Source organism: Topomyia yanbarensis, chromosome 1, assembly GCF_030247195.1.
Source record: "Topomyia yanbarensis strain Yona2022 chromosome 1, ASM3024719v1, whole genome shotgun sequence".
Taxonomy (NCBI): Eukaryota; Metazoa; Arthropoda; class Insecta; order Diptera; family Culicidae; genus Topomyia; species Topomyia yanbarensis.
In genome coordinates, this window is record NC_080670.1 from 145,804,408 (window position 1) to 145,948,586 (window position 144,179).

At 38.3% G+C, this 144,179-nt stretch overlaps 2 protein-coding genes across 4 annotated transcripts; both read right to left on the bottom strand.

Moving 5' to 3' along the window:
- Window positions 1–312: 312 nt before the first annotated feature.
- Window positions 313–80,500, bottom strand: LOC131676584 (serine-rich adhesin for platelets). Of its 3 annotated transcripts, XM_058955733.1 has the most exons (4): window positions 80,376–80,500; window positions 79,667–80,320; window positions 14,449–14,736; window positions 313–4,226 (listed from the first exon to the last, which is right to left on the bottom strand). In XM_058955733.1, exons 2-4 carry the CDS (start codon window positions 80,091–80,093, stop codon window positions 1,930–1,932), a joined length of 3,012 nt encoding a protein of 1,003 aa, XP_058811716.1. In that variant the 5' UTR covers window positions 80,094–80,320; window positions 80,376–80,500; the 3' UTR covers window positions 313–1,929. The 3 variants fall into 3 exon arrangements, with proteins under 3 accessions (XP_058811716.1, XP_058811708.1, XP_058811724.1); XM_058955725.1 differs by having other exon boundaries at window positions 79,667–80,444; XM_058955741.1 differs by lacking the exons at window positions 79,667–80,320; window positions 80,376–80,500 and adding an exon at window positions 44,073–45,973.
- Window positions 80,501–100,613: 20,113 nt separating this feature from the next.
- On the bottom strand, window positions 100,614–103,387 carry LOC131675999 (uncharacterized). Its single transcript, XM_058955123.1, has 3 exons — window positions 103,317–103,387; window positions 101,591–102,836; window positions 100,614–101,348 (listed from the first exon to the last, which is right to left on the bottom strand). The coding sequence occupies exons 1-3, from the start codon at window positions 103,385–103,387 to the stop codon at window positions 100,614–100,616; spliced, it is 2,052 nt and encodes a 683-aa protein (XP_058811106.1).
- Between the last annotated feature and the right edge of the window lie 40,792 nt (window positions 103,388–144,179).

The following is a 144,179-nucleotide window of genomic DNA, read 5'->3' on the forward strand; positions in this document are numbered from 1 at the left end:
TATATGTTCCTTTGCGATCAGTCTTTCCATACAAGCCATGTGCATATGCATTCTATCGATACCAAGATGAATGTAGCTTGAAACTAGCGGCATCAGATTATCATTTATTTTTTCATTATAAACTCAGCATTATAAATGGAAAAAACACAACAAAAACAATATTCCGAGAAAGCCCTTAAAACTTTTATGATATTTTGATATTACAAAATTAATAATCAGTTGAATTTAACCGTTTATTTAAACTTGTACAAATCATTTTCTGCCTATGCACTTGGAACCCTTTCTTTCTATTCTATTTCAGTAAAAGATTGGTTTAAAAATATTATTTTTATTAAAAAATAATTTTCAGTGTTGTATCTTTGACTTTTTACAAAGAACGCATAGACTTGAGTTCACTATGCAAATAAAAAATATCACCCGCTGCTATTACGGATGGACGTTAGGAGCTCACATTTGACCTCACAGCGTGGTCTCAGCGCGCCACTACTTCCTACATTAATTCGTATTTATATATGTATTCTACAACTTATACACAATATTTGACTGATGTGGTAAAGATTCGGTGTTGGGATTTGTAGGTTTCTTTTTTGCGATCCATAGTGTTTACTTAATCTTTGAAAACTTGTTTTCCTGCTCAACGTCTGTGAAGTGTGTTTGTATGTTAGTATTGCTTTCGCTCAGCTTACATAAAATAACAATCTACCTCTGACGTCACAAGCTAGCTAAATCTTTTCCATTTGACGTAAAATATTTACAGCTGCTACTTATTTCTTTATAATTTTCGTAAGTTAATTTTCGCACGATGTAAACATTTATTAGTGCGATCTCAGTACCAATATACTATGTACCAGATCCGAGTTGGCTGTTCGTTTCATGATGGTTACGCATTTCCGTTGCGCCATTTTCTCGACCGCCGAATAGTTAAAAGAAAAATATGCTGCTTGAATGGCGAAAGAAAAATGGCCCGCCAGTTTTTTCGTGCAAGATGTATTGCATTTTGTCACTACTCAAAAGTTCGGTTTGGATGGGCTTGTTGCGTGGTACGAAAGCAGAGCGGAGGTGGTTTTCCCGCTAGCAATATTTTTGAATGTTTATAAATAAACTTTAGATAGTGGGGAAGCTTAGTATTTTGTTCATCTGTGTAGGTATTTGAGCCTCGGTTTTGATTTCTCAGAGAAATGAGACTAAACTAAAAATAACACTGCTAAGCATTATGTAAATAAAACACAGTCTTTCACGTTTATTTGAACTAAAACATATTTTGCATGTCGGCATGTGTGTGTCGTTTGAATGAAAACAAAACAAACGACGGTTTCATTTAAATTGTTGTTGTTTGTATAAAATTATATATTTACTTCTAGGAACCAAACGATGACCTTGACTCGAACATTGTTAGAAATATACTGATGAATGAATTTGTAAAATTTTGAAACAGGTGATGTAGTTGATGGGATTTTGTGTTTATGCAGTATTGGCCAAAAAGGACGGAATCTGTTTCTTGTTTTGTATTGCGCGTATCGTTTGAGTATGGTTTATCGTTGCTTGTGTACCGAAGACGTATATGTCGTAATGCATGTCAGTTTTTTCATAGATGCATTTAAATTCCAAAACTGATTTTTCAAATTGACAGGATGAATTGATATTTTCTAAATTTACTGTCAAAAGAAACTAACTTTCTATTCAGTTATTTCAGCTGTATTGTCTCGGAAACACATCTTAAGAGCCGCTGCAAAAAAACTTCTACGTTGGCAGTATTTAGCGGTGACGAAATAAAAACATTCCAATTAACGATAGTAGAAGAAAACCATGACTCCTTCAGTATCTTTTGCTCACCACTATTAAGTAATCTACCACATATACCTCCAGCGATATGTAACCAGAGGCGAAAGAAAACAAACCTAAATAAAAAATAATCACAGCATTTTTCTTTTAATTATTCTGCAATCGATAACAATTGTTTCCATTCCAGATATTGTCGTACACTGCTTTGTCCTTGCGTACGCGCCAAAGCATTAGTTCTAGGCTGGCTCGACTATCCTCCAGAGAACAGTGGCCAAACGAATTACTACTACCGCTACTGCTATTAGTATTACTGTTGCATTTGCTGTTATCACAGCTTGCATTGCTAGTTCTACTATTACTACTATTCCTAATACTACTACTGCTACTGCATACAAACTCGTCGTTGATGTGATGTTGTGGCCTCGAATGCATCGTGCCACCTGTCCCCAACATCTGAATATCCCGTTTCAGAATGTTTTTGGTGAGTGACTTCAGTGACTGCCGGAACGGAAAACCGTTCATATGTGGAAACGTGATGGACGTATCAATCACAGTCTTGTGGATGATTTTTAATACTTTTAGATCATTCTCGATGGCATGTCCGATTAGGATAGTGTCATCGTAGATAAAGCTTAGGAGATCTTTTTGTACTTGTTTTAACGTGACGTAGTTGCGAGGGTTGGCAAAGTCCGCCTCCGTGACACCTGAATAGCGAGTATTATAGTCAACAATCTCGATATCTGGTTTAACGAACTTTTCATATACTAGACTACCGTCGACAGTTACAACCGTTACCTTGGTCAAATCCAAACCCCTACCAGTGTAGGACATTTCACAATCGAGTGCGAAGACACCATCGCTCTCGTCATTGTCCAACAGATCATCATGCAACAAATCAACACATTCTGCGTTCATATTCTGGTAATAGAACTTGTTTAGAAGCATTTTTTCAAACTTTTTCAGCTTTCTCGGTGATGGTTGAGTTCTCAGGAACCCATCGAAGGGACCGTTAAAGCCAGACAGCAACCCGGTCCAAACGTGTAATTTGTTGATAGTGCAACCTTTTACATCGGCGTCACCGTTGCAGCACGAGTATATTTTCTTGAACTCTGCTCCGGAGAAAACGCGGGTAAGTCGCCCCCAGTGATAAATGCAATGCTCTTGTGTCAAGTATTCTCCATCCCGGGTGGTGAAGAATCCTTTTCCGCATCGACAACACTCGCGTTCCTCACTCGGTTGCAGTTGCATGTTCGCACCAAGCGGTGAATCCAGGGACGTTGGCTTACTCGATAGTCGATACATTAGTAGTGTATCATTGTCATCGACATTTGTCGGTGAGGAGGTCCCACTTCCTTGGCCACTGTCGTTATCATCGCTTTTGTCTGAACCGGCAGTCACTAATCGCTTATTTGCATCAGTTGCTACCGCAACAGACGTCGGGTAGAATTGAGCTGGACGGAAAAAATCGTGCGGAAACTTATAGATGATCGCTTTGTTCGAGTCTAGACCATATTCCACGGGGAAACCGAGCTGCTTCATCACGTCTTTATCGAGCACGTACTTGCGAAGATACTTGACAAGCTCATTCTCGTTCAGATTGAGCTTCACATACTGACGTAATGGTGTAGTGTTTGTGGCTATTATTGCCGGGCCACCGGGCGCGGATGTTTTCAAATTGCCAGGTGGGTTTCCTTTGTGGTATTTTTTGTCCGTATGCTGTGCCGTGGCGGTACCGACTCCTCGACCGCCGATGTTACCCCTAAAATCCAGGCGACCTTGGTAACTACTGTTTTTATCGTTCTTGACCGAAGAGGATAATGGAGATGTAGCCGATGCCAATGATGCCGGCGTTGGCAACGATGGCCATAATGAATTTGCAGAACTGATGGCGGCTTCACGTTGACTGTTGCTCATGCTGCCTCTAGCCGATAAGTTCGTTTTCGTTGTTTGTGATGTAAGCGATGAAGTAGATGATGATGTTGACGAATTATAATAGTATGTCGGATGCGTGATGTGATCATCTTGCAGTGCATTGACAACGTCGTTGCAAGTGATTGACGGCGGCTGGCGTAAATTTGATGTCGGCTTTTGCACGTTACCATTATTACAGTGGATATTGTTAGTATTCTTCTTATATTGTTGTTTCTTTTTTGTGTATTTGCGCTGTTTTTTACTATTGCCTTGGGTATTTGGTGAGTCTTCACCATTGGTGCTGCCACTACTGCTACTGCTGGTGCTGCCACTGGTGGCACCACTACCACCACCTGAACAACTGCTAACGTCGTTGGTCTCTTTAGCATCGCTAACGCTGCTGAAGGCCGAAGACGACGACGATGATGACGACGCCGGCGATAGCGAGCGCGTGGTAGCATTTTGTTCATCATTTTCATTAATATTGCCATTAATTGAATGATTGCTGCTGCTCGGCCCTGCTGAAGGCGAATCTTTAACAAGAGAGAAAAAGAGAAGAAAAACACGTTTTAGAACTTTTCTGCTCAATGTTCGAGCGTCCGACTGGTGCGTTCCGTGCTCGGTTGATTGATGTTTCGCATGAGCAGTTGGGTCACCCCCTTAGCCACAAATGAAATGTCCAAAAACAGCACCGATCCAAAAACTGCACCAGTCATCGGCATTAACTACGAGTTCTATAATGGACACTGCGCTTAGACACTAAATGAGCGATTATGTACAAATTATATAACCCTTAACCGGTAGTGGCGCCACCAGATGTCATATTTCAGCAGCAGTTTCAGTACTGGCAGTTTCGTGCAATTCTCGTGTAACCATCCTCCGTCACCGTGTTTCAGTGCGCATATTTAGTATTGTGTTTTTTGCTTATTCTGCCCAAGAACCATTCACCATAATGGATGTAAACTGATGGAAGTGTGACTAATGCAATGAGAGTAGCCCTCAACGAAACCCTGAACGGATACAGTCATTAATTCACTAGTAATTCCTACGGTAGCTTTACCGTCTGGCCAAACGGTGGCCGTTCGGAAAGCGGGTTAGTGGTAAAGCAGTAATGATGTCAGTTGTTTGCTCCGTTGTGAGTCATGGCAAATGCCTGTCGAACTCAAAGGCAAGTTCAGTCCAAATGGTCCAATTTTGGGCATAATGCTCAAGAAAATTATCGCGTGTTCACTATTTTTTTTATTCGAAAATCAGGTCAATGGCACTACGTCCAGCCCGCAGAAATTAGGCGTTAGGCAAAGCCGGGTAAAAGTTTCGTGATTCGTTGCAGTGTTCAGTTCAGCATGGCAAATACAGTGTTTACGGTATATACTGTAGACAGTCTAATGTTCACATACTTAGATTTAGATATGATTAGTAAATTCATATGCCTATTGATTACGTACATAACAGTTGATGCGATGGTTTAAACAAAAGGCATTGATTGGACCTGAGTGAAAAGCTTGAGTGTTGATAGAAATAATAGAGTCGATATTAATATACATATTACGTCCTCATCATTAATGTACAGTGTAAATAATAAAATAATACTTTTGGTTAATTATGGACTTCTTCGTCTTATCAGAATCCGACACTAACTTAGTGACAGAACTAAGCTAGCGCTAGGATTGACGCTAGTTCCATAAAACGGAGGCACTATTTGTGTTCCTGAGCAAACCCTTAGCCAAGCGTGATAACCCGCAAGAAAAATTTGGCTCAGTAAGTCAATGTAAGATACGCTATTCTATATTTCTCCAAGGTGGAGTGTCGGATTCTGATAATACGAAATCGAAATGCGAATTCCATAACTAGTTTATGTATGCAGCATGAGATACAGAACAATGTTTAAGAAATGTTATAATATCCATTTTTACTGTATCGATTTTGTTGGCTATTTTCGGCAAATTTGAGACTAAGAGAAACGAAAGCAATGAAATTGAAAGACGGATTCTTTTACGGCGTCGGTGGTAAAACATGAGTTATGTTCTACCATAGACCATGCGGTAGACTTGGGTGCAACGCCCAACTCATACTCTGCAGAAGGCAAAGAATTCTTCACATTTTCCTTTCGATCATACCCATATGAGCCTGCCTAGTTCTAGGTTTCTGTTCTAAGTTTATAACTGATTCGCTCTAGAATACCTATCCGTCTTTCAATTTCATTGCTTTCGTTTCTCTTAGTCTCAAATTTGCCGAAAATAGCCAACAAAATCGATACAGTAGAACCTTGCGGCAATTAAAACATAGTAACAATATCCATTTTTATATGTTTTTTGGGGTAAGTTTTAGAGACTCGTACCATAGATAAAAATGTGTTTTTCATTGTTCTAAACAATTTTGCACCAGGTTAAACAAATGTAAGAGTTATCGTGAGCATTAATATCAGAACAACTTGTTTGAAGAGATTTATGCAAATAACTTAATATATCTAGATACCTAGATTACATTGATGTCTTCAACATAGTTGTTTCTAGTATTAATCTCAATAACTTTGCTTAAGACTTCGCCCAAAAAATGTTTTTAGGGGGGTTGCTTCTCTATTATTACTTCTACAAAAAATCTAAAAATTCTCTGATAAAACTCCAACTTGGACGATTTCGAAATAATGTGATCTTGACCGTAAAAAACTGGTTTTGAACATTTATTTCAGTATTCTTCGACCTCCTATTGGACCCGGGCTGGTGTCCACTAGGAGGTCGATAACTTTCTCCGGACAAAACTAGCCTAGAGGCCGTGTGGCATCAGGCGGGTTGAAGTTTCTCAACCAAGAATTGATATACTGGGTTCCTGTTCCCATGTCATAAAATATGCAAGTAGCGCATGGAGTGTCGTGGGTCTTCTCCTTGCTGTGTTACGCGAATCTCCGACACAGTGGACGTTTGTTTCTTCGTAAATCGTGGGATTTAAAGGATGGTCATGTCCGCATTACCCATTTCGGGGTTCGCTATAGGCGATTATAAGCCAACGTGTTTCGTAACTTCTAGTGGCTGTAGAAACAAGTGCTGCTGATGAAATGTGTAGTGCTGTAATCGAGTATGGTTGAGTAGAACAGCTTAATATTCAGCATAAACGTACAGCAACTATGAATACCCGCATTGTGCAGGATGGAAACCCGATCATAATGAAATAACAAGAACACAACTTTTATAACATATTGTGTTATAAATTAGGTCTCGTTAGTAGTTAAAATAACAGAAATTTATAACAAGTAATCCTGCGAGATATAATTTTAAAAAATTTCTGTTATGTGTTTCTGATCAGGAAAGCTTCCCTAGCTTTGGTTCAAAAACCGTATTTTCATAAAGGAAACTTCTATGTTGGAAAGCTGCTTAACCCCGTCTTCGTAACTTTCCACAAAAATGGCATGACAAATCTACGTGAAATACCTCGTGCATGTATACTTGCGAATAGTGCTAGATTCATGTCTTATATCCGACTTCATAACACGTGATATTTATGCTATCACGGTAAATATGACTGTTGACAACATAAACAAGATATACGTCTATTGTTCGGCATATTTGCTCCCTGATGATTTCAAAAGAGTTTTATCAAACTGTGGCAGAACTGGGTTTCCCCTCGGCAGTGATGCAAATGCCCACCACATAATTTGGGGCAACTCAGATATCAATTTGAGAAGCACCGAATTAATGGAATACTTAAGTAGTACAAATCTGCACATTATTAATGCAGGAAACCGCTCAATATTTGCACCAGGTGGCAGAGAAGAGGTGTTAGATGTAACTTTCTGCTCCGACGGTATTACGCATGAGTTGGCAAGCTGACTCGTACCAAACGAGCTCGAACCGTCGTTATCTGATCATAAGTACATCGTCTATGATCATTTAATCGCCTCACTAGATATCGTCACATATCGTAATCCCAAATTTACGAACTGGGAACTCTACGAAGAGGGCTTGGCGACTAGGTTTTATGGGTACCTTCCGACGACTGAATCTCCAAGTGACATAGTAGCAGCATACCAAGAGCAGCATATCTAGAGAAAAACCTTGGTGGAATGCCGAACTTGTTTGACTCAAAAAATTATGTAGAAGAGCTTGGAATATCTCAAGTCTCAACGAGACTAGTAGATAAAATAAGTTACTTTCGAAATCAAATGACTTTCATGTCAGTTCGACTCGTCTGATAAAGATGTAGTACTAAACTGTCTTTTTGAAACACTTTCCAGGCTGTATGGAGCCATCACTGACGACGGCCCCTGAGTTATTTACAGATATTTCTGATTCTTGGACGCTCATAGAATTGTGACAACTGAATCGATCAAATGGGTGATTGAAAGTTCTGTTCCGTATAAGTCTCCTGGAAAAGATGGAATCATTCCAGTTCTACTACAAGGAGGATATGAACACTTGAAGCATATTTTGAAAAAAGTTCTTACGTGTAGTCTTGCAACAGGATAATTTCATTAGCGTGGCGGGAAAAGGGTGACTCACATTAAATTCCATCACGGAAAAAACACTCCAGGACATTTGAATAGTGGAACGAAGCTAGATCCGAGCAGAAGATTCAACAGAAGAAGCAGACGCTTCAGTAGACACCCCGTTTACAGTCCCGGTATTCACGGACGGTGCACTCCGTTTGCCACATGGGCCGATCGCTGGCCAAACCATGTATTTATTGGCAAAGTTTGAAAGCTTGTGCTTCCTTACCTTCTCCGGAACATTCAACTTGTGCTGGGTGGTTGAGGAACCACAGAAACTGCCGGAAATCCGCCATGACGTAAGTCTCATAATCCATGATGAGACAATGAAGCTTCGTCAGCATCTGGGTGTACAATTTCCGGGTCCGTGACTTTTTCACCGTATTTTGCCCTTCGTCAAGATTTGGAGCCTTCTGCACTTTACATGTATGCAGTCCCTCCCGATTCTTGTTTCTCTGGACGAAAGACTTGGACAGATTCAAGTTTTTGGCCACATCCCTAACCGAAGTATTGGGATTCCGCTTAAGGTTCAACTGAGAAAGTTTGGAAAAGTGGCCATTTGGAAAAAGAAAAAAAGCAGTTTTTTCTCACACCGTTAGATCTATCGGTAATACTCTACCAGTGCCCCGAACACATTGATTGATTTTCATGAAGATTTTCCCAACGATGTGAGAAAAAACTGCTTTTTTCGTTTTCCAAGATGGCCGTTTATTAAGGCGTTCTCAGTTGAACCTTAAACGCTTTCATTATAACACGCTTGTGATCCTGATCACTAAAAGACCATTCACTCTGAACGCATTTCTCCTTCTGTTCGATCCTCAGAGTTTGGTAGTAACGTTTAATCACATGACTCACCGTTGACTGCACGATTCCATGTTGTTTTCCGATGTCCCGATGAGAGAGTTGAGGATTTTTAAGGTGCTTGCGCAACATTAATTCGCAACGTTCCCCATAGAAAATCCTCCCGATTTTCCCACCGACTAAATCGGCTTGCGTAGGCACAATCGGCCGACCATGCCACCAATTAATCGGTCGATTGTTGCACCGACTATTATGGGGGTTGAACATCCCTAGTAACAATTGTGGTTTTATAATGGTTTTATAGCCACTCATAAAACTTAGATTGCACTTTTAGCATGCTATAAAACTTCAATTGTTACTTGGGATGGACGTCTGCCGACGCGACAACCGATTAAATATGACCGACGAAATCTGTTGAAATCGGTCTATTTCAACCAATTAAATCGATCGATTAGTTGGTAGTTTAAAATTGGAACCAGATTCACACAAATTAAATCTGGCGATTAATATGGTGACGAAAATTGTACGATGAAGTTTATGAACTGTCAAATTTTCTAGGGGTTGCTTTTCGGGTGGTGTCATTTTTTCCAATTTTCGAAAACTGTCAGCGATAAAAATACAGTAAACAATACACTCTAAACTACTTCCAACCAAATTTTCAAGAGAACATACCCAATGGGTTGTTTCTACAGCGCTGTTTCCGTGATGCAATTTGCTGTGGGACACCCTTTATTTCTTAGTTCTAACGAAATACAGATCAAATAACTCAAATCAGATATCATCTATTGAAATTGAAATTGTTATTGAAACTGTTGTTTTGTTATCTACATAATGGACACCGCTTAGTAGGCCTGGTCGCTGTAATGATTGTGTCATATGTATGCAATATGTGACACAAATTTTTAATATTGACAAGAAAAATGATAAGCAAACGTTTATATGTAGTTTTACAGGTATTAACTGCGTATGTGGAAGCTAAATTAGATTAGATTCGACTATTTTTATCATATTTGAGCAGCTAAGTTCTTACTGGGTAGGGTAATGGGCCTTTTTTGGCTCTATTGGAAAGGGTGCCGCAGTTTTCTTTGAACAACTTTTAAGTGAAACAGTATTTTCTATAACAATGCACAGATTAAAGTATTCGTGTACTATTGTCCAAACATTTGTATAACACATATCTAGACAAAATCATGAATGAATATATTCTTGAGATTCGCTAAGCACACTTACAACTTATTTCAGTTCACTAAGCAAATGAGGCGAAATGGCAGATATTTCAAAAAGGCATTTTTTATTTCGATTATAGAGGTTTTGACCTTATGGTCATTCGCCTCTTTTCGGGTTAGAAAAATCTCTTTGGACAAATTTCTAACCCTATGTGCGGGATTGGAAACCGAACCCAAGTGAGCTGCGTACCACGCAATCGATTTACCATCTACGCTATGCCCGCCCCTTAAAGGCATTTTGTAAACAAAAAGTTGGATTTAGTCGATACTTCTGAACAAATAGATTTATAATTATTGAAGAAAGTAATCTAATCTAATCACTAAACACCTTTTTAGCACATTTGATATTGATATTATCTCATATACAAGTTTTCAAATCAAGAGTAGCGAAATAGGGTAACAATAGGCTCTACAGCTATAATAGGCACAATACCCTACACGAACGTAATGTCGCGTAAGGAGTTCCCAATCGATATCCAAAATGTTTAAATGTATGTGCCTGTGGTTATCGCTTGGCAATCATACTGGTGATAACTATTTAAGTCTTCGTTGTTTGATATCATATCATATCATATCGGGAAGGTTTAGCCATCGTAAAAAATACACTCGCTCCAAAACGAATATCCGCCATAGACCAACAGCTAGGTGTAAATTGAAATCGAAACGCTACTGCTTGCTAAACGACGACGGCTCGCTCACGGTCTAAGTGGACCTCGCTATAAGTGGCGTTCGGTTCTCGTAACCCTGCCGTACAGCCAGCACTAAGCAACTAGGAGGATCACCGAATAAGGGTTAGCCCGCGATTCTAGTGCCTAAAACAAACACAATAGTACCGGGCAGTGCAATGGTGGTCCGTCCGCGTACTCGCAACGACCGCGTGTTTTGACGAATGAGGCACGAGTGCTGACGAAATTGTTATGTAAACTATATGGAAAAAGATGATTTTTATTATCAACATTACGTCGGTACGTGACCTTGCGTCAACGGCACGGCATAGCCACAGCACAGTGTGCAGCTTCAACGAGACCCATACAGCGTGTAAATAGGTACGAATGACTACGCGATGACAGGTGCGGTGTGACCGTAACCTTTTGATAGTAGCCTAAATTGGCTGCTAAATGTGCTCTTCTTACCGAAAGTTCAATGTCACTCCACATGGTAGGCCTGTATGTATTCACGCCGTTGTTCGTTGCATTTGATTTTAGTAACAAATTTTATTTTATTTCACTTCTTGGAGCGAAAGTGTTGCCGATATTTTCATTTCAAATCTCGCACCAAAAAATCGTTGAATGGTTTTCTTGTTCTTTATAGATTTCCTTGATTACTTGAAAAAAAAAATTATCAGTTCATGCGTCTGCGCCATTCTCCATTTTCTACTGTGCTGCCGGAAAGTAACATTTTCAGCAAATATTTAGACCCGTGCATTTTTACTGAGTAGTTTTCTAAGGCAAGCTAAAACAATTTGAAATCTGAGGGTTTTGATGAGTTCCTTATTTCGAGAACGGTTTCTAGTGATTGTTTTAACCAATGATTAATTTAATTTGATCCTGATTTGAGTTGAAACATAAAGGATTTAGACTAAATGATCAGTTCCAAGACATATATATTTTTTAAATTTTCCGAAAGTCCTCCTGGTGATTGAAATTATAGGTTGTTGATGTATTGAAATATTAATATATGAATCACTAACAAAGAGCAACTCTCATTGCTTACCTTCGCTTCTGGCAATTATTCAATCATTTTTTTTAATTTTTCCCCAAAACTCTTTGGATAATATGCTGGCGTCATTCGCATCAAGAAAAATTTAAAAAGGGTTGAATAGCGCCGTAATAATTAAAAGAGAAAATAAAAGAAGAAAGCCTCTCTTTCTTAGATACATCTACTTGAAAAAGTATTAGGGAATTAACTCAATCAGCATTACCACAATTCTTTTTCTATCGAAATAATTTGGGTTGGGGCTGGGGGTCGAGGATATAACCACCAACTATCCCCTTCCTTACTATACCACTAAAATATGATTTACTAGAACTTTACTGGGTCCGCTTGCTAGAGACCATCAAACGGCTTTTCATATGAGGCTGACAAAATCGGGGGATGATAAAATCGGGTCTTCAATTTTGTCAGGCTCACGAAAATCTGTTTGATAGGCTTTAGCCGACGAACCAAGTCAAATTTGAGTAAATCTGTTCTTGGGCACTTTTTTTCTTATCTTAGAGATGTAAAATATGCAAAAATAAAAAATATTTTTTATTTTATTTTAAATGTGGCACGTCGGTCCGTCGGTACTTTATTGTCTCTTTAAGTGGAATATCAACTAATTTATAGGTAAACTATAATTCTGTGGCAAAATGGAATAGAATTATCGGAATGCCATTCTGCTCGCGGCATATAGTCACTTTACTTTACTTTAATATTTCAACTTAAATTTTTGAAAAAAAATATCAGTTTAGTCTATAGTTACTCATTCATTTTGATCTGTTAAAACAAATCGAATCTAGGTATTTCGTGACGAAGGCAAACTAGACTCCATGGAACTACTTTGTATCTGTGGTTTTAATTGAGCTGTCAGATAGACTAGACAAGACAAACCGAGTTCTTGAGTTAAAAGCTATTTCGAAAATTTCATTAATTGAAACAGGATTTTTGGATGCATCATATTTTCAATATTTATGTTTCTTTAAGATACCGTGAACTCCTAAAAATATTTGTAATCTCCAAACTCCGAATAAAGGGTATAAAAGTTCTGGAGATTCTGCAACACAAAAACACTTGTTTGGTCAGCACTTTTTGGACTGTCACTAATAGAGCTAATAGAATGAATCATTTTCATTTCATATCGAAAACATGTGGTCGGTGTTAAGTCAGACCGGACTAAGTGACAAAATATTGATTTCGAGAAAAACGAGTTTAAAGTTTGAATCGCAGCATCCTTTACATTATAAATGGAAATTAATTTTTGCCATAATTCTTGCTTATTGTTACATATTTCAAATCTGGCAAAAGTCGAATGTAGCTGACGTAATCCTTTATCCATTGCTCTCATTATCTCATTTTTTTTATGTTTGTCGACTTAGTCCGGTCTGACTTAACACCGACCAACAAAAACAACGTTTTTAAAAAGCTATAACTTTTTGACATTTTAACGACATTCAATTAGCTAGAGATTACTGGGTATGGAAAGTTATGAAAATTAGAGCCATAGTACTCAAGTGAGAGCAAGGATGTGAAGTAAACAGATCGGAAAACTATAAGTGGCAGGGTCATTAGAACAGGCTAAATATCGTGCGGGCTTAATCTTTGTCTTCTGTTAATGAGGGTCGAGCTTAGGCAGTATAACTACGAATCACCCGAGTTCACTAACATGTATCCTGGTAATGATAGACGTGTCCATCTTTACCGTGACAACCGATATAACTTTTTGTTTGAGCGAGATTTACTCACAATAACAAGTAAGACCAATGAATGTGACTATTACCTTTCATTTGAGCACTAACAATTACAATTGTAGAATTGAGGCTATTGTAATTAGTCTGATTGGATTTCGATGGAGCAGTGCTGCCAGGGACAGTTTACGTTGAATTTTGATATATTTTCGTTATTTTGCAATGTTATTGGGCAAAACTAATCCACTTAGATTGTCTTCGACTACGTTTTCCATGCAATTGGTCTATTGTTAACATTCTAGAAGAATTATATTGAGCATAGGAAGGTAAAAATCGAGGAGCTTCTAGCACTGCAAGGGAAGTACCTATCTTCATGAAAAAAAAGGTTTATCGAGTTTCTTGCCACCACTATTTTGAAGAAAAATATTTTTTAAACCCCATATACACTAGAAAAAAATTAGGCATGAAGGGGTTAATTTTCAGGAAAAAGTTAGTAGTTAAAAATGTAGATATGAAAAGTCACTAGTTTCAACCTAATGCATTGGAAAGGAGTATTAAAATAAATAAATAAATCCTTCACTTCCATATTTAGTTTACGGAGGAACAATTTCCATTCGAAGCATCCACCGTTATTATCGTTATATTTTCGGGTGCTTACCCAGTGGAGCACTTTAACCCAGTATGGTAAAGAGGGAATTATAGATGATTAGATAGAAGCAACTGTTAATCGAAATCGTGTGTTGAAGCTGTCAGTAACATATGTTCTAAAATGCAAGTGCAATGAAGAAGAGTAAGAAACATAACCCGAATGGTGTGAGCGAAACAAATACTAAATAAAAAAACGGAAAAAGAGCAGCCGGCTTACCTTCCGCACATGTCGCCAGGAATTTCCCATTTCTGGAGAAGTCCATATCGAGCACCTGGCGGGTGTGGCCCTTGAGTGTCGTGTACAGCCATGGGTGCTGATAGTTGGCTTCAGCTGTGCGCTGTTTCTTCACTGTCGTTGCTACGGCGGAGGCTGCAGCTTTTCTGCCGGTCTTGTTCGTTGCAATACCGGAAGCAGCTGCAGAGCTGGACTCGTTGTCTACCGCGCCGTGGTCATGTTTGTTTTGCTTTCCGTCGTCTTTCTTATCGTTCCGGCTCGATGCGTCACCTGGAAATGAGGAACGGTAGCATAACGAGCATTAGAATAGTTTTATTGCATGCTAATGCGATTTGAGGGATATAAGGCATATGATAAAATGAAGTGCGATACTATAGTTTGCACAGAGAACGCTGGAAGCTAGCTTATTTCCAAATTAAGGTGTCGTTACTTTTACTTAAATTACTTTGACCCATTCAATCCGATCTGTCAAAACCTGCAACCAATCGAGGTCTATACAAACAGAAACCGCTATAGTGACGAGTATCGAAATTAAAAGATACACCTCCATCTAAATTATTATCTATTCCATTTTGTTGTAAACAATCTGTTTTTGGTAAGTTAAGTAAGCTGTTTTGTTTGACCGCGAAACTGAGTCAGGTTAATATATTTTGACAGCAGTTGCGGTTAAAGCCAGAGCTCCGAAATATTGACATCTTCGGGAGCGCTTGAAAGACGCAAAGCAATTTTCAATTAATGGCCTATTGCGGTTTAAGGTTTTATTTCGGTTGTCTGCTTCATCACTCATTGGTTGGGTGCAGCGCAGTCATTTATTTAATAATATAACAAATAGATGCCTTGGTTGATGAATGGCTTTATATTTTCTCTGAACTGAAAACTTTTGATTCTGCGTGAAACTTCAATCCGCTTGAAAATATATTAATGAATGAGGGGTTGAAAATAAATTCTGGTTGTGGCAAATTCAGACAGTAATAAACATTTGAATTTAAGGTGACTCAGTTTCGCCATTAGATACAAATATGCATTGGGTGCCTGAAAACAAGGGACGGGGTTTTTTATATAACATTAAAAAACTCTCCAATAATAACATTATATTATTGAAATAACAATAATAAATTCTCGCTTGCTTATGTGACGCACATGTTGCCTTCGTAGTGCCCAATTGGATTACTTGTTACTTCGATGGTCTATTAACGATTCACGAATTTTACTACAACTCTGAACATCAAATTCTACGACGGATATCACACATTGCGCACTTCTGATCACCCTCCCCTCAGCCCGTTATAGATAAGGGCTGACTAAACATTCCACAAAATCAACAACTCGTCTTTGTGTGTTGCCTGTCAACACGCAGTAAATTAGCAGTGGTGGGTATGTGAGATAAAACCGAAGAGTTTCTTAAAATAGAAAACATAATTGCAAATATCTGGCCGTGTGTCACTTAGCCTGTCCAAATGACCATATCAGCTGATGTGATTTATGTGTGGCATGTGTGTGGTATTTGGGTATGTCAAAATATTTATCAGATGAAGACTTATGGCAGCCGTATAGCTTGTTAGTTCCGGGAGTTTGAGGCTTCAATCACAGAGAACAGACATTCAAGTTGGAACAAATAAGTTTACAGAGGCGGGCATAGCGTAGTTGGTAAATCGGTTGTCTTGTACGCAGCTGACCTGGGTTCGATTCTCAACGTCGCACATTTGGTTACAGCTTTTTTGCATAGAGATTTCAACAACTCGTAAAAGCGGCGAAACCTCTATAATCGAACAAATAAAAAGTTCATAATACTTGTGTAAATATTTGAACGAATATCAATTAAAACAATTAGTTGAGAGTGTGTTATTTTGAAATTTCTATGTAAATCGAGTGAAACTCGGTTGCGCAACTGGCGGTGATATTCCAATCACCTTTGAATATACCGTTAATTTCTACCCAACCTAAATGCTCGAGATTGGCGTGTGATCTACGAGCTATAATAAACGCCATGCTGGCAAACACTTATCAATCCATAGAGGAGTTTTTGCTTTGGTAGTAACGTCAACTAAGGTTTAATTTACAATATTTTTCAGTAACACTTCAGCACACAGGATGGTTTTATTCACATTGAAAATCTGTCATCTTAGAGGGCATCCTCGTAGAGTTTAGAAATCTGTGGTAATGTAACTCAAAATTTGGTTCCAAGTGTTAACTTCTTGGAACCAAATTTGACAGTTATCATTTTTTTCAAATTTGTAAATAAAAATGATTTTTAATTGATAAATAAAAATGTCGTTCATTCAAGCATTTTATGAAACAAATGACAAATTAACAAATGATTATGTATTTGATAGTCATAATAAATATACAAGAATGAAGATTTTATTCCTTTTGTTGACTCTGAATTCTTCTAAGATATGAAACTAGTACCTTTCGTGCAAACTAAGTCAGAAGAGATGAAATCAAACACATCGATTTGCTTAGCCAAATTTGTCACTTGACTGATTAGCACTGACCAAGCGGAAAACGCGAATGACCCAGCTGCTATTTTTGGCAGTTTGGACAGATTTTGACAAATTAGTAGGTAGAAGTTAGGAAAAATATGTGCTAGAAAACTGCTGGCGGCGAGTTACGTAAAATGCACCGTAAACGCACTATGAATCAATATTTCTCGAGAAAGCAAAATCCAGAAATTTTCAAAAAAAAAGATCGCTTGGCTATATTAACTGCGGAAGTCATTAAATGTTTTAATCTATTGTACTTCTTGGGAAATAATTTAACAAAGTATTTAATTTAGTTGTCGCACCAGACCTTAAAAATGATAGATAATGGTTTTATCAATTAGCAGCTCTTTAATATTACCGAATTAGATTGCGGTAGATTTTCTAAATAAAAGTAGGTAAAGCAAAGCTAAGCAGGTACTACATTTCGTTGTGGAACTTGAGCTTCTGTTTGAATAGATTTCGCAGCTGATTTCAGGTATACAATGAAATTGCAGTGCTGTTGTACTATAATCCTGGCGACTACTAAGAATCCTTCCTAGCTGGGTCTCGAACATACGACGAGCGGTTTATGAGACCATCGCCATACAATCTAAACCGCCAGACCTGAACGTGGAAAAGTAGGTAGGAGATGTAAAATGCATTTTGATTGTGTTGCATAATAACTATAATTTTTTTTAATTTAGGCAGGATATTTCAGGACAAAAAAATGGAAGGTTTTTTTTAAATATTTTTATTTATACATTTACAGTGATTTATTTACAGCGTATTTTCAGAAAGTTTTAAATATCCTCCATAACCTTTAAGGACGTTGTTTGTATGAAAGCAGTCGTTTTTGGCTTAATTTCTTAGAAATAAAATTTATTTAATTGAATGTTCCTGTCAAAAGCTAGGCTTGGAAGTAAAGAAAGATAGGTCGCATTTAAAACAAAAACGTTGTCACTGGTATCAACTAATACACGAAGTTCGAGTCGACATGGAATAGCTATGTAAACAACACATTCTTGGTTAGTGGAAATGATTGTCGTACAGTATTTTTTATATTTGAGAAAAGGCGTTTATATCGAATTTTTAACTTGTTTAAAAAATAAAGCCCTGCTATCACAACCAGGGGCGCCACAGTCGCCATTTCGTTTAGTGGATGACTGTGACTGAATTGACAACTGATCACATATCATTTTCACAATGGCCGATATAGCAATGTCACTAGTTGGGATAGGCTGGTATGGAGGCACCAATGTGTACATAAATATTCGTTCAAATTATTACACAGGCATTATAAACTTATGTATTCAAACATGGATGTCTGTTCTCAGTGCACCTATGTTAGTGGGGAATGAAAACCAAGCCCGCATTTAGTCAAAGCCTATTTGCTGCCCTGTAACGCATAGAAAAAATTGCATAAACAGAAACTGACTTCTACCAACAAACTGTACAACCAGTTTATATGTTCAACTTGTTTTGTTTGTGTCTCCGCATTAGATCTTCGATAGAATAAAGAGTCGAAAGCATCCTTTCAGGCATGATACAGTGTAGAACATGTGTCAATATTTTAAGTCATGCCCCTATTTTTCAACCACGCGACACTAAACGCCTTGAATTGATAGTGCTAGTTCGGAGGTACTTGACACGGAAATACCAACAGCCGTTTTGGGTTAAACGGCTGGTGGAGCAAATTGTTTAATTACAATGATCAAATACACCACCAAGTAAGCAAACACATTGCGACCAACTGTTAGTATAGTTAGATGCGTAGAAACGAAAGGGTTGAAGCGAGTTCAGGGCCATGCATCACGCAGATTCGTTGAACTTGTCTGGTACATTTTTATGACGAGTTCTAATCTGCTTGGTTACAACATGTGTCAATTTACTAGAAGATAACCACTTATTCGTCTACTACTATCGCGAATTACTTCCAAAAACACTTCCCCGAATTTCGAAGGCCACGGAATGTGATTACAATCAATTAGCAGAATGCCGTTTGTTATTACTCGAATATCGTTTGACAAATAGACATGACACTTAGAATATATTCTCTAATTTTCCATTCCTGGTTTGGGTGTTGCGAACATACATCTTCTTGTCAAATAAATTGTCAGACAGGAACTAAACATTTGGATGTAACCTGGATGGGACATTGAATAAATTACGGTAACTTTACATATGAACTTAAGCATCTTTGACAGTTCGCTTGTACTGTTTACATGGACTTAAAAAAAATTTATGCGATTTGCTTCGAGCGAGCCAAATCGCCAACAATGTAAACAGTACTAGTAAACTGTCAAAAAATGAGGTTAACTTTGTTGGTAAAGAACGATACGAAGACGGTCTACTGTTCGTCTCTGGTTGTTGTTGATTTGCAAGACAAAATCTGCTTCCAATAAAATTTCAGGTTAAAGTTGATGGTAGTGCTATACTGATGAAGCACCGAGTTTTGCTGATGAGGAACAGATTTGTGCCGAACATCGTATTAGGCAATCCATGAGACGTTTCTGATCATTTCTAGTTTACTTCTTCTGACGTTACTCCGATGGGTGCGACGCCCAACAATATCGTTGATTTTTTACAACATCAAACGAATCGGACTAACGAAAGATGTTTGACGGACGAATTTTTCTGTTCGTAGGAGTAGACTTGTTGACAGAACCCACCGCTGAATTGTCAAATAAACGTCTAATGGATTGCCTAATAACTTACACAGGACTTGAATTATGTTATCGTTTGTAATACTAGTGTGAAACAATATCAAAATTAATTCCTAAAACTACTTGGATATAGGTTAAAAATCGGCTGGCCCTAAGAGACGAGGCGACAATCGCGAGCTAATTTGACCAAGTACTAATTAGTTTCTGTTTGGTTGTTTTGTAAATCAAGAGCGTTTGTACAATCTACACACTAAATAAATTTTGACAGTTGAGAGACCTTGTTTACTTGCACTTAGAAAATATTGCACTCCACCGAGTACAAGAAACTTGATTCGAATTGCTTTTTAATTCTAACGCCATGTAAACAAACTCGCTGAACTGCCATTTTTACGAGCCTTTTTACTCCGATGACGTCAGCCTGCAATGTTCCATAGAGCATTGCGTTACACTCCTTAATCAGACTTTTTTGACTATTCAAAGAGCTTATTTACATGGACTTCGTTTTTTTATTCTACCACAGTACGAAAAACTTGTTTTGTTTTCGATATATGGGAGTACACTTCGCAAATTCAACAAAAATGATGAATGACAAAAATGTTGTTAGGTTTTGAGCGCTTATAATTCATCCATGTCACGATAAATCTTCACATATACATCTAAGAACAGATTTCCAATAAATAAAACTATAGATTTTTGATGTCACGGCATTGAACATTCGAATAATGTAAAGCATAGTGAAAATATCGTACATTTCAGGATTGCTCAAGCGAGCTCATATTCCCACCGAACGCAGGATCGAAAACAACAGCAACAGCATGTAAGTAGTTTTATACAATGCACTGCACACTATACTTGAGCACCACAACCGTATGTATTGAAAACGGATCTCCGTATCGGTCAGCTAGATGGAATAGGCTGTTTTCAAATATGTCGCTCTCAGTCGACTGTTTTCAGCTTTGGGAGTCACGATGAAACTTGCACCCGCATACAAGCGAATGGTTTAATTTCCGCTTGCTACGCTTGGTCAATAATAATTATTAAATTATGCCTGTTTTATTTGTACGTATCGAATTTCGTTGTTGTTGAATGTGTAATGTTGAGCTCTAGTTAGCTCGATTGTTATCGTTACCCTACCCATTTGAAGCTATTGTTTAAAACGGAGTATGTTATTTATGTTCAACGTATTCAGTTTCATTGATTACTTTCGATCATGGACCGATTTTTAATCAAAATATTTTTTTAAGATGTTCAATATATTAGTCAAAAAAGGAATTACTTTTTTAATACTACACTGAAAAAAATCCAAACGTTAATTCTATTTGCTTCAAACCACTTAAAATCCATATAAAGAAGAAATGCTAATGTTATCGCGCGCACACATACCTTCTATGTGTAAACTATGTAAACCATGTATGCGCACACATAAGTTATATGTGCGTATTATTATAGAATTGGATTTTATATGTCTTGTAGTTATGAAATGTGAATGTAAGATTATTATGTCTTGCAAATACACACATTAGGTTTATGTGCCAGCAAATAGTGTCTATGCGCCTCCGCTAATTGCAAAAATCTATGTGTAAAATCAATAGGCTTAACGTTTAAATTTTGAGTGTAGGTAACCAGAAAAAAATAATAAACCTAACATATTAGGCTACAATAAATTTTTGAAAAAAAAGGCGACTAAAAACTTTTTAAACTGGTAGGTAAGACACAATGAATATCTTTGTCAATCAATTTGCGCAATACAATCCTATTGTGCACAATTTAATACATTTTCATAAAGCAATTCTTAATACCGTAAACCGTAAGATTTCAAGTTGATGTCCGTTTTCGTATTCCGGGGTGACTTTGATAACCTGCATGTTCACCCACATTAAGTTATTGATGTCAATGTTTTTCATTCTAATGTTTGTTTAAACTAATTCTGGAAAGATATTCATTGTTAAATAGATGTTAATTGGTATTATACAAAGTATTCAATGTACTGTAAAATTCGAGTAACTAAAATTCGTAAAATTTGTGTCCAACTAGAATAAAAGATTCTGAAAACCTCTAAAACTGCTAAAATTGTATTATTTCAGTGCTTTATCAATGTACAAAATGTTTCATCCATTTTAACACCTTGGGAATATTGAACAATAAAAAAAGTTGCGAGTTTTAGCTTAAAAAAATTGAAATAATTGCCAACTAGTTTCACAAAAAAATTGTATTTAAAATAAACAAACTCTTACAAGTAAATTTGGTACATCCCACTCTAAAGGAAAATAAAATCTCGCTTGTAATTTATTACTCTTGCTCAAATCTGAGATTTATTTGTTTCATAAAAATAGACACTTTATGAAGCTTCGTAAAAATAAGGTAAAGTCAAATTTCGGTTTTTTGCAGTTTTTGTACCCAAAAACCGAACAGAATACTCAAAAAGTATAACAAACCAGTATTTCATAAGTTTAGAGTAAAAATCATTTCAAACTAAAATGATTCGGTAGACTATTCTGGTTTAATAAGCGATCTACGAAAAAAGTTTCGAGTGATCAAAGTCACCCCGATGATCAAACTCACCCCAGTTTACGGTACTCGTTCTTCTTGTATCCATTGTGTGACGCTTGATTGGCTCCGGATTTTTACAGCTATTTTGCACGAGAAAATGTGTCTTAGCTGGTCCAATATTATGAGGACCTATAATTCGTAACACCAATGTTTTTCTTATAGTACTACATGAATTTCTTGACTGGTTCTTCTAAAACAGCACTACCAACAAACAAGACGGATACAACAACGTCGATGGATACACTGTCGTAACCCGTAAGACCAACAGACAAGCAAAACCATCCAATAGTGAACCGAGTACGGCAGCTTGATAAAAAAAAGCGAACTAACTGATGCTCAAGTAGCTACTGGCGATCCTGCAAGTGGATCTCCTCCGAGAAAGAAGATTTCGTCACGAAATACGATCACACAAGTATATTTTTTATGCAGTCGTGATTCGCTAGGTGGACACGTTTTAACTGAACCGCTTTTTAGGTTATCTTCGATAGTTCGTCCATTGATTGTTCAACTAAAAGACATCTGAATGTCAAAATATAATGTCAAATGTCTGACAACCAAACTGACAACAGTTAGAAATGTGAACAGAAGCATTTATAGAACTGAAATCACATTTGGCCAAGTTTTGACATCTGTTAGTCGTTCCAATCAGCGTTTAAAATTTGGTTGTTAGACAGGTGGTCCAACCAGCGAATCGCAACTGTATTTATGTATGGTTTCTTTAACTAAAAGACCTACGGCTCAGTTAAGGTAACGCATCAAGCCTTGTCAAATTAACGGATTATAAATTAATCGAATAGATGATCTTGTATTGTATTGTATTGGTGGTAAATAGCGAAACGGCTTATTTGTCCGTCTCTCCTGACAACAGCATATGAATGGCGGTCTGTTCCCGAAACCTTTGTTTTCGCAGCTCTCTAACGCGAAACTTACCCGCTCGACGTGCCAACTAGCTTTCATTATTGGTACCAGTCAAATGATGACGGACTTATTTCCTTGCGTTGATGATATTGGATGGTTGTTCTATTTCAATTATTTTTTGATAAACACTCATTTTATCGATTCATACCAAAACATTCAGTTGAATACGATATTTTGTTGCGAATTATCATGACCCGGATTTTTTTTAATTTTTGAGGTTAGGTTGGTTGTTTTAGATACGGAATACATTCACATAGAATTTGGATTTATCACTGGATAACCTCGACTGTCAACACCTGCGCTCTTTAATCCAATGATTTTCACCCATTATCGTATCTTCTATCTGGATATCAATCTTCGAATTTTATTTGAACCCGGAAGAATGAATTCCTAGTGATGTAACAATAAATTTACCTTCTATGTATATATTTTTCAGAGGTAGAAAACATCTTTTCTTTATGAAAATTTGTTATCATTAGAAGAAATAACATTCAATTAGAATATTGATTGAGTTTATAAAGTTAAAAAATTACTTTCCGATACGTTTTGACAGATGTAAATAAAAACATCATTATTGCATGCTCGTGTCATCTGACGCTCGACATCCAACGTTTGATCGTGAATAGTGTAACGAAACTCCGTCATTCTTTACGTTGATCGTTTGATGAGTTTTTCGTTAGTTCAAGCCAGTGTTGCCAAAGGTATAGATTTATCCAGATAGCATTTTTTAAATGTTATTCGTAGATTCGTGTAATGGTACATATTATAGATTCATGTGAAAAAGTAAAGGAAGCTACAGATATTTTGCAAGCTTAAAATGTAAGAGTCTTTACTCGACATTTAAAGTAGTAGCGTAGATTTATTGGGAAAGTATCCAAAAGGAAAGAAAATTCCGATGGCAATTAACGGTGCGAGTTACAGCCCTTTTTTGTTGTCCATAGAGTGCTATGCAAATCATCTGGCACACACATTCTACTTGGGGGTTTGTTTTCCTCCAGCTGTCCTGTTGAAATGTCAGTTATTTAAACATTTTAAATAGCTCGCCTGAAGGAATCTATAATGGTGTTGAAATATTCTGTGTCGTTGTAAAACTCAATCCGGAGACATACAAGGCCGGTTATTCAAGTTCACTATCACTAAAATAATCCGAACGAAAAGCTATTTTTAATTTATTCACCTCCACCTATCACAGCATTATGACAGATGGAGGAAAACCAATGGTTGATTACACTAATATAGTTACAACTTGGAAAGTACTCTAATTGGCTTCATATTGCTGCAGTAGTCGTAGTTGTAGTTTAGAAATTCTACAGCATTAACGCGGATTTGACGATTATTCGTAGAAACCCTACTATTTTGCAAAATCGTTGAAGTCGAGAAGCAGTTTTCCCCAAATGAATGCGGTGAGATTCCCACACAAACACGCGTGTATCCTGTTTACGAAACGTGCCTCAGGTAATGCTACCGAGAACAATAGCTTGTTATATCAGCACGCCTCTCAGCAATGATACTGGAGATAATAAATTTCGAAAACCAGTTCGGTTGCGTCGTTCGTTCGGACATTTCCAATGCACACTGCACAAGTTCCATGTATCTAGCAAGTGAATCATCGTCGGAATGACGCTTCCAAAATCGCGTCATATTTTTTACCCTGAAAGAAATGGTGACTGGACATGTTTTGCGAGATAAGACTGGAAAGGCTCATATGTAGTCGCGCAATTTGTGTACGACGTCGAATTTGGACTTTACTACCTATGACTCTAAAGGAAATTGTAAATCGGAAGCGCTAGTCACGCAATGCTTTATTGCCGAAAGACAAAGAACAGGCTTATTACGCTTCTGCAAACATAGACATTGATTAGCCTTGGTACACGCCGTAATCATCTTACCGAACCGCAGTTATCAATTATAAACCTAATCAGTACCGAGTGCGCGTGCCAACACGATCGCTTCGACACCATCATTCGGTTTTCTGGCGCGAAAATCATTCACAATACCTACATCTTCATTGGTGCGATAAGCGACAAACGGCAACGTGCAAACATCGCCCGGTAGCAGCTGTGGTAGCAACAAGATCAACTACTAGATCGGAAATTAACCAACCAGAAGAATGGGCTCGCCACCGCTCCTCATTCGACACTGAAAAGTTTAATCAACTTTGCTTTTATGTGGTCTAACGAGCAGAGTCGACTACAGCCAAGTTTCTAATCGCGGTTTGCTTTCTGTGGCGTGAACTTATTTCCGCGTTAGAATGCTTTCAATTTGTCGTCTGGTTTGCGGTTTCTTGCGGGGAGTCCCCGTCCGTACTTGATCAGGGTGCAATTTAGGACAAAAGTGAACCGACTCCTTAAAAACTACTCTGATTCAACCCTGGTGTTTTTGTGCAGACAGGTTTTGCATCGGTTGCGGCGAATACAGTTAGCCACCGGAGAACTGGTTTATCATTGATTGCCCACTTCATACCGGCCATATCAAGCTCTGCAGCTATAGGCGAAATACGGTACTTGATTTTAATGAAAATTTTGCAATTTAATCTGTTTATGCATGCAAAAATAGCAAACGATCGTAAGCTGAGACGCCCCGGGGTGGGAAGCACTGCAAACGAAAATATGGAAACAAAAAGTTGGTCACCTTTTAGAAAGTCTGCACGTTTATTCCGAACGCAATTGATGCACGTATGAAAGGCCGATAAACCAGAAACACTCGCACCGCAAGCAAGTAAGCAAGCAGTGTAAACACAATTGCACCGAGTGCTGTCACAAGCCGAAATCTGAGATGAAATAAGTTGCGAAAATATATGCTAATGGGGCAAGCTGCAAATTGGAAAACAAGCGAAACTGAAACTGCATACCTAGTTGCCAATGAGGATGAGCGAAAACACAATGCATCAAGTTTCGCTGATGAACCAGATTAGTGTGGGATGCTGCATTCGGTTGGCAGTGGTGAAACCAATTGCTTGTTTTATTTTTTTCTATTTAAGAAAAGTCTAAATCAACCGGAGTCTACCACATCTACTATGTTTTGACGACTGATTTACTAATTTGTCCTTAATTTTTCAGACTAATTGTCAAGTCGGTTTCATACATTAATCGAAGAATGAAACGTTCCAACTGACGTCCGAAAACAAATTTATAATTTCACTACCAATAAGTATCTAATGGAGTGCCGAAAACTTCATCCCTGATAGCATCTTGCGTGCCAAGCAATAGCTAGGAAACCACCAATAGCTCGTAAAAAGACCTCGGCAGCTTTGAGGAAAATTCGCAATACTTTCGCACAGATTTTGAATAAAGATGTGATAGCCGCTGAATAAATCACAGTGGTTCGCTACCGCACCCCATAAGCCACAACACCCATAATGTCTTATCCCACGATGTGGCGTGAAATTCGTGTGAAATCAGATGAAAACAATCGGTAAAGGAATGTGAATCATCTTCTTCCCCGCGACCGGTCTTGCAATATATAGTTAATAGTCGCGGTGATCATGGGAAGCGCGACTGAACGAAGAATCGACATACTTTTCCCTGTTAGCCGGTGTTTATGGAGCGCTGTGAGATCGTGGAAACGAAAGAGAAAAATTAGTGCAGCTTTGTATTTTTTGTTTTTGAATTTATCCCGTTTGCGTATCTCACTTTGTGCTATTTTTGGAACAAAATGAATAGAAACTGATTGATTCAAATGAAAGTTTATATTTAATGTCTTGGAATTGAAATGCATTCAACTCCTTTTCAGAACGGAGAAAGATCGTATGTAATTCAAATGTTTAATCACATTAAAAGTATTGCTGAAAATTCCGGTGGCTCGTGTCCACTAGAAGATTGATGTCACTATTGTCTTGCTCCGAACAAATCGACCTTAGAGGCCATTAGAGGCCATGTCAGCCGGCGGCAGAAGCCAGGAATTGATCTGCTGGATTCCTGCTCCAACTTCGTAAGAAGCAACAAAAACAAAACTCTATTCTTCATTTCTTGCATCTGTTAGGTTTTCTAATTTTTTAGACTAAATTAGAAAATGATCCCTTATCATTAATCTTATCTATTAGTAATACACCTGATAGCTTCTCTTTCTAGTAGTTATAAAAATAATAAAATACTCGCACATGAAATTGCTAGTAAGTCCGCCATACTTACATACATAGGTTTTCAGTACAGTTAATGCTTATTTTGGGCCGCTCAAAATTGTTTCATATTCTCGTCACTGAAGCAATCGATAGTTTCCGTTCGGTTCACTATGTGAATGAGGTAAATTAGCAGATATTTCAAGAAGGTGATTTTATTTTAATACAAAGTTGGATTTGGAGGATAGTTCTAAATGAATATGTGCACAATAAAGAAAGAATGTAACTTGAGTTAATTTTCGCACTCCTGTTTTAGCCAAACAAATACTGTCACTATCCCATATGCTTGGTTCGAAACCAAGAGGTACGAAATAGACTCTACTGCCATAGTAGGTACATTAGCCTATGTGCGGTTTCGATTCACTGATCCATCGATGAGCGGTGCTTGGAATGAGTGACCTAAATTCTCTTGAGTGCTCTCACCACATGACGGATATTGATGAAACTCTTTCCATGGTAACATTATACTTTAAACTAGCCTATTTCTAACTACATAGGCCGTTGGAGAAAGAGAGCAACAAGTGGTCTTGAGTTTTATTGACTGAAACGCCGTTCTTTAAATCACAACTTCTAACTACAAGCCAAAATTCAATAATCAATTTTTCCAATTTCTCTAATAAAACCACAAAATAATGATTCGACTCCACAAAATATTGATTAATATTTTCTCATAAACTATTTCACAAAATTCAGAGTATTACTGATTGATTCATTTATGCCTCATGGTAGGATCTTCATTTTACGATTCTTCATTCTTGCTGCATGAGGAATATCTCACAAAGTCATAACATAAGTTTCCCTTTTTATGAAATAGTTAAAAAAGTAAGCATCTTTGTGGATGTACCTAAACGATTTCACATAACTCATTATTATTCATGCCATAATTGGTCGGTGTTAAGACAAGATTTGAAATATGTAACCATAAACAAGAATTATGGCAAAACATAATTTATAACGTAGATGATACTGGGATTCAAATTTTAAACTCGTTTTTCTCGAAATCAATATGTTGTCACTTAGTCCGGTCAGACTTAACACCGACCAATTCATGACCTCCATAACAGTTTTTGCAACCGACCGAGACGGTTGTGCCTTCAGGTGGAAGGATTTGTTCTCGAGAGAGTGACGGAGTGCGAGACGCTGTATGCGTTATTGTGAGAGAGAGAGAGAGAGACCAGTTTGTTAAGTGTGAGTCGACAGTTGATACGTCGGAGGCGTGGTCAACGGCATCCTCGACAAGTGGTGTTTTGACAGCAAACCGCGGGTAGACGAATTTGCCTACCGCGGTGGCAGAGATCGACAGTGATCGTGCCTGTACACACAGAAAAAAATATAGTGTATTGGTGTCGTCGGGCAATTCTAATCGACGAGAGGGAAGCGTCACAGGTAGACCCATTTGCTCTATTTGTCTACCGCAGAAGTGGTACGACGAATAAGGAAAACAAGTGGCACTGAAAAGTGCCGCATCGACAGTGGGATTTTCGCAGCAAGCCACAGGTAGCCACATTTGTCTACCGAGGTGGTGGAAACGGAGAGAGCGCGCTTGTGGTGGTGATACCGACGAGCAGCTTAATCGGAGAGAGTTTTGAAGTGTTGCAGGTAGGACTATTTCTCTACTGAAGAAGCAACGCGACGAAGAAGAACAGCAGGTGTCACATTGTCAAACAACGGGCACCGAGTTTACAACGTAACACATGAGGTGTGTTCTACAGGTATAACAGGTATATTTTTCATTCCTTTTTGTGATAGTTTTTCTTGCTGGTAAAATGGATGAAGAGATGGGAGAACGAGTAACAGACCCTCCCCCTAAGCCTTATGCTGAAAATGTAAATCCGACTAGAATTAAAATTTACCCAGAGTCGTCAACGGGACCATGGATTGTATTTATTAGGCGTAAAGTAAAGGCGCTAAATATTATTCAAATTTCTAAAGATTTGACTTCGCGATTCTCGGATGTAAAAGAGATCGTCAAAGTCAATAAAGATAAAATACGCATTGTCGTTGGTAGTTTCAAACAAGCCAATGCAATTGCTTCTTGCGAGCTTTTTACGCGTGAGTATAGAGCGTATATTCCTTCAAAGGAAATTGAAATTGATGGGGTCATCACAGAATCGAGTTTGACTGTTGATGACTTAGTTAAGCATGGGGTTGGTCGTTTCAAAGACACCATACTTAAAGACGTAAAAATACTTGAATGCAAGCAATTGCATTCAGTATCACACGAAGGAGATAAAAAAGTTTATCGACTGTCTGACTCATTTCGAGTGACTTTCGCTGGGTCTGCGCTGCCCAACTATGTCATTATCGATAAGATTCGTCTCCCTGTTCGCCTTTTTATCCCTCGTGTAATGAATTGCCTTAATTGCAAACAGCTTGGCCACACAGCCACTTACTGTTCCAATAAGGCACGGTGTGGCAAATGTGGGGGTTCTCATCAAGAGGATACATGTAATGAAAATTCAGAAAAATGTTTAATGTGCGGAGAAAACTCACATGAGGTCCCTGCATGCCCCATTTATAAATTGCGTGAGGATAAAATTAAACGATCCTTGAAGGAGAGGTCTAAGCGCTCCTATGCAGAAATGTTGAAAAATGCTACCCCTAAACCCATCTTCTTAGAAAACACTTACACATCTCTATTTTCGGAACAGTCTGACTCTGACGGAGCGTGCGAAGGTACATCATTTGTTTTACCCGGAAATTCCAGAAAAAGAAAACAGTCTTCTTTTCCCAAGCTGCCAAGCAAGGGCCTTAAAATTTCTCCACCAATAGATAAACTGCGCCCAAAACCGAAAAATTCCGATTCAAAACCGAAATCAATTCCGCCCGGTTTTGGGAACGTACAATCCAAACAGAACACCATTACTGGAAATAATAAAATTTCGACTTCCTCTGAGCCTCAGCCGGGGGTAGGATTATTGAAATTTTCTGAAATTGTTGATTGGATTTTTAAAGCATTCAATATTTCTGAACCACTAAAGAGTATACTTTCAGCTTTCCTCCCAACAATTAGAACATTTTTAGAGCAGCTGATTGCTCAATGGCCCATCCTTGCAGCGATTGTATCTTTCAATGGGTAATTCACCTCCTCCAATGAAAGATTCCATCACTGTTTTACAGTGGAATTGCAGAAGTATCATACCTAAAATTGATTCCTTAAAAATTTTACTGCATAATTTAAAATGCGATGCTTTTGCTCTATGTGAAACATGGCTTACCTCAAACATTAATTTCAACTTAAATGATTTCAACATTATTCGCCTAGACCGAGACACCCCGTATGGAGGAGTGCTTCTAGGAATTAAAAAGTGCTATTCTTTCTATAGAATTAACATCCCCTTGTTTGCGGGCATTGAGGCTGTAGCTGTCCAAACGAACATTAAAGGCAAAGACATGTCTATCGCTTCTATATATATACCTCCCAAAGTTCAAATTGGACAACGTCAAATTTTTGAGGTAGTGGAATCCATGGCTGCTCCGCGTCTGATACTGGGAGACTTCAACTCGCACGGAGTATTGTGGGGTTCCCTCTACAATGATAATCGATCCTCTTTGATTTACAATGTTTGTGACGAATTTAATATGACAGTTTTAAATACTGGCGAAACAACACGCATCCCCAGACCTCCTGCACGTCCAAGTGCATTAGATCTATCTCTGTGCTCGACATCACTTCGGTTAGACTGCACGTGGAAGGTTGTACCTGATCCTCACGGTAGCGATCATTTGCCAATCGTTGTTTCAATTAACAGTGAATTAGGCCTTACGAATTCAATCAATGTTCCTTATGACTTAACACGAAATATTGATTGGAAAACATACGAAACATTAATTTCCACTTCTCTTGCTTCGACAGAAGAGCTACCCCCTACCGAAGAATATGAATTCCTAGCGGGTTTAATTATTGAAGCAGCAGAACAAGCCCAAACGAAATGCAATCCTGGAATGACAATAAATAGACGGCCCCCTAATCCTTGGTGGGACAAAGAGTGCTCTGATGCATATGAAGCTAAACAAGTTGCCTACAAAGAAATTATGAAACAGAAAGGGGGTATACGTGAGAACTTTGAAAATTATTTCATTTTGCAAAACAAATTTGACAGTATACGTCGTGCCAAAAAATCTAGTTATTGGAGACACTTCGTTAATGGCTTGTCAAGAGAAACATCAATGAGTACTCTTTGGAACACAGCCAGAAGAATGAGGAATCGAAACGTGACTAATGAAAGCGAAGATTTTTCGAATCGTTGGATATTTAATTTTGCCAAGAAAATTTGTCCCGATTCTGCTCCTGCGCAGAAAATCACTCGCGATGCTCCCACAAGTAACGATTTCATAGATTCGCCTTTGACAATGATGGAATTCTCAATTGCACTCCTCTCATGCAACAATAATGCTCCGGGACTAGACAGAATTAAATTCAACTTGGTGAAGAATCTGCCTGACCTAGCAAAAAGACGCTTGTTGAATTTATTCAATAAGCTTCTTGAGCAGAACATTGTCCCGCACGACTGGAGACAAGTGAGAGTTATCGCTATTCCAAAACCGGGAAAACCAGCCTCCGATCATAACTCGTATCGACCGATTGCAATGTTATCCTGCATCAGGAAATTGTTGGAAAAAATTATCCTACGACGTCTCGACAATTGGGTTGAGGCGAACGGCTTGCTATCAGATACCCAGTTTGGTTTTCGGAGGGGAAAGGGAACGAATGATTGTCTGGCGCTACTTTCGTCAGAAATCCAACTAGCTTATGCAAAAAAAGAACAAATGGCGTCTGTGTTCTTAGACATAAAAGGAGCATTCGACTCTGTTTCCATTGATGTTCTCTCAGAGAAACTACATCAATGTGGTCTTTCACCAATATTAAATAATTATTTATACAACTTATTGTCAGAAAAGCACATGCATTTTTCATATGGCGATTTGGCAACATTCAGAATAAGTTACATGGGCCTCCCACAAGGTTCTTGTTTAAGCCCCCTTCTCTACAATTTTTACGTGAATGATATTGATAATTGTATTGTCAGCCCATGCACTCTAAGACAACTTGCAGATGATGGCGTGGTTTCTGTTACAGGACCAAAAGCCTTAAATTTACAACAACCACTGCAAGATAGTTTGGATAATTTATCAAGTTGGGCTTTGAAGTTAGGCATCGATTTCTCTACGGAGAAAACAGAGTTGGTTGTTTTTTCAAGGAAGCGTGATCCAGCTCAGCTTCAGCTTCAGTTGGTTGGTAGAACGATAGCCCAAGTCCTGACTTTCAAATACCTTGGAATTTGGTTCGATTCTAAAGGCACATGGGGAGGCCACATTAGGTATCTAATAACGAAATGCCAACAAAGGATAAATTTTCTGCGAACAATAACTGGATCATGGTGGGGTTCTCATCCAAGTGACATGATAAGATTGTATCAAACAACAATACTTTCAGTAATGGAATATGGGTGCATCTGTTTCCGTTCAGCTGCGAACACTCACATTATTAAACTGGAACGGATACAGTATCGCTGTTTACGAATTGCCTTAGGTTGCATGCAGTCGACCCATACGATGAGTCTTGAAGTACTAGCGGGAGTTCTTCCTTTAAAAGACCGATTCTGGGATCTTTCTTCTCGTTTACTTATTCGATGTGAGGTTATGAACCCACTGGTAATTGAAAATTTTGAAAGACTTGTCGAGCTTCAACCCCAAACCAGATTCATGACAGTGTATTTCAATCACATGTCACAAGAAATAACGCCTGCTAGGTATGTTCCCACATACGTCAATATACTAGATATTCCTGAATCCACTTTATTCTTCGACACGTCCATGCAAGCAGAGATTCGTGGAATTCCGGATCATCTACGCTCGCGGGAGATCCCTAAAATATTCACAAGTAAATATCAACACATAGACTGCCTTAAAATGTTTTACACTGATGGGTCACGAATCAGTGAGGCCACTGGTTTCGGTATTTTCAACAATAATTTTTCAATTTCTCTCAAACTTGCAGAACCCGCCTCTGTTTATATAGCGGAACTAGCAGCAGTTCACTATAGTTTGCAAATAATTAATACTTTACCCCCGAACCATTACTTTATCCTCACTGATAGTCTCAGCACAATTGCAGCTCTACGCTCAAAGAGGATTGATAATCACGATCCATTCTTTTTGGGGAAGATACGAGAATCTCTGAGTAACCTGACAAGAAAATGTTATAAATTTACCCTAGTGTGGCTCCCCGCCCATTGCTCTATTGCGGGCAATGAGAAAGCTGATAATTTAGCCAAGATTGGTGCACTAGATGGTGAAATATATGAAAGACCCATCGCTTACAATGAATTTTATAGCGCTTCTCGACAGAGGACACTTGCTAGTTGGCAAACATCTTGGGACAATGGAGATATGGGACGATGGCTACACTCAATTACCCCTAAAGTATCAACGAAGGCATGGTTCAAAGGATTGGATGTAAGTCGGGACTTCATCCGTGTGATGTCTAGGCTCATGTCCAATCATTATACTTTAGATGCGCATCTCCGTCGTATTGGGCTCGCTGAGGGTAATCATTGTGCTTGTGGAGAAGGTTACCATGACATTGAGCATGTTGTTTGGTCCTGCACTGAATATCGTGAAGCCAGATCACAATTAGTAGATTCTTTACAAGTCCGAGGAAGACCAATCCATGTTCCTGTTAGAGACATCCTGGCGTATCGCGATCCTCTATACATGGAACTTATCTATCATTTTCTAAAAACAGCGTCTGTCAAAATTTAATTAAATTCATCTCCTCATACTCTCATCCAAGGCTAATCATTCACCAATTAAAGGAACCTAGAATATTTAGTTTTTAAATTTAGACAATAACAGAAAAAAAAGTAAATAAATACACCCGAAAATACTAGATCAGTATGAAATACAACAATGTAAGGAAAAAAGCAAACAATAAAGTGATTTCAGTGTTAGTTTTAGACAAAGTACTAGTATAGTTAAAATTAGTCTTAAGGATTTTTGTAACGTGCTATGTAAAAAAAGAAACTGGCGTAAAAAGCTATTGCAAATGCCGTGTCAAATAAACGTATGAAAAAAAAAAAAAAAAAAATTCATGACCTTATTCATAGTTCAAGACACTCAGCCTGTGTTCTTGATAATTTCCCGTGAACTATTGCACAAAATCCGTAACTGTATTCATAGATCAAATTTTACTCCGTAAACTAACTCCTGATTCATAGAATATTAATGACGATCTGATATTCATGCTCCTGAGATAGTTCACAAAACCAAAAAATACCACCGATCGATTCCACTTTTATGATATAGTTTAAAAATTATGCACTTCTGTACATGGTCCTATTATCTAGGTACATGTGCTATTTCACGAAGCTAAGAATATTATTCGCGGATCCATTCTTGCCATGTGAACTAGCTCAGTTACGGTTCACCATTCCTTCTCATGAAATAGTTCATAAAACTTCAAAATTTCTGTCCATTTCATGATATAGCTCATAGTATGCCATTTGGTTTTGATATCTTCGCATCAAATAAAAAATTGAAAAACCCCGGGGCGGTGGATTGCACTGGTGTTGCATTTTCTAGCAGAAGAGCAGGTAACTTGACGTGTTTCATTCCCACTTCTGCTAGAAAATGCAAAACCAGTGCAATATACTGCCCCGGTGTTTTTCAATGAAAAACGACATTAATATGTCATTCTCGATCTTCCTTGCATGACTGTTAATGGATTTACAAATTTAGAAGGAATCCTTAATCATTTTCTCTATCATGCAAATCGACTTTCAGTTTTGAAATTTTCTCGTGAGCTATATCAGAATATTTCCAATATTTTCATGGATTCATTTTGGTTTTGTGAACTGGTTCATTTGATAAGGTACAATGTGAAACAACAGCTGTTCCGAGCGCTAACAGTGCATTACAGATTTACAACTTTATAAGCCAGTTCCTATTGCCGCATTACTCTATGTGAAAATCCGATAGAACATTCGGATCCGCAATAATGCAAATAGAATCCTGATTAAGCGTCATGAACATAAGTCCCATTGGTTCGCATAAATAGCTTGATAACGCACAAAGGTATTACTGAAATAGTGATTCAGCTCCTTAAATCATGAATATGATTCGCGTTACTTTGTGTGAAAATCCGATAGTAACCTCAAGTATACAATAGCAAGATCACATACAAAGGAATTACGAAAAACATATCTAACTTATTACGTATTACTCGATATACCTAATACAAATCAGTGTATCTCCAAATTATGAAATGTGTTCATAGACAACGAAACATGTTTAGGAGATTCTTCGTGATGCTCAATTAAGTTACACATCAAACAGAAGAAACATTGATAGCCACGATCTTAACCGAATGTTTAAAATTGTTTGGCGTAAACCATTTGAGCGAAGTTTTATGTTTACGAGGTTAAATAGTTTTATGTTTGCGAGATGAATATTCATGGTTTTTGGAGTTGGTTCGCGAATGTTTTTATTGTTTTTTTTTCTTGTATAGACACAGCATATTTTTCCTACCATCCAGTTTTATTTTCAGGTAAAAATGTGGGCACTCAAAAACATCCGGGTCCCGGGGCAGTTATCCTCGCTGACTCAACGGGCATGTTTTGTGCTGTTTAAGAATTATTGATTGTATTGTCAAATCGGAGATTTCTGGAAAACCAATCCATTTCATTCCGTTTTCCCGATTCTAACTGTATACTGTATTATTTCAGAACATATTAAGATACTCGTACCTAATCAAGAAATATAAAACGAAACTTGCATGCAAGTTGCATTGCAGCTAAATGTTAGTATCGAACACCAAGAATTAATGATTAATCCGAGACATAACGCAACGAACAACTTGATGTGAAAAAACAAAAAAGCCCTCTTCGTATATGAATAATTTAAACAAGTTAACTAGTGCTTTCAAATGCAAGGCGAATCGCTGTAATATAAAAACCATTAAGATTATTTTGAGAACATCCTTGCGCACAACACTAACGTTGAATCCGATCAGTACAAATATAAGTATCTTATTCTAATATTGGCACTAGTATCGGAAACCAACCAAAACGGTGAAAGTATGTGTGATCATTACGCTAAGGTTTGAGCAGCCATGGTTCACTTCCTCCACACGCAATGTTTCACTGACATTGACCGCCATTTATGTAGGATGAGGCGCAATCGGAAACAAACCCTTTAGCGCGCATTGTACAAAGGCTCCATCGGCGTCTCATAACCACGTGGCTGAGTGATGATCGTATTAATGTTCACATACACACAAAATACTGGCTCGTCGCCTAGTTATTAACCGCTGCGTAGATAAGGTAGTGCGCAAAAGAACACGAACCAACCACTTCCAGTTTGGAAGAACGATACGGTGCGGGTTCGTTACGAAGAGCATAGAAACACGTGTGAACAAAGCCCCGCCAGTGATTAGGAAGTGGCCCTTCGGACACGGAGAGCAGATGGTGAGTAATGTGGTCTAGAATACCTACATGTATGCATGGAAGCAACTCGACAGAGAATGAGAGTGCGTCGAACCTCCGCCTCATCCATCCACCGAGAACAAGTTTCCTGAACACTGGTAGCATGTCATTATGGCATACCATGTGTGCGCATCACCACGTTATTATTGCCTCCTTTTTTCCTTCGCTTTGCTTGTGGTTTGCTTTGAATCAAACAGATCACGTTCCTTGCTGTCTGGAATAAAGAATCAGCATGCTTCATTCTTCCGTCCTTTTGGGGCTTCTTTCTTGGCGCGAAAACCCATGCGCGGTTTGCTTGGATCGGATCGTCGGGCGGAAATGTCACTGTCATTTATTTTAAACGTGTTTGCTTGTGTTTGTGTGTTTGGTAGGTTATTGACGGGCACTAAATTGGTAATTTGAACAAATTTATTCCTGTAAACCGTCTTATAATTTTTGCAAAGGAAGCGGTGCAATCTAGTTGTTGGATGTTTGCGGTTATATGTTTGAATCCAACAGGAAACAGTGCCTGATGGTGGTAGAAATAGACTGATGGACTGCAAAATGATTGCGGAAGTCGGAAAAGGAATAAAAATCTATGCCAGTTATAAGATCTCTTCTAAGATTAAACGAACTCTAGATTGGTATGATTTAAACTCAAGGAGTAGCAAGTCAGACTCATTTCATTCACCTAATGAGTAATAATATATGTGCTGATCTAGTAATATAGAAGAAAAGGTGATGGTCTCGTAACCTAGCCGTTGTATTTTCGAACCTCGACCAGGAGAAATAGTATCAATGTAATCGTTGCATCAATATTCGTTTTGTAAACTTTGAATCAGTTGCAAAATCTAAAAAAGTTTGTTTCATAGCGTTTGCTAGATTACAAAGCAATTAACTTCAATAATGATAGTTTGATTCAATTTGGACTATGACCTGCTTACGTGGTACGCGCAAGGTGTGATGCAGAAGTGAGATTTGCAAACCCTATTCGTACACTGTTTCTGCCATATTTTCAAGTTCAAACCTTCCATCGTAAACATGAAATAATATGTTTGTTGTACATCATAAATTGAATAGATTCGATAACTACAACCGTAAACCCCAACGTCGGGTTTATTATATTGTATTGCATAAGATCAACTAAGCGAAGTCAGTTACGACAACGTATGCTCTGCAAAGTGCACTTTGCGCGATTGCATCAAGCTCCATTTATCGGGTGTTTATACAAATTAAAATACCGATCGTCAGCTGCCGGTTTCACTCATCCGTGTGATGTGACATTTTATCCATATAGACACACACCCTATTTATATTTGTCATTTTCTATGCACCCAATGATCGACCTTTTTTAGGTGAGGCTGTTGTGATTTATTTTCGGTAACGTTGCTGCGTCGTCCTGCCTTTTTCGCTATTTATGCTGCTAATCGAAATTAGCGGAGCGAGGCTGTGCATTCGACCAATTCGACCGAAATAAAACAAATTACAGGGGAACTGTGTGTAAGACGGATGGACACATGGTTACTCTAGGCATATAACTTTAAAAAATTAAATTAAATTGTATGTATACCCTATCAACTGTCAAATGTGTATAATGTAGGCAAACATTGGAAATCTGTAGTGCATTTTCGTGTGGATCCGATTTCAAATCTCCGACTTTCAGATTTATTCTGAAAAAATACAATTGTTTGTAAAATTCTTACCGTATTTCGAAGCGATATTGAACACGTTCGTTGAGTTCCCCTAGCTAGTCTTCAGTGCTAATTCAACAAAACCATCAGAGATTATGGTAATTGTGCGGAAATCGATATTGTTATTGACAACGCAGCAAAAGAAAATCGTCGCTGTTGTGCTATCTTATGACAAGCGCCATTTAGCACATTTCGAGAAAAACGATTTTTAAAGTTTGAGATTGAATATCTCGAAACTTATAAATGGTATAAACAATCCAAAGAAGACAATTGATGCTTCTATCTATTCTGCATTAATCTCTCAAATATTACGAAGGTCGGTTGACTATGTTGCGAGTTTTTACTATGAATGTAAACAAAAGTCGCACTCACACGTGTCATAGGCGTGTATTGATGACAAAATTTGTATGACGTGTCATAATCGTGCATGGAAAATTTTCCATAGAAAAAAATCATAAATTTTTAACTTTTATTCATATCTTTGCGTTAATGTGGTCTATAAACAATCGGTGAAATGCATTTTGAAAGAAATGAGTCAGGGAATCTAGAAAAAAATATTATTTTTGATTACAGTGTTGCCAAATATGCTTTATTTCCAGTTTAAAACTAAAACTGTATTTTTCTCACAACTCGTGTAATTTTCTTTTGAAAATGTTTATGCCATTGTGTTGCTCAGACATTTTCACACATAAAAACGTCTAAAACTTCAATATAAATTGAGCAAATCCCTAGATACAGTGATTTGAAGCAAAAAACTCACAATTTCTCATCATGTTTCTCGCTATATCTAAGTAACCAAGTAAAATTTCAAAATTCTGAAAACGCCAGAGATGTAGAGATTTTTCAAACAAGTAATGTGGCATATCTAACTCAGTTTACCCCAAAATGGCGTTTGTCATAAGATAGCACAACAGCGACGAAATGTCAATCCCAAGTACTAAATTTGAATAAACTCATGAGTAACTGTAAAGTTTGTATATTTTGAGTGCAAAAAATAATTCGAACCAGTGCGGAGTCCAACGTCGACCAAAAGTTATAAAAAAAAGCTTGCTGCAAAGTAGTCGACGCGGAAACATTCAGAAAATCAAAAGGTAAATTTTGCCGACTGTTGTTGCTTTGAGCTAACTTCTTTTCATTTTGCAGTTCCTGCGTTACTATGAGATGCCAATGTGCATGTTACGTAAGTTGAGAAAAGTTGCCGTATTATATGTCTAGACATCGTATTAATACCGGGAGGTTCAGGTAAATAAAACTATAAATACACATGAATTTCTCTGTAATTATATTACAAATATAGAATGGTTTTCCCATCTTTGGTATTTGAGTACAAAGTAATCAAATTTTGACACTTTTATTCCGAACTTAAAACTGAGTAAAGGAGAAAAACTCACCTTCTGACTACGTGCACTTTTTATGAAATTGATTTTAAAGTTATTTTGAACGAGCGAAGCAAAGGTAGTTCTCTCTTCCACCGTTGGCCATTGTCGTTGCTTTTCGTTTATTTTAGCGGTCATCCCTATACCACGTTCTCAATTTAGAGGACATTAGGGGGTACGCAAAAGTCCATGCTTGTCCATGGAGTGGGAGTATGGCAAATGTCCACGTGAGCTCTTCATCATATTTCAATCTGTTCAAAAATTCATTAAAAACAAATCGCAATTTTTTGAACTGAATTGCTTACTAAAATCGTGACCAAGTTCCTTTAATCATGTATAATACATCTCGTATTCTTGAAACTATCTGCGTTTATAAAAAAAAACTAAATGCCAAACATATTCATGGCGTTACATTCGAATGTTTGGTTGGGTTGCTGTGTTTGCTCCCTGGACACGTTCAGTTTTTGTTACGCCTCCGGCACTCGCCCGTTGTACTATTTACAACACAGATAGTTTTACCACCGACAAACTTTAAACACTGTAATTTCAAATTTGGCAAGATATTATTAGAGAGTCGACGCAAAATTTGATAATTCGTACTGTGAAACGGACGTTCGTTTGACAGTACGAGTCAGAGCTGCCAGATGATTTTGTTGAAAATCTGTATCCTCGTTATAAAAAATCTGTATTTGTCTGTATTCATTAAAGGAAATATGTATAAATGGCAGCTCTGATACGAGTTACGAAATTTACAGTCGTGGAGGACCAACGCGCACTTGGTGTCTTCGAACGGAAAGTGCTGCGTACCATCTACAGTGGAGTGCAGATGGAAGACGGCACATGGAGACGGCGAATGAACCATGAGTTGCATCAGCTGTTGGGGGAGCCGCCCATCTGTCATACCGCGAAAATCGGACGACTACGGTGGGCCGGGCACGTAGCCAGAATGTCGGACAATAGCCCGGTGAAAACGGTTCTCAATTGCAATCCGACCGGTACAAGAAGACGTGGCGCGCAGCGAGCACGATGGATCGACCAGGTGGAAGACGATTTGCGGACCCTTCGCAGACTGCGTGGCTGGCGACGCGCGGCCATGGACCGAGTGGAATGGAGGAATCTTTTGTATACGGCACAGGCCACTTCGGCCTTAATCTGTTAATAAATAAATAAATAAAATTTACAGTCGACTCTCTAATAATCATCGAAGTTACTCTATGTATCTAGAGTTCCTCCAGTAGAAGCTTAGACAAGAGAAAATAGACAACCATAGTTTCAAGGCACTTGGCTCAAAGAAGTTGGGCTATACTTGAAATGGTTAAAGGAAACTATAACCTTAGAAATATATGTTCTATTTTTGTTGAACATTTGACAAATGGCTGACTAAATTTTGCAAACATATACTGATATTTGACAAAATATAAGGTTATTCAGGGCGAAACACTGCATTTTCGACGAAAGATCTACGGTCCGATCGTAAATCGTTTTATTGTCGGAAATGGAATAGTTTATTAATCAATGTGATAATAAATCCCGAAGTTGTTGCAACGGCATTTAATTAGCAAGGGACCGGAAGGTGAAATATATTTTTCAATATTAAGAGCCATAGTACAAAAGGGAGAGCAAGGAGTTGAAGGAAGAAAGTTTAGAAAAGCCTGGAATGGGGTCATTTGAGCAAGCTTAGAGTTTCCCGGCGACTTAACCTTTTGCCTGCTACCGCAGGAGTCAGGATCTTCTGGCATTAGAATGCAAATCACCTGAGTCTGCTGCATGTCCGGACGAGCGTAAAGTAACTTTGTACTTCATGCTGTCGGAACCGACTTGAAGTTGATTCATTTTTTTCGATTCACTTTTAATGGAGTCAACCAGAGAACAAAGCCAGTCAATACCACAATACTTTCTGATCATTTCCGAGCATTGCTTTCTTCGGCAAACTTGGGCAGTAGATATTAACCTATAGAATGAAAGAATGAATGTGGCGGGTTTCTGCCGCCACTAGTGAGCATTAATTTTTTTCGACCACCTGTATATCAAGATTCTAATTTATTGGCAGATCAGTGCCTTTGGGGATAAAACCTACTAGGTTGTATCCCAAACAGTTCGGAATGCGGTCACTAGGCGGCGGTAGTGAGTATGCCATTTTTTGACCTACTGAACCTCGAGTTCGTTATTTCTTAGCAGGATGTTGTTTTCGGCATAGTTTCTCAAGAGATCAAAACCGATCAGATAGAATAGGTAATCTTCCATTCTACCACTAGACAGCGCTAGTGAACATGCAACTTTTTCAGCCTACTGCAATTCCAAATTTCGATCTTCGACAAAGTAGCTCATGAGATCAAAGGCTACGAAGTGATACGTAGAATAGTTTGGGATTCTGTCACGAGGCACTGGGCATACCATTTGTTCAACCTACTCTATATAACGTTACTGATTTTTAGCAGGTAGGTGTCTTCGACAAAGTTGCTCAGAGAAGCAACAAGTCCTCAACCATGGCTCGATATTGCTCTCAAGAGATGTTGACATTATGCATTAGTTTGGAAGAACGTGGGCCCAGCATGGTATTCGTGCCCTTTATTGGAATGAAATAGAGTCACAAGGGATCTTCTCTGGCTGCTCATCACACTGAGCTGGCAATTCGTTTATTCAATACCCCATACACAGAAAAATAGCTACGCCTAAAAAGATGAATTTTTGACAGCTAATTGAGAAAAATATGCTTTTCTAAAAGATCGTTTTTGATTAAATATTCAAAAATTTGAAGACGTTGTTTAAGCGTAAATTTTTGGCACGATAAAATTGTAGATAAAACTGAACAAATTAAAAGATAAATTAAGTTGGTATGTCTTGTATTTGTATTTGTAAAATCTAATAGGACGTGTAACACTAGGGATTATGGAAAAAAAGATTTCCACCACTTTTGGAAAAAAAAAAACTTAACTCAATGTGCGGATTTTCAGTTTCCCAAGAGTACTTTATCTGTGCAACGGTCTCTCAGAATCACAAGTATCCCACTGCCGACATATAATACCTACGATAAATTGTGGAAACAATGAAGCACATTTTCAACGGTTTGACAACGTTCGCTTTGTGTTAGTTCCGAAGTGTAATGGTGCGATAGCTGCTCAATTAAAATCCATTGATGCATGACTAAGCAATCGTAGGTCCCGCCAGCGGAAGAAAGTAATTTCCGAACATATGTTGCTTCCACCATCTGCAGCTGATGTTGGTTAAATATTGTTGATAGCAAGTGTTAGCTGAAGAAAGCGTTACTCAACCGCCGGACTGGACTGTAGCTGTGAATTACATTAGCAGGGGTATCGTTTTGTACGGTACGATAAACGTTGGTGATGCAAAACTTCGGTGCGAATTGACGAGGCCAACATCAGGTGATTTTTTAGATAATAGCTACTCCCCAGTAATACACGTTAATTAACAAGTTGTTTACAACTGACTGGTACTCAATGTTAAAAATAGTTTCGACAGATGATTTCGGTTCAGCGTGGTGACATCAAATTAGGATTAGGAAAATTTCTCGCAATATGCATTATCGAATTAAAACATGCTACCTTTATTCTATTACGTTTACTGGAAATTATTTACACTAAAAGCGTTGATAAAAATTGGTAGTACAAATAGTAAACCTCAAAAGAATTCAAACAAAACAGTATCCTAACAAATTAGCAAATCCTTATTACTTCAAGGTTAGGCAATATCGGTTCCTTGGTTAATGATTTTGGCAAAACAACTTTAAATATTCCCTGTGGAAATGTTTAAGCCGGTCACTGGCGATCGAGCTTGACCCCACAACATGGTTGCGTGCACAATTTGCAAGCAGGTTTAGTTACCAACGTCACCATATTTATATTCAGTATGCGAAAATCGGTTCTAAAACTTTATGTTAAGGGACAAAAAAACAAACTTTCAATCCAGAAAAGTAATATACATCCGATTCTTTTAATCCGGATCTCAGCACGCCAAATGTTTTTCTCCTAATTTTGAGAAACCATGCAAACAACCCGTGCTAAGTACCGGTACCATCCTCGCCAAAAAAGGAACCGGGTGAAACGCTTTATTCGCAATACAGAAGAAAACCAATAAGGTGTTGCAAGCTTTTGCAACCGCCAACGACCTCATAGTTACTTTGACTCGAGCGTTGAACCAGTAAAGACCACGCATTTCCTACTGAGTCGCCGCCCGCGTGATCGCAGTTTGTCATTGCACTGAGCACAATTAACTACCCAACGAGGCCACCGATGACAACATGTTCGTGATTTCAGAAGCAATGAATGCTACTACTACTCATGGACACCTACGAAAATGCTACTACCCGAGACTGTGTAATTGAACTAACTGTTTTCAGGAACTTACTCTGTGCTCGCATTCGAATCCGAACGAATAGAATATAGCCAAACACGGCCACTACGGCAGCGGCCACTAACACCAGTTCCAGAGACATGTCTGCTCGCTTTATCTGGCACTTCGAAGGGGTTACGAATTTATCAATCAAGTGCTAAACTTTGCGCATTTAAAATAACTATTGCTTCATCGCGCGAGATCCACTTTCACCACACAGTTGAATATATTACTTATATGCATTCACTCAAAAAGCTTCTTCACTTTGCTTCTTTGTTACTGGACACTGCTCGAGGAGATTTTACTGTTGATTATATCATCATTTCGGCATCTCCGTTACAGGATCTTTTGTTCGGATAATCACTTGTTTGCTGATGGTTGGCGGGAAAGAGAAATTTTCGCCTATTGTTGACGATATTAATCGACACACTTTAGCGTCAGTTTTCACTTTCTTCGAGAGGCTAGTGCCTCTTCGATATTGTTATATTTGATGTCGGCAGAAAAGCTAGCACGGACTACGACTAGGACCACGTGGTTTTCGTCTCCGTAATGCATTCCTCACCGCTACGCAAGTGACTGAAGAGATTTCCCGTATCCGAGATCTCTCGTGCTGCTCTATTCGACTGTCTTGGTCTTGGTCTTTTTCTATTGTTGCTGGTTCTACTTGCTCTCTGTTTGTATCTGAGTTAGAGATGCAAGATTTCGTTCCTTCATTCGACTCGATGCTTGTACAACTACACTGCTGCTGCTGTAGAACGCCTCGTGAGTGGCAGAACGGAAAATGATGTTCTACAGGGTAATTGCTAGGTTAGCAATAGTTTAAAGAAAATTTCATTCACTAAAACTGGCAGTGGCGTGTTTCACTTCGATGGGTTCTCTGCCCGCGAGTTTGCGTGTTTTGCATCTGACTAACACTATACATATACTGTCCTAATTCTCGGACTGGACGCAGCCTGTTGTTCTAGCCAGCGAATAGCTTATTAACACGTAAATTTTTTCTCTTTTTCCGATTAAACAAACGGCACACGACCTTGAGATTTTTATTTGAATTTGTTCTTTAGCACGTTACTTTGATAGCCAATTGCAAAAATTCGACTTCTCGTTATACTGACACTCCCGGTTATTGGCACTGCCATCGCTGTTTCAGGTCCAAATTGGTTCCGAAATCATGAGTTGTACTCAACGCACTACCACATATTGACCGATTGCTACGGAAGTAAGCAAACTTTCTATTTTCACATGCACTTCACGATTCTGTGACGCCTGAGACACCCGGGTGGGGAACAGTGAAAAAGTCCAACGAAAATGTCATACATTCACCGCATCCGTGGAACGATCTGCAATAGTGCTTCCCCCACGAAATTCATCATGTCGCTGCTAAGCGCAATTTCAATTTTAGATCCACTCACTCGTTTCCCCCACACAACGTTCGCTGTATAAAAATCGATTGATTATTTTTTTCTCCTTTTTTTCCACATTCACCACAGCGTAATCCACGGAGGGAAAATCTATATTTAACTGCACATTTGTTTTCTCATGGCATGAACAGTTTTTCGACCTTTATTCCAGACTCCGCTTTGCGCCTTGCACAAACTTTCCCGCGAGGCGTATCTCTGGCAAACGGGGTTCTCCTTCCAATTTACGATCCAATGAAACTGATTCCAAGCATGCCAGGCACCGGCTATTAGCAATCAGGTTCACCACGCTGGAGCTCAATTATGGATATTTCGAGCTACTGCTTGCTTCCGAACCACAAAAAAGAATTAAACTGTGTTGGATTTGCGCTCAAACCAAGGCGGAAGAAACGCAAAAATCACGCGCTCACGTTTGCATGAGTCAAGAGGTTTTCTATAGCAGTGGAAAGGGAATTTTGAAGCGAACATACAAAACAGACACCTCTATCTTTAACGAATGCTGCTGACCAACTGAGCACGCTCATTGCGCAAAACATCACCCATATACTCCCCACCGCGGCAAAGCAATGCTGTTTTTTGAAGGCGCGTTCGCTTGCCAACTGCCGACCACGCGGAGAGCACAAAACACTACAAATGTCGCCAGCACGCGGGAGAACCCACATAAAGGGACGATGTGCGAAACAGTACAGAGAGGAACTCTCTCGTTAGATTATTCGCTCTCGAAAGAGCGAGCATAAACATGAGGTATATTATGGACGGTCATGAGAACGCAACATAGCCGGCCAGGTACCTATCGGCAAATTTCCTGTCACACCACGGGTGCAGTATTCACACCCACCGGACCAGCGTATGGGGAATATGACATACGTTGAAAAAACATTTCAAACAGAAGGTGGGGGAATGAGGAGAGCGACTAGATCGAACAGGTAGACACACTTCTGAACTGCTATGTGTAGTCTGGTGGGCAAAGGAATGCTTGACAATGCGATTAATGGGAAACCCTAACCACGCGTTTGGGATTTTGCCTCTGTTTTGCGAATGAAGCTGACGTAACTATTAATCCGATCTGAGCTGTCAGTTGGTATCATTTGTTTATGAATTCTGGCATACTTATTGATATGGTCTTATGTGCACATGAGAGCCTCTCTGTTTACTTTCTCTTTCGATCATCACCATAAAACTTTCCAATAATTGTCCAGTGCCTATCGAAAGACTACGATTAAGATTAGCATATAATGCCAATGGTTCAGCAGTAACGGTTAATGCGGCCGAGTTATTGACGGAAGAGAAAGTAAACAAAGAGATGCTCTCATGTGCACTTAGGATACTTTCAATAAGTTTGTTGAAAATAATCATTTCAAGTAATACATTTATTATGTTCTTAGAGATTTTATTAGAGGAACACTGCAATGTTCTGAAAGACATTTCAAGTGGGATGTTAATCGTGCCTGTCATTTAAAGTCACTTATACTTAGATCATAGCGGTTGGATCGTCTCCTCTCTACACCCCCGACAGTTTAGATCGTACAAGTAGAGTACCAACTATATAATATTGTATTTAGAAACTGGCACACGGAAGCTTTTATTAGCAAATATATGAGCAGCAGCTGTGCCGCTACGCTCTGGCACCAGGTAAACTTTTGAAACAACTGGTGCAGACAGATTCTATTTGAGCCCCATTTGATTAGGGAAACAAACAAAACTGCTTATCAGTGCCAGTCCCATCTCTACGCGAAGGTCACCGGCAAAGTGCGCTGTTTCCTTTGTGTTGGTACTTATATGTGTTACAAAAACTAACTTTGCGTTACTACGTCGTGCTGATAAGATGATTATCGCATTGTCGCAGTTTGGTGATAAGCCTTGTCATTACAACAACGCATTCAAACATTCATATCGTTTTGTTTCCGGGTATATTGCTGATTCAGCACAACATTGCAGATTGTCTTGAACTGTGCAAACTTGCAATAATCTTGTGGGGAATCATATTACGTGCTAGCAGCTAGAGAGCTAACATTGCTGGGCTTGATGAGGGTCGAATCTGATCCGGTCAACGACATCAACGGGTGTTACATCCGTGCTTGTCGTACGATATACAGTATGGCCCATAAAATATTGCAAAAAAACTTAATTTGCTGCAACCAAGTAAACCTCCATCCTAGGGGCAGATAACTCTGGGAATGTATAACAAATTTGCATTAAATTAGAAAAACTGCATTTAATTTTCATTTTGCATCATCTTTGCACTTCTTAGCAGAAAAGTTTGTTTAACAAACGTCCTACGCTGATCCACTTTGTTCGACGTTCTGTTCAATGTAGGGCTATTTTTATAGGGTTTCGACGTCTTACACGCAATGCAAAATACACAATTTCTTTTTTCATGAAATGCGTCTAATTTCATGATCTGCCCCTGGCCTCCATCACACAAAATATGCTGTAGGCGTCTTTGCTAGCAATAATCTTATGTATAATTACAGGCCTACTTACAGGGCATCGTCCGGTCAAGTATCACCTGAAAATAATTGGCCTAATTCAAGATGACATTTGTCGATTTCGTAACAGCGAATGCGAGAATTTGGAGCATATTATGCCGCATTACTTCAGATGGCATCTTATAATGCCTAGCGATACATGCCACATCGTACTAAACCGATCTATTTTAATAGTGAAGTACCCGGCCGAAACATGTTTAGGAACAGCCCAAAATGATAACCAATGTTTTACTGTATCTACTTTTGAAATATATTACTCCAGTGTAACCTCTTAAATGGTTTTGTTTTATTACATGCGGGAGTATTTTATTACGGTGCCAAGCTCCACCATTGCTCAAATAGTTGTATCAATAAATTAACCCTCTCATGCTCAACTTTTTTCTACTACATGTAGGGTTTCAAAACTATTTTTCGGTGGGTTCAAGAAACACGAAAAGCCTTTTTTCATAAAGATAAGTGCTTCCCGCGCAGTGCTAGGAGCTACTCAATTTTACCTTCCAATGCTTAATACAACTCTCCTAGAATATTTACAATAGTACAATTGCGTGGAAAACGTAGACAAAGACAGTCTAAATTGATAAGTTTCATCAGTTTTCAATAATATTGCAACATAACGAAGATATCTGAAACATTCATTTTCCGTCGTCCATGTAAACTGCCCCTGGCAGCACTGCTCCATCGAAATTCAATCAGGCTAATTGTAATAACTTCAGTTATAGCGCTGATCCTTGTAACTGTTAATACTTTAATGAAGAGCAATAGTTACATTTTATAGCCTTACTTGTTTTTGTGAGCAAGTCTTGCCTCAATCAAAAGTTATAACTGTTTTAAAACGTTGTTGTACACAAACAACATAGCCATGCAGCGGTTAATACAACTTAGACTAAGAATAGCCCTGAAAAATAAATGAAACATAATAATATATTTATTATAACGGGAAACAAAACACACAAATAATTGTCGACAACAATTGTTGTTGGTTTATTCAAGAAGCATATGGCATGCAATTTTTGTTTAAAAGTTTTAAAAATCTCATTAGATCGGTCTAATTGTCGCGTATATTAATTGCGTCTTTTTGGGCCATACTGTACAGTAGCCAAGCTTCTCCATTAACAAGATATAGAAAAATGCAATAAATTTAACTAAACGTAGTAGGTGGATTTAAATATCTTTAACACCCACGTGTTCACATTAAATTGTATATCGCAATATAGTTTTCCCCTACGTACAGTGTCGGACAAAACAATAAGACCACCTTACACAAAATGCACAATTTGTCATTTTTTACACTTTCTTTCGTTGAACATCGGTAATTAATGATCCAGTCTGAAGATTCTATCATTAGTATGTGGTAGTAGAATTATTATTTCTTATTATTTTCGGGTTTCTATTCGACATTGACTGAGCCACACTGCGACATGTGACTTTACTTCGATGACTTTTTAACGATCTGTCACAAGTTTTCGTTTAGATTAAGCACCGAAAATTAGGCTAGTGACTTCATGACGTGAATTGTATGGACATCCAACTACTTTTTAACGGTACAGGCGGAATTATTCGGTACATTAACTTGCATAAACTGACGCTTCAAAGACATGTACCACTCAGCGGAATCTCTAAAGATATTTGCATAAAAAAATTATCCATAATACCTTTTACCCGGCAAGTTGGACTATCTCTGTACCAAGGGAAACAACCCCCAACCATAATCTTCTCTCCTCCATATTTGAATATATTATGACTAACATTCAGGATTTTCTGAACTTCGAACCAATCGTATCCTATTACGAGCAGGTTCTCATTCCAATGACCAAAAAGTAAGCTAAATTTAGATTTTTTTAGGGCCAATGAAAAAACATAGAAAAAAACACTTTTAGAATTCAAAAAACTTATATTTTTGTCCTCATACATATATTTCCAAGGTTATTGTGCGTTTAGAAAATTTCATGTATAGAAGAAATTCAAAATTTCATGAAGCTATGGTTATCAGTTTTCTCTTGTCCAGACTTTTACTGGAGGAACTCTAAAGAAAACATGTGCATATTTGATAGCTTCGACGATTTGACATTTGCGTTTGATAGTAGGAGTTACAGTATGTTGTGTCAACCCTCTAATAGTCTCTTGTCAAACTTGAAAAAGAGTGTCACATCGGTTTGAACTATACGAATGAAATATATTGTGAATTTACTCAAAAGCTTAATTTGATAGACTATTTCCATGGTCAATGTAATCGCTCTAATACGGGGGATACGCAAATGTTATATATGGTTGCGTACTGTATATTAGATTGTAAAAATAGCATATGAACCTCAAGCGTAGAAATTTAACTCAAGCTTTTCAATGTAAGAGTCGTTTAAAAAAACCTTTGGTGTAAAGACCGGAAAAATAAAACCGGTGCTTACAAAGTACTTTCTTTATCTGACTTTTAATCTTGAATGTAACGATGTACGGATTAGGGGGTGGGCGTAGCGTAGTTGGTAAATCAATTGCCTTGTACGCAGCGCACCTGGGTTCTAGTCCCAACCCCGCACATAAGGTTAGAAATTTTTCATAAGAGATTTTTCTAACCCGAAGAGGCGAATGACCTTAAGGTTAAAACCTCTATAATCGAAATAAAAAAAGATGTACGGATTTTCTGCGAGTGAATTAATTATAGTAACCGGATTTTTTAACTAAGATACCTCTTTGCCGACTTCTTCGGAGGAGAAATTTTTAAGCAATCTTATGCTTAAGAATATCTATCCGACCCTTAAGCATGAAGTTTATACTGTGAAGACCAGATTTTATCAGCTTAGATTTTGTCTGCTTCCGATTTCATTGTTAGCTTGTTGAACCGTTTTTGTTGGTCTCATATGACAATCAGTTTGATGGGTTCTAACAGACAAACCAAGTTAAATTTGGAAAAATCTATTCTTGAGAAAATGTTTCATATTATAAAGATGCACTGGAAGACTCTCTGAATGGATATTTCTACTAAATTATATCAGAAAGGGTTATGAGGCTATGTCTAGCGATCAAAGAGGAATATTTTAACAGCTTCGCATTATTAAAAAGAATGAAAAAATATGTCCCGATTTTGTCAGTCTAAAATGCATCAAGGGGCTGCTAAAACGGGCACTCACCAATATATTTAGAGCGTGTTTTACGAAGCATGTTCTGTAGGAAGGTTCTTTGGTGAAATGTATGGAAAATCGGAAAGAAAAAATCAAAATTCCCACGCTTACTTTACATACCTTAAAACTTTAGGTGGTGTAGCTTTTTAATAACGAACAACTTTGTTGAAAGTTGCATAATGATTGGAGGTTACCGGACAAAGCTATTTAACTTCGAAACTATTCTAAACATGTGCGATAAAGAGAGGCAGCATTTAATATTATATTACAATATATTTTTACCACAAAGTCGGATCAATGTGCAGTCTTATGCAATGTTGATCCTTTCATCTTCTGCTATATATCTGAGGATTTTAGAATAGATAAGATGATGCTGGCATTTTACTGAGGTTTTTTTTCGGTTCCATTGTCGATATTTCATATATTGAGTAAACCATAAGCATCCGAACAAGTTTGTATTTGGAATGGGGCTTCTGGAGCCAATTACCATTCGTTGGAGCGGTGTGTGTGCCGGATTAATGTTCTGTCCTTCAGACTTTTATTTTCGGTCGCTCACATATGTCGGAACAGAACAGCAGCACTTTCAAAATATTGACAAACGATATACAAATGTTTGAAATATTCGATACGTTTGCGTCAAGAGAGCAAATGCACAATATTTCTATGCATTCAAATATACTAACAAATTAAATAGTACAATAATCAAAATATTGCATATGTAGTAGTGTAGTTCTACGTCAAATGTTCGCACAACCCCATTGCAGTTTTTTCACAGCTGCACGAACATGTAGTTATTTTTAGTTCTTTATACTGGATAACAAAAGGTAAGTGTAAGATTATTATTGGAATACTCGTAATCCCTTCTCCGCATAGATACAAAAAGACAACTTTTTAACAATTGTCAAGTCATACTCGATTGATTCCCGTCAGTGTCTCCACCTTACTATGAAATTAGGAACTGTAATAACAACGTCTTTTACCACAATCAATACTAATTTCAGTGCAAAATGATATACATACATAGATACTTTTCAATTGAACTTCCTATCATCAGACGATGAGACGCTTCTCATTTGCTAGGGAAAAGGGAAAGGATGCCAGTCTTCTTGATTTAGTCTTCGGTATGTATTTGCCAATCTTTACACGTTCCAATTTTCATCTGTTCTTCGTCGTAAATGGCCCACAGCACCATCAGCTGAAACATACCAATGGCACGTTGCTCAGCCGCCAGCATAGTTCAGTGTTCGCATTCGCAGAGCACAACCGGTCTAATAATAATCATTGTAGATGGGTAACTTCATTCAAGGGCATGCTTGGCGAGTTGATGAAATATACGAGAAGGCCAATTTAAGTTAGATTTCAAGATTTACACATTCCTGCCAATGTTATGAATGTTCTCGTTCAAGCTCAAAAGTCGGCAAATACGTCTTGAAGGCTGAAGTTTTTCTTTGTATTGGAAAATACAATGATATCATACCGGATACATGAATATCTTTAGAAGTGCAAACTGCAAATCATCCGATCTCAGAATAGGTTAGTTATGTTTGTAATTTCGGCATGCAGTTCTCACCATCGCAATAGGACATAGGTATTGTGTGGAACGGAGTGAGGCAACCAATTGCTATTCGTTTACGCAGCACTTGTTGATGAAGATGATGATATATTTTCAAAGAAGTGCTCCGCAAGTCGAGATTTTTGTCTTGCTTGCCTCGTTCTGCTCTACTTTAGAGTAAAATGAACTTGTATAATTTCTTCTTCTGTATCAACGAACACAATTTGGTTATACTAATCTGACACCACAAACACCTTAGCACAAGTTTACTAATTAGTTAACCAAACAACTTATTCCTGTGTAATGTTTTACTCAACTTTGAATGGACCTGTAATTCTAATAGGACCGGCTACTATGGACATTCGATATATTGCCGGAGTATTTAAGCGGAAAGTTTACAACTCAGTGACAATTGTTGAATAAATTAGACATACGAGATTCAAACTATGATAACTAAGTAAGCATTTTGATATCATGTGGCTAAGGCAAGTAGTAATATATACAATGTGGTAATGTGGTGCGGATGCAGAAATACCTTTCTATTGAAAAAGGCAAAAAGATACTAACTTATGTCATAATTAGGCAAATACCTTGCAAGTACGTAAAGATACCTATTTGGATAAGCTAAAGCTGGACATTCCAAAGCCCAATCGCATTGAAATAATTGAATTCTATCATGATTTAACCCATTATGATACTAGTGTAGAATATGTAGGGTAATTTGGGAAAGAATAAATCACCTTTCTTCACATCAGCTTACGTATGTGTGTAACTGTATAAGTCAAATGTACCACGTACATATATATGAAATTATGCTGTACTCGTCCGAAAACCGCCATCGTTGGAGGTGAAGGGTGCTTTTAAATCTGCACCACTGAAACGAATAACATTCAATATCTACAGCCTCACGATGTTACCTCCTGCATCGAGTGGCTATGAACGACTCTGTTGTTTGGTCCGGCCACTTGAAGCGCCCGCGCGCCGTGAACAATCAACGCCGGTAGAGTCTTTGCAGATGAATCGTTAATTAATTCCAAGTGATTCTCACTGCTGTCGGTTCGAGGACTGCGGCTGCGGCTGGGCACTAAACTTGCTACTTACGATGAGGACTATGGTAACAGAATGCTGTTACCTTACTATTCAAGGTGTTTCCATATGAATGGGTTAATCTGAAAGTGAATGTTTTTCATACGCGAGAAGCGCGGTTGTGAGCTGCATTCATAACAGAAAATGAATCATCGCGTCAATAAAAGATTGCTTGGACGATATATCCCCCATCTGAGGTGTTTTGTTATACCCCTGAACATCTAACGCTATTAATCATTTGCTATTTTAAAAGATTCTATTTTGTCATCGACAAGATTGTATTATTAGCAATAGAACGAGCGTGGCTGTTCCCATTCAAATTGAGTTTATGGCCATCGAACTCGGTGAATATTTGTTTCTTCAGCATTATGCACAGAAATTGCCCGTACAGGGAATGGCAGAAGCGGATGCTAGCAAAACGCATATTTTTTTGGAATATGTATTGAAAGTTCATCTTTTGTTCTTTTGGCATCCATGTATAAATCGAACACTGAATATTTAATAAAGTTTAATTGAATATGTACTGGAAGGAAACTTGGCTAAAACACACGAAAAAGACGCCAAAAAATTGTCGATGCCGTTAAAGTCCAAAATACTGAAATCAGTATCGTGTATGGTCATCCATTCACAGCAAGGATACATTGCACTCTGTTCTTCATTAATAAGACATACTTCCGAGTTGTCTTTGGCGGAATTTTCTCTCATTCTTCCATGATGGCTATTTTTTTAGTAATTGTTTACTCCCGATTTTTTCGCTCCAAATAGTCCCACAAATGCACTTTTATTTCGGAGAGTGGGAAGAATGCGGAAGCGTTGCACAGTGGCGTAACTATATCAAATCCATGGTCAAAATTATTTCACATGTTTTTAAGCTTTTTTATACAATAACAAGTGATGAAAATGGTTTTACATAGTTTTAGACAATTTATGACCAAAATATGAAAATATTAAACCTCCTTGCAGTATGATGCAAAGCCGAAAATAAACGAATTCCACGAGTATTATTATTTTTCAATGTAAACGTGTTTCTAGAGTAAACTATCAGTTTGAGGAAAACTCGCATTGAGATTTAGTCTGTTTCAATTGTTTTCATAAATTAAAACATTTTGTTTCAAGTTCATATGTTTATTTTGCTTTTCTGGTTTTCTTATAGTAGAAAAAAATATTCAAGTTTTTGTAAATTCGGTGATAGAAATCTATCCAAGTGATTATCGTATTCAATCTGGATTATTCACGTTAATACTTGCAATACGTAGACAAGAAAATGGAATGAGAAGATTGCATAATATGTTTGATGCTTCGCTTACGTTTCCAAGGCAACTTGTGTACGTTACGTTTCATATAGCAAGGTTAGTGGAAGTTATATTTCACACTCTTTCATATGGTTATCGTGGTCATAATCGCTCAATTTGGTTAATGGACGCAATCTAACAAAAAATATGGGGGACTCAATCAAATCATTCTTGTCATATAAGCTTGATCTTGAGATTAGGCTACCACCTCTGGCCGCTAGTCCGTTATCGATCTGGACTAGCTGAAGTTGCACAGGGAATAAGTAGATAATTATGCTTGAAAGAAGCGAAATATCAATGTGCAACTCCTGGTAATCCTAAAGTGTTTATTGATCAATACTGGCAGCGGCCAGACCTGAATGTAGATCGCGGAAGGCAAGGGAAGGAATGTTATTCCGATACTTGCTTTTTCCAAGTGGCCGTATATACTACTGCGCACTGCACAAGTTTCGCGGGAGGAGAATATTTGTTAGTAAGAGTAAAAGTTGGATACTACTTCTTCTTTACCGACGCCAGAGAGGTGACTTCACTTCTGGACTTGATATCGATCCATCAACTCATAGACCGGGGACCAACCGCTTTACTTCCCTTTCGAAGGAAGACGTCACCACAGATTTTTTCACCTCAGAAAAATCTCAATGACCTTGGCTGGAATTGAACCGAGGCCAACTGGAATGAGTGGCGGTTACGCGTCGCTTACCACTCTACCACCGGCGCCATCTCAAATTATTCTTTTGATATAAGATCTTTTAAATAACCCCAATACTGATTTTTTTTAATTGTATTCTCAAATTTGAGCAAAAAACACGACATTTTCAAACAGCTGTAACAAACCGAATGGGATTAATTGGGAATATTTTCTTCGTGGAACAGTGGGAGGACACTCCAAATAATCTTCTCCTTTAAACAGATTTACCCGACATTGCCCGACAAGGTACTTTTTTTACTAACGAATATTTGGAAAATTGAAAAAAAGTGAGCACTTTTAAAAAAGCTACCCAAAAATGACAAAGAAACGCTAAAATTGACCCCAATTGATTGTAGTTGCTGGAGTTTGCTTTGAAAAGCACGATTTTGATTTATATATTGACTTTGGGTAATTAGTTTTTGAGCAATCTGAAAAATTGAGGAATAATGGCTTTCAAGCTAATAAAATGTGTAAAAAAAACACTGATTTCAAATAATTGTATACAAAAATTATCAAACGAAAACGCTTTTCTTTTTAAGCAACACGTTAGAGTATGTTTCGAAGAATAATTTAAGCTGAAAATATAAGTGTGCAAGAACCATTTTGAATCTGTTCTATTAAGGTATTACAATAAAATTGCACAAGTCATATCTGGTGATGCCATATGGAATCACACGCGTGGTTAAGGAAGACTATAATAATTTCAATTTCAGATTAGTTCTTCTTCTTCTTGTTTTTCGATTTCTTCATAATGTTGTTTTAATCAAGTAGAATTGTGGTGTGATAACCCGACATGTCAGCAAATACGTATATTTTTAAGGTTAACTCTAACTACGAAATTTACTAAAGTACCAGTAGGCTAATTTCGAGAGAGATGCCACACATTTCTAAAATTCAATCCTGCATCAAAGTAAACCATAAAATATATGTCGAAATCATTTTTATCAATTACGACAAGTAACTAAATACACTGAAATGGTTTTCGACATGAAAAAAAAATTCATCAAATTTCCACAAACTTTTAAAACATCTGTCAATTTGGAGATTCCCATGATCTCAAACTGAAAAATATTGAGCAAACATATTTTTAGCTCTCGTTGATGTTTTCGTGGTTAGGTGTCTTAAGCTTAGTTTAATCAAGTTTGATTACGCCCATAAACCGGCTGACACCTTCATTTTGCTTAAGGGGTACTCCCATTTCCTGGAATGATTTTTTATTCAACAATGTATGAATATTTTTCTTTTGCAAGCTCGTGTAATGGTTAAGTTAGAGTAATTTTATAAGGGGAAGCTATTTGTTTGTTCGAGCGACATATAAAAGCATTATTTTGTTCAAATTTTTGTTTTTATTCCAAAATTAATGCGTTCACGAAAGTTAGTGTTTGTTTAATGACATTCCGATGTGAAAAAAATACATTTTAGCTACGCATCCTCCGCCACCGAGTGTGGCATAGCACCCGCAATTTCGATGCGGCATCTATCCCAATTGTAGGGGAGAGATGCCGCTCGACGACATTTTCCTCTGAAATTATAGCTGAGCTATTCAACTGATAGGGTGATGAGCCCATTATCGCTATGTTTCTATTATCACGCTACCCATTTGAAGCCGTTGGTTAGAGCAGTGTCTGCCAACTTTGTTTAACGCATTGAGTCAAATGGTAGCGCAACAATAGGGGCACTCGATTCGTGTTTTTGTTGTGCTCAAATACGAGAATTTCACTGTTTTCAGCGCATGTATGTTATTATCTTGGTACTTAACAACGAAGCAAAGCTGTTGATGCCAATTTGTACGCATTCCATTGTTTGTAGGCCGAGTAATTAATGAATCAGTGAGGCGCCCTCCTTAGTATGGTGAAAATAGGCACTTCACCCTCTACGATTTACCGAAAAAAGACAACGAACGATTAAAAAACGAAATTTAAGGGGGGCGGGGGTGGTAAGGGTTTCAGCGCGAAAAGAAAAACAATTTCTTCTGCAAATTTTTTTAGAACTTTGCGTGAAGCGAATTGATCAAAACTTTTGTATATTATAGTGCATCATTTCAATAACATGATGTAATTTTCATATGAAAAAATATCGACAAGCGACTCGGTGACGAAGCTTTTTGTAGAACGTCTCGGGAAAATGATTTGCGGTGTTACCTGCCATTCAAAAACTACTTAACCGATTTCTTTCGAACTTTGCATACACATTCTATGTTAAAAATACCTAACCCCTACGTTGAGTTTTTGAGTTTAATTTTAATTACATTACCGTGCGGAATCTCACCCAACGCGGCATATCTCCCGAAATTACCGTAACCCATATCTGACAATTCTGACGACACTTCCAGCTTTCAAGCAGCCTTCTAGTACCTCCAAATCCCAAGCCAAAACCCTGCTGATGGCAAATTTATCTAATTACGAGTTGGTTCAGGATTAGTTCAACAGCAGCTGACTGTTCCTGTCCTATGATTGTGGCCATTATTTATCATGATAGGGAGAGGTATGTAAAGACGCCATACTGAACCAGCGAAATTATCAAATTATTGAGCCATCTGAGCCAAACGATCTTTCTTTGATAACACTGCTAGTTTTCCACAATGGAATGAAAGGTTTCCAGTTTATCTGTTTTTTCTCTGCATCCGGTGAAGTAATGGCCCTCGAATATTTTTTGAAAAAAATCTAGAGAGCGTCAACGTGAAATTGAATGCTCAAAATTGATAATTTTATTCTCAAATGATTGATTCATCAAAATCAAAATCATCCCTTTTGAAACCAATTAGTGCTACGCGGCATGAATTTCTTCGGCTTCGACAACTGAGATGCGATAAACTCTATTATCAACAAAACGATAATAACAGTAAAACCGAGTGATTTGCTCATATTTCCTCTCTGTATTCTCAATTTGTTGTGAATTGGTTTTGTACTTTTCTCTTATGCGCATCAAGGTTCCTTACTTTCCTGTAAACTATGGGCTTTAGTTGAATCCTGTCTTTTCCGCTCCCCAAAAAGTTACAAATCGATCAGTCAAATCCAAATCCGGGAGTTAGTAATGTAAAAATTCTATGACGAAAATGATGATGGTTCCACTTCAGACACCCACAAAATCCAGATAATTAATATAATTAAACGCCACCTTGCATTAAATGCCGATATTTTGAAGCGAGGGCCTATATACAAGTTACACATATTCTTTGTAAAGCTTTATAAAAAAAATCTGTACTAACAATTCCCGAGATTTTCTGTATAAATGCACTTGAGTAAACTCCTATAGAAAGTAGCTGTTATACATAATTTAGTAATGCAATGCCTTTTTATCCGGAACCTTTCTGAATAAAAAGTATGTTCCCACACTCTCCACCAACTTTAAGAAAGTCCATGGCAGTTTTTTTGGAATCGCTAAAACATTTAAGACATCAAAATAAATTCCATTTCAGCTACTCCCAATATACTAAAAATCCAGCATATTTCTCCCAATTGAATTTATTTACTCAGCTACAGCATGGATTATAAGACGAAAGAAGATAGACTGTACGTTAGGGAGAAAGGGAGGCATACTGCCAGAACTTAGTGCAAAATCAACTCACGGGAAACGCACACAAACTATATAAGTCCTTAGCAGTTTTAATTTTAGTTATGTGAAACTGATAGCTTTCGCTCATTAAAACTTGCAGGCGTTAATATTGATTAGACCATGATGCAATCCATAATATTTAGTTTTAGAGCAATTACACACAGAAGAGTTAAATTTCTTAACACTGCGCGATTTATCTCAAATTTAAAATTACACACAGAAGAGTTAAATTTCTTAACACTGCGCGATTTATCTCAAATTTAAAATTATTGTACTACTACAAAATGCTTAATTGATAAACAACCATTGTATTGAAAAATGCCTTGAACATTTCGATAAAAATCACTGATCGAATGCATGCTGTTTGTTTACACTTCTCGGTCTTTTCTCTGAGCTTTTTTAGGTGGCCCTAGTATACATAGGCAGGTCTCTATAGTGCCTCGTTATTACTTTTTTCAACATGGAATAATTGAAAAGAGAAACGATATATGTACGTACCATATGAATGAGCTGTACACCACATAAACGAAAATCTGGCAGCCGGCAGATATCCGTAAAGAATTCGGCAGCTATCAAAATAGAGAAAATTGTAAGAAAAAATCGACCCGGTTCCATCAGTGGACACTACCGATTTCGACGAAACGATGATTACCAGAGCTTCCTCTCGACTTAAATTGTCAATCCGGGTCAGATGGATTTACTTCGGTGCTTTTGAAAAGGCAATTCGACATTTTGGTGACTCTGCTTCTTACCTTTCGAGCATCTATTACCAGTGAAATTATTCCATCTTGTTGGACATAGACGAACATGTTTCCAATCTTAACCCTTTCTTGATCAACTTTTTTATCGTATATAGGGTTCCAAAACTATGTTTCCTTTGAAGTCTTGAAATACGACAAACTTGTTTTGGTCAAGATACGAGCTTCTTTAGCAGTACTATAAGCTGCTCAATTTTTACATTCCAATTTTCAATACAATTCACCTAGAATAATTTCAAAACACCAATTGCATGGAAAAGATAGTCGAAGTCAGCCTATCACTTTTCAATTATATTGCAAGAAAACGAAGTCATATGTCCTTGGCAGCACTGCTTGAACGGAATCCAATCAATTCAATTGCAATAACTTCAGTTCTACTGATATTACTAACAATTGTGAGTGCTGAAATGACAGATGATATCCACAGATACCAAGCTTACTTGTTAATGTAAACAATCGTGTGGAAACCAAAAGTTATGGCTGTGATAAGCGGGAAAGGGTTAAAAATAAATGGGACATCAATAACTATCGTGGAATAACATCATTAAATAGCTTCTCGAGCTGGTGATTATGGGACTACTTCGGGTTAAATGAACATGGTTTCACTTCTGGACATTGAACGAATCGCGCTTGAACTGATATTATTTGCATCGACCTATCCGCTTTTGATAGATATCACGATAACAACAATCTTTAAAATGAATAAATTTGGAAAAAAAACGGTAGCTTGTGTGTGCTTCCTAGCGCACAGATCGAGAGATAATGGTTGCCATGGGAGATTGCCAGGCACATTTACTTCTTCGCCAGGAATAGACCAGGAAAGCTACTAGGGGCCATAGATGTTTCTACTTTACTTCAACGATGATGTGTATTTAGTGCTGAAAACTCCTCGCAAGCCTTCGAAGACGATCAAAACATGTTTCGCCTCATCCACTCAATTGAGAATTTGTCCAATAACAGCTTGAAACCGCCAGACCTCAGAAATTTTGTATGGCTACCAAAGACCAAGGAACCATTTCATCAGGCACGTTCGTGCGGGAGGTAAACTGTTAACTATCCTGGAGTTTTCCGCACCTGATATTGTCACCCTACAAAAATAACTCAATAATAATCATTTTAGAAACTTTTTGACCATTGTGCTGATTATTGCGAATTGGGTTAGCACGAAAAAAGCTTAAGCAACAAATACAATAGTTTTTTTTTCAATATAAATATTCAATCGAAATAGAACATTAATTCACTGAAACTGTGAAAGCCGGAGCTTATTTTCAAATCAAGCGCTAGGTGCCATACAGCAACTTTTCAGAAGACAACATAACTTTATAATAAAAAATAATGATTCATTCAAGGTTTTTCCGTTTTTCTCTTGATCCCTTATTGCTCGGTCAACTTTCAATGTAGAGACATGGCACTTTCACTAGAATTTTCGAAAAAGTATGCTCAACAATATACATTCGCGCAAGTAATATATATTAGATAGAAAATAGCCATACATTGCAAGTATGTGAGCGCTCGCCTTCAGAAACGTCAAAGTACAGCGCAATCCAACTAAAATCAGTATTATATCGGGTTTACCGATATGTGAGCTACAACATAACACTTACAGAAGGCGAATCGATACAGTACTTTTTCCTAAAACGGCAAAAAACTAACGAGAAATCTCGGATTTCGATGAGATACAATGTGAAGGTTTGGACGTCCGCCAGTACTGGGCTTAACTCCATGATCAACTTTGACTTCTAACAGCAAAAAATCTAAAATTATTTTCAAATTTCTAAAATGACAGTCCACGTAGATATTTAGAAGTATTAAAAAATGCAAAAACATCAATTTCGAAAAAAAAAAATGCGGGTTAGCCATTCATATCTTGTTTTTGCTTAAATGTTCATGTTTGGAAAAATAGCACCACCCTAATGAATAGCATCCAGTAGTGTTAAATGAATTATTTGAACAAAAATGATTCATGGGAAAACGAATGAAGGGAAATATAACTTATGCTGATTTCACCATGAAATAGTAGCTCATGCGCAGGATTTTGAGTGTAGAGCTCGATACCACTCGTTCACATGAAGTTATTAATAATTAACTTGTAGAGGTGACTTTGTCGTTAGCAAGGAACTTACTTATTAGCATGTACCTGTGATCATTCCTTCGATTCATCTCTTTGTTCATCAATGTCGTAAAATAAGAGAACATTGACATTATTCAGATCGTATCATATTTGGAGGAAAAGTGCTATATGATATTGTTAGTAAATGTTGTTTCATTATACACGTTGGAATAAAGCAGAAGGGCCTGCAATTTGACCATTTTGAGCTAAACTTCTGTGTTACATTTCCAACCAAACTGCTCTGGCGAATCCAAAATAGTTTTTTCTCGCTTTTCTCAAATTTCTAAGTTTTCACGTAAAACTCATTTAGCACGCTGATTTCAACAAGCAAACATTGTTTATGAATGAGTGAATGTTGTGAAAAAGTGCTCGTAGTAGTGACAACATATAATCACAGAGAATAGACGTCTAACTGTAGGTTTTAATTTTTTTTAAATTAAGGTCTGCACAAAGGTAGGTGCCCAACTAACAGCTGATCACATAGCGATTTCAAAATGGCTAACATAGTTTTATACCTCTAGTTTGGTAGACTGGTATGGCGGCGTTAGCGTAATTGCTTGAAGCATGGGTTGTCTATTCTTTGTGATCGTGTTTTGAATACTCTACAACGATTCATCCGTAACCCACCTACGGATTAGGGAACCAGAGCGTTACACAAAAGTTAAGAATCGGTACATAAACCAATTCCAGCCACAACTATATTCCGTGTTTCAGACTTTGTTTCCGTTTTTGACAAGCTTAGCGGATGATTTCTTAGCGAGTTTTTGCGAAATTGCAAACGAATGCTCAATGCGACTCAATGACCAACTTTTCAACTGAACTGGAAATTAGTTCACCTTGAACTAAAACTAAACCTAACCTAAGTACTCAACCGGTGTTGTTCCGTTATCATAAAGGCTCCTGTAAATTGCGCAACTGAAAGCCTTGGTCGCTTTGTTGCAAGAGATGCCGTATGAATCCATCAAACTTATAGATACTGCCGGAGTGCGTTGTACCTTGTCCTGGAGATTTGTGTTGCCGGCTTGCCGATCAAGCGAACGCTCTTGGCGTTTATTGTATACCCTATGTATGTTGTACGTCTCATTAATTGTGCAGATTTTATTATTATACGTGCTTGCACCGGTTTCGCAAAAAGCTAAAAGTAGAAGTAGGTACAGAAACACAGCGGCTGCTCTTTGGAGCTAACCTTACGGTAGTTGCGTTCCGTGTCGTTGCAGTTGAGTGGCGCTTAAAAGGTGAGTCATCAAATCCATGACGGATAATAGCCGACTTAATTACAATTGATATTGATGTGTGCAGCATTTGTTCAACATTCGTATATGCGGTTGTACATTGTTAGTTCTACTTAGAGACGTTCCCATCACCATAAACCGGTCTATGTCAAGATGATATCGCAATTGTAACGGGAAATACAACGACCATTTGACAACGTTGAGTTCAATCGGAGTGACTACTTGATGGCCATGAGCTGTGCTCGCATGTTCATCACAACAACTGACAAAAACATTACCTTTCTAAGTACTAGATCTGGAACGGCAAACGACTTGCATTCTATTTGTCAATTCTGTCAATCAAATTCTATCACATAATTCATCTCATTGGGGATCAAGGAATCAAATCGAACGCTACAGAACCATAAAAATCGTTGATTAATTCATCGCTGCACCAACTATGGGAAGCTTATAGCCATTTTTTGTTCATTTCACCCCTCTTTTAGGTGGGCTGCTTCTTACACTGCCAAAGCCGACTGCTGAAAAGTGTCGCCCGATCGTGTAGTGCGGTCCAGTCGATCGACAACGGTGATCCGAGCCGATCCAATGCGGTTATGCAACACGTGCATATGGAATGGTTTTCCAACGTACGGTAGCTCTCTCATATGACCGTCTTTTGGTGACTGACATCGTTAAAAATTGCACAATTTTAACCAGTTTTTGTCCGTGGCGGTCTGCGGGGTCTGCTGAAGATTTCATAACGATCTCTGACATGAATACTTCGCTGGGTACCGCACCGTCGCATGTTCAGGCTGAGGTGAATGTTGTTCACAACAGCGAATGGGTACGTCAATGCACGAAGACCTTTGTGAGCTTTGTTGAGAGCGGTTGCGCTTCTGGGATGCTGTCGAATGCGAATTTCAACAAATGCGTGTGTGCGATCTCTGTGCCAGCGAGCCACAATAATAATGAACCCATCGATTTGTAGTTGCGAATGCGTTGAACGTGAAGGCCTGCGGTTGAAAATATCACCGATCGTGGCATGTTAGGGTGGCTTCACCTTTTAAACATTGGCTTTCGAGGATATTCATTTGAAGAAGGGCTTAGGACAAATTTGAGTGTTGATCGGAAGTTGTTCGTTGCTGTTTAGTAAAAATGAAATGGCAGTTGGACCTAGAGATGGGCGAAACAGTTCACTTCGAAGAACCATTCCCGACTGAACAGTTCTGTAAAAAGAACTAGTTCAGATGAACCGTTCTTCCGTTCAGCTGATAATTTACTTGTATCTAGCGAATGTCTCTCAAAACATTCGATTCTTGGAGAGGAACCAAACAGATGCTGCCCAAACTATTATACCCCTGTATGCTTAACAAGTTCATCAAGGGTAGCGATTTCTTCATGATGTATAACTAGAGAAATAGAGAATGTGATGAGTCGTTCTTGGCCGGTTCCATTCTGGGAGAGCACAGAGAGCGGTTTGTGGGATGGCAAGTCGGTTCATTTTCATTCGTTCGCCTAAAAATCGGTCCGAGAAATTCGCCAAACGGCTTTAGGTCAGGTTCAGTTCATTCGCTTTGAAGAGAATTGAGAACTACCGTTCTTTTAAAAAGAACTTCCGTTCGCTCATTCTCTTCGAAGAACCAGTTCACTTGAACCGTTCGCGAACGAATGGCCCATCTCTAATGTTGATAAATATTTTTGCAGTAAACCAGGTCAAAAAACAACATGCATTACTAGCAATTCAGGAGCATGTACGCTATAAGTATCTTTCAAGTTTAACTATCAGTTTGTTACTGATTTCGATCGTATTTAAGGCAAGTGCGAAGCGTCAATAAACACTGGCTAGTGATTGAATCGTATATGGTGATTATTTAGTGAATAAAAACTACGCTTGTTGAATTTACGTGGTAGACAAAAAGGAAAGAATAATTATCATTGTGTTGTCACTTGACTCGGCTGTCTGCGTCCCGTCAATTGTTTTCTCACTCTCCCTCGTTACTGTTGTTGGTACTCACTATGCTCAGTTTCGGTTGCTCAAGTTCTCTCAACTGAAAAAGACGATCATTTTGATTTGTGACCGAAGCTTTGCGCAAATTTTGAAGTAAAAGTGATAGTCATGATTTTGTGCAACTCTATTGCTACGAGCAGAAAGGTTTTGTACCGGAGTGATCTCGGATTCCACAGAACTGAAGCCATTGTTTCCGGCATGTTTCCTCCCGCGGTTTTGCATGAAGTCCAAACCAAGACGCACAGTGTCGCCTAGCCGGACGAAACTTCAAAATTTTATTTTAGATTTTTCACGGTTTAACATTTTTCTCTGTTTTTTGTTTGTTGAATTGGTTGAATAGAGTCTTCTCGAAATATTAAGTCCTGGGGATGCAAGTTCGATTTTTTACAGAACTTCAAAGGTGAAATAGATGATGAATTCTGAGAAAAACTGTTTTCAAACCTAAGTTATTCAAATGAATATATCTTTTTAGTTAAGATTCCGATTAGGGTCGAACTGGTTTCATTAGAAAGATCATTCGCTGGACTTATAGTTACCATTCGATTTAGTCGATACAAGCCTTTCTTCTCGCTCAGACATGAAGAACAAATAATAAATCGTACAATAAAAATAAAAGTTGTAATGTTCAAAGTGGTTGTACTTTTACATTTCTTATAAAAGAAATGTATAGAATTCGCTCAAACTTTCAAGATTTTTTCCGAGGCCCGGAGGGTCGAGTCTTATATACCAATCGACTCAGCTCGACGATTTGGGACAATGTCTGTGTGTGTGTGTGTGTGTGTCTGTGTGTGTGTGTATGTAACGGACAAATTCTCATTCGTGTTTCTCAGCAATGGCTGAACCGATCTTATCCAAACCAATTTTAAATGAAAGAACTAAAAAACAGTATGAACGCTATTAATTTGTTTTTGATTCTGATGTTTAGTTTTTAAGATATGAATGTTTGAATGCGTAAAAATGGCGTTTTTGGCAGTTTTTTTAAATTATCTGCCGGAATTGACAATATAGAATAACAATTTATATGTTTTTAGACAGCTTAAACGAATACCTTTCGAACAAGCTATAGATTGTTGAAATCGGACTATTATCAAAAGAGATATTTAATATTAAATGCGGACGAAAGATTTTTATCATTTCCCATTGCCAGAAATATGACCAAAAATATGTAATCTATTATTAACGTCAAAACGGCTTATTTTAGGTCAATAGTATCTTCGGAGAATTTAATAGAGGTAATATGCTCTTTCTTTTGGTATTGAGCTTTTGCTGATTAATCCCCCTATGAGTGAGATATTTTCACAAATTTTCTTGGAAGTGATTATAACGAAATGATGCCTTCAGCAAATTTGTAGCTCTTACTTTTGCGAATAACTTTACTGAAGACTTCAAATATCTATTTTGAATACTTTAAAAGTTATGGCTTGTTGTTTGTGGATTACTCTTCGTCGCCTATTTATTGTTCAATATAGTAATAATCCATTGAAATAAGCCAAACATTATTTCGATAAATCGAATTTTGTATTTCATTGTTCTATCTACAACCGCTAGAAATAATCACCGAACACTTCCAAGTTGTCTGGAAGGAACTTGATAACTTATCAGTGCAAAAATGTTCATTTGTGCGAACCTTCTGACTGCAATTTTTCTAACTTACGACCATCGGATTGATCTGAAACCTTTTGGAAAATGAAAAGCGAAATAAATAACTCCAAGCAACGGCGTAGCCAAGAGAAGGTTTTAACACCATACAGCCCCCCCCCCCCACCACACAAAAAAAAAATTGGATTGGAGTTGAAAATTTATTGATGCAAACTGATTTAATTCAATATTACAATAACATTATCTGATCCGTAGATTGATAACCTGTTGTTGTAAACATCATGAGGACTTTTGATAAATTGTCGGAATGGGGTCCTGATATGTAACTGATCTATTGGTCTTGATTTCACAGTTGTCTAAATTAGACAACTGTGAAATCAAGACTATTATTAAATAGCATCAATATCAAATTCATGCCTGAAAACATGCCAATAGAAAATTCCAGAGTTCTGTAATCAATCATAATCCTCAGATTTCTTTTCAAATTTTCAGCTTTTTTTCCTACACAATATTACGAAAGCTTATTACACAATTTTTCCTAATAGGTTTGTGAAAATTATAAACTATTTGAATTTTTTTTATAGTTTTATTTTTTATTTAACCGTGATTTTTTAATAAATAGTGATCATCGCTTCACAACGTAGTCTATTTTTCATGGTTTGCGGTGAGCACGAACTCTCGAATTGCTGAACTGAAAATTATGGAATAGAAATTCATTTTTAGTACTCTTTACAGACCCGCTGGTGCCCTAAGACGATTTCGCTAGAGTTTTAGAGCACTGTGCACCCAGTGCATTAACGCAAGTGACGGAAGGTTATCGAAAAGTTTCGTGAAAATGAAAGTTCCAGTAATGATGATGATTTTCCCAAACGGTTCGTTTTCGTGAGGTTTTTATTTATTCTTTGGCATTAGGATTAGCGATAATAATTCAAATCAAGAATACTACTGGGAAGTCACCTTTAGAAAAAGTCGATGTAGAAGTAAAATTTGAAACTATGCACGCGTGTACTTCAGAGATAGCGTGATATCAGGAGCTGCGATTTCATTTCAACGCTTTTTTTTGTGAAAAGGGCGATACTTACAAATGTAAACATAGGGCTTTTTTCTTACATGCGAATGAGGGCTTTGAAACGCAACAAATTAACCTAAAAATTTTGATTCTACGATATTGCTTTCTTAAACTACAGCAAAAAATACAACGGGCGAAACTGTATTTTTGTTTGTTTATTTAAAGTTTCGCCCTCCACGCTCCATGCAAACAAACAGGGCGATACTTTTTTTGCTAGCAGTTTTGAGGCGAAACTGTTTTTTTTGTATTTTTTAGGAATATTAAGCTGATACCAGCTGTAAAAAGTAACAATGATCGCTATTGAAAAAACCCGGACGAAATCGGTGGTGTAAAACGTTAGTTATTGTAAAAAAAACGTAAGGGCGATACTTCAATGCTGATAGGTAGGACTGAAAAGGTAAACAATCGCCAAAGGGGCGATACTATCATTTTGTCAATTTCAATAGCAAAAACAAATTTTAATTTAATAATTTCAAATACTTTATGAAGTTTTGGGTTTCGATCACTGAATCATGCAAGCTAGGATGTCAAAAAACACAATAGTTCTTAAATAGGAAATAAAACCAAGTCTGGAAATATTCACTGTTGATTTTCTTTGAATGGTATCACTGGTAGTATCGCCCTTTTCAAGAAAAAGCGTTGATTTCTTAGTTCTCAGTCGCGTTGGAAATTTGAGTAAAATATAAACTTCAAATCGATTCAAAAAAAAAATTCGCTTTTAGGAAAATTCAGTTTTCCCACCACAATATAGATATTTTATTAACATAGCATTAACAATAATTCGTTGGTATGTCTATTTTATGGGCCATTTTTTCGCTTTCCCATTGATTTGGTTTGAGATTTCTAGCACTGATGTTGTTCTATGCTGATTTGAGCGATTCTCTGAGTCCTGCCACTATCCCATGCAGTATGTGTTATCAAAAACATCGCGAAGCATCAAGTTCTAAATGTTCTTAAACGATATAATATCCGAAGAGAGTGATAAGAGTTATAAGAAATGTCTCATCACACTGTTAGGTGGATTAAACACGTTTTTTTTTAAACAGTTCGGAAAGATCACTTGTTGTTCATGATACTTGAAAATTAGTGTACTTTCCGAAAATGAATATCTTGTTTTGCCCCTTTCTGCCCCGAAGTATGAAAAAAGGTGATTTTTCATGATATGTCTGAAGGATGGTAGGGTTCGTAATATAATTTATAGATGTGTCTTATCATTATCAACAATAGAAAAACGTGTATTTTGCTAAAAAATTCACCACGCCTAATTTTTTGAAAATGAATTTTCGGATATAATGCACTTTATATTCGTAAATATTTAATTTTCGAACCATCCTAAGTTCCAAAATTTTGAGACAATAAAAAAACAAAAATAAACATCAAATATGAATTCAGCGTCACAAAATTACCTTAATGTGAAGTTTTCATTAAATTCGGGTCACTTTTGAGGTTTTGTCCGAGTTTTGTATGTAAGGTGATCACTGTGAGACGGTGCAGGTGAACACATTTTTTATGTTTGAGTGCGGATGTCATTTTTATTGGATAAAACCGGTATCTTCATTTTTTTGCGCTGTCTTTATTTTTATTTTTTTGCGCTGTCATTTGACGTCTAAGACCATGTTCGGTTCATATCGACCGTGGGGTCTTACTTTCTTCTGATTGGTTAATGATGTAAAGATTTACCTTTTGCGGTCCTGACTGCAATACTTATTTTCACCATGCTTACATGCTTCGTTTCGTTTGGCCGGTTTTGTTGATGTTATATTCCGTGGTCCCGGACGCCATGTTTAATTTCTCTATCAACAAACCAACACACTCAAACATGATGAATACTATAATGCATTTCGGTGCTAAACCAAGAATTGCTTTCCGAAGCGAAGGAAGCCAAGTTGTCACAACTTCGAAACTTTTTAAATTGTTCCTAACGCTGCGTTAGTGACGGATCATTCTGTTTGGCGCTTTAGATTCGATATTTTGGAATGTTTTTTGTTTTTATCAAAAACAGGATGTAACAAATAATGGCTTTCGACGACGAAAATTTTGCAGAATAGATCTATTCAATTGACAACATTGATCAAAAGTCCTTGACTGAGAAAGCCTCAAAATGCGGCCATCTATAAAAATGCAGTTTTTTCGCTATCCTCTACACAATCTTCATGAAAATCAATCGACGTATTCGGGTTATTGTTAGAATACTATTGATTGATTTTCACGAAGATCCTGACAACGATGTGGAAAAACTCGTTTTTCTACTTCAAAGATGGCCGATTTTCGAGGCTTACTCAGTTGAATTTTAAAGTGATGCAATACTTGAATAACAACAAAGCTTCAATTGTGCCCGTGTTGATTATTAAATATCTGCAGTGCGGTTCAAATGTGATAGACCGGTAGGAAACGGAATGGTATGCACATGAACTTGACATTTTTAGTAAGCATCTCACTGTTTTTTCGTCTCGTGCTTACTTCGTTGTGATAAATGGAAAGGTAAACATTTCCGACACGCAGCAAAATTTTGATGAGAAAATTTATTTATCCAACTATGCTAATGTTTCCGCATACATTAATATTGTATGTAATTTTTAGTATACAATATAAGGTGAAATATTCAAGATACCGCAGTCTTAATCTTGCCTGATAAGGCAATGTTTTGATTTTAAGGTTCAAACAAGAATTAAAGAAAGAAACGACGGCACCCACTTCAGCAGCCAGTTTGTGACGCGTTTCGTGATGATCATAACAACAGGGATCTATATACAACCATTAGAAGGTCTCTTTTTCTAGTTATAGCTTTGCCCAGTAAATAGCGTTTGCTGTGGTTATTAAATACACACTGAATATATAATGATAAAACCTAAGAATTTGTATGCAAAGTAGCACTTGAATTTCAGTAGATGTAGCTTTTAAATATTACTCATCTCTTGGTACAGCGGATTCGCACTGCAGTTTTGTCAAATGATGCGAAATAACGAATGAAACTAGGAGCGAACTGTTGATTGTAAATGACATGTGCGTGAAGCGCGTGAGCCACGCTAATAATATATTCAGGCGAACAAACATCGCACCCAATATACGTTCAAGGTCATGTAATGGAAATGTCTTCATCTTTTGCGGACAAGGTTTACCACGTGTTTCGTTGGTACGATATTTGGGTTGAAGGGTATGAAGATGTTGTTTATATTGTTTTCTCGTGATAGAGCTCACAACTGGTATTTTAACTGGTGAAAGAACGGGTTTTAAAATAGGCAGCGACAATAAACGTTGATTAGTAGGCAAAAGAAGAACATGTTTCTCAGTAACTCTATCCTTTGGTCCAGTAGAGAATTTATTGTGGATTGACGATAAAAACAGCTATCGTGCATTGACAAATTGACAAAAATGATGCAACACATTGGATAGTTGCCACAGTGTGTATGACACATACAGTGCTGAAATTCGAGCATTGACATAACTTTAACTTTGCGTCAAAAGAGAAGACTTCCATCTCGAGTTTTTTAATGTTTACAATAAATATGTTTTTTTCAAGGTATTCGTTATAATGCCGCCAGGTGCACTAGAGTTTGAAGTGACAGCTGATTACATAAAGATATGAAAATAATCGACATAATTTGAGATGTTCTGCTACGGTGACACTAATGTTTAAGTATTCGTTCGAATGTTTACACTATTTTTCTTTTGCTTATTGGTTTTAATATGGATGTCAGTTCTCTTTGGCATTTCGCACTCTTTTAACAAATATAGTATCTTATACTATGTTAACACTACAGAGTTAAAACACGTTATAACAATTGGTAACAAGAAAAATGTCATCAAGATAGTGTTAAAACACGTTTTCACTCGTAGTCTGAACAGTATTAGCACCGGTAATTCGCGAAACTCCGAGGAAATTCCAGATTTTTCAATGGGATGACGCTAAATTTATTCAACTCATTCTTAGTCGTTAATAGTGAGTGAATTTTCTTTTTTATGTTGTAACGACATTTAATTAGCAAGGGATTGGAAGGTGTGATGTATTTTTCAATATTGTGAGCAATAGTACTTAAGGAAGATCAAGGAAGAAATAAAGTTTAGGAAAGCGTGGAATGGGCCAACACACAGGACTAGGGATTTGCTCAGAAACACAAATCGTCGCTGTTGTGCTATCTTATGACAAGCGCCATTTAGCACATTTCGAGAAAAACGATTTTTAAAGTTTGAGTTTGAATATCTTGAAACTTATAAATGGTATAAACAATCCAAAGAAGACAATTGATGCTTCTATCTATTCTGCATTAATCTCACAAATATTACGAAGATCGGTTGACTATGTTGCGAGTTTTTACTATGAATGTAAACAAAAGTCGCACTCACACGTGTCATAGGCGTGTATTGATGACAAAATTTGTATAACGTGTCATAATCGTGCATGGAAAATTTTCCATAGAAAAAAATCATCAATTTTTAACTTTTATTCATATATTTGCGTTCATATGATCTATAAACAATCGGTGAAATGCATTTTGAAGGAAATGAGGCAGGGAATCTAGAAAAAAAAAATGTTATTTTTGTTTGCAGTGTTGCCAAATATGCTTTATTTCCAGTTTAAAACTAAAACTGTGTTTTTCTCACAACTCGTGTAATTTCTTTTTGAAAATGTTTATTCCATTGCGTTCCTCAGACATTTTCACACATAAAAACATCTAAAACTTCAATATAACTTGAGCAATTCCCTAGATACAGTGATTTTAAGCAAAAAACTCACAATTTCTCATCATGTTTCTCGCTATATCTAAGTAACCAAGTAGAATTTCAAAATTCTGAAAACGCCACTTTGTACAGAATTTTCAAACAAGTAATGTGGTATATCTAACTCAGTTTACCCCAAAATGGTGTTTGTCATAAGATAGCACAACAGCGACGAAATAGTGTTTTCGTTTTTGGAGCTAGCGTTAATCCGGCACTAGCTAAGTCCTGTCACTAAGTTTGCGTTGTATTCTGACGAGAGAAACTCGAAACGCATCTCCATAACTAATTTAATTCTAAGCGGCCTAAAATAAACATTAACGGTACCGAAAGCTTTACTTTGGATGATCGATGCACTGATCAATCATTTACCAGTCCTGAGTTCAGTCACAACGCATTGGTTATGTCTCAGACCATACCAACGATCTTTATCTTTTTACTTTTTTTTCTTTTCTGTTAGGGAGTTACCTAAGTGAGAAATAGAATAGGCTCCTATTTTATTTCCTTTGTTTGAAATTGAATCGTCGGAGACTTCAATTAATAAATAAACTGAGATGATTCAAATATCATCGGGGATGCGCCAAAGAATTTGTTGCACAACTTAAAACGTATTAATACATTGCATTGTTTAGTCTCTACTTCATCTCCCTTTAGACTGATGGCGACAGTACTACAAGAAAAAGAAGTAGTTTACCTTCTCTCAGAGTTGTTTGACTCGTTGGCGCCAACTCACAAAGAAAACATGGTGCTCGATTAAAGTGATAGTATTTTATAACAGCCGGAATCTGCCAGACGATCTCAGATTGGTGACTAAACTATCAACTCGAAAAGTAAAAAAAAACAGCAACCACGTCAGTCATGGCCCGTCATGCTGGCGCTCGCTGGTATAACCAACTAGGATCGCAAAGTGGGTGAAAGTAAACCGTCGACGTCCGACTGGTTACGAGATAAAGAAGTAAAATTGCATAACCGTCTACCATGGAGTGGCCGATCCGAATGACCGCATGAGCCTTTTACCTTTCCATCTCTCGAAAGCTCACCTTTCCTACTCAGCGATATTGTCGAATCACACTAGTGCCTTACTAACTGGGAAACTGCTAGTTTCAGGTCTGTCACCTTCACCTGGCCATTCGTTTGCATATTCCCCGCACAACTGAAGGACAGGTGTGAATTTGATAAAGCGAAATGTATTTTTTTGCAAAGGTTTGCTTCACAAAAATGGGTCGAAAATTAGTAAATGCTATGGTGGCGGACAAAATTTGCCTCTCCTTGCCGTAGGCCCGGTTTTTCTGGTGCCCACAGGTTGCAGGTGTTTATCAAGTGGAAAAACAAGTGGCCCGTTTAGAGACAAGGGCAGTTCCAGTTTGAATTATGCAATGAAAATAAGAAGATATTAGCATTGAGATGTTATCGTAATGGACTCATCGTGTTTTGATCATTTTATATCTGGAGTGGTCTAGGGCAAGGCAATCCAGACATTCAAAAAATCCAAACTGATCAAATGCTATTTAACCAATGAATTTTCTAGTTCTCCAACTTCATTGTTAACGACTATGAAAAACGTGTGTGAGCAGCAAAAATTGCCATTTCGAATGAGGAGGTCGGCTAAACCACGATTAGTATGCGTTTGTAGGTAAACGCAGAGCTTTATTTCGTCATCGATAGCATACTTTTCTATCTGTCTCTCGTTTCTTCTGCTGTAAATTTTTGCATTGGACTTATTCGGTCTATCCATTCATTGAGTGCTTACTAGAAGTATATGCTAAAATGCATGAAAATCACAGCAGAATAAAAGAGACGGGAAAAGAAAGTATGCTAGCTCTGCATATTTTTGTGTCTCAGTGTAGCGCAGAGACCGACAGAGTTGCCAAAAGTTAATCTGTATTTTTGTCCTAAAAAATCTTTTCGTCTGTATTTACCTTTCGGTATAAATCAGTCAAACAAGGACCTGTTCCCATTTTCGTAAAAAACAATACAAATCGTTCTAATATTTTGGAATGCATAATGGACAAATAATTGTATTCTTCATTTAAGGGAGGGTAAGGGTTTCGGCGTGATTTTTTTTCGCTTTTTTTGTGATTTCTTTTAGAAAATTTTATTAAAACTTTTGTACGTTATAGTGTATCATTTCAATAAGATTCTGTAAATTTTCTATGCAAGAATATCGACAAACGACTCGGTGACGAAGCTTTTTGTAGAACGTGTCTGGAAAAAACATGATTTGCGGTGTTAACTGCCATTCAAAATCCACGTAGGGGAGACCGGGGCTAGTTGGCGGTGTTTTCAGTTCTCATTTCCTACCGCTTTGATGTTGCTAGATTTTTCAAAATAGAACACGGAGCATGGAAGGGCAGACTGTTGGCAACATCTCTGAATTTTATTGAAATGTTTGATGCATTGTCTCCATTTTTAGAGACAAAAATATGTGACGCGGAAAACCCGCCAACTTATCCCGACCCCGGGGTAAGTTGGCGGTATGTACAGACACACCATAAAATAATCAGTCAAATGGAGAAACAAATACTTCATGGGTCCCTTTGGAACGTGCTGAATTTCTTCTCAATAAAACTATATATTAACCGACATATGCTATTATATTTCAGTCTCAGTACCCAAGTAACCGACATATGCTATTATATTTCAGTCTCAGTACCCAGGAATATTGACTTTGACGCGTACTACATATTCAATAGCAAATTTTCGAAATTCTTCATGCAATTGGCCGGAATAAATGTCTCCTACATTGGCGAGATATACAAGAAAAAGATATTCTTACTTTGGAGTGAATTCCAAAAATAAAATTTTTTGATGACTTTTTTGCACTGTAAATAAACCGCCAACTTGCCCCGCGAGCAGCACCGCCAACTTACCCCAACCGCATATTTTATAAAAAAAAATTTAAAAAATAACTTTTGCTTGTGGACAGATGTAATATCTATACGGATACTGAAAGCTCATTTCACGCACTGTCGAAAAATATATTCATTTGCTAAATAGATTGAAAATCACCCTAAACAAAGTGTTTAAAATTTAGGAAAATTACTTGGTATGCTCGAAAACACAATATCGCCCACAACTTCCATAAAACAGAATGTTTTGCAACCAAAACACATTGGATAATGGGGTTCACATAACTTAAGGTACATAACGAGGGGCAGCGCTATATGTCTAATAGAAACGGAGAAAAAGGGATTCCGCCAACTTTCCCCAACCGCCAACTAGCCCCGGGCTCCCCTAACTGATTTATTTCAAATTTTGCATACATATTCTATGTATAAAATACTTGAACCCCTACGTTAAGTTTTAGAGATAATTGTTCAGTTAAGGGTTTTTTTTACTCATGTGAAATAAAAATTTCTATTTTTCACGAAAAACTCCACCATTGTCTAATAAAAACGGAGTAAAGAGGATTCCGCCAACTGCCAACTAGCCTCGGGCTCCCCTAAACAGTTAAATAAAATCTCTTCTCTCCACTCTTGACAGTTGCAATGAGGGGTGCGCGTATGTGCGTTTAGTGTCACCACATAGCCCCACCAGTCACACCAGAAACCTTACGCGGTGACCCGATGGTGTGACTAAACTGTTTTTTACTCTCCGGGAGATTCACATATTTCTTGGTCACAACAGAATGCGGGCTTCAAACGGTCGATGGAAATCCGTTGAACTTTTCCTTTAATATTTATATCCATGCTATGCATCACCTCGTACGGTCCTTCGTAAGGTTGAACTAGCGGTTTTTTGACTCTTAAATCGAATGAGTACGTGGCTGTATTTTCGGAGTCCTGGTTTGGCGTGATGCTCGGGATCTGCCGGTTTCAGGTTGGTGAAAGTATTCTGTAAGGTATAACTCGCTTGTCGCAAACTTTGATACGCGATTCATGAGCTGTGTGAGGGATCCTTTTGATATGTCTCGATTAGTGGCTGGCAGTATTGAAACGTCGGTTCAGGTGTCGATTAAAAACCTCGTGTTACTAGTACAATCGAACAATATGATACGGCGACTTTCTATCGAATCGTTAACTTCCGCCGTCTCGAGGAAACGAGTAACTAGTTTTTCGCAGCACTGTAGTTACCTGGGTTTAGAGAGAACGCCCTTTAAACTTTTGATAAACTTTTGATAGCAGCAAATTTCTTCTGTCGTTGCATCGTGCCGGACTCTGGATGACGATCCGCTTTGGAAAGCTCCAGGACCCGAATGAAACCGCATCATTTTTTCACCAACATTTTGCATGATATTTCGGCCAACTTTCTAATAGTTCCATCGCTTATCGTAAGAATGCCTTTGATGCTATTAGGGGTTCGCTGAAGAAATAGCATTTTAAGGAGCACGACTGAAACATTTAATCCAGCTGATAGCACTTTCATTCTGGCCAAGAGGTGAGTCGGACGCGTGTTTCCCAAATCGCAGGATCCGCTCTAGTTTGCCTTAAGCCGAGACTTGGAAGCGGGCAATCACACGCTCCTTGACCGGTTCATATTTTCGCTCTTCCAGTGGGTTGGTAACATGATCCATGATGTGGCATATGCCGGGCTGGATGACCTTGGCCACGATATGATATAATTTGGTGTTATCGAACAATGTTCGCCAATGCAAACTGAGCTTCCGCCTAACGAACCACATTACTGAATCGTTTTTCCAGAATTTCGGAAGCTTGACTGAAACTGATGCAGCAAGTCACCATGCAAATGCGGGTTTATCCCGTTTTTTGAAACTTCCGCATCTCTAAAATAGTCGCATTACACTATGCATAAATAAGGAGTTTGTTGCTAAAACGGTCCAAATAAAAAAAACTCGACAGTAAGTTTATGTCCAACGTGACTATGTTTCAAAAATCCTTTTAAGTCGATTTAATTTTGATCATGTTTGGTCATTCTTTGAAGAAAAACTGAAGAAATTTCGTGAATTCAATATTGACCTGCACTGCCTATAATCGCAAGCCCGTCCCATGTAGATAGGGTATCCCATCGAATATGGAACAGATTTGCGATCATGGGCATTGTAGCTCACCAGTTTTCTGCTGTTAGCGCTGTACACGAGAAAATTAACGTAACACCATGAAAAAAATCCAAGAATTTCAAACCGCAAGAGCGAGGTAGCCATCCTCGCTCTTGCGGTTTGAATAGGATTTTTTTTTATAGGATTCGTCTATTGAAAATCATCTTCAACGAACCGAAGGTTGCAACGGCCGTATGACGTGCTGACCCAACTTAGTTGGAAAATAAATCATTCAAATTGTGTGTAACAACATTTAGAAGCAACCAGTCCTCAACCATGTCTCGATATTTTTCGCAAGCGATTTTGACATTGTCCCCAGCACCATCTTTGAAGAAAACAAAACCCGGCATGCCATTCGTGTGCAAACTGCACAACACAGTCACTTTATTGTGATAAAATGGGATCTCTAGGATCGTCTCTGATTGCTCATCATACTGAATAGGTAGTTCCGTTCATTTGATAGCTCATACACCAAAAATGTACTTCGTTTGATACAGTGGACACCCGATTTTATCAGCACCCGATTTTATCTACCGCCGATTTTATCAGCTTTTTGCCCCGATTTTATCAGCTTCATATGAAAATTTATAGTTGGTAGTTTGATGGGCTCTAGCAGACGAACCAAGTTGAATTCGAGTAAATCCTTTCTTGGGCATATATTTCTTATCTTAGAGTTCCGAAAAATGCAAAAATAAAAACATCATTTATTTTAAGAGCTTAGGTTTATTAAAAAGACAGAAAAATATATGTCCCGATTTTATCAATGTCCCTATTTTATCGGCTTAAAATTCGCCAAAAGGCTGATGAAAACGGGTTTTCGCTGTATCATGATTTTTTAGCAGCCAAAAGCAAAAAGTTTGCTTGGCCAAACGGTCATTTTTTATTGAAAATTACAAATATTGAAGACGTTGCTCAAGCTTATATTTTTGACAAGATAAAACTGTAGAGAAAAATTAACAAATTGGAAAAATTAAGTAGATACGTCAACTCAGTCATAAAAAATCGCTATCGAATTTTAAAAAACACCTTTGCACTGCGAAATATGCTAAATGTATGTACCGCTGTATAAAATACCTTCAATTTTGTTACCATTTCGAACACTATAAAAGCTATTTACCTCTAGAAGCAGCGTAACCACACGATTTATTAAATCTTGCTTACTACATCATCGTTTTGTTATCAGATTTTTTTACGGTTACCAATTACAAATTACTAATCATAAATTACTTCATTGAAATATATTTTATAGTGAAATTTGAGAATTTTGAATAATATTCAGATGGGCAATGTGCTACCTGTAGCTTATACGTCGCACAAAATATGGTATAAAAATATGCACTTCCGTGCAGCTTACGCGGGCTATCCCACACGTAGCTGTCATAATAGCTTTTCACGGCGCGGTAAAACGTACGCAGCCACTCACTAAAAGGAAGCATCCGGAGCATCATAACATTACTGCTCTACCTGCAACGAAACTGACACCAACAAAAAGCGATGCAACATATCGCTCAACATCGGTTTGTTTTTGCCTAAACTAGATTTTAGTCGTATTTCGTTGTCAGTATTTTCACAACATCGCTCTGTGATCTCACAAATACTACGGTCGCGGCATTAAGTGTGAGTCTCGACTGGTATGGCATGTTCACGCGCCATCATCAATGACGTTTGGGTGAGTTTAATTTCGTGGGGCATCCACATTGTTTCGTCATCGTATTTGCCTAGCGATGATGGCTTGCTCCGTTGCTGACTCATACATCGCTTTCGAGAAATCAAGTACACGAATTACTACGCTTCACCACTTTTGCGAGACGGAAATGCGATAGGTTCTGTGACCAGGTTTTCCGATGTAAGGATGCCCTCATTACAAAGGCTTCGCCAATATTCGAGTGAATCAGCTCAGCCTGTGTTAATCACGATTAGGTATAAACATTGACTACGAAAACATGACTCACCTAATTTTCCCGCAGACACCGAATGCGATGAAATCATTTCGACTCTGGATTTGATTTGCTTCTTTTTGTTTTTGTTCATTCTCACTTTTCGCTGTTCACTTTTATTGAGGTCAGCACTGTTTTGGCGGCTGTTTTGCGCACTATGAATGATTCGCTTGGGTGTCGACTGGTTTCGTTCGTGGAAGCCACTTGCTGAGCTGGCTATCAGTAACGGTTGCCTTTTGTTCATTCTTTCTTTAACAGGAAGACCTTCGGATAACTGTTGCAATTGCTGCCGTTCCTGCTGCTCTGGCAGAGGGTGACGATCCGAGGTCAATGTCCAAGGTGGCGTAGATTCAGCGGTCAATAACATTTGTGCTTTCCTTGTCACCAAGTTCTTACTGATTCTTCTGTGCTTCTGAACCTCACTCGCGCAAATGAGTAGCATCGTCTTCTCGCGAGCAGCGGTTTAATTTTTTCTACCTTTTTACTGACGTGTTTCGAAATCTCACTGTTTTCTGCTAACACTATAGCAAAAAGCAAAGACTTTAAATTATTCCTTTGAGACACTGTTGTCTTTCTCAGTGTTAAACAGTTGCGACCAGTAAGATGTAAACAGTTGCACTTTCAGCACATTCATCTGCACACGTCCGACTTACTTCGCTCAAGTGTACTCTGTAATTGTGGAAATATAAATTGTTTTGCTTATATCGAACACACCACAAACTACACTATACGATGTCGCTACGTTGACTGAGTTGGACACACCACACGTAGCGAGCTCCCATGCGAACGAACGACGATGATGGTGCTGCTGATGCCGATGATGGTTGTAATGTTGAAATTCGCGTTTGTTTACACACATTTCTTGGCCGTCAGATTAAACTACGACGCGCGGCTGCTACTGAGAATATAGATACACGACACAGCACACCTCTACACAGATGAAATGAAATGAGAACAAAGCGTGTGTAAAAGTGAAGATGGGCAAACTCTCTCCCTCTCTCACTTTCAATGATGTGGATTATTCGGAACGGGATTCTTTGTTTTCAGTAATGGGCGCTATCTGAACAGGTACACCAATTGCTATTTAGGTATGATATCAATGATATGCTTGTGTAGAACTTTCCTACAGGCAACTGAGAAAGGAAAGTATGCATGTGAGCAGCAGACCACAAAGAAGGATGTTGACATCGTTTATCAGGCAAAGAGAAATGCGAATGAACCTAAGCGCAGTGGAGTCATGAACGGACACGTCACTGAGAAACAAGTCATCGTCTGTCGGTTACACTGCTAAAACTTTACAATAATGACCTTGGATGACATCATTATCAATGGCATTTTTGCCTTTGATGGCATTGTCTGCAAACTTTACTAGTCATTAACTTGGTCGGATACCCTTTCAATAAACACTACATATTTGGTGGTTGAATGATCGAAATAAGCGCAGTGTGTTGCATTTTACAGTGCGGGGTGTGAGTTATTGTTATAATAACTTATTACGAACTCACGGAGACATTTTCATATAAACTTGCAAAATCAAGGAAGCTTGTGTATTTTATTGTTTTTCTGTAAACGGAACTTTAACCCCAGAACAGTTTTTGGGATACTACTGGGTGGACTGGCGCTACTGGAAATCGCCATGATTCTGTTATAATTTATTTTAACTTGTCTGTGTACTGCAACTTGCAGTCTGCAAGTACCGTCAAATGGGGGAATATTGATCACTTTTTCAAAAGTTGTTTTGAATAACTGTCTTCATTTCAAGTAGAGGTAACTGTTTGCTTTTGTAAAACAAGTACCGTCACCCGTAGATTGAAAATGTTCAAATTGTTAGGTATTTTATTTCATTTTACTATAAAAATAAAATTACTTTGTTGTAAGTTTTCATTCGTTGTTTTCGGGGTAGCTTTGATCACCAAAATATGTGTATCAAAATGAGAGATAACACTCGAAATGTTGTGGAAATTGCATATTCATAGGCAATTTCATTACCCGATATTGTGTCGTCTCGTAAGAAAATAAAATTGCCTAGAAGGATACAGCCAACTTTATTCGATCTTTTGCAGGAAAATATTTGAAATTAAATAGTAACAGGGGAAATGCCAGATTCGATTATCCGTAGGGTGCAGAAAAATTTCTCTTCGGATAATCGAATCCAAACAAATGTTTTTTTCTCCAATATATTTGTTATATGTTATATGTTGTAAAATAGTAGCTAAGGTACATGCATCAATGTTTGACTCATGGAACATTTTTTCGATCAAACCGTTTTAATAATGAATTTCGATCACTTTATATTCTATAAAGTGATAGTAAGACATGTAAGAAAAATAAGTTGTATAGCCAAGTTAATTTATTTTAAAGTATTGTGTTCGATTGATTGGGATACTTATGTTTGGTCTAATAATCATGACGCATAAACCTAAATTCTCTGCGTGCAACTTCAGTTATCTTAATGCTAATTTCGGTAAATTCATACAAAAATAACAACTGAATTTATGATTGCGCACTACTGGTTGGTATATAACAACAAAACTTTGGGAATCCTCCAAGGGCCGATTTCTTCACCCTCGCTTAACGTTTAAACCAGGTTTACCAGTACGTTTAAACCGGTGTAACCCTCCGGAAGTCACGCAAATGGCTCGTTGAACGAGCCTCCGCTAGTGCCCTAAGACGATTTCGCTAGATTTTCAAAGCAGCGTGCACTCAGTGCACTAGCGCGACTTCCGGAAGGTTAAGTGTAAAGCGAAGGTGAAGAAATCGGCCCTAAGAGAAGCAACACGCCAGATTCCACTGAGAAGCCTAAAATTTGTTTCAAAACCGTCCAAAACAGAAAAATAGGTCCAATAATGGCCTGCTGGGCGTCCCTTAACGTTGGTCCAACGAAAGACCAGCATTGGACGATTTTAAAACATGGATTTCTAAAAAGATGTGTTTTGCATACGCAAAAAAACTTTTTTACGCGCGACGCCAAGGATCATGCGTTGTTCAATCAGCAGCAGCATCATAATCGTCGTCATACGCTCTAGGCCTTTGGAGAGCCACTCAGAAACTAGCTGATTCTTGGTTCTTGGAAATTTTTAGCTATGAATATGTTCAAGCGCATTGAGTGACTCAGTTTGTTATACATCGTCGCACAGTGAACCTTTTTCACTTGTTTGCTTGGTGGAAACATCATCCAGAATCTTCATTTGGCCATTGTTCGGTGTTCTACGTAGCCGAGTCACTTAAAGAATGTTCAGTGCATCTATTTCGTAACGAATTATTGGCGCTGTTCTACAGTGAAGATCCTATTTTATTAGTCCCGTGTTTGTTCGCCTCTGAATTTGTCAGCTTTTGACGCGATTTTGTCAGCCACATTTAAGACAAGACTTTGTGGTTTGATTCTCCTATGTTACATGTTGGGATTAAAGCAAAAGCCTTTTACTTAAGTGGTCTAAGAATTCAAAATGACGATGTTCTTAAAGTGATTATAAAGTTTCGATTTTTTTAACTGATGATTAGACTGATTGGGAAGAGTTGAGTTGGGTTTTATGTCATACTTTAGATTGTCCCAATCAATATGAAACATATATGTTCAGATCTTTGTCAATCTTCAATACATAATGCTGACAAAATCGGTCTATATTCATTCTAAAAACAACAGAAAAAATAACAGATTTTAAAATTTTGATCTTCAAGTAATTAAAACTGTCATCTAAAGGCAATTATAGTTTGTAGTCAATCTATTAGGTGCATAAAATTTTAAAGGACACTACACTGAATTGAAAGATTTGTTGATTATATGAAATTTCTTTATTTTCCCAAATTATTGTAATTTTTACGAGATATTAAAATTTTGTGCTTCCAGGAATTGTAGCTGATTTCAATTTCTATCGATTTTTGTATTGAAATATTGGGATAAAAAAAAGTTTTTTTTTGTGAAAAATGCGATATTTCTGTAGTTTTACGTATTTTTGTGAATATTTTGTGAGAACATAAAATTCTGGTCTTCTACTGTAGCTAGTATCAATTGTAATTGATTGGTGTACGAAAATTTGTAAGTCATCGCATCGAATTCAAAATTATATGTTAAATAATTAAAATATCTGTATTTGTACGAAGTTTTCATTATTTTTTTAGAAAATACTAATTCTTTCAGAAACTGCAGTTGGTAGCAAATAATAAATTATAAATGTGCAGTTTGAGAAAAAAAAATTTGTACCGATAATCGAAACAATTTGTTCGGATTGTCGTACTACGGATAATCGAATCATTTTCTACGGATAATCGAGTCTACGGATAATCGAGACTACGGATAATCTAATATGGCCTGTACTAAGAAAAATATCGGATTTTTAAAATAAATTAATGGACAACAATATTTACGGTCGCTTAAAAAGTGATTAGTTCATTGATTAAGTTAATTGATTTCATTAATATACAAGGAACAGACTGAAACGATGCATGAGAGTCGTATAATTTTCATATTGAATTTGTCATCATTTGCGGTACATTAAATGAGGAAATAATCATTGCCGATAAGATGCTGAACATATTTAGAATATGGTGCGTTTATTGTTTCGATGATTTTGTTAGAGGGGATCATCTTATCGTACGTTACTGAAAAAAGTCTTATTTGATAAAACGTACCCCGGTGATCAAAGATACCCTGTTTTACGGTATCGTGTATGACATCATAATAATCATCATAATCTTATTTCTATATTTTATACACTACACTACACTGAACACTGAAGACCCGATTTTATTAGCCACCGATTTTGTCTATTCCCGATCATATGAAAATTGATAGTTTTATGGGCTCTACCAGACAAACCAAATTGAATTTGAGCAAATTCTTTCTTGAACATATTTTCTTATCTTAGAGATCCGAAATACGCAAAATTTTTTTTTTGATTTTTTTAAATTTTGCGCTGGTAGACCCGCTTAAGGGAAATTTAAACTAAATAATCGGAAAGGGTTATGAGGCTATATTTAGAGACTGAAAACAATATTTTAAGAGCTTCGGTTTATTAAAAAGAAAGGAAAATATATGTCCCCCAATGTTCACGTTTTATCAGCCTAAAATTCACCAAGGGGCTGATAAAAACGGGTTTTTATTGTAGTTCTGTGTTGCACTTTCTAAATGTATCTCAGCAACTACTATTTCCTTGGCCTGATACGTCAAATACGCTTACAGGCCATCATCACAAATAAAAATACAAATACAAATCAATCAATAATTGATTTGCGATACATCATACATGATACTTGGAATTAAATTAAATTATTTAATATGTTGACTTCCATTAAAGCAGATCATCATATATTTGTTTCATTCAACCAACTTAACAGTTTCCGCTTAGCTTGTCTGAGGGAACGAATGTACCCTAGAAAACCGTTTACGTGATTGTTTTGTCCTGTGTACATAATTCGAAAAGCACCACGAGCAAGAAACTTGGGTAAAATTTTAAAGCTTCAACATTATTGAACGATTGTAATATTTATCTTGTGGGGGAATTGTAGGTAAAATGAATAGGTAGCCTATTCCTAAGACGATACAATATAATACCATACATTATATACAATCATCTCTCGCCTAATCAAGTCAATATTTTTTAAATTTAGAACAATCTTTACAGAAGCTTGACCTGTCAAATATGCAAAAGATATTTAAACCATTTCTTTCGATTAAAAATGGCGAATATGAAATAAATTTGATAGAAACCAAAACCAATTCATGTAATGTTAAATTCGACATGCATAATATAACGTCTTTTGGGGTCATTTCAATTTTATTCTAGAATTTGTGTTAAATGATATTACCTAATCGAACCTATTGCAGCTATTTCACCGCAATAAGTAGGCATCATAATCAAATCGGCACAGTTGTTAAAAATAAACAGTATTTAGGGATAAAAAGAACAAGATGTAGTGGGGGAATATGGATTATCTTAACCCTCTGCTGCTCAATCTCGCCTTTTGGCGGGTTACGTGAAAATCGCTATAGAATAATCAAAACATGATTGTATGCTTTTGCCACTATGAAAAAGTTAAAAGTTGAAAATTTGAGGAAAACGAGAAAAAAACTATTTTGTGTATCGCAGTGTAATTTAGTTAAAAAGTGTTTATGTTTTTTTAATGTTTTGGTGAAAATAAAAAATTATTTTTAAGTTGCTAGCTTGTGCTCCTTTTGAATTAAAATAAAAGTTATTAGCAGTAAAATCTTGACTCGTTAAATGGCCATGTTGGACACTTTTGAGTGTTAAATGAAAAAAAACCATAGCTTTCGTGTGCTGGCACAATATATCTTTCGGCTTTCTCACTACAAAAACAGTCTACTATACTACTAACTGGGATCATCCATAAATGACGTAGCATTATATGAGGGAGGGGGGAGTTTTGTATTTTGTGATGATGTGTGACGACAGGGGGATAGGGGGCCATATCACGCTACGTAGCTTTACCCGTTTCATCTAACTAACATCGTTTTCTTTTATTTTTTTTAAATTTTTTACAGGGGTCAAGGGGGGGGGGGAGGTTTACTGTCAGGCTACGTAATTACCAGGGGGTATTTAAGGGGTTTGTGACGAAATGCTACGATGGGGGAAGGAGGTGTTAAAATCACTCAAAAATGCTATGGATCCCACTGTTGTAAGCAAAACAAAAATTTGGGCAGCAGAGCGTTAACTCTCCAAGTACCAAGACTCCAAATTAGTCGGAATAACTTCAAGTTGTGGTATCTTCACTGTTCTTCACAGATCCTAAAAATTCAACACCATGGATAACCCCAAGTTTGTAGCTGTGTGGGATGCCACATGATTGAAAGTCGGTTAATGTTACGACATAAGAATTCATTTTTCTAAGAAAAGTTTATTTAAGCACAGAATGTCCTGTTTGTTTGCAATGCTCGTGCTCCATTGACACATCAGAATTGCTCGAAAAATTAAATTCAACGCTACGCATTGCATACATACGGGACATTTTGTAGGTAAAAACATTGTCTTCAGGCGTTCATTTTACCACCACCTCAAGTTCATTTTACCCGCACGCTATAAACTATGGTTTAAAGTTAAGATTAATGCTTGGAAAAAGTGTTTATGTCGAAGTATTTACACCAATTGCGCATAAAACATGTCTAGAAGAAGCATATACGGTGAGCATTTCAATCACTAATTATTCAGAAAATAATGGTGTATAATAACCTACTTGATAAGAACTACACACAGAAAAAAAAATCGGTAAGAATATATAAATTTTGGTTTTAATTAACAATTTTTCTGTTTGATATAGTGACAAACAAGATTCAAGTTTGATTCAATCATACTATTGCTTGAAATTACCATCTAATTCATTTGTTGGCTTTTCAATACTTTCAACGTATATTTCGTTTGAAACAACAAAATCATGATAAATTTAACCGAACAAACAAGTTCGAAGAAACAAAAAAAATCGTTAGTATTAACCATAGGAGATATCCACTGAATTTTAGTTGGAATCAAACAAAGATTCTGTTGCTTTTCAACCAAGGGATCAGTTCGATCTAACAAATTTTATTTTGTTTCAATAATGTTTCTGTTTAAAATGCAAAAAGAAGTATTTGTTAAACTAAACGAAATACACGCTTTCGCGAAACGCCCATTCCAGTTTGAAAGTCATTCGTCAAGTTGGAAACTCAACTAAACGTTTTGTTGTTTCAAAAAAGCCTGATTTGTTCGTGTCTGCTCCCAAAGGATCAAAATGAAAAAAAAAAAACTTTTTCCCAGCTTGTTACAGACGCAGTAGTTTTCACTGTTTGCATTTTCAATTCCAATAGGCATCGGAATAAATACAAAAAAGGATTAGTTTATCTATTTTGTAACATTTATTAAAAGACAATATAATATTTTCTACAATGCTGTATAGATTGTTAAAATCATTTAGAAATTACCGGAGTTACAGTAATATTAAGAAAAAATGAAGATTTTGACGGCTTGAAAGGCTTATTGCGTTGCGTTGCGTTATGATTTTGGTGGATTGCACACTAACTTCATCATGTTTCTCTGCGGGTTACACGTTTCTTGTGTTAATTTTCTGTCTTGGTGGTGAGCAATGTTCTACCGATTGATGTTTTTCCCATGTCATCATTCTGGAGTTTTGATTTTCGCTGTTCCATGATTGGTGCTTTTTGTATTTTCGAGTAACACTCGTATAATCGTCTTCTTTCTTATTTATTTCTTACCTAGGTATGTTAACTATTAGTTTGGAGATAGAATATAGTTTGTCCAGCATTTATTTTTTGGCTTGATGGTATTGGGTATAGAAGATGAATTTTTTAGTTGTTTTGATGAATAGCTTATCATAGTGCTCCGTCTGGTTTCAGAACTGACACGTGGGCGTCTGCCCAGGGTATGTGCATAGGGGTCTTTGTATGTAGTTAACACCTTGAGCTGATCTGCCCTGGATCCCGAGCAGAAGAAAATCACTCCGGAATACTAAATTCAGGTATTCCATACCAACGAGTGAATACCACATTGTGGTGTTAATAAGCTCTACGCAAGAGGTAAAATACCTAAAAATAATAACACAGACATATTCTACGAATAACTCGTTGATACTGGAACGAGTTATTATAATGCCTGAATAATAATAAAACATTTTCCAGTAACAAAATTCACTGTATGGAGGTCAATAATAATAAAATAACTCGTTCATGTATTCATGCCATAGAACATACTGCAGTAAGGTGTTGATTAGGTATTTGTAAAAATCACTGGAATACATAAATAATACTAAAATAAAATATTATACCTCGTTGAGGAATCAAAAAAGGTATTGAAGAATGTTTCTGCAACACCTGTTTAATATTTTAATGAAGTATAATAATCAATTTTGTCCTGGTCGGGGAAAGTCGAGTAAGACTGTATAGGGTAATGAGCCCATTTTAACCATGTTTCTATTATCACTTCACCTGTTTGAAGCCGTTGGTTAATGCCGTGTCTGTCATCTTTGTCCAACGCATTGGAGTTTTTGTTGCGCTCAAACACGAAAATTTCACTGTTTTCAGCGCATTTGTGTTATTATATTGGTTCTTAACAACGAAGAAAAGCTGTTCATGCCAATTTTTACGCATTCCATTGATTGTAGGTCGAGTAATTAATGAATTAGTGAGAAACCCTGCTTAGTGTGGTGAAAATAGCCACTTTACCCTAGGTTGTTTCAGTTGTATTCGCACCACCCGAACACCGCTGAGAACGGCAAGGAAAAAGAGTCGGTTGTGACGGCTTCCAATTCTTCTACTTTGACAAAAATCAGCCGTGCTAGTATGCAATGCCATATCGTATTAGCGAATTTCCGCCATATCAAGGTCCATATACACGGGGGTCTTGGTTTTGACGTTTCCATATTCGATGTCGGGTTGCACGTTGTTCTTCACTATGAAGCTTTCTGCCTCGGCTAACGAGTTGAACGTTATTAGTACTACTTATCTCATATGATGTACCTGTATGTGTGAAACATCTGTAAGAACAAGCTCCATTTTCACCGTGATTAATTTCACACTGCAGATATAACATCAGTCTGCGAAAATTCAATCGCGATTGTGTTCTCCCGTAATGGGCTAATTTTATTCTGTGGTTCACTCATTTCACTCGCAGTTGGTGGAAATGGAACTTTGCTGTGTCTATATGTTACAAGTATACGTTGGAGCGGCGCGGCGCGGTTAGTATTTTTTGTTTGTATGCTGCTTTTAAGTGATGCACTTTTTGACTTCTGATCTGTACGAGATGAGGGAGTGTACTATAGTTTCACTTCTTTTAATTATTATTTAATATTTCGGGAGCAAATTTTCCGATCATTACAATCAATAAACAGTTCAAAAGGTGATGTTTAAAGAACATAGAGACGCCATGTTTCGTTTGGAATTCTAATTTAACTGTCACTGTCATTTCAAACGCACAGGAGAATTGTCAATCGCACACACAGAAAAAAATATTTTACAAATAAGAGTGTTCCGTTCTTAGTAAAACAACAAACGCCTACTAATAGATTGAAAGTAAAACTTTTAAATTAATCAGGAATAATAATCAAAATAAAAGTTTTCCTTTCAAGCTATTGAAGAATAGTAATCGAAAAATTTAGAATGAGATTAAGGAATACTATATGATGCATTTTAAAATAAATATTGTTACTCCAAATAACCAAATAAAGCAAACAAGCCTCTTTTCTCACTCTATCTTCTGACCTCGCACAAAGCAGAAGCAAAAAAATCGCTACGCTATAGCAGGCTATAGGCACCAGTGAATCAAGCCAGCTTTTGTTCTATATCAGTGCACAAACAAATTGTATTGTTGCCCCCGGCTGCGGAGTGAAATGAGTTTGCCAAATGAAACCCTTGCTACGGGATAACACGATTTCGATCGACTTTAATTAAACTCGTGTTAGACCCACAGTTCAGGAAGTGGAACAGTTAAAGTTTAAATGGAGCTTAATCTCGCTGAAGTTACGTACATTCAGCTACAGCACGTTAAAAACTGTGTTTTGATCACGTTTAGAAGTTTAGCACAGGCACAAAACTTCATTGCAAAGAACAACATGCAACACGAGGTCGAATTTAATAGCACCAGAATCAGATCCCCGTGCATATGGAAAAAGACATGGTGGACGTGCGTATCCATGATTTGGCCCCGCGGACTAGGGAAGATTACATCAAACGAATCATGTCGCAATATGGAGAAGTCGAATCTTTTACGAATAACACCTAGATGTTTTCACCGGCATTCCCAACGGCGTTCGTATTGTGAGGATGCGAGTGACTAAACCAATACCTTCTTACATGACTATCGAACGCTAATCACCGAAGGAAGGCGTGACCTATAAGGAAACAACGCTAATCACATATCCCGGGCAGACCCCAACATGCTAATTCTGTAACCATACAGCCCACTACGGTAAAAACATGCGCCGAAGCAACTAGTCAAAACTCATCTACTACAGCCAACTCTAACAAGCAGCCACCGACACCTTCCGATAAACCAAAACCAACGATCCAATTAACCAGTAATGCAGGTACAACGAACACGACAACCGCTCCCAAACCAACAACTAGCATCGCTAATAAAGAAGCAAATACCGATGAAGACGGATTTGCAAAAGCGACCCGTAAGAACAAGAAACAAATAAGAACCCCTGATCGTGAACAGCAAGAAAGCAGTACCGATGATGACATGGACGGTAACGATAACGCGAGAGAAGGCAGACTGAATGACCCCGAAGCGGCTTCACAGCCAAGGAAAAGGATCTCAACACGCAGCAGCAAACTGCATCAACAAGATCTGGCAGACCGACATTCTTAGCATTTTTTTATTTTTACTTATTGTAAAAAATGAAAAGTTTCACGGCTCTGTTGTGCTAACGCATTGCGCCGTTTCAAATAAATCTTTAGATTAAAAAAGCCTCTTTTCTTACTAGCAAACAGACAAGGCAGGATCATATGTACTACACAACTTCAACGATGTCTCTCTTTGGTGTGGTTCCGTTGGCAACCGACAAAACCGCAATGGTCTTGCTTTTCATGGCATGGCTTTAATGGTGCCAAATTTCACCAAACATGACTTTATATGCGGATATAACCAGTGCTGAGCTCCATCACGGTACTGATGGCAAACCTGCTAGACAAAAGAGAATGAAACGGTTAGCAGTTAAAGCAGTAAGCGATGCTTCTTGAGTTACGGTTCTCATGCCAATGAATTGACAGCAGTCAAACGGTTCTCTTCTGAATCTCTCACTCATTTGAATCATTATTGAGAGGAAGGGAAAATTGACCGTCTTTTTATTTACAATATAAATACGGTTATGACGGTCATCTTATTACAAACAACGAGCTAGAATTAACAAATAGGCGGTTTTACACAAATAGCTATGCATGAAAGAAACTGAAAGGTGAAGAAAAAATCAACAAAGCACCGCATACTGCTTGAATACAATACACTGATAATATTTAGTTTACCATACCAATACAAAATAAATGGTACTCAATCTGTCTATCATTTCAATGCGTTCTCTCTCGTACGGCTTCTGTGAGAGATAGTTGACTGAAACACTATCCGAGGAAAATGGAAATGAAATAACGGTCATTTTTGTGGTGATACGGTCACAATTCAAAGACCATCGTGAGATTGCACAGTACTGGATATAACTGTTCAACTGATCGAGAAACTCAGCAAACCAGAAGTCGCAGCGGGTTTGTTTATTGGCAAGAAACACACGCAATAGCAAAAAACAAACAAGGTTTGAACATTGGCAGTGTTGCTTGTAACTGCTTGTTACTGAATCAAGATGGCGTCTCTTTCTTATTCTAGTCTTTTTTGTGTTGGTGTGCCCTTTCCAAAAATGTGTAACATGTGTAGATCACACGTGAATTTTCAGGGTTACCTAGTAAAAGCTGCCTAGCAAATGGCAAGTAAGAGTTTATACCAATCCAACCCATTTAAAACTTCAACAGCACGAAGTCGTGGCGTGGAACATATTCTGAGATACTTCGGTTTAAAACGTAGGTGTTGGTTGTTCATTTGCAGGGTTGATTCTTCTATCTTAAAATCGTAATAACTTTTCTATAAAAAATGCTAGCTAGTTACACTTTCCGTAAAGTAGTTAACCATAATCAAAAAAAGTATTGCTTCTCATACTAATTTCGAAACAAATTTAAACGGAGCAACCAATCGCCCCCCAATATTTACTGTCATTTGGATCATAAAAGGAACTCAAAACGCAAAAATATATACGCAAAGTCAGTACCGGGCACTGATGAGACGAAGTCGAAACGCAAATTCATCAACCTACTAAAACTAAGTATTATGTTCTTTACTAATACAGTTAACCTCACTTTTCTCGACAGCTCACTAGTACTGTTTACATGAAAATGTGGACGACTCGTTTTACTCGAAATAAATCGCACAGTCCATTGTGAGAAATGAACACTCAAGGTCATTTGTGATATCACCGTAATGTGTTCAATTATGGTTTCTAACTAGAAAAACTCTAGAAAGAGGACTGCGGAGACTCCATTTTAGATCGATTGGATACGCGTTAAGCTGTCAAAAAACGAATCCAATCGAACATTGCCTATCCTTATAACATTGGACGTGTTGCCATACAATGCCGGTGCATACGTTGCCAAAAATGCTGTTTTTCTCTCCGCAGTTCTCTTACTATGAGTTTTTCTAATTAAAACTATACATTTTCCTCTCGGAAGCAATTCAAGCTGAATTGATTCCAGTCGGATTTTTTGTGGGGGCCGATTTTAAAATCCGTGATGTTTTCCGCGGTTGGATTTACACTTTGGGAAACTTGTTTTTTTTGTACTTTTTTCCCCGTCACGGAAAATCAAAATCCGGGTCCCATTAGAAATACATGGGGAAATGGGTTCCTGAGGTGGACAGCAGCCTTAACCCTCAAAAAGGCAAGGGTCTCAGAGGCCCAGCTATAGCCCGGTCAGCGTGGCAAGCAGAAAGTTAGCAAAAGTTAAGCAAAGCGAAATTGATGCTGGCAGGGTTTCTGCGAGCACTTTGCGAGCACTTAGAAAGAGAACAGCGGAGAGTAAAACAGCATTTTGGCAACGTATGCCCTGGTATTGTATGGCAACACGTCTAATGTTATTTTTTTACTTTATTTTTATTTACGTGACTTTAAAAAAATCCAATGTTATAAGGATAGGCAATTAAGTTCTTTGCGACCGGTCTCACGAATACTAATGAAGTTTCCTGGTTGAAAACAATCTCATTTACTTTTGCCGTCTTTGTTTATTATTTTCCACCAGCTTGTGATGTAGTCAGTGTTTCAAAAATCACTCTAATCAGCAAGCGTTGAAAAAACCATAGTTTGACAAATCATTAAAATCCATGATTTCATCACTCATGGTTTTTTGGCTCCTGAGGAGTGAAAACCGCCAAGCAGTGAAAACAGGTTGCTAGATTATATTTGCAGCATACAGTTTAAAAGCCCGAGCTCAATTTAGATTATCAATTTTCATTTTATCAAGCACAAAAGCAAAACAGATCCTTGGTACAGTTCATGGCGAAAGCTTCTTTTCGATAGACCTCGAAGGTCATTTAGTGCCATTTTAGCTATATCGATTTAAACCAAAAGAACGCACTGAAATCGTAGCGCTTTACATTGAAAACGTTCGTTCAATAGTGAAAACTGTGCGTGCTTATCGTAAAAAAATTGGCAGGCTCACTTCACCCTTTCCAGCGGAGTAAATAAACAAAATTGTCGAATTTGTCCTTATTTTTTCAAAGAGGGAGAGACCATTAACAACGCACGCTACCGTTGGATTTTAGCGCACTTTGTCTGTCCACAAATGCAGAAAAAAGGCCTGAAAAACTTCTATTTTCAACAAGATGGGGCACCTTGCCACACCGCAACCTAGTTCTTGCAGAGCGAATTCCCAGGACGCGTTGTCTCAAAAAATGGTGATTTGGAATGGCCTCCTCGTTCTCCGGATACGGTGCCAGATTTTTCTTTCTGTGAGGTTACTTGAAAAGTAAAGTGTATTCTAGCAATCCTAAGTACCTTGACGAACTCAAAGCTAATATACGAGCTGAAATTGCTGCGATTAAGCCCGAAATGCTGTCCAATGTCATGCAAAATCCCCGCAAAAGAACTGCTTTTTGTGTATCAAATGGGGGTGGTTATTTAATCGACGTTGAATAATAAACCTGGTTTATAATAAATTGCATAAAATATACTACAAAAAACTTGTTTACTTGTGAAAACGGCTAAAAAATGGCGGAGTTGTTCAATGTTGTAAAAGGATACATCCAGCTGGCGCACCCTGTACCTTCTGCTAGGATAATTGAGAAATTGAGCATACAAATCTTGAAGACCTGTTAGCAAAGTCTATAAGCGGCGACAGAACAAGAATCACAAACCGGAGTGGACAGGAGGAGCCAAAACTAGGAGTGAAGACATTTTTTCCTTTCTCATATAAAGAATCACTGTAAAAATCGACTTTTTAACCGAGGCCCGGAGGGCCGAGTGTCATATACCATTCGATTCAGAGATCGGCACATGTCTGTGTGTGTATGTATGTGTGTGTATGTTTTTTCTTATAGTAAGTTTAAAAAAGCTTCAAAAGCCTGGCCTGTAGTGTATTGGCACTGTGTGGGACTCACGACTCACGTTCGTGCCTAACCACTAAAAACATTCCTTACTTTTTACGCCCTTCTTCCCCACGGAACTACGTCATCGTATTACTTCGTGGGGGGGGGGGGGGGTTCGTTGTGCTTTCGTCGCACCTGTTTCTGCTGCTCTATCTCGGAGCCTCGCTTGGTTCATGGAGTGGCACGACCTATGAGCTTTGATTTAACTCTCGGTTCCTCTCCTGCTTGCTTACGTCGTCGTTTATTTCTCGTCCCTGTGGTGAGCCGTTTAGGTGCTGATTCCCTAAGCCATTCAGCTCATGTTTCCGTGAGTCATTCAGCTCCCAGCCTTATCACGATCCGCTTGGATAGTGCTCAACGGTGAACTCATCCTACTCCGACCTATGGTTCCCCGACGGAGGAATTTCCCCCGATACCGATACCCGCTTTCTTGAACCATTTAGCTCTATTAAAATCTTCCAGCTTTACCGCTTATCCTACTCCGATTGAGAGTTCCCCGCAAACGGAATTTCTTTCGTTACCAATGTTTGTTTCGTGAGCCAATTAGCTCCCCTTTTCGTCACGATTCTGTCGGGTAGTCCACGGCGCCGAATCAGCCCTATCGTAAATTCCCCGGCGGCAGACCGCTCCCGATACCGATGTACGTTTCTGTGAGCCATTAAGCTCCCCGCCTCGTCTACTCGGTCTAGTTCCCGGTGGTGGACCTAGCCTACTCAACGGCCAGCCAGCAAATGCTGAGGTCCATCCAGCGATTTCGGGTAGAGCGTAGCTTCCGGTTCACTGGCGCCCCAACGACCTACTTCTGGCTATTCGACGCGGTCTACTCGGTCTAATCCCCGCCCTGTCAAAAAAAAAAATGCGGACGCACATGGTCAGGCGATTTAAAAAGTTTGACGTTTGACTCAACTCGCATGTGCTAATTGCCCCTAGGAACAAATGCAATTGGGAATGCGATTTAAAGGCAATTTCAATACTTAGACAAATTTTCTGGCGGCTGAAATGGACTTGGTTGTTTTTGCGTTTTTCAAACATGGCGGTTCATGTTTGGCTTAAGTTTAAAATTGTTTTTTTTTAACAATTGGCGTGTTCCCGCTTGTATTTTGTTTGTTTAGTGCACTTAATTTAGCCAACGAATGTGGGAAATTGTGGAATCGTGTGTAAGTATAGTGGAACAAGATCTCTGACCTAAAGTCTTAATGAAAGTCAGATTGTGGTAAGTTTTGGTGTGCAATTCGAATTTCGATTTTTCCTATAGTCTGGTGGTGATTACCTAGTGTACTGATAAATTTATGTAAGTAGATAGTGAATCCGAAAATAATTATTTTTAATTTTCATATCAGGCAATTAAGGGCGATTAAATGGCGCGTTCCGTGGGCGATTTGGGGGCGATTAAAGGGCGGGTAGAGCGGCAAAAAATGACGACGTCAAATCGCCCAAATGTTGCATTTAAATAGCCCCCTAATTGCCAGCAAATTGCTGGCAAATTGTAGGGCAATTAGCGCATCCGAGTTGGCAAATAGCCGCCCGTTAGCCAGCAACTTGCCCTTTTTTACTGGGCGACGGTGGATCTAGCCAACTCACGAGCTACCCGGTAGAGTGTCGAGGTCGGTCCGGCGATTCCGGTGGAGCCTGACGTCCGGTTCGCCCCGACGACCCGAGCCCGGTGCTACATCGCGTACTACTCAACTGGTCCCCGGCGGTGGACCCAGTCTACACCGTCGGTGAGTTTCCCGGCGGCGGAATTTCTCCCGAAACCCTATTTGTGGTTCTACTGCGGCGTTCTAACCAATGTCGTTACTTTGTTGGTCCCTTCGCCACATCCTTTGCAGCTCGGAGAGTATACTCGTAACAACTCTGTTGACAGCGTCCCAGATATGCTCGTCGCGGCACATCTCTTCGACGATATTATCCACTGTTATATCAGGCATACCCCTTCGGACTTCTTCGAATCTGGGGCATTCGAAAACCACGTTGTCGTACCGCTCTGAGGGCATGCTTTCCGACATCCTTTTCGACGCCATTTTTCTCGGAACGTCTGTTTCCGCTTAAACGAATTTTAAACACGTCCGTTCGCAAATGAATTATTTTCCGAAAGAACGAAAATATTTCCAAAGCCTACTTTTACAGGTGACTCGTTTTTCCGTTCTTCCCGTTATACCCATGCTCTCTCTCCTAGAGTTTCTCTCACGGTCATTCCGTTCGCACACTCTCATCTAGCACTCACATCCATGGCAACCGTCGTACCACGAAAAGTACCGTTTTCACATTTGGTATCCCACCCTGCTTCTCAGGGTTGTTTATCGACTGAACAGTTGCCTTCACTCATCAAAGACAGAGTCAACTTCAAGAGTCATGTACAGCGGAAGTCTTTTTATAATTTTTTGTTCGTTTCGTTATTATAATAATACAGTAATTTGTACGTGCTCTTTTTTTCGATAGTTTTACTTTTCCTTAATTACATCTATATATCCGCTACAATATTCCCCTTCTGTACTCTCTTTCCTAAAACCCTTTAGCGTTTGTGTCAATACAAATCTGAATACTTCTGGTATTTAGATTTTTTTTTAATATATAATACTATATCGCTCTACCGGACACTAGCGCAAACTATCGCTCACCGATTTACTACAGCGAAGCATGCCCCTACTGATCTGTCACTTTATGAGCGACCTGTTGGGTGCCTTTATCTGAGCATGTCCCTGCTCAGTAATGACATTACGAAAGTCTCACACAAAAGCACCTATTCCTTATACTACTGCGTAATTCTAATGAGAACTATCTGTAGACAAGTAGGCTTTAGCGGTATAGTTTCAATATTAGGTCACAATAACAAATTTAGTGCTCTCTGCAATTGTTTTGTTACGAAGGAATTGTAACAAACCGTCTCGTTTATACTTATGTTATAAGGAAATTTCTTTATTCGATGCTGGTTGCCTTCACACTACAAAACGCAGGTGTTACAGTTGCTTAGCGACCTTTGAATTCGGTGCCAAAACTGATTATCGGAGCTGTTTAGTAAAAATATGGGATGCGATTTGTAGTAGCAAAGCTACCTCGTATCGAATGTTAACAAAGAATACCGACAGTGGCTGTGGAGCTTTTTTTCAGAGTGGAATACGGGATTCAACGAAATACGTTGAGATGGATGGTTAACTTTAATGGATTTTCCTGCCGAATATGGAATTAGAGCGAATTAGAAACCGGTTGAATGCGAATCAAACAAATTGCAACAATATCGCATACGCGTGTGGTAGATTAATCTCATTTTCCAAAGAAAGAGCTGATTAATACAGAAATTTACTTGGTGTTTATTGTTATTTGAAATGCATTTATGCTATTTAGTGATATATACGATAAACAAATTTATTATCAAATCTCAACGGCTTCTTAAGTTCGCTTCTAGAACGAAGAATTCGCTCAGTTAGCTGAGGACCCACCTCATCAGGAAATTCCGTCATACCCGTCTGCGAAGATGTTTGTGTGGGATCGTCTGGTATAGCATCGAGTTGCTCACTGCTTGTAGGATTCATTTCCTCTGTAAATGGGGCCAGTTTTACATCGTGGACGTTACGAGCATATTGTATTCCGTTTCCACTCATTACCACTATTTTTGCGCCTTGCCTGGCAATAACTGTATAGCGTTCCGGTGAGAATGAAGCGTCAGTTTTCGATTTCCGTTGTTTATGTAGGAGAACAATATCGCCAATTTTTATAGCGGACTCCCTTGCTCCTCTAATCATGTCCGCATGCTTTTTGCTAGCAAGTTTTGCTTCCGAATCCCTTTCTCTCAAATCAATTCTATCCAACTCTTTTCCGATATTCTCCTTCCAGAGGCTTGGGAATGTTCCTCGAAACCTCCACCCTACCATCAGCTCAAACGGCGTGACCTTCAGCCTTGCATGAGGCACAAGAGTATTGTGTTTATGCACAAATCGTTGAAGGGCTGACCGCCAATTATTTCCATCAATTCGAGCCGCCGCCAGGGCTTTAATAATCCCTTGATTTTGCCGCTCTACCACACCGTTCGATTGCGGACTTAAGGGAATAGCTTTACGAACTTTTACGCCCTTCTCTTCCCAGAAGTTACAAAAGTTTGTACTCTGAAATGGCGGACCGTTGTCGCTTTGTAAAATCTTTGGGCAACCCCAGAGCTTGAAAATATCGCAAAGAGCGGCATTCGTACTTTCAGCGTTCAAATTGTGCATCTCGATTACATGCAGGTATCGTGAGTACGTATCCGTAACTACCAGAAACTTCTCCGAACCAAAACCCGTTGCTGTTAAGAAATCTATTTGAAGGATTTCCCATGGGCCCTCTGGCAATTCGCGAGATGATAACGGAAGTGGGGGATTTCTTCTGGATAGTAACGTACAAGTTTCGCAGCTTTTAACAAAATTTTCCGTGTCCTTGGCCATCCCTGGCCACCAGAAAAATTCTCGCATAATCCTCTTCATAGCGACCTCCCCCGCATGTCCTCCATGAGCTGACTGTAGAGCTTTTTCGCGTAATGTTTGTGGAAGTACGATTGTCTCGTTTTTGAATATTAAGGAACCGAGGTAATGCAGATCCTTTTTCTGGCACTCAAACCGCCGCAAGCTACGTGGCCATGTATCGAACTTCAACGCCAAGCACAAGTTTTGCATTTCCTCGTCCGTCTCCGCCTGTTTTTCAATTTCGTCTAGCGTAATGTTCATGCCCCCGTCCAGAGCATACAGAAGATGATTCTCATTCTCGATCTCAAAGGGTTCTGCTTCCTGAGAACACTGGATCAACCGGGAAAGAACATCCGCGATGTTATCCTTGCTAGCAACTCTTTTTATAGAGAAATCGTACGCTTGCAGTCTTAGTGACCATGCTTCGGCTCTCGAGATGGCTCTCTTCCCAATTCTATGCTGACAATTATATATGAATTCGTTCGCGGTTGCATCTGTCCTCACAGTAAATGGGCGACCCGTTAGATAAAACGAAAATCGCTCCACTCCCCAGACAACTGCTAGGGCCTCTCTGTGCGTTTGGGGGTATTTTTGTTCCGTTGTTGTCAGACTTTTGGAAGCACATGCGACGATTCTGGGTACGTTTGCGCTATTGAACTGTGCCAGAACTGCTCCCAAGCCAACAGGAGACGCATCTACAAACAGTTCCGTTTTATCAGTGGTGCTGAAATATCCCAAAGTCTTGATCCGGTTCAACGTTTCGTTCTGTAGCCTTACAAACTCCATTTCCTCTTTGTTTGTCCAATAACACTTTTCGGCGCTGGCCAACGTACGCAAATGCGAAGTCTCCGTGGCACGGTGTAGCAAGAAGCGATCGACGAAGGTTATTAGTCCGAGAAAGCTCTTTACTTCCGAACAGTTTTCTGGTCTCCGAAAATTTTTGATGGCGCTCAACTTTTCGTCTTCGATTTGCCATCCATCAGGAGTCAAAACGAACCCCAAAAACGGAAGACTTTGGCTTTTAAACACACATTTAGATTTGTTGATATGCACGTCATGTTCCTTTAGACGGTCCAATACTGCCGACAAATTGACATCGTGTTCTTCTTCGGTCTCTCCAAATATCAAGATATCGTCAAGATAATTTTTGACACCTTTACAGCCGCCTAGAATCTTCCTCTGAAGCACTTCTTGGAAGATATCTGGGGCGTTACAAAGACCGAACGGCAATCTGACGCAACGGAACATTCCAAATTCAGTCATGAAATTCGTCAAATGGCGGCTGTTTTCATGGAGCTCAATATGAAAGAAAGCATTGCTAAGATCTATGGTTGAAAACCATTTAGCTCCTTTCAAATCCGCCAAGATTTTTTCTAGTGTGGGCATTGCAAAAGGAGTACGAAGGATGTACTAATTTGGCCCTCGAAGATCAATCACCAATCGAAAATCCTCTTTGCCTTTAGGGATTACCAGCATGGATGAGCAAAATGAATGGTCCATCTCGTCTGTTATTTTTTCGATAATGTTAGCCGCCACCAATTGCTGCAATCTCTCTTCAACTCGTGGTTTCACGGCTATTGGAATGTTGAAAAATATATTCCTACAAGGAGGCTTCGTTTCGTCATACCGGATTATAACCGGTGGGATATTGAATTTTGGAAAAGCTTTCTCGGAACATATGGTCGCAATATCGACACAATAGTGCTGTGATTCTCTTGAGGCATCCGTATATGCCTGTACCTGAAGCCCTAACAGTAGAATACAGTAGCGTGTCGCCGTAGGTCTACCGAGTAATGATCGCGACTCCTTCACAATATAAAATTTCTCCAATAACACCGGCCTATCTTCCGACACAAACAAAAAAGCTTCAAACATCCCTATTACTGGTATCTGTCCAGAAACAGCATAAGCTTTCAGAGTTTGATCTGACCCGTATTGCATGTTATGCAAACCCTTTTTGTAATCCTCGTTCTCGATTATCTTCTTGAACGACTGCTCGGTAATCGTGTTAACTTGTGCCCCCGAGTCTATAAGAAATTCACAAGGAAATCCCGACACTAAAGCCTTTATCACTCCATCATCTCGACCATGTGCTAGCTGCGCAACCATGGAAGTAGTAAGGTCGTGTATTTGGGGAACGTTAACCTGTCAAAGCAAACATTTTCAACTTAGATTTTTTTCTCTTTATTTTATTTATTTATTTATTTTTTTTTTTTTTTACTCGATTCAATTATTGAAATATTGTCAGATAGAATATTTAACATCTGTTTCCGTTTTTTTTATGTAGAATTCAATTATCTGATAAGTTCAGTTTAACAAATTATGAGTTATTATTCTACTTCATTATTTCATAATTGCATGAGTACTGTTCAAGATGTATCACTTACGGTATCTGGAATGATCTGATCTTCAAGTTTGTCCTCCTCTTTCGTGCTCACAGCGGAAATTTCTGACAGCTTTTGATCTCTCACGCGTTCACCTTGTTGCTGCATAGATTTCTCTCGTACAAATGAGCGACATGCACGTTGTAGGTGTCCTTTCACACCACAATTCCGACAGATTTTATCCATGGCGAAACAATTAGTCGATTTGTGATACAAGCTATTGCACCTAAAGCATCGTTGCGGAATCGAACTGTTTGATCCTCTCCAATTCGTATTTCGAGCGTACACAGCTCCACCCCTGGGAGTGTGTTGGGTATCATACCTACCACGACCCGGTCTTCCACTGTAGCGTGGATAAGCCTCTGCTTCGGCTACACGTGCAATCGTTACCTGATTCTGATTACCATGCTTTTTGTTGAAATATTCCTCGTTCAACCGAATCGCCTCAATTTCACGAACTTCATCTACTAGGTCCGTAAATGTTCCCTTTCTGCTTAGTAGTTTAAGGGCAGCCGTACGTACTTCTCGGTTATGTGCATGCTCTGCCACTGTACTAACAATCTCTTCGAATTCCTTATCTGCGACAAACTCACACAATCTGGCCGTTGCGCCAACCCGCATAATAAATGACAGATCATTTTCGTCGTGTTTCTGCTCCATTAAAGCTAATCTTCTTCTTTGCAGCATGACGTCCGATCCAGAAGTGAAATACGCCTTCAAACGAAACATCGCATTCAAAAATGGATGATCGTTCTGATCTGGAGCCTCGCTGGTCGATTTCGTATTCCTGAAAATCTCCAGGAGCTTTTGTCCGGCCTTGACCTTGAATATTATAAACTGCGTGGCTTCGTCCACTATGCCGGCGAGCTGCATAGAATCTAACAGTAGCTCCTTCCATGCTTCAAAATCCTGTCGTCCGATCTCTTCACTGCCCACTAATGGTTTGCACTCTGGTACTGTTACCGATGAAACCGACATCTGATTTACAGAAGACATGAAGCGTGATAATTCTGTACTAGCTTCTCTCTGATTTGCGAGAAAGTGCGTGCTCGATGGTCCAACATCTCCATTAAATTCATCACTGTTTACATCGCTAGCCTCACTTCTGGGCGTATTCAAAGTAGCTTGAAGTGATTTGATCGTTTCCTGTGCCTTACTCCATTCTTCGTTCAACAATGCATTGTTGGCCTTCGCCGCTGCTAGTTCTTTCAGAACTGATTCGAATTTGGAATTTCTCTTTTTCGATTTTCTAAAATAGAAACATCAAATAACACAAATTAACATTTTTTTTTTCTTTCATTTCATTTATATAGATTTTTTTCGCTTTTTTTTTGTGTGAATCGCTTAATTCCTTTTTTCTGTATTAATCGTTTTGAGCTGTTTTTTTTTTGAATGGCTTAATTTTTTTTTCTTCATTTTTTTTTTTATCATCATCGTAATCTTTTTTTTTCAATCGCTTTTTTCATTTTCTATTTGGGCCCAATTTCGATTTTTTTTCTAGGCTTACTTGCTCTTCTTATTTTTTTTCAATTGCTAACTATGCACTATATCGCATAGTTCAATTTGTTTTTTTTCTTTTATCATATCGCATGATTCATATTTTTTTCATTTACCATATCGCATATTTCGAATTTTTTTTTCTTTTTTTTTAATGGCTTTTCTTCTTTTTTTTTTTGATTTACATGGTTACCGTAAAATAAGCTAATGCTTATTTTAATTGTTAACTTACCGCGGTGGTTCATTTGCTTCAATACCGACTGCGCCATTGTCGTACCGCTCTGAGGGCATGCTTTCCGACATCCTTTTCGACGCCATTTTTCTCGGAACGTCTGTTTCCGCTTAAACGAATTTTAAACATGTCCGTTCGCAAATGAATTATTTTCCGAAAGAACGAAAATATTTCCAAAGCCTACTTTTACAGGTGACTCGTTTTTCCGTTCTTCCCGTTATACCCATGCTCTCTCTCCTAGAGTTTCTCTCACGGTCATTCCGTTCGCACACTCTCATCTAGCACTCACATCCATGGCAACCGTCGTACCACGAAAAGTACCGTTTTCACATTTGGTATCCCACCCTGCTTCTCAGGGTTGTTTATCGACTGAACAGTTGCCTTCACTCATCAAAGACAGAGTCAACTTCAAGAGTCATGTACAGCGGAAGTCTTTTTATAATTTTTTGTTCGTTTCGTTATTATAATAATACAGTAATTTGTACGTGCTCTTTTTTTCGATAGTTTTACTTTTCCTTAATTACATCTATATATCCGCTACACACGTGTTCCGGTGTCTCTTGCACGTTCACACACTCCGGGCAAAAAGGTGACGAAGCGTGTCCAAACCGATGTAGGTATTTCCGGAAGCATCCATGCCCGGACAAAAACTGCGTCTGATGGAAGATCACCTCTCCATGCTTCCTATGTACCCAAGTAGACAGCCATTAGGCGAAAAGTGCTTGTCAACTTCGTTCGGTTCCGCTTTGAATTCAGCGCAGCAGTCCAGGCTGGTACACCATATTTCAGGATTGAGGATGAGACATTTGCCAGGAGACGTCTCGTGCTGCCTCTTGCCCCTCCGTGATTCGGCATGATCCTTGCCAATGCGCTAGTTGTCCTCGCAGCCTTCTCACATACATAGTCGACATGGCAGTTGTAATTCAACCGATCGTCAACCATCACACCCAGATGCTTCAGCGCGCGCATCGATGGAATGGATTGTCCCCCGATGCTGATCTCGAGACGCTGGATTTGCTTACGATTGCTAACCAGCACTACCTCAGTCTTGTGGTGAGCCAGCTGCAACTTGACGTTAACCATCCAGGTTTCCACGATGCCTATTGTCTCTGCCGTCAGCATCTCCACCTCCTCAAGGGTTTCGCCCGTTATCGTCAGGACAACATCATCTGCAAAGCCGACGATCTCCACTCCCCTGGGCAGTTTCAGTGTTAACACTCCGTTGTACATAATATTCCAGAGCGTTGGGCCGAGTATGGAGCCCTGTGTGTGTATGTGTGTGTGTCTTTTAAACTCACACAATTTTCTCAGAGATGGCCGAACCGATTTTCACAAACTTAATTTCAAATGAAAGGTATAACGCTCCGATAAGCTACTATTGAATTTTTAGTTTATCCGACTTCCGATTCCGGAGTTACGGATTGAAGAGTGCGGTCACATTGCAAATTCCCATATAAACTGGTATCACTTTGATGTACAAATGGTGTAATACGTATTAAAATGGGTCCAACATTACTTGAATTTGCTGGTCTAGATCACTAATGATCATTCAAAGCAGCTTCGACCACATTGGCCAACCTATGACGGATCTTGAGGCCCCCGGGGAACTGGCCAAGTTCCTAAACTAGTATCACACCTATTTCCCAGCGAATTCTTGATCGATTTTTACAAACTTGATTTCAAATTTAAAATACAGTAATCCCATTAACTGCTATTAACTTTCATTCGGTTCTGACTTTTGGTTCCGAAGTTTCAGGTTGGTTGGTAAGGTTACACTGGAATTTCCTATATAAACCGTTACAATCGTAATGCCTCAGAGGCCAAAAACTATTGAAATCGTCACCAAATTACATCCATTCGCAGGTCTAGATCACTGAATGGAAATCAAACATTCCTTGAATATATTGTCCACTATCGACAATTCCGGAAATTCCGGTATCCGGGCGTATTCCACAATTTAAGTCACATCTATTCTTAGGTGATGACTGAACCGATTTTCTCAAACTGTGTCTCAAATGGATGGTATAATATGCAGCTGGGTGTTGCATCGTTCGCCCATCTCCCCCTTACAATTGCACCTCACCCCTTCATCACCCCCCTCGGACCACCCTCACACTCGCATTCTCTTCATTGACCCCGCATACCGGAAGTGTATGTGTGTCATTTAAACTTACACAATTTTCTCAGAAATGGCTGAACCAATTTACACAAACTTAGTTTGAAATGAAAGGTATAGCGCTCGCATAAGCTGCTATTGAATTTTTAGTTCATCCGACTTTCAGTTCCAGAGTTACGGATTGGAGAGTGCGGTTACACAGCAAGTTCTTATATAAACTGGTAAAACCATGATGTCTAAATTATTAAAATGGGTGCAACATTGTTTGGATTTGCAGGTCTAGATCACTTATGACCAATTAAAGTTGATTTGACCACATTGGCCACCGATGACGGTTCTTAATGCCTCTGGGGAACTCGCCTAGTCTCTAAATTATTACAACACCTAGATCCCTGGTGGCCAATCAAGAATTTTTTTTAATATATTGTCCACTATCGACGGTTCCGGGTATATACCAGAATCAGTTCTTCGGTGATGACTGAACCAATTTTCACTACCTTAGTCACAAATGCAAGATATAATATGGGGTTGGATGTTTCTCCTACCCTTGATCCCCTCCCCCATACCCTTCCACTCCCCCGGCCCTCTCGACAAAACGATTCGAGCCAATATATATTCCGATTTCCATGGGATTTATTTTTTTAAGAATGTAAATACTGTTTATCCAATAATGTAATAAAGCATATAAACAATTATCGTCGGTGTGGTTTCAAAAAATACGACAACGTCATGCGTGGTATTGATGCGATGAAATAACTTCGTGCAAGATGTTCATTAATAATGCTGGAAGTAGCGTTTGCTAGTAACACTGGCGGATGCGAAGTATTGAAGCCACCCGTACCGTTAATGAAATTAGATCGTCACCACAATCCGTTTGTGTTGAAAGTTGACGCTGTGTTTCCCAGGTCTCCAAACGATGATGTTGATTTATTCTACGATTTTAATCAATGCGATTATGATGAATTAAACACTGAAATTTCACGAATAAATTGGGTTGAGATATTAACGCAGGGTACTCTGGATGAATCTGTGTATAGATTTTATCACGAACTGGAATCAATATTTCAACAACTTGTGCCTAGAAGGAAACGCACGCGTCGCTTGGATAACAAACGACCTTGGTGGAATGCTGAGTTACGAAATCTTCGAAATCGTCTCAGGAAGGCTCGAAAACGATTTTTTAGAACAAGAAGCGAAACCGACAAAACGTCCGTGCGGGAATTAGAACGCCAATTCGAGCTCGTGAATGCAGCATACTTTCGCTCATATGTTTCCCGAATTGAATGCAGTATGAAGGACAATCCAAAGCAGTTTTGGTCTTACCTGCGGAACAAAACGTGCTCCAATGGAATTCCGGAATGCGTCAACTATCGAGACAGGACATCAACGTCACCAGCGGAGTCAGCGAATCTATTCTCGTCATTCTTTCAAAACGAGCTAAGTAATAACTCCCCACCTTTGTCTGAATCGTACTTGAGTAGTTTGCCAATGTTCAATCTGAATTTGCCTGCAACATCATTCACCGAACATCAGGTAAATATAAATCTTCGGGGGATTGACAGTTCCAAGGGGTCGGGGTCCGACGGACTACAACCATCGTTCATCAAGAATTGCTCTTCATTTTTGGCACTACCATCATCTCTATTATTCAATCGCTCTTGTTGAAAATGTTTTCCCCACGAAGTGGAAAGAAGCTTTGATAACTCCAATCCACAAAACAGGCAATGTACATGATGTCACCAATTATAGAAGAATTTCAATCTTAAGCTGCCTCCCTAAAATCTTCGAGAGTATGTTGTTAGATGTTACCCCGCGTTAAAACACATAATCACTTTGGACCAGCATGGTTTTGTAAAAAAGCGCTCGACAACTACAAATCTGTTGAGCTACGTGTCGTCGCTAATTGATAAATTGAAAAAACGACAGCAGTCGATACATCGACTTCTCGAAAGCTTTCGACCGTGTTCCTCATCAGCTTGCTGTGGAAAAGCTAAGACGGACTGGACTGCCGAACTGGCTGACCAATTGGATCTCCTCGTATCTTGCGAACCGTAGCGCCTCGGTGCGACTTGGAACTACACTCTCGGATCCTTTCCACATTTCATCGGGCGTTCCTCAAGGGAGTCATCTCCGACCTGAATTATCGTCTTCTAAAGTCATGTATGCTGATGATCTGAAAATTTACCGTGTCATAACAACTATGGTAGACTGTTGTGCATTGCAAATGGACATCGATAGGATCATTGACTGGAGCGACAGAAACGGAATGAGTGTGAATATTCAAAAATGCAGTACAATCACTTTTACACGAGTACATACTCCAATTAAGTTCGAATACTCAATGTGTTCTGCTCCCGTAGAACGAGTTGTATCCGTCAAGGACCTTGGTGTCATTCTCGACTGTAAGCTACGCTTTACCGCACATTACTTTTCCGTTATAGCTAAAGCTTGGACTCATCAAACGCAACACTCGTGATTTCAATGATGTGTATTGTCTTAAAACACCATACATTACACTGGTACGCAGTATTCTAGAATATGGCGTTACTATTTGGGCTCCGTATCACACCATACACATTGATCGTATCGAACGGGTACAGAAGAACTTTATCAGGTTTGCACTTCGTCGGTTACCCTGGCAAAACCGTTTCCAGCTTCCTCCATATGAAGATCGCTGTATCCTCATCAATCTCCTTACACTGCGAAACAGACGGATCTTTCTGCAACGACTTTTCATTTTCGACCTTCTAACGGACTCGACCTCAACGTTCCGGGAAGATCTTTCCGGAGAATTGATTTTTTCCGACGCTCAACACATCGCACGCAGTACGGCCAGAAAAATCCTTTGGATGTTTGCTGTCAACTCTTCAATAGTGTCTATCATTTGTTTTATTTTAATATTAGTAGAGAGTCGTTTAAATTAAAAATAGGATTAAGTTAGTGTTTAGTCTAAGTCTGTGCGATGTAACTTTTTTAAATCGAAGACAATACAAAAAAAAAATGTTCAATGGGACTGCAGTCGCGTCTTGTACACTACCCTTTAATTTTTCACTTTTTATTTTGTTCAAACCAATTTATGTATCATTGATTCAATAAATTCCTTACTTTCACTTACACAGCTGTTTTCGAAATTTAAAAACGAAGAAAGTGATCTATTATACATTTCTTTTGTTTGCATTTTTACCTGCGAAAAATGCGATCAAACGCGTGGGGTACATTTATACCGCAGTGCAACATTCTAGGGTGGAAAACGCAAGTGCAACGTTCTAGGGTTAAGAATGTAATAGACATTTCCACAATTATATTCGGTCATGGTCATAGTTTCCACAACATAATCGGTCATGGTCATAGTTTGAAGAAATGGTAATGGTAATGGTCATAGTTTGAATAAATGAGAAAGGCACAATTACACAGTTAGGTGGATTAAAACAGGTTTTTATAAAATGTGAAGACATTTGAAAAAGATATCTGGTATCCATGATCTCCGCAATTCTCTTTCTAGAGCTTTTCTAAGTTACAGTTCTCTAGTTTCAATGGACTTTTAATTTGAAATACAAATAATCGAGCGTTTTCGGATTTTCCCTTCTCTCATTGATAAAACAATATAAAAGACTCTCGTATCATATTTACAACGTGGATTTGATTGTTACAGAACGCTTTTATTTATTTCCCAGCGAAGTTCAACAGGAATTCAGGCCCGTTCTCGTTAGCATTCAGGCATCAGTGACACAACCGATTCTAATTAGAATCGGTTCTTTCACGAGCCGGAATGCTAATTCGAACCAGCCAGAATTCTTGCTCATTTTCCAGTTGGACCTACTGGGACGGTTTTATTTTAAGTTGAAATTTACTTGTATGCAATATTTCGTGCTACAGAGTACTATGAAAATACCTACACGCCAAAAAATATTGGTTTCCGGCTGAACTTTACTGGGTATAAAGGTGGGACGGGACATGCAGATAGAGATAACATAAGTCTCAAATTGATCCAGAGTAGTGTGGGGATTGAAAAATAAAAAAAGGAAAACATCATTTTGCAATTACCGGAGGCAGATAAACACTATTTGCTGACACATAAACCTTATGTATGTAGTCATAAGAAATATTAATTAATATTAATTCACATTTCATAGCTATAAGTCTCATAAAACCCGATTCTATAACAATACGCACATATGTGAAGGTTATATGTGCACGTGATAACATTAGCATTTCTTCTTCATATAGATTTTAAGGTTGGACCTAGGGGCAGATCACACTAGGAATGTATAACAAATTTCCATGTTTGTTTAACAATCGTCCTACGCTGATCCACTTTGTTCGAGGTTGTGTTGAATATAGGACTAGTTTTTTGTAGGGTTTTGACTTTTTACACGCAACGCAAAATACATTGCACGCAACGCAAAATACATTTGGAATTTCTATTTTGATGGAAAGAAATGCATTTAATTTCGCTGATTTTTCAAAATGCATCACAAGTGATCTACCCCTAGGGTTGGACAGAGAATGGGCAAAAATCGAAAACGAAAAAAGCAGTTTTTTCCACACCGTGTGTTAGATCTTAATAAAAAGCAATCAGCTTATGTAGAATCAAATACAAATATATTTGTATTTGGTAGAATGTTGTTACAGTAATGCTGATTAATTTTTATTAAGATCTAATACACGGTGTGGAAAAAACTGCTTGTTTCGTTTTCGATTTTTGCCCTTTCTCTGTTCAAGTTTAAGTGATTTGATGCAAATAGAATTAATGTTTGGATTTTTATCAGTGTATAAACTGCGGTTGACGTAATTTCAAATATGACACAGTTTAACACACCGTAATACACAAAATGACGTTCCGTTTAATTTAATAGGTTTGTTCCAGTACCATGAGAAAGTGGAAGTACTCTCCCTTTTTTCTGCTTTTGGAAGCAAACCGGAATAAAATAGAGCGAGTATTTTTCGCTTCTGTTTGTTACAGAGCAACTTCCATGTACTGGCACAAAACTAATATCACGCGTGTTTTTTGTAAACGGCCAATAAGCATGCTGTCAAAATTCACTTTGAGAGAAAATTGCGGCCAAACCGTAACTCTCCGAGAACGGATGTTAACATTTTATGGAAGAAAAAAGTTTTCTCTTTCGTCTACTGCTAAGATTTATAGTCTGAGGCTAATGGTTTGTCCGGAATTTCCCCTCAAAGTGAATTTTGACAGCATGCTTATTGGCCCTTTTCAAAAAACACGCGAGATATATACATTATTGATTGAAAAGTTTGTTCTTATTTTTTCTGACAAATTCACTCGATATCGAATATCATAGAAAGTCATGATTATGTGGAGACCATGTAAAGAAGACTATACAAAGACATTACACCGTGCTTCAAAATCAAATATTGACTAAAACGTTAAATGTAATTGAATCATGTGATCTAGTAGAGGTTGTACCCGCAGAATTTTATTTATGCATAGATATCATACTTTTCTATCTGCCTCTCGTTTCTTCTGCTGTAAATCTATGCATTGGGCATATTCGGTCTATCCATTCATTCAATGCTTACTAGAAGTGTATGCTAGAAATTGCATAAAAATCACAGCGGAAGAAATGAGACGGGAATAGAGAGTATGCTAACTATGCATATTTTTATTTCTCAGTGTTGGCTGGTCAAGTATAACACAGAACAACGTTTGTAAAATTTTATATACTCAAAATATTGATTTTAAGAAAAACAAAAAAAGCACTTTCGTATTAGCTGCGCTGTCATTTTTGATTAAGGTTGGACAGAGAATGCGGAAAATTCGCAAAGGAAAAAAGCAGTTTTTCTCCACACCGTATGTCAGATCTTCATAAAAATCAATAAGCGTATGTAGAATGTTGTTACAGTACTGCTGATTGATTTTTATGAAGATCTAACATACGGTGTGGAAAAAACTGCTTTTTTCGTTTGCGAATTTTACCCTTTCTCTGTCCAACCTTAAATAACTATCAAAATCGCTTCAAAAATGCAGAAATCATACAATTTTTTCCAAATTAGGAACATGAACATTTAAAGGGACCGTCTCTCATGAAATCTACCAAAAAATTATTTTTTACTCGTATACATGCAAAAGTATGCGTGTAAAATTTGGAGATAAAATTGGAAAAAATGGTGAAAATATATAATAAAACTAACTAGAACTTGCCTGAATTCCAGCTCATTACCCAACCGGTTACTACCTAGGAGCAGACCACTTGTGATGCATTTTTAAAAGTCACAGCCAGTATTGAAAAGCATTCTGGAAAACACTGCAGTTTTTCTTTAGTTTAGTTTTTCTTGTCAACATTAATATTTCACTACTATACTATGTGTAATATGTGGCAAATATTAAAACGGTCAGGCCTACTGTGCAGAGTTTGTGTTTAAAGATGTTTCAAAATTATAGAGCAATTAAATTATTCATTTAATGAATAATCTAACTAACGAATCCTTTTGAAGGAGGAAGAAACGAGGACAACCGTACCGACTGTTTCAGTTTAAAGGGGATATGATAAATCATTGGGAGTGATTTGGCTAAGAAGGTTATAGCTCCGGGCTGCAGTGATTTGTTTAACTTTACAAAAATTATACATATCGTCATTACACTATTCTCATCCTCCGTTTAACGTTAGTGACATTTTCAATGAAATAGTTTCCTTACTGATGCCCCAAGGACATAAATTAATGCGTTCAAATCTTTCAAATGGATTTCAATTGGCGTTATATCCAACGGGACATGTACGTACTGGATGCTCGACTCATCGTGGCTGCAGACATTTGCATCGTGGTCATCCAAAAGCGGCTGTTTCGTTTCTTGTTCGCTGTTACTACCGTGGATAAGATAATTATTCTTTTCAATAATTGTATATCTGTATACTGCTTCGAATTGTAATGCATCAGATGTTTCATTACTTCCACACCGGTGACGTATTTCTGAGAATATACTCTCAAAGCAATCTTGCAGCAAATGGTTGATGAGAAGATGATCACAATTATATTCGTCCACTAGGTCTCTCCAGAGTGAATGAGGAACGTTGATATTATTAATGAATCCATTAACATAGTTAGAATGCCTTTGTTTCACGGTCAATTTTTTCGATTGATCAGCAGCCTGTAATGAAATGGTACGGTATTAACTAATATTATTGAAAACGGTAGTGTTCGGTAACCTTGGGGCAGATCACTTGTGATGCATTCTTAAAAATTAGCGAAATTAAATGCATTTATTTCCATCAAAATAGAAATTCATAATGCATTTTGCGTTGCGTGCAATGTCTTTTGTAAGACGTCAAAACCCTACGAAAAAACTAGCCCTACATTCCACAAAAAGTCGAATAAAGTGGATCAGCGTAGGACGTTTTTTGAACAAACTTTTCTGCGAGGGAGTGCAAAGTTGATGCAAAAATGGAAATTAAATGCATTTTTTCTAATTTGATGCAAATTTTTTATACATTCCTAGAGTGATCTGCCCCTAGTCGGTAACCATCTTTGAAACACAGAGAACAGACATCCATGATCGAACAAAAATATTTAAAAAACACGTGTAAACATTTGAATTATTATACGATAAACACTAGCATCGCCACACCAACCTATCCCAACTATCCGTCAAATCCATTCCGGAACCGGTTCGAAATCCTGAATGGATTCAGTATGGAATCTTGCTCAAAGAAGAGATTAGATTTTACACAAGTTGAATGCTGAAGATGGACGTCTGTTCTCTGTGTTTAAAATGTCAAAACATGTTTTGTCGGTAAAGTACAGCTTACTGAAGGTCGCTTTAGCAGATTTCAAAAACTCCCAGTGACATGATTTTTTTTCGATGACTGCCTTATACACCTACAAATATAAACATGTAGACTAGCTAAACGATTTATCTGAACAATACCCTTGAAACAGATTTTTACCAAATTGCAGCCGCTACCGATTTACTTAGTTTTCCAGCAGCCATGGACACGTTCATTGAGGAAAAGGAAGGTTATATGCCTTTCGGTTAGCCTCGGTGTTAATCTTGGGTTTGTTGGGTTGGGTTACTGAATCTCCCACATACACCCGTTCAATGTCGTTAAAGCTGGCAATTTGATCATCGAAAACCGCATTGCACTTTTTTAACATGTTTCGCGCATTTTTCATGGGATACACAGAGTCCCACATCACATATGTCTTTTTATCATCCAAGAAGAAGAAAGGCTCGTCGATTGTGACTCCTGCGTCCTTGGCCATTTTAATATTGGTAGCAAATTGGACCATCACTAATACTTTTGCAATGAATCCTGATTCTCTCCCACGTCTGATTACTTCAATTACTATTTTCAGCTGTTGTTCATTTCCGTGTGTGTTGTGGGTTAAGAAATATCCTCGTCCCTGTATTAAGTACCAATTTACATTAGATCTTGAATATGTGGTGTACACTATTTACCTGTTTAAACTTATTGAATACTCCGCGTATCATTACCGTTACGGCTTCATTGGCTAGGCGTAATGGATCATTTTTTTCGTCCATTTCCTTGGAGTCTGAATCTGAAAAACCGTGTCATTTTTTGCAGTGTACCAGAAGCTCGATTTGATTTTCATGCCATCCAAAGCAATGATGACGGTACGATCTTGTTCGGAGAGAACAGAAGCTCTTTTTTTTCAATTTTTGAAAAATTCTGGTATTAAACCTGGGACCAAATCGTATCCCGTTAACCACCTCTTAATGGATCGTATCGTTGTAGGAAGACATAATATTTTAGAACTCTGGATCATTCGATATGCCTTAGGACCGCAGAGGTAGGATGACGACGTTACAAACTTTTTGAATTGCTGATTATATCTTCTTCCTTTCGGTTTCTTGGATAAGTTTGACATAACTAGATTACTGGATTTTTTTTGGGATTTAGATAGTTTCTGAATCTGTTTGTTTTTAGAGGTCAGCATACGAATTTTAGTTCTCATCGAACCTAATAAATATGCTTTTTTCCATTTGCGTTCAAACGCATGAAATTGTTTTTTGAGAATTTCCGTTCGCACTTTGAGCAAACGATGTGCCGTTGTTTCCGAATTCAGTTGTCTTTTCAGCATCATGATTTCAGTCTCATCTCCTGGATTTGCCATTTATATCTTCTATCGTTTATTTGTATAAAAAAAAAGTCCAACTGACAATTTGTCTTAATGAACTATACTAAACTAAGGTAAACTAAACATAATTAAAATAGTGACAATACACGACGAAGAAACTGCGAAGAGTTCATGACGAAGTCAAAAATTTCAGCAAACTCATTGAAGCGACGACTCATTGCTAAAATTGGACTATTGGCAGCGTAGTTAGTGCTGCGCATTTCAGAATGCAGCAGGGCTCGAGGGCGAAGAGAACGGGTAGGCGCGTAGAGGTTGATTTGCGCTAGTAGCTCCGGATCATCATATTCAGCCAGCAGAATCTTTGACACGAAGGTAGCTTGCGCTGCATGTCTCCGGCGTGTTAAAGTATTAAGTCCTAAAAGACGACAACGGTCCTCGTATGGTGGCAGGTTTAATGGATCGTTCCATGGCAATTCACGTAACGCATATCGTATGAATTTACGCTGGACTGCTTCGATCCTAAGGCTCCACGTAGCTTGATACGGGCACCAAACGACGTTTGCAAATTCCAACTGCGGGCGCACCAATGAGCAATAAAGAGCCTTGAAGCATAGAGGATCCCGAAATTCGTTGGATATTTTGAAAATAAATCCCAGCAAACGATTGGCTCTGTCGATGGTCGCTGAGACATGATGAGTATACGTTAGCTTATCATCAAGAATGACTCCTAGATCCTTCACGTGGTCAACGCGTTGTAGTAGAGTTCCTGCGATGTTATAGTTGAAGGTAACCATATTTCTCGTTCGATAATAGCTGATGACAAAACATTTTGCAACGCTAAGGACCATCATGTTTCTTACACACCAGCTATAAAAGGTGTCAATAAGATGCTGTAGCTCACGGCAATCGGCTTCATTCCGTATAACAAGAAAAAATTTTAAGTCGTCGGCAAAAAACAGCTTTCCTCCACGGCTTAGAACGAAAACCGCATCGTTCACGAACAGTGAAAAAAGTAGTGGACCTAGCGTACTACCTTGAGGAACTCCGGAAGTGTTGAAAAAGGATTCTGAAACAATATCGCCAATTTGAACAACGCATTCACGGTGCACAAGGTAGGATCGAAGCCAATGGCAGAATCTAGTAGAACACCCTAGCTTATCAAGCTTTGTTATCAGTATCTCATGATTAACTCTATCAAAAGCTGCCTTTAGATCGGTGTAAATAGTATCCACCTGCAATTTCTTAGACATTTGTTCCGTGCAAAATGACGTAAAGCAGACGAGATTCGTCTCGACTGAACGTCCTGGGAAAAATCCGTGCTGAGATGTACTAATGTAGTGTCGACAAGCAGAAAATAACGCCTCGTTGATAATTGATTCAAACACTTTAGATTCGACTCCTAGCGAAGTGATTCCGCGATAGTTCGCTATGTTGCGTTTGTCACCTTTCTTGAATACCGGGAACATAACTGAGCATTTCCAATCCTCAGGAAACGTTTGCTGCTGAAGCGATAGGTTAAAAATATATACAAGTGGTGTTACAAGTAAGTCCGAACATTTTTTCAATACAGTTGAAGGTATAGCACTGAGGCCGGGTGCATAAGATGACTTGGTTTTCCGAATTGCAGATATAACCATTTGTTCAGAGACAGTAAACACATCCAAATCAACAGCACAAGCAGGAACGTCGCGAGAGGCATTTTCGAGTTCGTTTGCGGTTGGCGAGTCAGTTGAAAAAACACTCGAGAAGAATCTGGCAAACAGCGTACATTTCGCCACAGTTGTCGTAGCTTCTTCGCCGTCGTAAAGCATCCTTGATGGAAGTCCAGTTTCTCTTCGCTTCGTGTTGACAAATGACCAAAAGCCCTTCGGGTTTCGGCGTAGATTATTCTGGATGCGGTTTACATAGCGTTTGTACAGAAGCTTGTTGTAACAACGATACTCATTACTGGCTAAAGTGAACATGCGCTTAGAAAGAGGACATCGTCGATTTGTGTACGCACGTAGGGTTTTTGCTCGAGTACGTTTTAGCTTTCGAAGAGTGCTGTTTGACCAGGGCGGCTTGCTAGGAGGCTGACATTTAGGCACTGAGGTCTCAACACAGTTCAGTAGTAGTCGCTTGTAGATGGCAACTGCAGCATTAACACTCACTTGGGCATGCAGTACACTCCAATCAATTTGCGACAGAGAACTGCGCAGCTTTACAAAATCAGTTTTGCGAAAGTTGAGACGGTCGACAGAAAGAGTTTCTACATACTGAACTGATCGAATAGTGCCAATTGAGATTTCAAGCGCGGGATGAAAGTTGTCAAGTGGAACAATCACGCTGGATGCTTCATTGACAGAACATACAGGTATAATAGTTTCACTAACAAAGACGAGATCCAGAAAGCGTGACTGGTGGTTAGGAATCATGCTTACTTGACTTAGCCCGTTGAAAGCAAATCCGTCCAGTAGCAAACGACTGGCGATGTTGATTGTCGAAGCAATCGGGTCTGGGTAAGCGTATCCGTGTCGTGACGGCACCCAAATGAGCCCTGGCTGGTTGAAATCACCAAGGACAATCATCACGCCATCCGCGCCAGCTTGTGAAGAAGCGTTATTCACAGCATCCATGTGAAGTTGCATGATATTGCAGTCGAGTCGCTTTTCAGGAGGAATATAGACAGTACCAATATAAAAGTTCCTCGATGGAGTTGTAATTCTAACCCAAACAGCCTCAACACTGGTTAAACTACCTACATCAATCTCACATGAGGCAAATGCGGTGGAAACAGCAATCAAAACTCCTCCTCCACGTCCACGAATACTGTTGCCACTATTTCGGTCCGCACGGTATACGGTGTAAGCATCGCCGAAAAGCTGTACTGATGTTATACGCGCATCGAGCCATGTTTCGGTGAAGACGCAAACATCGTAGTCACTGTCCAGAGTAGCTAAATACACGTCATCAATTTTCGTCTTAAGCCCTCTCGCGTTCTGATAGTAAATCCGCAAACCATCAGTGTCATGCGAGAGGTGTCGTGCTGCATTCCAAGTTTCAGGACTGCGGGCTCGATGATCACTATCACCACAAATAGCGCGGGGAGAGCAGGATGTACTGTTGTCAGGAAGGGGAACAAGCTGCGGTACGGAGGGAATGACTGCGTCATAACTGTTGTGTCCAGCGGCTGACTGCAATGGGATGCATACTTGAAGGTGCGCAGTATCACGTGTAGCTTCGGAAGGACATATATTATTCAAATGTTTACCTGAGCGGATAGATGCGATGCGATCGAAATTATCATTTTGACATTGAAGGTTCGCTGGAGCGGTAGAGTCGATTGAGTTGTGTTTATCAGCAGACTGTAAGTGAAATTTACATTGAGGGTGTGCAGCATCTTGAAGTGCTTCGGAAGGACATATACCCTTCTTGGCTTTACCTGACACAGAAGAAGTTGCCGATTCGTCAGGTAGTCCGATGTCGCTCACCGAGGAACATGAAGTTAGACAGACGAGTTTATCCGGGATAGCTTGGCGCTACTGTCCACCACCAGATGGATTCTTCTCCGCAGCAATCCTGATGATAGGCCGTTGAATTTTTGAATTGGTCACAAATTCACGAAAGTAGATGTTCTCCGGCCAAGAGTCTTTGGACAGAGCCTTATCCCTGCATGATTTGCTAACGCCAACTTTGAAGGTGATGAAGCTCAGCGATGAGAGATCCTTGTCCTTAGGAACTAGGCGAACTATTTTTGGTTGCATATCCTTTCCCAGACAATCTTTCACAAGTCTAGAAACTTCATCGTCCGTCGTGCTGGGATCAAATGCAGACAAATAGATCCATAACAGCTCCTCAGGTGGTGATACTGTTTTTATCGTTTCAAACGCAGCTTTTGCTCCACGAATATTAGTGATTTTTGCTTTGAGCGGATCATCTTCACGCTTGCGCTTAGGAGTGTTTGGAACGGGATTATATGCAGCAATCCTTGTCCAAGGTGTATTTACCGTTGGAGATAGCGGTTTTGTGTCGACTTTAACCGAGAGAGCTTTAACGACATCTTTTAAATCAGCTATGTCATCTTTTAATGATTTCAGAGAATTGTCGTCGGGCATGGCATTGTCGCAACAACGCGAAGCCATTCTGCGGAAATTATCGTTACAAAACAAATCAGCACATCCGTTACACATCCAGAATAAATTCCGTGAGTGGATTCCCAGGACATCACGAACATCATAATCCAACTTGACACATATCATGTGAAACGAATTTCCGCAATACCCACGACAGGTGATTCGCTCAGAATCATTTATGACTTTCGAGCAGTTGGTACAAGCCATGCTTTTGAGCGAAGAAAATAACGCCTACCGGGTATGCAATAAACGCAGCAAAAATTAAGCGAACTTGCATGCAACTATCAGCTGTCCACCAGAAGATGTCGCTTTTGCCAACAAATTGAGCGTAACGTTGTGTAAAGTGATAACGTCAAGTAGGAAAAAAAACACGAAACTATCACTTTCACTAAAAACAACACTTGCAGCTATCAGATATGATGCTGGTTAAGTTCACGAAACTTCAAAGTTCTTGCACAACCGATTAACACGAAAAATAAATAGTACAAAAATAAAAACGATCACGATTGTTCAACAAGTATAAATTAAAAAGAAAACTACTAGCTTTGTTGACGACCGGAGTGTAGCAAACAGTGATGCCAAAAATGGCAAAGCCTTCAAATTTCCATGAGCTAAACCATGACCGCTGGTCACGTGTAATATACCACAGTTCCAGTCACTTGCGTTTGTACGACTCAATATATCAGTTTCAGGTTCCATGATTATTTCCGCCTCAGTAAACAGTTCACTTCTATATTGATTTTCGCAGATTTCCGAAAGAGCTACTATTTTGCGAATAACAGGCCTACTTGATCGTATTGCCTTGAACTCCTGATGAAATATCAATTTGAAAACAATCTTCAAGATATTGGACATTGCAATAATGCTCAGTTCCATTAAGTTGGTTGTCATCATCAATTCCAAAGGATGGTACGGAACATACACACGTGACACACATATCTTCTGATATCGATTCTTCTGCCAAAAGAATTGCACTAAACCGGAGCCTTAAAAATGAACACAAAATTTATTTAGTATTCGACGTAAACTCATCAATGTTAAACTTACACTTTATCATGCCTTTCTGGGTCTCGGAACATTTCTCTAGAAAAATGGTCTGAACAGATTCTCTTTCGTTGAAACGCTTCAGATCCGTTGAAGCTAAAAGCATTTTATAATTCCGGAGCTTGGCAGAAATTCACCCAAATTCAGCATCTAACCAGGATAAGAAAAAAAGATGATTCTTTTGCCCTTAGATTTGCATTTTAAATCTACAGTTTATTATCGATCGGAAACTTGAAAACTGTTTTCCCGATGCATTTTTGCTCACTATCGTAACAATATTTCACTTCACAAGTGCGACCCATTTTTCTGAAATGGAAAAAACTTTTCCAAACAATACATGTGAATTAGAGTCCCTCTAGTACCCAGTGAGCAAATTTTCTGGCAGAGACCGCTCTGCTAGATTTCTGTAAGTCTTGGTTTGGCAGCCCTGTCAGATTTCTGCGCGTATCCTGTCGGCTTAGTCCCGGTCAAACCATTCGGAATTTGATTCGGAATCCTGAATGGAGTCAGTATGGATTCCAAATCAAATGCAACAACCGATTCTGAGTCGGAATCGGTTGTTGCATTTGATTTGGAATCCATAATGACTCCATTCAGAAATCCGAACCGGTTCCGGAATGAGTTTAACTGGGGTTGAGCTAGGGGGAACTCGGTTTCGCTCGCGTTTTCTGGCAAATTTTGACAGGAACCGAGCTAAACCCTGGCATAACTCGGACATAAACTGTGCAAAGATCCTGGCAATTCCTACCTGGTAGAATTTAGCACGATTCGAGCAAAACATCTGACAAAGATGTGGCGCTTCCTGCAGAGATCTTGGTCGTACATTTCTGGCTCGATTCTGGATAAAAGTGAGCAGCATCGGTTGGTGTAACCGCTTCTGTCAGAAACGGTTGTTGCATTTGAGCGAATTAGTTGCCAGAATTCTCGCACAAATCGCGCAAAATGCTCGCAGAAACTCTGCCAGCATCAATTTCGCTTTGCTAAACTTTTGCTAACTTTCTGCTTGCCACGCTGACCGGGTAAGAGCCTGGACAAATTTTAAATGAGCTATCCAACCAAGCAGAATTTAACGATATTTTTTTCTAGCTGCGTTCTCACGTTTAAATTTGTAGCAAAACAAATCGGTAGCTTGAAAAATCTTGAGGCAAACAAACGTCTTTTGAACATAGAGGAGCGTGATAGTTTGAAATAAAGACTCTAAATCCCTCTGGATAAAGGCTCGCCATCTCTATCATTTGTTTACCATTTATCTGTTAGTGTCATTCCAATCGAGCACGAGACAAAGGACTCAATCCGAAGATAATCACTTCGAATCCTGGAACGAGGGCCATTGGCAGGTCTCGTGCTCGATTGGAATGACACTGACAGATAAATGGTAAACAAATGATAGACATGTGAAGTCTTTATCCAGAGGATTTCAGCGTCGTTAGTGTAAAAGGAAACGAGATGTATGAAATCTCTATTGTGGATAGGGTGATGAGCCTATTTTCGCCATGTTTCTATTATCACCCTACCCATTTGAAACCGTTGGTTAGAGCAGTGTCTGCCATCTTTGTTCAACGCATTGAGTCAAATGGTAGCGCAACAATAGGGGCTTTCGATTCGAGTTTTCGTTGAGCTCAAACACGAGAATTTCACTGTTTTCAACGCTTTTGTGTTATTATATTGGTTCTTAACAACGAAGCAAAGCTGTTGATGTCAATTTTCACGCATTCCATTGATTGTAGGCCGAGAAATTAATAAATTAGTGAGGCACCCTGCTTAGTATGGTGAAAATAGGCACTTTACTCTATGTCAAAATAATCTTGTACTGAGTCTTAGGGTGCTTACAGAGTGCCGGCCAGAAGCTGAGCAGGGGCTGGTACTGACATTAGGATGCGAGATGCGAGAAACCTGCTTGCAGCGTAGCAAATGGAGCATGTCAGAGTAAAAGCAGGCAGTCGGCGCAGATCCGCTCGGCTTTCACTCTGATATCACCCATTTGGTTTGCAGCAAGCAGGTTTCTCGCATCTCGCATTCTAATGTCAGTTTCAGCACCAGCACAGCTTCTCGCCGCCACTCTGTAAGCGGCCTTACTAGAGAAAACCTAATGTGAATAAATGACAACTTAGGTGGATTGGCATTTGAAACAAAACACTGTGCAGTACAAGTCGCTGTCATTTTGATAAACTGTTAAAAATATATTGCGAAATTTCAAAATCGAATGTCACTATTTGAAAAATTAATTTTTTGTTGCAAATTGGTCGCACATGCCGATCTTTTCAGGATTTATTATCTAAGATCGGAAAAGAAGTGTGTAATTATTAATCAACAATTATTTCACTCTTGATTCAACTTTTACCACGAACAAATTTACGTTTTTATTTCTCCAGGCTCTTGCTAGAGGGACATTAATTCATTGACATGTATTGAGGTTGACAGATGAAGTCTAAATGATGTGTAAATCATTTGACAGCTGGAACTGGTGTTCCAACGTATTTTAGTTTAAATTATTTGCCAGAAATTTATATCGAAATTCTTCAAGTTGGCATGTCGGTGTTATTAGTATCAAATAAAAACGATTGCATAACCTTTCTACATGAGAAAGGCAAAACATGCGATGAACATTCAAATACATCATATTGATACAATAATACCCAGTAAACTTAAAGGCGGCTAGGCGGGTAACTCGATGTAGGCGAACGGTAGGCTACCTGCCATAACTTACTGTTTACTGTAAATGTAGTGTGGGTATTATATCAGCATGCCCCATAAAACTCGATTCCATTGAAAATTCCTTATAAGACATATCATAGGCGGTTTATGTCGGATGATAAAGAGGGGACACGCCATCTTGGCAAAATGTAGCTGAAGCACGATTTGGATTAGTTTTCTCAAGGAAGTCACTAAGGACTACTCGTATTGGTTCCATTAATCAATTATCTGATTACATCAGTTACATTGTACTAAATAAATAGCTTGACACTTCATGATTTACAAAAACAAGTATTAACGAAATGGTTTTTTACTGAACCACTTCCGGGTTGGAAACGAAGGGGACACGTGCCTCAACCTAGAGCCGCCATGATAAGCTGATAGATGGTTCTGCAAAACAAAGTTACATTCAGCGGCCAATTTCTAAATAAATTGGCGCTTATTAATTGCTCGAAAAATACATATATTTAAAACATCATCTAAAAGTACGCTTCTGTGTGTATCATATTATTCTCAACGACAATTATACTACCCTCCTAAAATAGATTAGAATATTTCAATATGCAAATTAAATGTTGTTTTTTGAATTTTAAGAGAAGAGGCCACAGTCGTGAGCTTATTTGATCCAGTGCTAACCTCATAACTGAACCAACTTCTAATAATTTTTAATCGTTTTCCCTTTGTTAAAAACGAACAGAATATTTGTTTAATTTCAACTAAATTTGAGTTGCTCTCCTCTTGGGTAATACAAACGATTTGTTTTTGTTTCTTCGAACTTGTTTGTTCGGTTAAACTTATCATGATTTTGTTGTTTCAAACGAAATATTTGTTGAATCTACTGAAAAGCCAACAAATGAATTAGTTGGTAATTTCAACCAATAGTATTGATTGAAGCAATCCTGACTCTTGTTTTTTACTATATCAAACGGGAAAATTGTTATTTAAAACCAAAATTTGTTTATTTTTACTAATTTTTTTCTGCGTGTTCGTATAGCAAATACCCCCGGTCAAACCATTCCGAATCCTGAATGGAGTCAGGATGGATTCCAAATCAAATGCAACAACCCGGTCAAACCATTCGGAATTTGATTCGGAATCCTGAATGGAGTCATTATGGATTCCAAATCAAATGCAACAACCGATTCTGAGTCGGAATCGGTTGTTGCATTTGATTTGGAATCCATAATGACTCCATTTAGAAATCCGAACCGGTTCCGGAATGAGTTTAACTGGGAACCGATTCTGAGTCGGAATCGGTTGTTGCATTTGATTTGGAATCCATAATGACTCCATTCAGAAATCCGAACCGATTCCGGAATGAGTTTAACTGGGAACCAGCCGGAATTTCAGCAGGTTTCTATCACAACTTCGACCAGGGACCGCACATAATGCAACCAAATGGAAACAACTTTTTCATGCAAGCTTGTGTACAATAAACCTTTCTCTTCGATCGAGCTAAGAAGCAGCGATGCCAGATTTACAGACATGTCTGAATTTTACAGAATTTTGATAGCCTCCTACAGACGTAGCTAGAGATCTACAGAATTTTCAGAGTAACAGTGTTTAGCAAAATTGCACTAGAATAACTGTATTCGAATACGAGTGATTCCTCCTTAATAGAATTCTATTTTCAATCTACTTTTAAAGTAATATTCTAGTGTATCTAGGATTTACACAACAATCTACAGACTTTTACAGATATTTTAATTATTCTTCTACAGATATTTAAAAACACATGTGGCATCACTGCTAAGAAGAGAAGACAATCGCGTAACTAATTTGATCCAGTCCTAACCTCAATATTGAACCAGCTTCTGATTTTTCATATTGCCAGTCAATAGCGTTCATAATATTAAAAAACCTATTTTAATCCACCTAGCGGTGCAATTGTGCCCTTCTCAATCATGAATCACGAGAATGTGTGCGTTGTTTATATTCATTAAAAACTTTTAAACGCATATATTACATTTTATTATTATACATCACATGACAACCATATACAGGAAAATAAATCATTATTCGAGTTCTAAAATTTTGTAAAAGAAAAAACAGCCACGGTAATATTGAACTGAAAAAAGGTGCGAAATCGGCAAAGTCCCAAAAAGTCGATTTTCATAAATAAAATTTTTTCGAGATAACATAAACTCTCGACGTTTCATGCATTTTAAAGATGTTTGGCATCAAAAATACGAATTCGATTTCTGAAATTTTTTGAAAAAAATTAGAGTTCCGACTTATATGGGAATTTCATATGTGACCGAACGATTTAGTCTATATTTCCGGACCCATATAAGCGATCCGTGCGAAATTTTATATACATCTATGGGGATGTTATAGCTATCATTTGGGACTAAGTTTGTGAAAATCGGCCCAACCATTTCGGGAAACTGATGTGAGTTCGTAAATTTTGAAAGATGGCCGCTTTTCCCGGGCACTTCCGGAACCGTCTATGGTGGTCAATGTAGTCAACGAAAGTTTGTTTGGCCGTCGGTGACCTAGAACTGCAAAGTTAAGTTATTTGAGAGACATTTTAGCGAAATTTTTACCTTTTTTGCTTCCATCGGGGTATCGGTTTGAATCACAATTTGCTATGTGATCGCACGCCACAACCCGTAACTCCGGAACCGGAAGTCGGTTGGGGATAAAATTTAATAGCCATTTACGGGGACGCAACATCTTTCATTTGAAACTAAGTTTGGTTGATTCGGTCTAGCCATCTCCGAGAAACCGATGTGATTGTTAGTCTGAATTTGGATACTTCCGCCGGGGCTTCCGGAACCGATGATGGTGGCCAATGTGACCAGAGACTTTGAATGGCTGTTAATGACCTAGTACTACAAATCGAAGCAGTTGTGGTCACATTTTGGAAAAATTTTCACCATTATACATTCATTGCAGAATTTCTTAAAATCGACATTTTCTGCGTGATCGTACTCATCACCCTGTAATTCCGGAACCGGAAGTCGGATCCATTAGAAATTCAATAGCAGCCTATGGGAACGTTGCACCTTTCATTTGGGACTAAGTTTGTAAAAATCGGTTCATCCATCTCTGAGAAAAGTGAGTGAGATTGTGTTCGCGTACACACACACAGACGCACATACACACACACATACATACACACACACATACATACACACACACACAGACATTTGCCGAACTCGACGAACTGAATCGAATGGTATATGTCACTCGGCCCTCCGGGCCTCCGTTAAAAAGTCGGTTTTCAGAGCAATTGCAATACCTTTCTATTGAGAAAGGCAAAACGGGATGAAGACAGTGATGCTGAATCTATTCTGGCTACTTTTCATACTCATCAACATTTCATGCAAATTGAATAGTCCTGAATGACGATATAGCTGCGTACATTGTCCTGAATGACAATATAGCTGCGTACATTGTTAAGCTAGAATAAAAATACAATTTAATTTTTAAATGCAGCTATTATTGTGAATCTTTGAGGTAAAATTATTTTCAGCAATTGAGAAAAGCATAAAAAAAGAGTATGGCGATGATGAATGCTTGCTGGGTTTAGATTTACAGCAGGGCCTAGTACAGAAAACTAAGAAGAGCAAGAAACCTGTTGTCGTCTCTTCTACTTGGTTTTGAGATGCGGTATGTCACCCCAGAATTTCGACTTTATTATTAACTTCGAATGGGTTTTACTGGGTGCTAGCCGATCGGACACGCAGAACTGAATCAATAATGCATGATATTGTTTGCAATCACTTGTTGTTCATTGCTTCGAATGGCAAACTTAGTAAAACTTTTTTTTTCATTAAAGCAACAACAAAAATATAATCCCGGTAAGACCACTTTTAACTTAAATAATTTTAATTTCAATAAAATAATTATTTAAAGGGTACGATTATATTATATTTTATATGCAAGCAGTGGAAATGGCAATATTGAATTCAATAGGTAAATTTTATTTGTCATGTACCAAATTTTATGTATATTGTACTGAGCCAAAAAAATCGATTTTTTTAATCGATTTGAGGTTTATACTTTACTCAAATTTACAACGCGACTGAGAACTAAGAAATCAACGCTTTTTCTTGAAAAAAAGCGATAGTAGCAGTGATACCCAAAACTTCATATAATATTTGAAATCATTAAATTAAAATTTGTGTTTGCTATTGAAATTGACAAAATGATAGTATATATAGTATATAGTCCCTTTGGCGTTGGTTAATTTTCCGGTCCCACCTATCAGCATTGAAGTATCGCCCTTACGTTTTTTTTACAATACCAATTTTACAATTTGTGGAGTTTGGTGAAAATCGATCTTACTGTCCAAACGGCATAATTCCGAAACCGTAATTTTTGAAGTTTTAAAATTATGCAGAATTAATTTTTCAGAAAATAGTAACAGAGTTCGTGTCTTTAGCGAATTTGTTGAGACTTTATTGTAGTCATGAATATTAACCTGAGAAAATTCACCATAAATACTTCTTGGACGATATACCGTCAAAATTATTTTATCAAATGATACGCTGTTTAATGTTTGTAAAAATGATCGAAGATACTAAACCTCCGAAATTGGCGGTATCAAAATGATGCTATCTTGACCTTAAATTACTGTTTTTAAACATTTGACCTATACATATAATTGGTCATACAACAAAAATCAAATTCTCATCAAAATCGACCAGGACCTGCTAGAGTCGAATGGAAATCGTCATTTTTCATAAATTTCTCTCTACATTCGGAAAGTGTGTGCTTTTCTCATTTGTCCAGACTACGATTCCATGGCTGGTTATGTTCAATACAATGGTGGAAATGAATAGTACATGTTCAGTACGATTTGCACATACATACAATGGATCAACAGCCACGATCTTGAGATACTATGTGATACTGAAACATCGCTTGACCACCGCTGGTTTCAAGCGATGTTTCAGTATCACATAGTAAGATCCGGGAGGTCCGGGTCCTGCCGAAAATTTTCAACTTGTTAAGAAATTTTAAACTAGTTTTAATTTTAAAACAGCAACCCCTCACTGCATACTCCCTCCGGGCCGGTATGATTGACGATTTTTGGAGTGATTGCATAACCTTTCTATATGAGAAAGGCAAAAAAGCCCAAAAAAATCATTTTTTTCAAACATTATTTTTTCGAGTTTATATCAAATCTCAATGGTTCATGCATTATAAAGTCATATGGCATCAAAAATACAAATTTGATTTTGAAAATTTTTCATTTCAGTTTATATGGGAATTTGCTGTGTGATTGCACTCTTCAACTCGTAACTCCGGAGCCGGAAGTCCAATCAATAAAAAAATCAATTGCAGCCGATGGGAAGGTTGTACCTTTCATTTGAGACTAACTTTGTGCAAATCGATCCTGCCATCTCTGATTAACAGAGATCACATTTTTTTCCACATACACACATACACACACATACATACATACACACACATACATTTTCCTATCTCGACGAACTGAGTCGATTAGCATATGACACTCGGCCCTCCCGGTCGGGATTAGATTGACGAATTTTAGAGTGAATGAGAAAGGCAAAAACATTTTTAGCAAATGTTTCATAGACATTAAATCAATTTTAACTTCGCTTTCTATTAAATAGAGACCCTCATTACAGTACATCTCTACAAAAGCGAGCTCAATTTGAAAAGAAATCTGAGGATTATGATTGATTACAGAACTCTGGAATTTTCTATTGGAATGTTTTCAGGCAGGAATTTGATATTGATGCTATTAGGCAACTGTGAAATCAAGACCAATAGATCAATTACATATCAGGACCCCATTCCGACAATTTATCAAAAGTCCTCATGATGTTTACAACAACAGGTTATCAATGTACGGATCAGATCATTGTTATTGTAATATTGAATTAAATCAGTCTGCATCAATAAATTTTCAATTGCAATCCAATATATTTTTTGGGTGTGGTGGGGGGGAAGTTATTAAACCCCAAAACCTTCTCTTGGCTACGCCGTTGCTTGGAGTTATTTACTTCGCTTTCATTTTCCGATATGTTTCAGATCGATCCGATGGTCATAAGTTAGAAAAATTGCAGTCAGAAGGTTCGTACAAATGAACATTTTTGCACTGATAAGTTATCAAGTTCCTTCCAGACAACTTGGAAGTGTTCGGTGATTTTTTCTAGCGGTTGTAGATAGAAAAATGAAATACAAAATTCGTTTTATCGCAACAATGTTTGGCTTATTTCAATGGATTATTACTATATTGAACAATAAATAGGCGACAAAGAGTAATCCACAAACAACAAGCCATAACTTTTAAAGTATTCAAAATAGATATTTGAAGTCTTCAGTAAAGTTATTCGCAAAAGTAAGAGCTACAAATTTGCTGAAGGCATCATTTCGATATAATCACTTCCAAGAAAATTTGTGAAAATATCTCACTCATAGGGGGATTAATCAGCAAAAGCACAATACCAAAAGAAAGAGCATATTACCTCTATTAAATTCTCCGAAGAAACTATTGACCTAAAATAAGCCATTTTGGCGTTAATAATAGATTACATGTTTTTGGTCATATTTCTGGCAATGGGAAATGATAGAAATCTTTCGTCCGCATTTAATATTAAATATCTCTTTTGATAATAGTCCGATTTCAACAATCTATAGCTTGTTCGAAAGGTATTCGTTTAAGCTGTCTAAAAACATATAAATTGTTAATCTATATTGTCAATTCCGGCAGATAATTTAAAAAAACTGCCAAAAACGCCATTTTTACGCATTCAAGCATTCATATCTTAAAAACTAAACATCAAAATCAAAAATAAATTAATAGCGTTCATACTGTTTTTTAGTTCTTTCATTTAAAATTGGTTTGGATAAGATCGGTTCAGCCATTGCTGAGAAACACGAATGAGAATTTGTCCGTTACACACACACACACACACACACACACACACACACACACACACACACACACACACACACACACACACACACACACACACACACACACACACACACACACACACACAGAGAGAGAGAGACATTGTCCCAAATCGTCGAGCTGAGTCGATTGGTATATAAGACTCGGCCCTCCGGGCCTCGGAAAAAATCTTGAAAGTTTGAGCGAATTCTATACATTTCTTTTATAAGAAATGTAAAAACGTGTGTAAACATTTGAATTAATATACGATAAACACTAGCACCGCCACACCAACCTATCCCAACTATCCGTCAAATCCATTCCGGAACCGGTTCGAAATCCTGAATGGATTCAGTATGGAATCTTGCTCAAAGAAAACAACCGATTCCGACTCTATCGGTTGATGCATTTGAGCTGGAGTTCATGCTGGAAGTCCGAACCGGCTGCGGACTAGTTTGACTGGGTAGAGGAATAACCTCTGTCAATTCTGTCGAACTCAGCCACAAAAAAACATGACGACAGCAGCGCGCCTGGTTTGGATATCCCAACTACATTCGAAACCGTTAGCGATTTTAGACAAGTTGAATGCTGAAGATGGACGTCTGTTCTCTGTGACATTATGTTGCTACACGCTCCTGCCCAGTTAAACCGTTAAACTCATTCCAGAACCGGTTCGGAATCCTGAATGGAGTCAGTATGGATTCCATATCAAATGCAACAACCGATTCTGAGTCGGAATCGGTTGTTGCATTTGATTTGGAATCCATACTGACTCCATTCAGGATTCCGAATCAAATTCCGAATGGTTTGACCGGGTGGTCAGAGTGTAAGTGGGGGTTTGACGCGTAGATCACAAACAAACTTGTTATGACAGGTTGTATTCTTTCGATGCGTCGAGTACATAATATGTGTATTACAAGTGTAACACCTTAGTGCGGTGAGAGCTCACTCCGAAAATTATATTCCAAATCGTTGTTTATATTTTTCTTTATTAAAAGGTAAGTAGAAAGGTTTTTATATTGATAATCGTAACTGTCGAAAAAATATCTATTGAAATTTACCTAATTCGAAGATTATCATCTCATTATTGAAAAAAAAAATCCAATTATAATTATAAATAATAATAATTAATAACAATAAATGAAAAAATCATAGCTTTTTGAATATTATATTAACATTGTAGAATGAGCTTAAACTTTTGACTGGTAGTGTATTCCATGAGACATCTCTGATCAGCTGATTATTTCTGGCGTTAGTCGGGTGGGCGCGACGTACGACAAAATTGTCGATTCGATCCAGCAACGTAACGCGACGAATTTGATTGGTTTGTTTTGTAATAAATGCTAAGACACGTCAAAAATATGTATTACCCAAGATTAAAGTGTGCTAATTGGTCACGATATCTATATACGTCACTCAATTACCATCACCATTATTTGTTTGTGCTACACTGGTTTGGCAACACTGCGTACGACGAGTTGTGATTTTTTTTCCTTCCGGCATTCAAGTGTTTTTTTCGAATAAACTCGTTTTTATTCTGCGCGAAAGTAAAATAATCTACTCTAGTGCGAGCTCCGAGTGCGCGTCCGGTGGAGTGCGCGGCCACGGTGTCTGCTATTGGACGGAAACGTCGATTTTCAGTCGGCGTCGTTTACGGAGGCGATTAACAGAGCTGCCAGTAGCTGAATATACACTGAAAGCCATTCGATGAAGAAAATAACAAAACAAATTTTTGTTTTCCTAATTAGTTGATTTCAACAGAAAAATGAATAACGTAACTAAATTTTCTCTTAATTTTGAGAGATTCTCAAATAATAGTTATTGAAAATTATTATTGATTTTGATTCAAGACGCACATCATACGAAATGACAGCAAGTAGCTAAGATGCACACCTTACTGAAATACATCAAGGTAGCGACAGCAACTATGTTCATACACGCTGGGCATAACGGTTAAGCACGTAGGTAGTTGTCTCAGCTTGGAAAGCATGTTTTATCCTGGACGCAACTACCTGAACCAGTACACAAAAAAAACAGAAATTCAACTGACCTCATTTTGATTTTACCTAGTTTTTCTTTAAAAACATTTCAATAAAGGGATGATTTTTATTGACATTTTTTTCAATACATGTGCACTGAAAATTGAAAGTATTGTCGAAAATTGTCAAAATCATTCTATTTCGGATTTAGTCGATTATATAGTAACATTTCAATTATTAACCAATGTAATATGTAATATGATAATTATTTTTCATCGTTTGAGATTCCAAACTAGATGTGGAATAAGTATGAAGTTTTTTTTGTAGTGCTGGATAGTGTTTGTGACTAAATAGAAAAAAAATATACCTTTATTCTAAAATTCAAACCAATCAATTTCCAACAATCCTTAAATACCTTTGGCTATTTCGTCTCATTTAAGATTGCAGTTTATAAAAAGATAACATTATGAGAAACATAAATCTGTATTATATTTACGTGTGAATTACTGACATGCGGAATTTTTCAACAATTTAATTTCATACCTTTCATCCGTCGGTCGGTGAAACAAAACGTTTGAAATATCCTATGTTGTATTTTACGATGAAGCAGTTTAATTCAACAATGAGATTAGTTGAATTCTAGTCGTTTGTGTCTTGGCTGAAAAGGTAGTGTAACGGCATATGCAATTGTGTCTGGACTAAAACAAACGTTAGAAGCTGAGACAAGCGTTTCAAGCTTTAGCTCATGTAGCTTTTCCAGTTTTGTGCTTTAGCTTTTTAAGTTTTGTGCTAGGATGAAACGTTCGTGTCCAGACTGAAACTGACAGCATCAAACCAACAACGTTGGATTATTGTTTTCAACAAAAATTTAGTTCGCCCAAATATTAACTAGACGAAACCAAAAACTCAACTAATTTTTTAGTTGAAATTGTGATGAATCGGTTTTCCGTGTAGTGATTTTTTTTTTCCTCCGACTTTTTTCAAACCTGTGTTTTTCGGATACGTTCGCTTTTGTTTTACGCGAAAGTAATCTACTCTAGTGCGAGTTCCGAGCACGCTTCCGGTAGAGTGCGCGGCTCCTGTATCTGCAATTAGAGACGTCGGTTTTTGGGCGGCGTCGCTTACGGAGGCAGTCAGCAGGGCTACCAGTAATTTACACGAATTAGTTTTTCCTGCTCGGGTGTATTGCTTACCCGTGAAAGGTATGGCCCTGTCCTGGGTTGCTTTATGATGCAACACTAGTTAGAGCGAATATCGTCAAGGTCGTCGTACGGTAGTGCTAATATCAACATGAGCAACGAAGATACACGGAAAACCGATTCATCACAATTTCAACTAAAAAATTAGTTGAGTTTTTGGTTTCGTCTAGTTAATATTTGGGCGAACTAAATTTTTGTTGCAAACAATAATCCAACGTTGTTGGTTTGATGCTGTCAGTTTCAGTCTGGACACGAACGTTTCATCCTAGCACAAAACTTAAAAAGCTAAAGCACAAAACTTGAAAAGCTACATGAGCTAAAGCTTGAAACGCTTGTCTCAGCTTCTAACGCTTGTTTTAGTCCAGACACAATTGCATATGCCGTTACACTACCTTTTCAGCCAAGACACAAACGACTAGAATTCAACTAATCTCATTGTTGAATTAAACTGCTTCATCGTAAAATACAACATAGGATATTTCAAACGTTTTGTTTCACCGACCGACGGATGAAAGGTATGGAATTAAATTGTTGAAAAATTCCGTATGTCAGTAATTCACACGTAAATATAATACAGAGTTTTGTTTCTCATAATGTTATCTTTTTATAAACTGCAATCTTAAATGAGACGAAATAGCCAAAGGTATTTAAGGATTGTTGGAAATTGATTGATTTGAATTTTAGAATAAAGGCATATTTTTTTTCTATTTAGTCACAAACACTATCCAGCACTACAAAAAAAACTTCATACTTATTTCACATCTAGTTTGGAATCTCAAACGATGAAAAATAATTATCATATTACATATTACATTGGTTAATAATTGAAATGTTACTATATAATCGACTAAATCCGAAATAGAATGATTTTGACAATTTTCGACAATACTTTCAATTTTCAGTGCACATGTATTGAAAAAAATGTCAATAAAAATCATCCCTTTATTGAAATGTTTTTAAAGAAAAACTAGGTAAAACCAAAATGAGGTCAGTTGAATTTCTGTTTTTTTTTGTGTACTGGTTCAGGTAGTTGCGTCCAGGATAAAACAAGCTTTCCAAGCTGAGACAACTACCTACGTGCTTAACCGTTATGCCCAGCGTGTATGAACATAGTTACTGTCGCTACCTTGATGTATTTCAGTAAGGTGTGCATCTTAGCTACTTGCTGTCATTTCGTATGATGTGCGTCTTGAATCAAAATCAATAATAATTTTCAATAACTATTATTTGAGAATCTCTCAAAATTAAGAGAAAATTTAGTTACGTTATTCATTTTTCTGTTGAAATCAACTAATTAGGAAAACAAAAATTTGTTTTGTTATTTTCTTCATCGAATGGCTTTCAGTGTATCTGTAGCAGCTGTGGTCACGAAAGTCCACCTACAAGGAAAAGAAAGGGGAAGAAGCAGCAAGCAAAACCGGATACAGTCAGCTGGATATGCTGCGATAGTTGTTTAGACTGGTTCCACACAACGTGCCTGTCAATAGACAAACTTATCGTACCAGAGCTTAAAAACTTTTGGTATTTTTGCCCGAAATGTTGCCTACAAGGCAATCTTATTCCCAAACCAAATGCAACCTCTCCCTCTGACAACACTTCCCACGAACTTCTGACAAAGCAAATCAACGAGCTATCTGCAGAGCTGCTAAAATTCCGAGAAGAAGCTGAGGTTTCTCGTTCATGGTGCAAGAAACAGCTCGAACGTCTTCAAAACTATGTTCGAGAAACGGATAAAGCATATGAAAAACAATCTGCGCAAAACAAACTGCTCGCAAACGTCGAACAAAAACTTGAGGCAATCGAATCTGGAGCCAAACTCGCCAACATAACCGCCCGAACCATCAACAGCGTCAGAATAGCTGTCAACAAGATTCCTTACCGATCCGATGAGAATCTTAAAGACATCGTAGCGAAAATCTTCGAACTCCTCCAGATATCCCAGCTCACATCATGTGTTGACAGGTGCTTCAGATTGCCTGTTAAAGCTTCAAAATGGTCCGATCGATCGCTTACTCCAACAATCATCATCGTGCTGAACAGCACTGAAACTAGAAATTCCGTTCTCCGTTCGTATTACAAGATGCACAGAGATGCAAAGCTATCCATGCTTGACAATGGTCTTTCTCTGGACTATCGGTTCACTCTGAATGAAGTTCTATCAATTCCTATATTTCGTATACGGAATCTTGCTCTCAGGCTTAAACATAAGAAGGTCGTCAAGTCCGTGTTCATAAGAAACGATACCGTCTCCATTCTCCTTCATGGTCAACAAGATTACACACCGATCAACAACATCAACGAACTAATAGAACTTGCTGGTACAGTCCCGACCAGCAACGAGTCATCAGTGTTCTTCGATGCAGTATCCGCAGATTCCTCCCACGCATCATCTTCATAAAAGCACTACCTATACGACTACTTTCTCTGCACTAAATTTCATAATGACGACATACCCAAAACTACTTCGAATTGGACACCTCAACGTTCGTAGTCTCGAACGACATATCGATGGTGTCAAATTAATGCTCGACCGCAACCAATACCATTTTTTCGGAGTCACTGAAACCAAACTCAATCAGAGCTCCCCAATTGGACCTGTTCGCATCCCCGCCTATAACTTTATTAAACATTCGCTTTCGTCTGGACGAGGTAGAGGTACTAAGACCTGTGGAGGTGTAGGTATCTACATTAGTAAAAATATTAAAGCAGCAACTATTCTGAAATCTTGCTTCGATCCTGCAATCCCCATCAACCAACGCCTAGAGTTTTTAGCCATTCGAGCGAAAATCGGAGAACTAAATACCTGCATCGTAGTTTTATATAATCCAGCCAGCTGCAACACATCTTTCGCACAGCAGTACGAAAAGCTCTTACTGGATCTGCTGGAATATCATTTCGACCGGATTTTCCTAGTTGGCGACTACAACATCAACGTCGCTGCGAATCAACCCACAGCAAACCTGCTCGCGCTACAACGAATACATACATCATTCAATCTCACTGTATTGCCAACGTCAGCTACTAGGATAACCGAACATAGTTCTACTACGATCGATCTTCTGGTAACCGATCACCCACAGTTTATTAAGAAATCCAAAACTCTCAGTGCAAATTCGATATCGGATCATGAAGCTGTGTATCTAATTGCCGACTCACGTATACCCGAAGCACCACCACGACGGATACAAGTAAGAAATCTCCGTGGAATCGATCCCCTACAGCTGCAAGCAGACTACCAAGCTAAAGACCTCCAGGACATCTACCTAGAAGAGAACATAGACATCAAAACGCAACTACTACACAACGAACTTCGCTCACTACTAGATCAACATGCTCCTGAAAGAACGATATGTGTACGAGACAAACGAACCCCGTGGATAACGAACGAAATCCAGAACGCGATTGCAATTCGAGACCTCGCCTATTCACTCTATGCCCGGAATCCGAACCGTGCCAGAGGAGATGTGCAATGGCAGAACTATATCTCCAAAAAAAGTAGAACCAACAACTTGATCAATACTGCGAAAAAGCGCTACGCTGATTCACAGTTCAGCAGTGACCTGCCAGCTAAACAATTATGGAGCAATCTGAAGAGAGAGGGAATACACAACACTAAAACAAACCATGTCACCGAGGAGTTAGACGCCGAACAACTAAACCAGTTCTTTGCTGAAGGTCATCTTTCACTTCAACACCAATCTTCCATGTCCCTGGAAACGCTGCCCAACGTATCAACACTGAATGAAACTGAAGGAGGATTCCGGTTTAGGAACACAAACGTCGAGGAGATCTGCAAGAAAATCTACCAAATCGATACCAACGCCATTGGAACCGATGAGATCCCGATCTCGTTCATAAAAATGCTCTGTCCGTTTGTCCTGCCATTACTCACGCACCTGTTCAACGCTATCATCGAAGCTCAATCTTTTCCTTCCCTCTGGAAAGAAGCTTTAATAACACCTATACCCAAAACATCCAACCCAGCTACATCCACCGACTTCAGACCCATCAGCGTCCTCCCCGCTGTGTCCAAGGTATTTGAGAAGATTGCCCTGTCCCAAATAACCGAACACCTCGAAACAACCAATCCTGCTCTTTTAGCCAAACATCAATCTGGTTACCGTAAAGCACACAGCACAACGACAGCACTAGTAAAAGTCACCCATGACATCGTTAGCAACTTTGATAATGGTAGATGCACAGTTTTGGTTCTCGTCGACTTTTCTTTAGCTTTCAATTGCGTCAAACACGGTTTACTAAAAACGAAGCTTAAGAGGGAATTCGGTTTTTCAAACTCCGCATGTAAGCTGATATCATCGTTCCTGGACCAACGGAGCCAGCGAGTAAATCTTGGTAATACCACCTCGACCGCTAGGATGTTAACAGACGGAACACCGCAAGGTTCGTGTCTAAGCGCGCTTCTTTTCTCGCTATACATAAACAGCCTACCAAGTGTCGTTAAATGCGAATATCATCTCTATGCAGACGATCTCCAAATATACGTATCTGGTCATAAAAACGATGTTAACAGACTTATTCAGCTGATCAACGCCGACCTCAACGCAATCCAAAATTGGGCGATAGAAAACCAACTTTTTCCCAACCCCAAAAAGACAAAGGCTATAATATTCTGCAAGGAAGGTACGGTAGTGCCGCAGGAAAATATTTGGTTCTGTGGTGAATCCATTGCACTATCCAAAGAAGTCAAAAACCTCGGACTCATCATGGACTCCAACTTAAAATGGTGTGCACAAGTCAACGAAATCACAAAAAAGACCTACAACACTCTTCGAACTTTCCGACGATTTCAAGGAGTACTTTCCGTACGAACTCGTAAAAAACTCACCCAAGCAGTACTGATGCCATTCTTCTCGTACGGAGACATTGTTTTTTACCCTGGACTCTCAGCTACACAAAAAGAACAATTACACCGATGCTTCAAGTCGTCAGTGAGGTTTGTATACGGGCTACGACGGCGTGACACAACCCGATTGGTGCGACACACAATACTCGGATGCGATCTTCTCGAAAACTATCGTCGACGCATATGCCACTTTATGTATGGGGCCTACCACGGTTTGCATCCGGACTATATTAAGCATCACGCCCCAATCGGACGAAACGAACGAGCCAGATCTTTTAATATGCCACACCACACCACCAGCCTGCGAAAAAGTGTCCTAGTGTATGGAGCGTCCACCTGGAACTCGTTACCACTTTCTGTGAGGCAGCAAAATTCACTGACATCTTTCAAAGCGGCGCTCAATAGAGCCTACTAAATGAATCTTCTACTTAACAATATGTCTACACCCTGACCCACCAACTTTTCTGAAAAGTAATAATTAAAATGTCCATTTTTCCTTGACTTGATACAAAGTTTATGTAACTGACAAGTTTTCGTTCTGCTGATAAATAAATTACAAAATTACTTAAATTATTTCGGACCTACTTATATTTTAACTAATAGGAAAAGCAATCAATAATTGGCTAGGATAAAATGTTTCCTTTTAGTATTTTGTTAACCTATCTGCCATAAAAAGGCTAATTTTAGCCAGAAAATGAAACAATTTGTTGAATTTATATTTTTAATTTTAAGAAGACAGGTACACCGCTACAGATTTAGGATTAAGGAATATTCATGTACAAATATTCCATGTTATTGATTTTCCATCACACATACAGGTTATGCCCAATTTGAATACGAGCACATATACTTTCCTAAGTCCTTCATTGGTGAACGAAGGAACGTTTTGAAACCCATTCGCATTCTTCCTAAAATACGACATATGCACAGACGCACGATAGCATTTGTCATTTAAATTGATTAATTAATTTAAAATCACGTAAGTGTGTCGACTTTCATTCGTGTGAGAAGCATTAGCAATGAAGGATGTAGGCCGCCAAGAAATAACGATAGCAGCAGGAATCGCAATGAATGGGGATATAGAGAAGTCTTTTACCCAGAGAGATGCGATTGTACATTGGAAAACCAATGCTGATGGTACACGATAAGAAATGAATGAAAATTAATGTTATATTATGTTATACTAGGGTCGGATTAGAGGAACTATGCTTAAGATGAACACCTTACGGTATGGAACATTGTTACAGGTGTCTTAAACTATTTTCAGTATATTTATTACATGGAATCAGATTTCTATTAATGTTTGTTATACGTAAATAAAATATCTCCCCTAAAAACAAGAATTTCAATATCTACTTTTGATTTGAAAACTTTCGCTCTAAATCTTGCACGTCTCCAAAAATGCGGGAAAGACGGACATCCATTGTGGGTATGATGGACAAGATCAGGGCCGGCAGAATACTTTTTTCCCGAGTGGGTAGTAAGATTCGGAGTAATTTCTGCTCGTATTGATGAAAGTTTAGACATGGCGTATATAAGTGAAAATGAAAACCCCCAGATGATAGCTTGTATTCATTTGGAAACACCTTTTGTTAACAGGCTGTATGACCGACGGCTTAGCGAAAATGTGTTTATTGATTACTGATACTATATAGAACATTTGTTCTGCTAAGTATCAATCACTCACAGTGCAGTATCAAAACTATTCGAACTGGTTGTTTTGGACCCTCTTTTCTTTCACACTGCAAACACTACATTGCAGACGACCAACACGGTTTTATGCCCAAACGATCGACAACGACAAACCTGCTCTCGTTCACAATATATGTACTCGATGGATTCGCTGACGGATTGCAAACCGATGCTATTTACATGGATTTATCTGCAGCCTTCGACAAAATCAATCATGATATCGCAATAGCGAAGCTGGACAAACTCGGTATTCATGGACAACTACTGCGCTGGTTTCGTTCCTACCTCGATGGAAGGCAACTCCAAATCAGCATTAAGGACTGTCTATCTACACCATTCTTCGCTACATCCGGCATCCCACAAGGTAGCCATCTCGGTCCAGTGATATTCCTCCTCTACTTTAATGACGGCAACATTAAACTACAAGGAAACCGCCTTTCTTTTGCCGACGACATGAAAATTTTTCGACAAATACGGGATAAACCCGATGCCGAGTTTCATCAGAGTGAATTGGAGAGCTTTAGTATGTGGTATGTTCTAAACAGATTGGATTTAAATCCGAGTAAATGCTCAATCGTTACCTCCAAGCGGAAACGCCATCCGATTCAGTTAAACTACCATCTCTTTGACTCGAGTATCCCAAGACGTCACGTCAAGGATCTCGGAGTCATCATGGATTCGGCACTAACGTTCAAACCACATACATCATCCATTGTGGATAAGGCATCAAGACAGCTTGGGTTCATCTTCCGAATAGCGAATAACTTCAAGGACGTACACTGTTTAAAATCTCACTATAGTGCGCTGGTTCGCTCAACACTGGAATATTGTTCTGCTGTTTGGAACCTACCAGAACGGCGTCGACAGAATCGAGGCCGTCCAACGCCGGTTCATACGCTTTGCACTCCGACATCTTTCTTGGCAAAACAGATTTTAACTGCCGAGCTCCGAAAACCGTTGTCAGTTAATACAGCTCGACACTCTAAGCACCGGAGGGACTGCTCTCGAGCCCTGTTCGCCTCGGACTTACTGTCTGCCAGGGGGGATTGCCTTACAATCCTCGGCTCACGTTCGAGCTATACGCAATATCTCTCTTCTGCAAGTCCCGTTTAGGAGAACCAACTATGGGCGCCAGAACGCTGTTACCGGACTTTTGACTTCAACCTGACAAGAAATTCGATAAAAACTAAAATAACGTGTATACTGAAATGAAATTGGTTTAAGTAACCGCCATTGGGGCCAAGGGGTCTGTTAGTGACGGTACAACAAATAAACAAACAAATTAACATAAACAAACTCCATTCTTTTGAGTTTCGTTGCATTCCCTGTGATAGACCTTCTATAGTGGATATTGAAGTCCGCATGATAATATTGACTAATGGGGAGGTATTTCCGACGACCGACAGAAAAAGATTTGAATATTTCTCCGATAACAAAAACAATGCCGATAAGTCTCCTTTTCAATACAAACCATATCCATCTGATACACCGGCCCTTGGACGGTCTACTTCCGGACCATATCCCGTGATCTAACTAAACAACACTCGGGCGTGTACGAATAAGTATTTGTATACGTACCCGTCCGGGAAGTAGAGATTGATAGTGTAGTCTCCGGGAGGGGCCTTAATTGCCAAATATAGGATTGGCTCCTTCCAAAACCCTTCGTTTCAGTCGGTGAAATTTCTGGTATGCAAGCAATTGCGTTGCAACAATCGAGGAGTATAAGAAAACAACTTATTTTCCATTGGCCTCTTTTCGAGCCTTTCGCCGGATCTATTCTTCCAAGCTTTCTTCTTTTGAACGGGACTCGTCTAGCTGTTCGCCTTTTTGTGCATGAACTACCGACGTTGCGAATAATAGGGTTATATAGTTACCCATTGTAGAAACAAGGCACAGAGCGGAAAATGAGAAGAGAATCGTGAAAAGTGTGGAGAGACTCCGCATCAGGGTTGTTAATACGATACATTTTTCGCGATAATTTATCGGCATTACTCGTTAACGATAATGTATCGTCATCGAAAACTCCGTTAACGATAATGTATCGTCGCCTTCATCGTCATCGTCGATAATTGTATCGTCGTATTCATCGTCATCGTCGGTTCATCGGTTATCGCGATACATTTTGAGTTACTTTCCCGTTTATTGGAGTTGAAGTTGATGCGGTTAACTTTCAGTTGTTTAGAAATAAATACCTATTGAAGGACATATTGTTGGCAGTTGAAAATTAATAGTTTTGGACATTTTCTATGCACAGCGGAGTCCGATGATGCGTCAAAGAGAATTTTTTTTCAACTTTTCGGGAAAGTGTATTATACTGAAGGGAAAGTTGTTGGCATTTGAAAATCAATAATTTTGGACATTTTCAATACGCAGAAGGGTCCGACGATGTGTCAAAATGGAATTTTTTTAATTTTTCGAGTAAGTTGGTGCCCAGAAGAGTCCCAGGTGCACAGTTCGGCAAAAAGGTGATCAAAATTGTTTTGACCATGAAGAAAACAAATTTTGAGCTATTGTGTAGTTAGTAATTTTTATCACGCAAAGACATATATTGAAAAAACTACTAAACCACTATTATTAGGCCATTCACAAATTATACTACACATTTAAGTCGTGTGGTGATTAACAGATTTTATTATAATTTTAATTTAAACTAGATTTTGAATTTTAAAAAGGAGAATATACATATTTCCAAAGTATATTTTTTTCTAGTTGGGAAGCTTTTAGCCCCCTCCACCGTTTCTTCTCTCCACTATGTAACAAGATGCTTCATGCTTCCTTCTTTTACCCTCAAATATGTAGTGTAATTTATGAATGACCTCATAATAGAGTTTTAGTCGTTTTTGAATACAGTGAAGACCCGTTTTTATCAGCCCCTAGGTGAATTGACATTGACAAAATCGGCACATATTTTTTCTGGTTCTGAAGAGACGATGTCGAAACGCAAACACCAAGACTAATATATTTTTTCCTTTCTTTTTAATAAACCGCAGTGGTTACAATAATCTTCTTTAGTGCCTCGACAAACCCTTATAACCCGTTCTTATTATTTAGTAAAAATTTCCCTTAGGAGGTCTTACAGTACAGTAGTATTATTTTTGTATATTTTGCAGTATATATAGTGTTTGTTTTACAGATTCGTCTTGGTGAAGCTATACCTGCGGAAATTTGTGGCTTCCATACCAAAACATTTCTTTTTGGACACTAAATCATTCGATAACTTCTAAGTTGTAAGAGATACAAATAAACTAACATTACAAAAAATTTGTATTTTCTTATGTTGAACGAAATCTTGGAACATTTTGAAATTCTACAAAATTACCAGGAAAAGTATTTTGAAATAAGCAATTTTGTGGGGTATATCAAATAAATCTTCACAAACGTATAATTAAATCGACAGATAGACACATAGTCTCTTCAGCGAAATTAATATTAAAGATATTCTCAACAACTTTGCCAAAAAAAGTTTTTTTTTATTTTCATTTAAATGACCAAACAAAAACTTGCTTCTCAGCTTTAGAGGGATTAATCACCTAACTAGTACTTTTTAAATGCAAAAAAATATAAATAAACTTTGCTGAAGACACTATAGCTAAAAATGTTTTTTGTGGTTCAAAGTACTTCTTTCACCTTTTTGCCATTTTGGAAACACTGTGCACTGGTGGATTCTCCTGTGAATTGAAAATGTCCAAAACTATCCATGTTCAACTGCCAACAACCTGCCCTTCAATATAAAAAGTTTGCGAAAAGTTGGAAAAAAATCTATTTTGACGCACCGACGGTACATGCCCAAAACTATTGATTTTCACTTATTAATAACTTCTTCAATATAATAAACTTTCCCTAAAAGTTGAAAAAAAAATCCATTTTGACACATCGCCGAACCCCCTGTGTATTGAAAATGCCCAAAACTATTGATTGTCAACTGCTAATAACATTCCCTTCAATATAAAACACTCCCGAAAAGTTGACAAAAAATTCCATTTTTACACATCGTCTAACCCCCCTGTGCATAGAAAATGTCCAATACTATTGATTTTCAACTGCTAACAACATGTCCTTTAATAGTTACTTATTTCTAAACAATTGAAAGTTAACCGTATCAACTTCAACTCCAATAAACGGGAAAGTAACGCAAAATGTATCGCGATAACCACCGATGAATTATCGACGATGATGATGAATCCGACGATACATTATCGTTAACGGAGTTTCCGATGACGTTGACTGGTGGTTAACGTTATCGAAGATGACGATTAATTATCGATTAACAACCCTGCTCCGCATGAACTGTCAACATATCCCACATATAAATTAGATGGGAAAACGTTGAAGCATTCTTTTGATGTACACTCCGAGAAGAAATTCTAAAAAGGGCTGCGCCACCGGTCACGACTAATTTCTACGCTCACTAAAGCTCGACATTCTGACAATCCCATTCAGGGAACATCTTGTAATTAGGAGCGTTTTAGGGATCAAAATGTGCTATTATTTCAATTGGATTAGCCTTTGTTCGGTACCAGCTTGTCACATCCGAATCAAAGGCAAATACTTATTTATATTGTTTCCATACTCATCGCACATCCGCTGGTTCTAGGTGACTTCAACTTCCACTGTATGCTATGGGCTTGTCTTCACGATGATAACCGATCTATTGATATGATATGATATTCGCGACAATTTCAATACGATCATCTTGACTACGATAGAAATGGCACGAACGCCAACGCCACCAGCACGGCCTACCGTGTTAGATTTATCATTGTACTCGACCACGCTACATTTAGTGTGCCCGTTGATTCAAAGAGTTACGCGTCCACTATATCCTAAACAATCCAATCAAAACAAGATATTCCTCCGGTGGAAGCGTACAACATTTTGACTGGCTTGATTCAGACGAACCCCCGATAGATATCCGAATTTAGTTATCTCTTCTCTTTTGGTTGACATGCTAACAGCTACCTAGAAATCTGATCCCAAGAGTTCCAGCCGGATCCAAGGAGGCCAGTCGGCGATCCGGTTCATGATGTCCGGACAGTGATTTTCTGTTTGTCAAAAAACTGTTTAAGTTTAATATGAAATTGTTGAACATCAGAATTTCAGACGCATGCATTTTGTGCGCGAGACACTACGATGTTAATTTCAGGTTGTGGTTTGTTCCAATCTTTCGAGTGGGTAATTCCCCCCTCATTAATTTTCGAGTGGGTAGTACTACCCATACTACCCACGTATTCC

Excerpts from the sequence above, each read along its gene's own strand:
- LOC131675999 (XM_058955123.1), bottom strand. The coding sequence starts at position 103,387 with ATGTCGGAAAGCATGCCCTCAGAGCGGTACGACAATGGCGCAGTCGGT. Across the intron at positions 102,837-103,316 it reads GAAGCAAATGAACCACCGCG|AAAATCGAAAAAGAGAAATT; the intron begins GTAAGTTAACAA and ends TTTCTATTTTAG. Across the intron at positions 101,349-101,590 it reads ATCAGATCATTCCAGATACC|GTTAACGTTCCCCAAATACA; the intron begins GTAAGTGATACA and ends TTGCTTTGACAG.
- LOC131676584 (XM_058955733.1), bottom strand. The coding sequence starts at position 80,093 with ATGCTACTCATTTGCGCGAGTGAGGTTCAGAAGCACAGAAGAATCAGT. Across the intron at positions 14,737-79,666 it reads GGTGTCTGCGGGAAAATTAG|GTGACGCATCGAGCCGGAAC; the intron begins GTGAGTCATGTT and ends CCTCATTTCCAG. Across the intron at positions 4,227-14,448 it reads CCTGGCGACATGTGCGGAAG|ATTCGCCTTCAGCAGGGCCG; the intron begins GTAAGCCGGCTG and ends CTCTTGTTAAAG.